The following is a 144179-nucleotide window of genomic DNA, read 5'->3' as shown; positions in this document are numbered from 1 at the left end:
CGGAGTATACACAGCTCTGAGGGGGTATACAGCACTGGGGTGGAGGTGACATACAACTCTGAGGGTATAGCAGTATGCATCCCCCATATTCCTCCATATAGTGTTATGAAGCCCCCATACTTCTCTATGCAGCCCCCATATAGCACTATGCAACCCCCATATAACATTAAGCAGCCCCCATATAGCATTAGGCATCCTCATGTGGTATACAGCCCCCATATAGCACAATGCAGATCCAGATAGCATTAGGCACCTTCATGTAGTATACAGCCCCAATATAGCACAATGCAGACCCAGATAGCATTAGGCACCTTCATGTAGTATATAGGCTGCATATAGCCCAATTCAGACCCACGTAGCATGAGGCACCCTCATGTAGTATACAGCCGCCATACAGCACAATGCAGATATAGATAGCATTAGGCACCCTCATGTAGTATACAGCCACCCTCTATTCTGTACAGTGCAGACCCACATAGCATTGGGCACCTTCATGTAGTATACAGCCGCCATATAGCACAGTGCAGACCCAGATAGCATTAGGCACCCTCATGTAGTATACAGCCAACATATAGCACAGTGCAGACCCAGATAGCATTAGGCACCTCCATGTAGTATGCAGCCGCCATATAGAACAGTGCAGACCCACATAGAATTAGGCATCTCCATGTAGTACACAGCACCTATATAGCACAGTGCAGACCCTGATAGTATTAGGCACCCTCATGTAGAACACGGCACCTATATAGCACAGTGCAGACCCTGATAGCATTAAGCACCTTCATGTAGTACACAGCACCTATATAGCACAGTGGAAAAAGAGAAAAAAAAAAGAACCAATTTGGTCAAAAAAGTATAAGAAATGTTATTATTAAAATGAATGCCAACTGGCAGAGAACCTAGAACAGAGGCATCACGTATAAATATTGAAAGGTCAAGGACAGGTATCAATGCACAGGTATTAAGGTACTAGAACTGATGATTTGTATTAATATGGAAAAAAATCAGATATACGGTACCATATCAAATTAACACAATTGTTCACAAAAATAATGTCTATGGCATATATGCAATAACAAAAAAGGCCTAACCATGAGGTATCTTTTTAATAAAATAGGTAATAGTGGACACATAGTGCTAACCATAGAGGGTGTCAAAAAACAGAACCATATGCACTGTTATCAGCACTCACATGAGTATGTGCAGTAATAATGGCTGTGGTATGCAATGTAAGGAAATGTTATAAAGAGGTGTACATACACAGCTCAAAAAATTGTTAGTTTGGCCTGTTATGCAAAGATATCTAGAGCAGATGTATATAAAACCGCCTAAATGGAGACATGATAGGTATAAAGAAAAAGGTTTTTACCTGGGCAAGAGAAGACCTGTGCTCACATGTGACGCCAGCCCCGACGCTCACGTTTCGGCGTCACCCTGACGAAGGTGATGCCAAAACGTGCGTGACGGGGCTGGCGTCACGTGAGCACAGTTCTTCTCTTGCCCAGGTAAAAACCTTTTTCTTTATACCTATCATGTCTCCATTTAGGCGGTTTTATATACATCTGCCCTAGATATCTTTGCATAACAGGCCATACTAACGATTTTTTGAGCTGTGTATGTACACCTCTTTATAACATTTCCTTACATTGCATACCACACAGCCATTATTACTGCACATACCCATGTGAGTGCTGATAACAGTGCATATGGTTCTGTTTTTTGACACCTTCTATGGTTAGCACTATATGTGTCCACTATTACCTATTTTATTAAAAAGATACCTCATGGTTAGGCCTTTTTTGTTATTGCATATATGCCATAGACATTATTTTTATGAACAATTGTGTTAATTTGATATGGTACCGTATATCTGATTTTTTCCATATTAATACAAATCATTAGTTCTAGTACCTTAATACATGTGCATTGATACCTGTCCTTGACCTTTCAATATTTATACGTGATGCCTCTGTTCTAGGTTTTCTGCCAGTTGCCATTCATTTTAATAATAAAATTTGTTATACTTTTTTGACCAAATGGGTTCTTTTTAGAATTTTTTGTTCTATATCTCGGTGCCCAGTCATTGTTACCGTAGGTCAGTTACATCCATATGACCCACACACTTTTTTTAACATATACTAATTATTTTACACTATATATCTTTTAGTGTTGTGCATGGTCGTATTTTTCTCTGATCAACTTCTGTATGTACTATATAGCACAGTGTAGACCCTGATAGCATTAGGCACCTCCATGTAGTACACAGCACCTATGTCATTTAATGCACCTCCATGGTCGTCTGGCCACCACGATTACATAAATATTCACTTCTTCTAGTTCCCCCGCTGCTCCGGTCTACTTGGCGTGGCCGTCCACCGCTGTCTCTCTGACCTCTCAGCAGGCGCGCAGTGATGACGTCACCGTGCTCCGCTGCTGAGCTGTCAGAGGCTCAGAACGCCGACAGTGTCAGACACAGCGGGGAGAATGATGACAGAGGGAGCGTGCCGCTCCATCTCTCATCATTGCTTTCAATTGTATCGGCAACTGTGATGCCGATACAATTGAAAGTGCGATCCTCGGCGAGGGGGAGGCTGGTGACAGCGCGAGCACCGGGCCCCCCTGCCACCGCGAGTGGGCCCCCACGGCAGCCCGGGGCCCCGGCATTTGACCGGGTTTGCCGGGTGCTGACGCCGGGCCTGGGTACGTCCTGAGCTAGTTCCCGTTTCTCGCCAAGCATCTTGTTCACCGGGAAAGTAGGACAAATGCACCCAAACAGTAGGGGAAAGTCCCCTGAGACCAGCCAGTCAGGAATTCCCATACCCCCAGTAATTTTGTTATATTTTTGATTGGTTCATTTTTGCGTTTGATGGACAACCGGGTCACGAGACTGTGAGTGGTCGGAACTGATTTGTAAATAATTGCACCTGTAGTGCACCCTACCAGAATTAGAGTGACTTGTGATTCTACAGAGGATGTCTGCTAACCGGGAGAGGTGCACCGTTGGGTGGCACAAATGGACTCCGTCTTTAAACATCCTTGTATCGTGTCATAGTTAGAAGATTTTACATGTGAACAAATTTTATAATGCTGACAAGAATGTTTTATGTGTTTGATACTCAAACAAGTTTTATAATGTTGGTGATCTTTTGCTGCTAATGACCAGTACTTGAAAAATGCTTTGATTACCATGTTGTAACAGTAAACTGCGCAGAGTTAACGTGTTTGAAATGTTAATGTATGGTGTCTCCCATAAAGGGAAGAATGTTTACCTGTTTATTTGCATACCAAATAAATTGTGGTGTACTAATTTTGTTTGGTTGCAGCCCAGGAGTGCTGGCATTTGCTGTGGGAGAATGTGGCGCCCCTGAGACTTCAGTCGCCACAGGGTACTGCACCTTACTTAAGGTGCGGTACTCATCCTGGATCCAGAGGAGTTCGGTACCGGTTCCACAACACACAAACTCATACACCCAGGGAAGGAGCAGCCACCAGGGGAAGTGAGGATCCAACACAACAGTTAGGGAGTTCTCCAGCAGGAGAGCAAGAGAGCAGACGGGTTTACCGGTGGCTCTGGTAGGATGCAGGAGTTAATATGGTCACCGAAGGAAGAGCTTCAATGCTCCCTCGGGTCCAGCGCAGTGCAGGGTGCAGAATCCTAGGGTGGAACATACTTCAAGTTGTATCACCAGAATCTGCAGGCCAGGGGGATTGCATGTCCCTTCGGCCACCACAGTTCCCGGAGCACAGTGCTACAAAGGGACCGGAGTCGTGATCTAAGTCAGGCCCCACCACGGACCCATGGCACCTGCATACAGAACAGAAGTTCACTTTTCAAGAACCGGGATCCCCAAGTAGCTTTAGGCCACGAGGATCCACCTCTAGAGGTGCAAGGAGGAAGGGTCCATAGACCACCGTTCCGGTTCTGACCTCTGACGGATCCAGGATCGACTGGGGCCCATCACGGCGGTGACTGGCATCTCCTCGGTAAACCAGAACTGTGAGTAAAGAAACCTTGAACTTGCAGAGACTGTGTCCTCCTGTCCGCGCCGGCACCCGCCATCACTACTCCCCTCACCATCCTCCCTGGGGCCCGCTCCACCTGTGGGGAGCAGAAACATCTTAGCTGCTATAACCATCCGCCCCAGAGGACAGCGATAGCAGCGGTGGCTATTCCCTGGCCGCGTACCGCAGGTGGCTTCACGAGAAAAATTAAATCCTCCACCATCATTTCCCCCTTCTTTATTGTACACCTCGGGGCCACGAAGCCGGGTAGGGCCACCCGCGACATCCCCAGACCCGACATCACCAAACCCGGCGAAGAGTAAAGTTAACCCCTTGCCCCGTGGGTGCTACATATACAGGGCTGATCTGCAGTTTATTGCGTTATAAAGGTGTTGAGCCGAAGTACTAACAGCATGGCTACCAGGAGAAAATGAACTTTATTCCTTCTGGGAGCAGCCAGCTTTGTCATGCAGGTGTGCCAGTGCAGCTACAGCCACTGCTCACAGCACTTTAAGTCATCTGCTTTGACCAAAAATCGCCAAACCATTTATTACAGTAAGTCGAGACATTTGAACCTGTTACCTTTGATAACGCTTTATACCTGTAGATACAGGGTTCACCTGCAGGTTAATAGCATTGTGAAGGTGCCCGGCAGAAGTACTGAAAGCATGGCTCCTGGGAGAAAATGAACTTTATTCCTTTTGGGAGCTGCCAGTTTTGTCATGCATGTGTGATGGTGCGGCTACAGCCAGCACTAAGAGTGGGGGCTGTAAGCATACCATGGTACTTTGATTGAAAGCTTGCTGTGCACTGATGCACTGCAGAGCCATCTGTCAGTCAAAATGCCAGGGTTGCCACTCTCAATGCTCTGAGCGATGATTTTAGCTGCACCAGCACTTCTGCATGACAAAACTGGCAGCTCCCAAAAGGAATAAAATTAATTTTCTCTCAGTAGCCGTGCTTTCAGTACTGCTGCCTGCCCCTTGTAACGCTATTGACCTGCAAATTAACCCTATATGTGCAGGTTAATAGCGTTATCTGATGTAAAAGATTCCCTTTAACTGTGTAGCTCTGTTTTGCTACTCTTGTTTAATTCGAGACACATACATGCCACACTGATATTACGGGCATGCGGGTGTTGCATTAGGCTTTTTGGTCATCACGTGCATCCTACCTAACAGCATCACTGGTACTGCTAACAACAGTTGTCCCGATAGTAATAGAAATACAAAACACAGGTGTCATGACATATATTACATCAATTGTTTTGGTTACAGTAGGATAATGTAGCCTCTGTCAGCAACACCATCAGCTGGAGTCTATTTTCTGCTCAGTCCACCTCCTCCGCCAAATAACATTTAATTTAAAAAAGCAGAATTTCATATCTGTCATTGACACCTGTTTGTGTTCTGCCCCATAGTCCCCCTAACCTACATGACCCTTAGTTCTAAGGAACATATGGAGCACCCCACAGGGCCGGGGTCCTACTCGTCACCGGACCGGTACGGGTCAGTGATGTCACGAGTGGCCCTGCCCGGCTTCGTGGCCCCCGAGGTGTCCACAAAAGAAGGGGAAAGAGATGATGATGGGGGTAGTTGTCACATGACGCCATCTTTGGTATGTGGCTATGAGGGGAGCCGCCCCTGCTGAATTTCTCTCTACCGGGGCTGTTGGTGTGACGCAGCAGAGTTGGTCTAGCTCTCCACAGGTAGAGCTTAGTCCCGGGAGGTGGGCGCTAGTAGTAAAGGGATGATGCAGTTCAAGTTCTTTACTCACTCATATGGTGTAGATCGTGGGATGCCAATCTCCGCTGTCATGGGCTCCAGGCGATCCCGAATAGTTAAAGGGGTCAAAAACAGTACCGTGGAAGTAATTTGAGCTCTTTCCTCCTTGTGCTGTATTATGAATCCCCGTGTCCTAAAGCGCATCGGGAACTCCTCCATTTTGGATTTAAAGTATCAACCCGTATAGCAGGCAACGCGAGTCCCTCGTTGGAGCCGAACCCTGGTCCATGCTCCTGGCTCTATGTGTTGCTATGCCCCGGGTACTAATGGTGGGCAAAGGAAATTGAAATCCCCTTTCCTGGTGGATTCTGATGGTGAATCATAAAGAGTTCTTCACCGTAGGGCTCCGCACCCTGGCTGCGTTGGCCCCGAGGGAGCAATGAAGCTCACCCCTCAGCTGCCTTGTACTCCTCTCTACTCCCCGTCCTTCCCACACGTCTCCTCTCCAGAGGCTGCCCAGAGAGACTCCCTCTCAGTGTCGTGATCTTCCCTTTTCTACATGTGGAAGCCCCGCCTCCCGAACTGTCTGCACTAGTGGACCGCGATTCCCTTATTATTGATGGCTGTACCCTGCGACCACCCCAGCTCAATCCCAGTGGGAGAGATCCGCTCACTGAGTGTAAAGTCTATTGTGGTTTGCACCAGTATTTGGCCCCCCACTTACCCGGGATAAGGACTGCACCTTAATGGAGGTGCAGTACCCTGTGGCGCCTGAAGCCTCAGGGGTGCCACACATACTACACCACAACAACTTCCAGTTGATGTTTTGGAAGTGAACACTCAGCATTTTTCACGTGGATGATATGGAGCTGGAGGAGATTGAGGACACTATTCTAATGAGGAGATATGTTGCAGGCTCTGCGAACAATGGTGGTAACTAGAGCTGGTCAAACTCGTAGAAAACCGGGACCAGCTGAATTTTTTAAAAAAAAACACGGATCCGGTCCGGAATCTGGTACCCATGTAAGTCTATGGGAACCAGAATCTGGAGATTAAAATGTTGGTAGAAGGGATAGGGGGGTAGCAGCGCGTTCGGTGTACTCACTGAACCTCCGTCATGGTGGCATACTACTTCCAGGTCACGCTTTCCCTTCTGGAGCCGACAATTAACCCTCATTGAATATTGACTGCTTTCCCCGCCCACTGGCACGTGTAATTGGTTGCAGTTAGATGTGCCCCCACCCTGAGTTGCAGCGTGTCATCTGACTGTAATCAATCACAGACGCCAGGACGGCCGGTGGGTGGGGAAAACAATGCAATTGTCTGCGGGTCAGTATCATGGTATAAAAATAACCAGCACAGATAAAGCCAATGGCTGCAGCCACCAGCTGTCGGGCTTTATCATGGCTGTGTATAAAAATAAGGCCGGAGTCACACACTTGTACGAGTCTCGCATCGCATCACTCGGCAGCCGCACACTCTCCTGACCGGAGCATATATCTGAATGTAGTTCTATGCACCTGCACGCTTGTGTCCGGAGAGTGTGCGGCTGCCAGGTGATGCGATGCGAGACTCGTGCGAGTCATGCAGTTTTTGTGAGCGTACCATAAGGCCGGAGTCACACTTACGCAAGTCTCACATCGCATCACTTGCCACGGCCTGACGCTCTCCAGACACGAGCATGTAGCTGCATAGAACTACATGCAGCCAACTGGCTCCTGTCAGGAGTGTGTGGCCGCGCTGGGTGATGCAATGCGAGTCTCGTGCAAGTCCCTCGCAATTGTGACTATGGCCTAAGAGGAACTGGAGCACCCCACAGGGCCGGGGTGTCTTTATACTCGTCACCGGGCCAGTGGTGGAGAGGGATGTCGTGGTGGCCTGCCCGGTTTCAAGGGCCCCGAGGTGTCCAAAAAAGGGGGATGGATGATTGGATGAGAGGATTGGGGATGTTGGGAGTTGTAGTTGTCTCATGATGCCACCTGTAGTGTGCGGCCAGGGATTAGCCGCCACTGTGGGTGCTGTCCTCTGGGGCGGATGGTGTCGCAACTCGGATGGTTTGGCTCCCCACAGGTAGAGCCAGGCCTCAGGGGAGGATGATGGTGGTGGTAGTGGCCGTTGGCGCCGAAGCGTGGGGCGCCGGCAAGGACGGGCTGACACAGTGGTTGCGATTCAAGGTCTTTACTCACTGTATGATAGCTGCCCACGGAGTGCCGGTTTTTGCAGTGATGGGCCCCAGCCGATCCTGGGTAAGTCGGAGATCACCACCGATGTCAGAGTGTTTCCTTTCCTCAAGGGTTGTCCCTCGATGAAGTGAAGAACCCGGGCTGAGCTTCCTGCTCCAAGCCTCAGGCTCTGAGAAGATGATGAAGAAAGTGGTGTCGTGTTGCCAGAACTGTAGTCCCGACTTGACTGCAGATTGTGTCAAGGTTGCTCCGACTTCTACCCCAAGTGGTGCCCGCCCCCCAGGTGGTTGTCCTAGTGACCGGGAAATTTCCATGCCTCGTGATGGCCAACCCCAGCCTACCCTAGTCCAGTCCCCAGTGGGAAGGTACCTAAGCTGTATGTAAAGTGAAATGTGAAAACACCAGTGATTAATCTCTTCCTCACCCGAAACGAATACTGCACCTTAAATGAGATGCAGTACCCTGTGGCGACTGAAGCCTCAGGGGCGCTGCAGAACCGAATGCGGCTTTTTTTGTTTTTTAAATTATTTATATAATTAAAGAAACGATGTGTGGTCCCGTCAATTTTTATACCCAGCTAAGATAAAGCTGACAGCTGAGGCTGTATTCTCAGGCTGGGGAGGTCCAACCTAAAAATGTCAGCCTTCAGCCGCCCGGAATTGCCGCATCCATTAGATGTAACAATCCCAGAGCTTTACCCGGCTCTTTCCAAATGCCCTGAGGCGGTGGCAATTGGGGTAATAAGGGGTTAATAACAGTACACAGCTGCAACTAAACCCTAGATTAATGATGGCACATGCATCTATGACACCCGCATCATTAATCTGTAAATGAAAGTAAACAAACACAAACACCAAAAAAAATCCTTTATTTGGAATAAAATACAAAAACCCACCCTCTATCACCACTTTATTAACCCCAACACACCCTGCAGGTCCGAAGTAATCAACACGAGGTCCCAAGACGATTCAGCTCTTCTACATCTGAGTATCACAGCGAGCAGCCATAGAGCACCATTGCTGCCCGCTGTGAGTGCACAATGAATGAGCTGCGATGAGCAGTGACTGGATGCAGGGAGACATGTCACACAGGCTGGGGGCGCGTCTGACTGCAACCAATCACAGAGGCCAGACTGGCTGGTGGGTGGGGAAAGCCATGCATACGAAATGAGCAGCCCAGGGAGGCCACAGGAGCAGCGTACAGCAGCGCAGCAGCAGCAGCGTACAGCCGGGCCGGAGCCTAGGTAAGTATGAAGTGCTTACTTCATTCTTATTTTCTTTATTTTTCATTTATTTTCTCGAGTGCCAGATCCGGATCAAATACTTGGAATCCCGGGCCCGGATCCGGAACCCGGGCAACTTTTAAACTGCACAGATCCGGACTTTTTCAGTCCGGGTCCGACTAGTGGTAACACTCTGACCCAGGGCAAATGTCCAGGTGGAAATCAGGCGATGAGGAAAGAGCTCAGGCCATTTCCCACATAGAGATAGCTGCCAGCCAAAGCAGGGATGATGAAACTGTGATGCACGAGACCCAGTAGCAGAGGAGGTCATCTCATCAGAAGTGGATGTTGGCCTGTGCGATACATAGAGCAGGTGACCTGCAGCTTATAAATCCTCCTGGGCAAAATCAGCTTTTCTAGCGGTAAGCTGTGGTATAGGTAATACTATTGGTGAAGGAGCCTCAACAGCACCTGAAAGGTCTCTTGGCGGTCGTGACGAGTTGTATGTGTGGTTATCTCATGTATAAGAGATCTTGGCATTTCAATTCAGCCACCTGTGTCCATTGACCTTCATTTAGGGTTACCTAAGGGTTCACCAGATCTATAAGAAATGATTTTAGTTCTAGCAATCGCTCAGTCATTAAGTAAGTGCTACCCCACCGAGTGGCTTGATCAACAATTGCACCTTTCCTAGCACGTCTCTTCAAGATGGAATAAATTTTAACGGTTCTGGCAGCAATAACTAGAGTTGAGCGCGGTTCGTGGTTCGTGGTTCTCCAGTTCGCGGCTCGAGTGATTTTGGGGCATGTTCTAGATCGAACTAGAACTCGAGCTTTTTGCAAAAGCTCGGTAGTTCTAGAAACGTTCGAGAACGGTTCTAGCAGCCAAAAAACAGCTAAATCATAGCTTGGTTTCTGCTGTAATAGTGTAAGTCACTCTGTGAATCAAACTATTATCACATTTCAGTGTATAGTGTGCGTGAACAGCGCCTTCAGATCACTGCTGTTTCTATAATGGCGATCGCCATTTTTTTTTTTTTTTTTTCTTGTCTTCCTTCCCTAAGCGCGCGCGTCTTGTGGGGCGGGCCAGCATGTCAGCCAATCCCAGACACACACACAGCTAAGTGGACTTTGAGCCAGAGAAGCAACGGCATGTGTGATAGGATCTGCATGTCACATGTCCCTGCATTATAAAACCGGACATTTTCTTCACGGACGCCATTATCTGCCTTCTGCGTCTTTGGTGTCAGACATCACTGTCGCAGCTCCGTCTTCCTGAGTCCTATAGCCGATACAGCTGTATGCGCTGCATACACAGCGTTAGACAGCTTAGGGAGAGCACTTTATAGCAGTCCTTTTAAGGGCTCCAACCGGCAGGGTCAGAGAGCCATAGGTGACAGGTCCTGCAAACAGCAACAGCGTCTGTGTAGCCCAGGTCAGGGATTTCCTACCTGCATTTCACCATTAGGAGGGAATAGAAAGGCAGGCTTCCATTCCTCTACCCAGAGCACCACAATCCTGCCACTGTACCCTCTTGTCCTCTGCACACTCCAACTGATAACTAAGCCATTATACTAGCAAACACTCAGTGTACCTAGTGGCATCCTATACGTGGCTATTGGACTTTGCTATAGTCCCACTAGTGCAAAGACATTTGCAGAGCGCGTCTGCCTGCATTGCACACTACAACTCATTCTAACCAAGCCATTATACTAGCAAACACTCAGTGTACCTAGTGGCATCCTATACGTGGCTATTGGACTTTGCTATAGTCCCACTAGTGCAAAGACATTTGCAGAGCGCGTCTGCCTGCATTGCACACTACAACTCATTCTAACCAAGCCATTATACTAGCAAACACTCAGTGTACCTAGTGGCATCCTATACGTGGCTATTGGACTTTGCTATAGTCCCACTAGTGCAAAGACATTTGCAGAGCGCGTCTGCCTGCATTGCACACTCCAACTCCTTAAAACCAAGCCATTATACTAGCAAACACTCAGTGTACCTAGTGGCATCCTGTACGTGGCTATTGGACTTTGCTATAGTCCCACTAGTGCAAAGACATTTGCATAGCGCGTCTGCCGGCATTGCACACTCAAACTCATTTTAACTAAGCCATTATACTAGCAAACACTCAGTGTACCTAGTGGCATCCTATACGTGGCTATTGGACTTTGCTATAGTCCCACTAGTGCAAAGACATTAGCAGAGCACATCTGCCTGCATTGCACACTACAACTCATTCTAACCAAGCCATTATACTAGCAAACACTCAGTGTACCTAGTGGCATCCTATACGTGGCTATTGGACTTTGCTATAGTCCCACTAGTGCAAAGACATTTGCATAGCGCGTCTGCCTGCATTGCACACTCAAACTCATTTTAACTAAGCCATTATACTAGCAAACACTCAGTGTACCTAGTGGCATCCTATACGTGGCTATTGGACTTTGCTATAGTCCCACTAGTGCAAAGACATTAGCAGAGCACATCTGCCTGCATTGCACACTACAACTCATTCTAACCAAGCCATTATACTAGCAAACACTCAGTGTACCTAGTGGCATCCTATACGTGGCTATTGGACTTTGCTATAGTCCCACTAGTGCAAAGACATTTGCAGAGCGCGTCTGCCTGCATTGCACACTCCAACTCATTAAAACCAAGCCATTATACTAGCAAACACTCAGTGTACCTAGTGGCATCCTATACGTGGCTATTGGACTTTGCTATAGTCCCACTAGTGCAAAGACATTTGCATAGCGCGTCTGCCTGCATTGCACACTCAAACTCATTTTAACTAAGCCATTATACTAGCAAACACTCAGTGTACCTAGTGGCATCCTATACGTGGCTATTGGACTTTGCTATAGTCCCACTAGTGCAAAGATATTAGCAGAGCACATCTGCCTGCATTGCACACTCCAACTTTTTTAAACTAAGCAATTTTACTAGCAAACACTCAGTGTACCTAGTGGCATCCTAAACGTGGCTATTGGACTTTGCTATAGTCCCACTAGTGCAAAGACATTTGCAGAGCACGTCTGCCTGCATTGCACACTACAACTCATTGTTACTAAGCCATTATACTAGCAAACACTCAGTGTACCTAGTTGTATCCTAAACGTGGCTATTGTACTTTTGTCAATTCACAGTATTGGAACGTTATTTGCAGCACGTCTGCCTGCATTGCACACTCAAACTTTTTTAAACTCAGCCATTTATAGTAGCAAACACTCAGTGTACCTAGTTGTATCCTAAACGTGGCTATTGTACTTTTGTCTATTCACAGTATTGGAACGATATTTGCAGCACGTCTGCCTGCATTGCACACTCTAACTTTTTTAAACTCAGCCATTATACTAGCAAACACTCAGTGTACCTAGTTGTATCCTAAACGTGGCTATTGTACTTTTGTCAATTCACAGTATTGGAACGTTATTTGCAGCACGTCTGCCTGCATTGCACACTCAAACTTTTTTAAACTCAGCCATTTATAGTAGCAAACACTCAGTGTACCTAGTTGTATCCTAAACGTGGCTATTGTACTTTTGTCAATTCACAGTATTGGAACGTTATTTGCAGCACGTCTGCCTGCATTGCACACTCAAACTTTTTTAAACTCAGCCATTTATAGTAGCAAACACTCAGTGTACCTAGTTGTATCCTAAACGTGGCTATTGTACTTTTGTCTATTCACAGTATTGGAACGATATTTGCAGCACGTCTGCCTGCATTGCACACTCTAACTTTTTTAAACTCAGCCATTATACTAGCAAACACTCAGTGTACCTAGTTGTATCCTAAACGTGGCTATTGTACTTTTGTCAATTCACAGTATTGGAACGTTATTTGCAGCACGTCTGCCTGCATTGCACACTCAAACTTTTTTAAACTCAGCCATTTATAGTAGCAAACACTCAGTGTACCTAGTTGTATCCTAAACGTGGCTATTGTACTTTTGTCAATTCACAGTATTGGAACGTTATTTGCAGCACGTCTGCCTGCATTGCACACTCAAACTTTTTTAAACTCAGCCATTTATAGTAGCAAACACTCAGTGTACCTAGTTGTATCCTAAACGTGGCTATTGTACTTTTGTCTATTCACAGTATTGGAACGTTATTTGCAGCACGTCTGCCTGCATTGCACACTCTAACTTTTTTAAACTCAGCCATTATACTAGCAAACACTCAGTGTACCTAGTTGTATCCTAAACGTGGCTATTTTACTTTTGTCTATTCACAGTATTGGAACGATATTTGCAGCACGTCTGCCTGCATTGCACACTCTAACTTTTTTAAATTCAGCCATTATACTAGCAAACACTCACTGTACCTAGTTGTATCCTAAACGTGGCTATTGTACTTTTGTCAATTCACAGTATTGGAACGTTATTTGCAGCACGTCTGCCTGCATTGCACACTCAAACTTTTTTAAACTCAGCCATTTATAGTAGCAAACACTCAGTGTACCTAGTTGTATCCTAAACGTGGCTATTGTACTTTTGTCTATTCACAGTATTGGAACGTTATTTGCAGCACGTCTGCCTGCATTGCACACTCTAACTTTTTTAAACTCAGCCATTATACTAGCAAACACTCAGTGTACCTAGTTGTATCCTAAACGTGGCTATTGTACTTTTGTCAATTCACAGTATTGGAACGTTATTTGCAGCACGTCTGCCTGCATTGCACACTCAAACTTTTTTAAACTCAGCCATTTATAGTAGCAAACACTCAGTGTACCTAGTTGTATCCTAAACGTGGCTATTGTACTTTTGTCTATTCACAGTATTGGAACGATATTTGCAGCACGTCTGCCTGCATTGCACACTCTAACTTTTTTAAACTCAGCCATTATACTAGCAAACACTCAGTGTACCTAGTTGTATCCTAAACGTGGCTATTGTACTTTTGTCAATTCACAGTATTGGAACGTTATTTGCAGCACGTCTGCCTGCATTGCACACTCAAACTTTTTTAAACTCAGCCATTTATAGTAGCAAACACTCAGTGTACCTAGTTGTATCCTAAACGTGGCTATTGTACTTTTGTCAATTCACAGTATTGGAACGTTATTTGCAGCACGTCTGCCTGCATTGCACACTCAAACTTTTTTAAACTCAGCCATTTATAGTAGCAAACACTCAGTGTACCTAGTTGTATCCTAAACGTGGCTATTGTACTTTTGTCTATTCACAGTATTGGAACGATATTTGCAGCACGTCTGCCTGCATTGCACACTCTAACTTTTTTAAACTCAGCCATTTATAGTAGCAAACACTCAGTGTACCTAGTTGTATCCTAAACGTGGCTATTGTACTTTTGTCTATTCACAGTATTGGAACGATATTTGCAGCACGTCTGCCTGCATTGCACACTCTAACTTTTTTAAACTCAGCCATTATACTAGCAAACACTCAGTGTACCTAGTTGTATCCTAAACGTGGCTATTGTACTTTTGTCAATTCACAGTATTGGAACGTTATTTGCAGCACGTCTGCCTGCATTGCACACTCAAACTTTTTTAAACTCAGCCATTTATAGTAGCAAACACTCAGTGTACCTAGTTGTATCCTAAACGTGGCTATTGTACTTTTGTCTATTCACAGTATTGGAACGTTATTTGCAGCACGTCTGCCTGCATTGCACACTCTAACTTTTTTAAACTCAGCCATTATACTAGCAAACACTCAGTGTACCTAGTTGTATCCTAAACGTGGCTATTGTACTTTTGTCTATTCACAGTATTGGAACGATATTTGCAGCACGTCTGCCTGCATTGCACACTCTAACTTTTTTAAACTCAGCCATTTATAGTAGCAAACACTCAGTGTACCTAGTTGTATCCTAAACGTGGCTATTGTACTTTTGTCTATTCACAGTATTGGAACGATATTTGCAGCACGTCTGCCTGCATTGCACACTCTAACTTTTTTAAACTCAGCCATTTATAGTAGCAAACACTCAGTGTACCTAGTTGTATCCTAAACGTGGCTATTGTACTTTTGTCAATTCACAGTATTGGAACGTTATTTGCAGCACGTCTGCCTGCATTGCACACTCAAACTTTTTTAAACTCAGCCATTTATAGTAGCAAACACTCAGTGTACCTAGTTGTATCCTAAACGTGGCTATTGTACTTTTGTCAATTCACAGTATTGGAACGTTATTTGCAGCACGTCTGCCTGCATTGCACACTCAAACTTTTTTAAACTCAGCCATTTATAGTAGCAAACACTCAGTGTACCTAGTTGTATCCTAAACGTGGCTATTGTACTTTTGTCTATTCACAGTATTGGAACGTTATTTGCAGCACGTCTGCCTGCATTGCACACTCTAACTTTTTTAAACTCAGCCATTATACTAGCAAACACTCAGTGTACCTAGTTGTATCCTAAACGTGGCTATTTTACTTTTGTCTATTCACAGTATTGGAACGATATTTGCAGCACGTCTGCCTGCATTGCACACTCTAACTTTTTTAAACTCAGCCATTATACTAGCAAACACTCACTGTACCTAGTTGTATCCTAAACGTGGCTATTGTACTTTTGTCAATTCACAGTATTGGAACGTTATTTGCAGCACGTCTGCCTGCATTGCACACTCAAACTTTTTTAAACTCAGCCATTATACTAGCAAACACTCACTGTACCTAGTTGTATCCTAAACGTGGCTATTGTACTTTTGTCAATTCACAGTATTGGAACGTTATTTGCAGCACGTCTGCCTGCATTGCACACTCAAACTTTTTTAAACTCAGCCATTTATAGTAGCAAACACTCAGTGTACCTAGTTGTATCCTAAACGTGGCTATTGTACTTTTGTCTATTCACAGTATTGGAACGTTATTTGCAGCACGTCTGCCTGCATTGCACACTCAAACTTTTTTAAACTCAGCCATTATACTAGCAAACACTCACTGTACCTAGTTGTATCCTAAACGTGGCTATTGTACTTTTGTCAATTCACAGTATTGGAACGTTATTTGCAGCACGTCTGCCTGCATTGCACACTCAAACTTTTTTAAACTCAGCCATTATACTAGCAAACACTCACTGTACCTAGTTGTATCCTAAACGTGGCTATTGTACTTTTGTCAATTCACAGTATTGGAACGTTATTTGCAGCACGTCTGCCTGCATTGCACACTCAAACTTTTTTAAACTCAGCCATTATACTAGCAAACACTCACTGTACCTAGTTGTATCCTAAACGTGGCTATTGTACTTTTGTCAATTCACAGTATTGGAACGTTATTTGCAGCACGTCTGCCTGCATTGCACACTCAAACTTTTTTAAACTCAGCCATTATACTAGCAAACACTCACTGTACCTAGTTGTATCCTAAACGTGGCTATTGTACTTTTGTCTATTCACACTACTGCAAATCTATGTGCAGCACCTCTGCATGACAACCTCGTGCTCTGTTTTTAATAAGCTATAATGATAGCACAAAATACTGCCATTTTGTGGCATCATAGAACTGGCTGTTGTATTCCATTAGTGCCCCACTGGTGACAAGCTATTTCTAGCACCTCTACATCACACCCTCATGCACATTTAGCTACGCTAATGTTATAGCAAACTCATGGAATTCATTGCTGCATTTCATAATTCGGAGGGATAGAAAGTCAGGCTTCCTTTAGCTTTTCCTTCTGTTCATAGACAGCATCTCCAAGACAAATTTCCCCTCCACGTCTAAGTGTGGAGAGGCAGCTAGTGCGCATGCGTGTGCCGATGTACCCCAGCTGCAGCATAATTACAGTGTTTCGCCTAGTGAGTATGCTCAGCCTGACTGTGCCATTCCTGACGCTAAGTCTTCATTTCGGGATACAGCGCATGCTCCCACACTAAGTGTGAAAAGCCTCTTTGCACAGGTGCTTGCATTCTGTGCCGGGTCTAAGTCCTGTTTTGTGCCTAGACACCATGCTAAAGCTGATAGTCTTTTTTCAGAGACTGTATTTCATGCTACTGAGCATGCTCAGGCACTTCCTGCATCAGAGACTAGGTCCGGTAATGAACTCTTTGGCCCTGGCCCTGATGTGGGGGTCCCATATAGACCACAGGGCATCAGGTGTCCTCCCAAATGGCTTGCAGAGGCCCACACCTATGACTTGTCACCGCATTATTGATGGTCAGACGATGACTGGTGAGGTGTTTGGGTCATGGCAGCCATGAGGTCATCATTGAAGTTGCGTTTCCAAATAGGACGCTAGTTATGCCACTCATGACGTGTCACTCTGCTTTTGTCTCCAGGAGGTGCATTGTGGTTCACCCTGGTTTGGGGCGGACCCAGGTTATAAAAGGGGCTGGAGCCAACAAGGAGGTGCGCAGTCTTCTATTATGCTCCGAAAGAGCACACCTCCATGTGTTGAACCCATTGCGGCTTTAGGCCAGAGGTAGGCAGGGATAGGGTGGTGGATGCAGGCCACCACCACAGTTGGTAACGCAGAACGGTTAAGACCAGCTCCTGTCCTAACAGTCCTGCTTGTGCAGCCCAGTGGCATTAACAGGCCTGCTGCTGCTGATGCGCCTGCTGTCCACAGGTGTGGCCCCTACGCACACGGTCAGCGTACTCAATGGCCCCTGTGTTGTTAACAGGGAGTTCCTGGGCTGGGTGGGCATGTGGACCCTGTGACGCTAACAGGGCTCACAGTCTCCAGATCCGAATGGCGTCTAACTCGGTTCAGGCTACTATTAGTTTCATAGCCACACAGCTCTGTATCCTCCACCAAACCTTCAAGTTGCCAACCTCTCCTTTTCCAACTGGGAGCACGGTGGACACTGACTGCTGAAGGTGATATATACCTTTCTCTTTCTTTTCTTATTAATTTTTGTTATATAGCGGTCACAGATTATATACCACTTTATCCAAATCTGCCAGTCCCACTGTAACAGATGTTGTTTCTTCAGCAAATGTTACAGTTGTTTAACCACCAAATCCACGGACCAAAATTTTTTTCCCCTTTCCAACACACCTGTTCCCCTTTCCAACAGCATCTGTCCTTTTTCAACTCATTTTGGGATATGACCAAAAGTGCAACTGTGCAGGGACACCGTACTCAACGCCATCTCAGCACAGCAGCCATCCCTCGGTCCCTCCGATGTGGACAAGTAAAAGACCATTTCCTCCTATCCATGACAAAGTGTTGAGATTCACTCTGTGCAGCACTGGTGTTTAGTGGAAAAGTAGATCTAAGATTGCGTACCACATTCTGCAGATACTCCTGTATACGTGCGTCTATTTCTATGGCAGGAATTAGTTCGCCAAATTTTGTCTTGTACCGGGGATCTAACAGTGTGGCAACCCAGTATTCAGGATTACTTCAAATTCATACAATCCGAGGGTCATGTAGGTAGTGCAGCAAGAAGGCGCTCATGTGTCTTGTGCATCCAGGAGGACCAAGTCCTTGGTGTGTTGGTGGCAGAGAGGTGAGAATCGTGCATCCTTCCTCTGCCCTCTACCCACAACCTCGCACAACCGAAATGTGAGCAAGCTCTCACTCATCTGCTGAGTCTTCCATGCCCATCGCCAGTTCGTCCTCCATTTCTTCATGGGCTCCTGCACTTTCATCAACACTTTTTGCTGATACTATGCGCCCTTGTTAATCCCTCTCCCTCACCATGACTGCCGCATAGGTGCCGCTGACCATCTGGACCTCGTAGATCTTGTTATCCCTTCCGCATATGACTCCTCCTGTACTTCCTCCCCTTCCTCTTGTCCCAACACCTGACTCCGAATAATAATTACAGTGTGCTCCATCATGTAGATGACCAGAATTGTCACGCTGAGAATGACATTGCCAGTGCTAAACATCTTCGTCGACATTTCAAAACTGTGTAGCAGGGTGCATAGGTCCTTGATCTGACACCACTCCAGCAGCGTGATCTGCACCACCTCTGGATCAACTTATCCCAGGCTATATGTCTTACCGTATTTCAGCAGGGCTCTGCGGTGCTGCCACACACGCTGCAACATGTGCAGATTCCAATTCCTGCGTGTCGGAACATCGCATTTCCGGCGTTTAACTGCCAGACCCTAAGACTTCCGGAGTGATGAAAGTTGTTGAGCTGCTGTGTGCGCACGATGGAAGTGAGCACATAGCGAGCGTGCCCGCTGCACAAGGCCATGTAGGCCGTGATGGTGTTTTAAAAATTGCTGGAGAATTCGGATCAACACGTGAGCCATAAAAGGCACGTGTGTCACATTGCCCTGAGGATGGCCCGCAGCCAGGTTTGCATCATTGCCGCACACGGCTGTTAAGTCACCAACGGAGTCCGCTCCGTCAATTTGTACTCCGGTCGCCAGGTGACAACGTGTTCCTTTCATGAATAGTGCTGATGATGGGAGAGTAGTCGATGCCAGCGGCGCAGGTGGACGCAGGTTATGCTCACCCACTGGGCTGCATTACCTTGACAGATGCAGAATCTCTGGCTGAATGTAGCTGGTGGGTATCTCACAGATGAAATACCATCATTCAGCTACAACCAATGGGAAGACACCACACCCTTTTTTATGCCCATCCTGTCTGCAGACCACTGCCAGACATAGCTATGAACCTCTGGTTAATTTTACCCCCAGTTCAGTTTTATGATTTTGTGTGCTTGTTACCTGACTACTTTTCCTGCTTGCTGTTTATGTACCTTGTTGGCCGATACGCATTTCACCTCTGCTTGTTTTCTGATTAAGTCCTGGCCGTCCCATTCTGTTCCTGTTCCTCAATTAATGTTTTGACCCTGCCTGACTACTATTCTCTGTAATAGCGGTGTGACTCACATTTCCCATACATTTCAAAGTAAAACTTTGACCGCCTGATGGCATTGAGCTCTGCTGCCAGCATAGTAAGGAGGTGTGTGGTAGTCCTTGTGCGCAGTTGCAAGGAAGGGTGGCCTGACCACACAGGGTTTGCGCAAAGGTAGAGGACCCACACGAGGTTGAAGAGGCAGAAGCAGTGTATTAACTTCTACATACAGAACAAGGATTGAAACAACTCGTGGGGACGGCAAGACTTGTACAGCAGACCCTTCTCCATCTCTCACCATAGTTTGCCAGTGCCCAGTCAGTGACATGTAATGACCCTGTCTATGCTTACTGGTCCAAGTATCTGTGTTGAAATGCACCCTGTCGCACACAGATTTTCTCAAGGAAGTGGTGATGTTGTGTGCGACATGCCGGTGTAGCGCGGGCATGCTTTTCTTGGAGAAGCAGTGGTGATTGGGCATCTGGTACTGGGGCACAGCGACAGACATAAGGTCTGTAAAATCCTGTGTGTCCACTACGCGTAAAGGCAGCATTTCGGTAGCCAACAGCTTACAGAGGGATAGAGTCAACCACTTAGCTTTGTCATGGGTCGCAGTAAGTGGCCTTTTATTTGACCACATCTGAGGGACAGAGATCTGGCTGCTGTCTGTAGACGGTGTTGAGTAGGGTGTCCCTGGAAAAATGCAGGTTTGTGAGAAAAGTGCAGGCGGAGACATGATGTTGGCTTCATCTTGCCTTCAGATCTGTTCATCTTGTATCATTTTTAAAAAACACAGCAAGCAAGGGTTACTCCAAGCGGAGTCTCCCTTTTTTTCCAAAAATTGGGCCCCACACAGACACCTTATCAGTGGCAGCACTTGTGCCCTAGTTGCAAACAGGATGTTTTGATTTGCATCAAGCACATTCCAAATCCACAAGCATTTACTCTCCCCAGGATGACACAGGGGTAGTAAATTCCTTCTGGATCCATGACTTGTTCATTTTGATGAACGTCAGTCTGTCCACATTGTCACTGGACAGACGCGTGCGCTTATCTGTCAGCACACACCCAGCAGCACTGAAGACACGTTCAGAGACAACGCTGGCAGCTGGACACGACAAAATCTTCGAGGCGTAACTGGAGAGCTCTTGACATTTTTCTAGATTTGAAGCACAAAAGGAGCAAGGCTCCATTTGCAAAGTCATTGCATCGATGTTCATTTGGAGATACTCCTGTATCATCCTCTCCATCCGTTGACTATGTGTCAGACTTGTTGTCTCTGGTGGCCTTGCAAAGGAGGGTCTAAAAAAATTATGAAAAGATTCCATAAAATTGCTGTTACCAGCACCAGATACGGTCCTACTGGTACGGGTAGACTGTTGAAGATGACGAGGCCGTCCCATGTTTGTCAAGTTACAACTGGGAGAATCACTCCCTTCACCTGCACGGTTGTTTGGTGGAAAAGCCGAGCTAAGATCGAGTAACAGCTTCTGCTGATACTCCTGCATACGTGCGTCCCTTTCTATGGGTGGAATTATGTCACAAAATTTGGACTTGTCCCGGGGATCTAATAGTGTGGCAAGCCAGTAGTCATCATCACTTCTAATTTTGACAATACGAGGGTCATGTTGGAGGTAGTGCAACAAGAAGGCACTCATGTGTCTTGCGCAGCCATGCGCACCAAGTCCACGCTGTGTTTGTGGCATAGAGGTGCTAACCGTTCTTTCTTCCTCTGTCATCTCCCCCCAACCTCTTTCAACTGAAATTTGACCAAGGTCCCCCTCATCTGCTGAGTCTTCCATGTCCATGGACAGTTCGTCCTCCATATCTTCATGTCCTCCTGCACCTTCCTCAACATCTCACCTGCTACCATGCGCCCTTGTTGATCCCTGTCCCCCATGGTCCCATGCCTGCCGCGTTGGTGATGATGAACGTCTGGACCTTGGTGATGTTGTTGTGTCTTGCGCATATGAATCCTCCTGTAGTTCCTCCCCTTCCTGTTGTCCCACCCCCTGACTACGAATAGTGTTTAGCGTGTGCTCCAGCATGTAAATGACTGTAATCGTCATGCTGATAATGGCATTGTCAGCGCTAAACATATTCGTCGCCATGTCGAAACTGTGCAGAAGGGTGCATAGGTCCTTGATCTGAGATCACTCCATCAGGGTGATCTGCCCCACTTCTGCATCTCGTTGGCCCAGGCTATACATCATGACGTATTGCACCAGGGCTCGCCGGTGCTGCCACAGTCGCTGTAACATGTGGAGAGTTGAATTCCAGCGTGTCGCCACATCGCATTTCAGGCGATGAACCGGCAGGCCGAAAGACTTCTGGAGCGATGCAAGTCGCTCAGGTGCGGCGGTTGAACGGCGGAAGTGAGCACTGCAGACAGTTTCCGTGCCCTGGTCAGAAGGCCATCTAGGCCGGGATAGTGTGTTAAAAATTGCTGGACAACAAGGTTAAACACGTGAGCCATACAAGGCACGTGTGTCACCTTGCCCAGGCGAAGGGCCGCACCCAGGTTTGCAGCATTGTCGCACACGGCCTTACCAGGCTGCAGGTTGAGTGGAGACAACCATTTATCAAAATCAGTCTCCAGAGCTGCCCACAACTCAGTCGCTGTGTGACTCCTATTTCAAAGACATGTCAAGCTAAAGACCGCCTGATGCCGTTGCGCTCTGCTACCAGCATAGTAATGAGGGGTGCGTGATTCCTTCTGCGCAGTGAGAACGCTGGTGGCCTGACCAGGCAGGCTTGGGGCGGAGGTGGAGGACCCAGATGAGGTGGAGGATGCAGAAGCAGTGGCGGAACTTGGACAGACAGAGGATTGACACACAAGTCGTGGGGACGGCAAGACTTGTGCAGCAGACCCTTCACCATCTATCACCATAGTTACCCAGTGGCCAGTCAGCGACATGTAACGTCCCTGTCCATGCTTACTGGTCCAAGTATCGGTGGTGAAATGCACCCGTTCACACACAGAGTTTCTCAAGGAAGCGGTGATGTTGTGTGCGACATGCTGGTGTAGCGCGGGCACACCTTTCTTAGAGAAGTAGTGGCGACTAGGCATCTGGTACTGGGGCACAGCGACAGACATAAGGTCTCTAAAATCCTGTGTGTCCACTAGGCGGAAAGGCAGCATTTCTGTAGTCAACAGCTTACAGAGGGATAGAGTCAACCTCTTCGCTTTGTCATGGGTCGCAGGAAGTGGCCTTTTATTTGACCACATCTGAGGGACAGAGATCTGGCTGCTGTGTGTAGACGGTGTTGAGTCGGGTGTCCCTGGAAAAATGCAGCTTTGTGAGGAAAGTGCAGGCGGAGACATGATGTTGCCTTCATCCAAAGTTGGTGCTATCGATGTCTGAGAGAGCTGTACACACTCACTTGTTTCCCCTTCCAAACCAACTGACGACCTACCAAGCAAACTGCCTGTTGCGGTTACAGTGGTGGAAGTTGTGGGTGGAAAAACAGGTGTGACAGCTGTCCCCACAGTCCTAGAAGATGACGAGCGCGCGGATGCACTGGAAGGGGCAGGCGGTGGATGGTTCGCTCCGCTAGGCCGCATTGCAGCACGGTGAGCTTCCCATCGGGCCATATGATATTTATTCATGTGACGATTCATGGAAGAAGTTGTCAAACTGCTGAGGTTTTGACCTCTACTAAGAGAACCATGACAAATTTTACAGATCACATAATTTGGGCGATCTTTTTCTATGTCAAAAAAGGACCTGGCTAGGCAAGGCTTAGAGGCCATGCGACCTGTTGATCCACCCCGAATAATGCTCAGAGGCAGAGTGGTGGCTGAGGATGCAGTTGTAGACGTGCTACCAGTGCTCCGACTGTGTCCAGGAAGGCGCCAGGTTACTTCGACGTCGGTTGCATCCTCCTCCACCGCCTCTGTTGACCTCCTCGAGTGTCTGACTGTGGGTTGACAGTAGGTGTGATCTAGAACTTAATCATCAATTGTTGTGTTTGCACTCCCCTACCCCTCAGACCGAGTTTCTTCTTGCCCTGACCGAATATTTAAGTTGTCATCCCAATCGGGTATCTGCGTCTCATCTTCATCAGTATGTTCCTCATTGCCTATAACCACAGTTGTTGGAAAGGCAGCATTTTGGTAGCCAACAGTTTGCATATGATGAAAGTCAACCTCCAAGCCATTTCATGCCCTTCTAAAAGCATGTAAAACACAGCGAGGGGACTCCAACCACAGTCTCCCTCGTTGCCACTAACTGGGCCACACACACCCCACTTGACTGGCATCGGTTGAGCCCCCTTTTGAAAAAGAAAAAGATGCTTTGCATGAAGCACTCTCAAAAATACGCGTGCCTTTCCCGTCCCCTGGCTGACCCAGGGGAAGAAAAGTCCTCTGAGAGCCATGACTTGTTCATCTTGGTTCTTTTAGAGACACAGCGAGGGGACTCCAACCACAGTCTCCCTCGTTGCCACTAACTGGGCCACACACACCCCACTTGACTGGCATCGGTTGAGCCCCCTTTTGAAAAAGAAAAAGATGCTTTGCATGAAGCACTCTCAAAAATACGCGTGCCTTTCCCGTCCCCTGGCTGACCCAGGGGAAGAAAAGTCCTCTGAGAGCCATGACTTGTTCATCTTGGTTCTTTTAGAGACACAGCGAGGGGACTCCAACCACAGTCTCCCTCGTTGCCACTAACTGGGCCACACACACCCCACTTGACTGGCATCGGTTGACCCCCCCTTTTGACAAAGAAAAAGATGCTTTGCATGAAGCACTCTCAAAAATACGCGTGCCTTTCCCGTCCCCTGGCTGACCCAGGGGAAGAAAAGTCCTCTGAGAGCCATGACTTGTTCATCTTGGTTCTTTTAGAGACACAGCGAGGGGACTCCAACCACAGTCTCCCTCGTTGCCACTAACTGGGCCACACACACCCCACTTGACTGGCATCGGTTGAGCCCCCTTTTGAAAAAGAAAAAGATGCTTTGCATGAAGCACTCTCAAAAATACGCGTGCCTTTCCCGTCCCCTGGCTGACCCAGGGGAAGAAAAGTCCTCTGAGAGCCATGACTTGTTCATCTTGGTTCTTTTAGAGACACAGCGAGGGGACTCCAACCACAGTCTCCCTCGTTGCCACTAACTGGGCCACACACACCCCACTTGACTGGCATCGGTTGAGCCCCCTTTTGAAAAAGAAAAAGATGCTTTGCATGAAGCACTCTCAAAAATACGCGTGCCTTTCCCGTCCCCTGGCTGACCCAGGGGAAGAAAAGTCCTCTGAGAGCCATGACTTGTTCATCTTGGTTCTTTTAGAGACACAGCGAGGGGACTCCAACCACAGTCTCCCTCGTTGCCACTAACTGGGCCACACACACCCCACTTGACTGGCATCGGTTGAGCCCCCTTTTGAAAAAGAAAAAGATGCTTTGCATGAAGCACTCTCAAAAATACGCGTGCCTTTCCCGTCCCCTGGCTGACCCAGGGGAAGAAAAGTCCTCTGAGAGCCATGACTTGTTCATCTTGGTTCTTTTAGAGACACAGCGAGGGGACTCCAACCACAGTCTCCCTCGTTGCCACTAACTGGGCCACACACACCCCACTTGACTGGCATCGGTTGAGCCCCCTTTTGAAAAAGAAAAAGATGCTTTGCATGAAGCACTCTCAAAAATACGCGTGCCTTTCCCGTCCCCTGGCTGACCCAGGGGAAGAAAAGTCCTCTGAGAGCCATGACTTGTTCATCTTGGTTCTTTTAGAGACACAGCGAGGGGACTCCAACCACAGTCTCCCTCGTTGCCACTAACTGGGCCACACACACCCCACTTGACTGGCATCGGTTGACCCCCCCTTTTGACAAAGAAAAAGATGCTTTGCATGAAGCACTCTCAAAAATACGCGTGCCTTTCCCGTCCCCTGGCTGACCCAGGGGAAGAAAAGTCCTCTGAGAGCCATGACTTGTTCATCTTGGTTCTTTTAGAGACACAGCGAGGGGACTCCAACCACAGTCTCCCTCGTTGCCACTAACTGGGCCACACACACCCCACTTGACTGGCATCGGTTGAGCCCCCCTTTTGAAAAAGAAAAAGATGCTTTGCATGAAGCACTCTCAAAAATACGCGTGCCTTTCCCGTCCCCTGGCTGACCCAGGGGAAGAAAAGTCCTCTGAGAGCCATGACTTGTTCATCTTGGTTCTTTTAGAGACACAGCGAGGGGACTCCAACCACAGTCTCCCTCGTTGCCACTAACTGGGCCACACACACCCCACTTGACTGGCATCGGTTGAGCCCCCTTTTGAAAAAGAAAAAGATGCTTTGCATGAAGCACTCTCAAAAATACGCGTGCCTTTCCCGTCCCCTGGCTGACCCAGGGGAAGAAAAGTCCTCTGAGAGCCATGACTTGTTCATCTTGGTTCTTTTAGAGACACAGCGAGGGGACTCCAACCACAGTCTCCCTCGTTGACACTAACTGGGCCACACACACCCCACTTGACTGGCATCGGTTGACCCCCCCTTTTGACAAAGAAAAAGATGCTTTGCATGAAGCACTCTCAAAAATACGCGTGCCTTTCCCGTCCCCTGGCTGACCCAGGGGAAGAAAAGTCCTCTGAGAGCCATGACTTGTTCATCTTGGTTCTTTTAGAGACACAGCGAGGGGACTCCAACCACAGTCTCCCTCGTTGCCACTAACTGGGCCACACACACCCCACTTGACTGGCATCGGTTGACCCCCCCTTTTGACAAAGAAAAAGATGCTTTGCATGAAGCACTCTCAAAAATACGCGTGCCTTTCCCGTCCCCTGGCTGACCCAGGGGAAGAAAAGTCCTCTGAGAGCCATGACTTGTTCATCTTGGTTCTTTTAGAGACACAGCGAGGGGACTCCAACCACAGTCTCCCTCGTTGCCACTAACTGGGCCACACACACCCCACTTGACTGGCATCGGTTGACCCCCCCTTTTGACAAAGAAAAAGATGCTTTGCATGAAGCACTCTCAAAAATACGCGTGCCTTTCCCGTCCCCTGGCTGACCCAGGGGAAGAAAAGTCCTCTGAGAGCCATGACTTGTTCATCTTGGTTCTTTTAGAGACACAGCGAGGGGACTCCAACCACAGTCTCCCTCGTTGCCACTAACTGGGCCACACACACCCCACTTGACTGGCATCGGTTGAGCCCCCTTTTGAAAAAGAAAAAGATGCTTTGCATGAAGCACTCTCAAAAATACGCGTGCCTTTCCCGTCCCCTGGCTGACCCAGGGGAAGAAAAGTCCTCTGAGAGCCATGACTTGTTCATCTTGGTTCTTTTAGAGACACAGCGAGGGGACTCCAACCACAGTCTCCCTCGTTGACACTAACTGGGCCACACACACCCCACTTGACTGGCATCGGTTGACCCCCCCTTTTGACAAAGAAAAAGATGCTTTGCATGAAGCACTCTCAAAAATACGCGTGCCTTTCCCGTCCCCTGGCTGACCCAGGGGAAGAAAAGTCCTCTGAGAGCCATGACTTGTTCATCTTGGTTCTTTTAGAGACACAGCGAGGGGACTCCAACCACAGTCTCCCTCGTTGCCACTAACTGGGCCACACACACCCCACTTGACTGGCATCGGTTGACCCCCCCTTTTGACAAAGAAAAAGATGCTTTGCATGAAGCACTCTCAAAAATACGCGTGCCTTTCCCGTCCCCTGGCTGACCCAGGGGAAGAAAAGTCCTCTGAGAGCCATGACTTGTTCATCTTGGTTCTTTTAGAGACACAGCGAGGGGACTCCAACCACAGTCTCCCTCGTTGCCACTAACTGGGCCACACACACCCCACTTGACTGGCATCGGTTGACCCCCCCTTTTGACAAAGAAAAAGATGCTTTGCATGAAGCACTCTCAAAAATACGCGTGCCTTTCCCGTCCCCTGGCTGACCCAGGGGAAGAAAAGTCCTCTGAGAGCCATGACTTGTTCATCTTGGTTCTTTTAGAGACACAGCGAGGGGACTCCAACCACAGTCTCCCTCGTTGCCACTAACTGGGCCACACACACCCCACTTGACTGGCATCGGTTGAGCCCCCTTTTGAAAAAGAAAAAGATGCTTTGCATGAAGCACTCTCAAAAATACGCGTGCCTTTCCCGTCCCCTGGCTGACCCAGGGGAAGAAAAGTCCTCTGAGAGCCATGACTTGTTCATCTTGGTTCTTTTAGAGACACAGCGAGGGGACTCCAACCACAGTCTCCCTCGTTGCCACTAACTGGGCCACACACACCCCACTTGACTGGCATCGGTTGACCCCCCCTTTTGACAAAGAAAAAGATGCTTTGCATGAAGCACTCTCAAAAATACGCGTGCCTTTCCCGTCCCCTGGCTGACCCAGGGGAAGAAAAGTCCTCTGAGAGCCATGACTTGTTCATCTTGGTTCTTTTAGAGACACAGCGAGGGGACTCCAACCACAGTCTCCCTCGTTGCCACTAACTGGGCCACACACACCCCACTTGACTGGCATCGGTTGACCCCCCCTTTTGACAAAGAAAAAGATGCTTTGCATGAAGCACTCTCAAAAATACGCGTGCCTTTCCCGTCCCCTGGCTGACCCAGGGGAAGAAAAGTCCTCTGAGAGCCATGACTTGTTCATCTTGGTTCTTTTAGAGACACAGCGAGGGGACTCCAACCACAGTCTCCCTCGTTGCCACTAACTGGGCCACACACACCCCACTTGACTGGCATCGGTTGACCCCCCCTTTTGACAAAGAAAAAGATGCTTTGCATGAAGCACTCTCAAAAATACGCGTGCCTTTCCCGTCCCCTGGCTGACCCAGGGGAAGAAAAGTCCTCTGAGAGCCATGACTTGTTCATCTTGGTTCTTTTAGAGACACAGCGAGGGGACTCCAACCACAGTCTCCCTCGTTGCCACTAACTGGGCCACACACACCCCACTTGACTGGCATCGGTTGAGCCCCCTTTTGAAAAAGAAAAAGATGCTTTGCATGAAGCACTCTCAAAAATACGCGTGCCTTTCCCGTCCCCTGGCTGACCCAGGGGAAGAAAAGTCCTCTGAGAGCCATGACTTGTTCATCTTGGTTCTTTTAGAGACACAGCGAGGGGACTCCAACCACAGTCTCCCTCGTTGCCACTAACTGGGCCACACACACCCCACTTGACTGGCATCGGTTGAGCCCCCCTTTTGACAAAGAAAAAGATGCTTTGCATGAAGCACTCTCAAAAATACGCGTGCCTTTCGCCTCCCCTGGCTGACCCAGGGGAAGAAAAGTCCTCTGAGAGCCAGGTCCACATTGTCAGTGGACAGACACGTGTGCTTATCTGCCAGCAGACCCCCAGCAGCACTGAAGACAGGTTCCGAGAGAACGCTGGCTGCAGGACACGACAAGATCCTCAAGGCGTACGTGGCGAGCTCAGGCAATTTATCCAGATTGGAAGCCTAAAATGAGCAGGGCTCAAGTTGCACAATAATGGAATCGATGTTTCTTTGCATATACTCATATATCTGTGTGTCTCCCTCTTTTTCCTTGTCCAGCTGTTTTGTTTTCACATGAGTATATGTCCTTGTCACTTTCCCATGTGTTTGTGTTATGTTGTGAGTTGTTTGTCACCTTTTGGACACCTTTCAGGGTGTTTTCTAGGTGTTTTACTGTGTTTGTGATTGCCTGCCATTGTTTCCTATGGGCTCGAGTTCGGTTCGTCGAACGTTCGACGAGCCGAACTCGAGCCAGACCCCCCGTTCGGCGAACCGCCTCGAGCCGAACCGGGACCGGTTCGCTCATCTCTAGCAATAACCAATTTCCTCACTTTTCCAATCAGATTTCCAGCATGTCCCTCTTACAGACTCTCTCTTATTGCCAGCTGCAGCGTGTGCACAACACAGCGCATGTGATGAATATGAAGTGTTTTGAAGCAGCTTCAACAAGATCATCTAATTCTAAAGTATAATTTTGCTGTTCTTCTGTTGTAATATCTGCTTGTTCCTCAGTTACATGAACAGCACTGTGGCCTTCCATCTCAAACATACTGAACCCTAAATATTCTTCTAGCTGTTGTTCATTACTCTTATTCATGAGTTTAATTGTACTTATCATGTTTGAAGCATTGTCCGTTACAATAGCAAGAACCTGTTCTTTTTTTGAGTTCGTAATCTTGCAGAACTTTTTCCACTAAGGCCTGGAGAAACTGGCTGGTGTGATGAGATTTAGTAAATTTTACTGCCAGTGACCTGGTAACAATTTATTTCTTGTCACAAACATATCGAACATGCTGGCAAAATAAATCAGTGAAATGCAGTGACTCTGGGCATCTCAGCAAAGGCAATGGGTTTCAAGATATGACATTCAGAAACATCGTTTCATGAGGATCCGTTTTTGGGCTCAAAAACAGATCCTCACAAAGAATGAGCATGCCAGTTTGTGGCGATTTCTAATCTGCTTTTGCTACTGAAAACATTATCTATGAGCTCAAAAACCTTTCAGGTGATGCGGTTTTTTAAAAAGCTGATCTGCTTTTGCAGCTGACAAAGGTATCCTCAAAATACGCATCAAAAATGTTGTGTGTGAATGTAGCCTTAGATCAGGAATAGAACAGCCATTTATAGGACATTTCATAACTTTCCCAAATTCCTATGAAAAAATATTCAGCACATTCTGCATTGAACTACTGTCCCCAATTTATTATATATTTTTGGAGTCGGAGTCGGTCCATTTTATACCGATTTCGACTCCATCAAAATGAGCACCGACTCCACAGCTCTGATTTGCAACTCCTGTGTATAAACACCAGCAAGGTAAGCATGTGCCTACAAATAGGGATAATTTTTGAATTGTTTATACAATGTAAGTAGCCTACAAAGTCTGATACTGCAGTGTGTTATATAGGCTGTAGGTTCCCATCAGTCTCATCAGTCTTCCCCCACTAGATAGGTTGAGGTTACTTGGATGTTAAAGGGCCTTTTTTAGCACAGAAATGACTGTTCAAATCAAGTACAGGCGTTTATTGTATCTTGTGACCTGCTTCTTTTCCCTCTATCCACCACTATTCCTCTCTGACTGACATCTATGGCATCATATTGCATATACACTTAAATATTTGGCCACGCCATGATGCACCAAGCACCTGTATTTGGTTTGAACAGTCATTCGGTGCTGACAGGGGACCTCCTCTCTTTTTTCATGCCTCTGGCTTCATAGAAACAAAGAAGGGAGAAAATAGATGGAAACATTAAGGCTAAGTTCACATTTCCGCTAAAATCTATCAGTCACAATCCGCTGCTCTTGTAAACAGCGGAATCCGTTTAGCGGATTCCGCTGCTCCCATAGACTTGTATGAGCAGCGGATTGTGACTGATGATGCTGCGTTGCACCCTCCGCCCGACTGATCAGTCGTGGAACGACTGACCGCCGGGCGGGAGGAACGCAGCATGTAACGTTTTTTGAGCAGCGAGATCCGTCGGATTTCGCTGCGCATGCTCTCTGGCTCCCTGCACACGTCACCAGCTTTGGTTGGTTACCCGATATTTACCCTAGTTACGGTGCAAGGAGCCAGCGCTAAGCGGTGTAGGCCCTTAACCAAGGTAAATATCGGGTAACCAAGGTAAACATCGGGTGCTTTGCTGTTACCCGATATTTAGGCTGGTTACGTGTGCAGGGAGGCCGACACTTCCCCGCTCGGCCCCGCCCCCTCCCGCACTCCGCACATGTATGTATACACACACACACACACACACACCTGTCCCCAGCCATGCAGACAAGCACTGACACCTTCGTCTGGCCCCGCCCCCTGCTCGGCTCCGCCCCCTCCCGCACTTTGCATGTGCACACACACACATACATACATACATACATACATACATACATGCACATACACACACTCACTCACACATACACTCACCTGTCCCCAGCCATGCAGACCGCAGCACTTCTGACATCCTCAGCGCCTGGCCCCGCCCCCCGCTCAGCTCCGCCCCCTCCCGCACTTTGCATGTGCACACACATACATACATACATACATACATACATACACACACTCACTCACTCAGATACACTCACCTGTCCCCAGCCATGCAGACCGCAGCACTTCCACTGACATCCTCAGCGCCTGGCCCCGCCCCCCGCTCGGCTCTGCCCCCAAACTCCGCCCCCCGCACACAACGGAATCCGACAAAGAATTCTGTTCTTTGTCATCCGTTGTACAGCGTTGAACAGCGCATCAGTCACATGCGTCAAGCGACGCATGTGACTGATACAAATCAACGGAAATGTGAACTTAGCCTAAGGTGGGAGGGTGTATTTAAAGTGAACCTGTCAGGTGCAATATGCACCCAGAACCACAAGCAGTTCTGGGTGCATATTAGTGATTCCTGCCTAACTGTCCCTGTATACACTAGCATAGAAAAAGAGATCTTTAGAAATACTTTTTCGAAAGATCTTTTGCCATATGCTAATGAGGCCAGCGACTAGTTGTGAGGGCGTGATTTCCCCTTAGTCAGCCCCTGTGGGCGTGATAACATGCTAATAAGTGCACAGCATCAGAGGATGATCGTGCTTACCTCTCTGCTGCCATCGCGTCCGAGTCCTGGATTTCGGCTCCAGTGTGCATGATCTTGGACTTTCGGTCATGCACACTACATGGGTTTGAAGCCAGGACTCTTACACCCGGCTTCATAGTGCGCATGACCGAAAATCCGGGATCATGCGCAAGGAGACGAAATCCAGGACTCTGACGCGATGGCGGCAGAGAGGTCAGATCATCCTCGGACGCTGCGCATTCATTAGTATGTTATCACACAGACAGTGGCGTACTAACATGCTAAGAGAGCCGACTAGCAAGGAAACTAACGCCCTTGCAACTAGTTGCTAGCCTCATAAGCATATTATATGGGATCTTTAGAAATACTTTTTCTAAAGATCCCTTTATCTATGCTACTATGCTCTGGCCAGTTAGGAAGGGATTAGAAATATACAGCCAGAACTGCCCATGGTTCTGGGTGCATATTGCCCCTGACAGGTTCCCATTAAATTATTAGCCCCGCTATGATGCAATGAGCGCCTGTACTTTGTTTCAACAATCATTCTGTGCTAACAGACTCCCTTTAATAAGGAGGAGTTTGTATTAAAAAGCTCAAAAAGTCCTAGGAGACTTTTGTGTTATACATTGATTTTCTGACTAGACTTTTCAGTATTGTGATTGGCAACAAATCAATTTTGTGGGGAAAATTTAGCAAAGATGGCAAATTCCAATTATTCTCCAAAATCTAGCTTAGATTATCTGTTCTTCCATATTATATGAAAAAAATAATCTTTGGAAGTTCTAAGACAGCAGGTTTGGTTTTATTCAAAGTCACCTTCCCATCAAGTGTCATATTTTAATAGTCGTCGATTATGTATTCATCCCACACTAAAGTGGGTAAAGGTCTCATGTTCTTGTGGTTTAAACCAAACCACAAAAGAGGAACCATATTAGTGAGGCAACCAGAAATACTGTATCTGTTCCTCATTTTACTCTTATGTAACATATCTGTTGACTAGAGATAGATAATAACGGCCTACCACTAATTCAATCATCCTCATCAACCTTTCCTTGTGACTCTAAGCTGGAGGCAACCTCACATAGCAGCCATACTCGACATGTTGAATGGAGCAGCAATGTGACCATATAACCAATGCCCCATACGTACTCCTCTCTGTAGTCATACAGTGCGGACCAGGTGGACTCCTGTTCCAGTGATCTATGGCCCCAGCAATGACATCACCTATCCTGTGCATAAGTGATCAATCTCTGATAATTTGCATACAATAAAATATTAAAGTTATTTTGTCCCTATGCACAAAATTTTAAGATTACACCGCCAGCCTTTCTGCCATGAAATGACCGCCAATCGGTAAATACTGATCGGTGGTTAAGAGCCTGTTTACCTAGGTAGACCGTGTGTAGCGATACGCACGGAGCAATCATGGGCTGCCATTGTTCTCAGCAGTACATTTCATTTACACAGGACAACGTGCTGCTGAGAACAATGATCTTTTGGGCAGCACAAAAGATCATTTCACTCTACGATCGAGAGTTTTTTGTTTGTTACGTGAAATGAGCAGTCCAAAGAAAGCTCGTTCACAATAATCCTGCAGCGTAAATGGATTTTCTATAAGGATGGATTTTACAGGGCATGATTGTCGTGAACAAGTGCTCCTAAGAAACCTAATGTCTTGATTCACCGGTTATCTAAACAAGCCGCTGATTATCCAAAGAACAAGCAAAACACTTGTTCATCAGGCAAAATGATACTTTGCATTAAGCGAACAGGTGACTTGATCTATACTGCCCAATGATAAGCATGAATCGCAGCCAGGTATATATCCCACTCTGAAACACTCCAGCGTTTTAGAGAAAATTTACTTTTAACCCCTTCACCCCCTGCCAATTTTCAATTATGTTTTTTTGCTCCCCTTCTTCCGAGAGTTTTTTATTCTTCTTTCAATCTTGCCATATGAGGGCTTGTTTTTTTGCGGGACGAGTTGCACTTTTTAATGAAACCATAAGTTTTACCATATAGTGTACTGGAAAACTGCAAAAAAATTTCAAGTGCTGAAAAATTCTAAAACAGTTTGATTGCATGATTGTTTTTGGGATATTTTACTCACCGTGTTCACTATATGATAACACTGATTTGTTGATGTGATGCCTCAGGTCGGTACAGGTTCTTAGTTACCAAACATGAATATGTTTACTTTGCTCTAAGGGGTAAAAAAAAAAAAAAATGACATGTGTGTACTCACCGTAAAATGTCTTTCTTGGAGCCTTTCATTGGGGGACACAGACCGTGGGTAGTATGGTGTCTCCAGGGGAGGCGTGACACTAGATTGAAAAAGTGTTAGCTCCTCCTCCCACAGCATATACCCTAGCTAGGCAGGAAACTAGCTTGGTTTGGTGTAAAAGCAGTAGGAGAAGAACAACGAAAAACACAAGGCCGGGAGCTGTGTCCCCCAATGAAAGGCTCCAAGAAAGACATTTTACGGTGAGTACACAAAAATGTCATTTCCTTTCTCACCTTTTCATTGGGGGACACAGACAGTGGGACGTCCCAAAGCAGTCCCTGGGTGGGAACTGAACTATTAACAGTGTATAACATCAGACTAAAAGCTGACTAACAACTGCAACTGCAGTGGACACATATCAAACACTGTCAACAAACCGAGCAGTGGCCACTTATAAATGGGCCACTGCTGCCTGAAGGACTTGTCTTCCAAGAGCAGCATCTGCGGAGGCATGCGGAGTCACTCTGTAGAATTTTGTAAACGTGTGCATACTGGACCAGGTAGCGGCCTTGCACAGTTGGGCCGCCGAAGCCTGATGACGGATAGCCCAGGAAGCACCCACTGCTCGCGTAGAGTGGGCCCGCACAGATTGAGGGGGAACAAAACCTCATGCTTTGTATGCCTCACAGATGGCAGACCTGATCCATTGAGAAATCGTGGATTTAGAGGCCTGGTTGCCCTTTTTGTGTCCTTCTGAGAGGACAAAAAGGGCATCGGACTTGCGCAACGGCGCTGTTCTGGAGATGTAGATCCGCAGAGCCCTAACGAGATCTAGAGTGTGAAGAGCTTTTTCAAAGGAGTGGACCAGGGCCGGACAGAATGACGGCAACACAATGTCTTTGTTCAAGTGGAAAGAATATACGACCTTCGGAAGAAAGGTGGGGGGAAGGCCGAAGGACCACCTTATCGTGATGGAATATCAGGTAAGGTGAGCGACAGGAAAGGGACACCAATGCGGACACTCGCCTGATAGAGGTAATGGCGACTAAAAAGGCAACCTTCCAAGACAGACGTTGAAGAGAGATTTCTCTAAGAGGTTCAAAAGGAGGAAGCTGAAGAGCTCCGAGAACCAAATTCAGATCCCAGGGATCTAAGGGGTGGCGATAAGGAGGGACCAAATGCGCTACCCTTTGAAGAAAGGTACGGACCTGAGGGCGAGAAGCCAGCTGCTTCTGGAAAAATATTGACAAGGCAGAAACTTGTCCTTTAAGGGTACTGAGAGCTAGTCCAGAGTCCAGACCATCTTGCAGAAAGGCAAGAACATTAGGGATTGAAAAGGCAAGGGGCGACAGGTGATGACGGACACACCAGGAAAGATAGGTCTTCCAGGTCCTGTGATAGATACTGGCGGAGGAGGGCTTCCGAGCATTAAGCATGGTGTGAACTACCTTAGAAGAAAGACCTGACTTGGCTAGAATCAAGGATTCAAGCGCCACGCCGTCAAATGCAGCTGTGCTGTATTCTGGTGGAATATTGGACCTTGCGACAGAAGATCCGGGCGGTCGGGGAGACGCCAGGGAGTGTCGCTGAGAAGTTGGAGAAGCTCTGGGTACCAGGCTCTCCTGGGCCAGTCCGGGGCCACGAGGATCCCCGGAATTCCCTCCGCCTTGATTTTCTTGATTACTCTCGGAATGAGAGGAAACAGAGGGAAGATGTAGGGCAGGTGAAACTGCGACAACGGGAAGACTAGAGCGTCGGAGCTGAGCGCTAGCAGGTCTCTCAACCGGGATAAGAAGGGATGTACCTTGGCGTTCATCCAAGACGCCATGAGGTTTACATCTAGGAGTCCCCAACGAAGAGTGATCTGATGGTCACTTTGTCGTGGAGGGACCATTCCCCTGCCGCTAGACCCGGTCTGCTGAGAAAGTCTGCGTCCCAGTTGTCTACCCCCGGAATATGGACAGCTGAAATAATGGGAATGTGCATCTCTGCCCAAAGAAGAATCCTGGATACTTCTTTCATCGCTGCCCTGCTGCGAGTTACTCCCTGACGGTTGATGTAAGCCACAGCCGTGGCATTGTCTGACTGGATCTGAACAGGGAGACCCAATAGCAAGGGCTGAAAGTTCTGAAGGGCCAAAAATATGGCTCTGATCTCTAGAACGTTGATGTGAAGGGAGCGCACGCAGGGAGACCAGAGTCTGTGAACAGTGTGGTGGAGAAACACCGCTCCCCAGCCTATGAGGCTGGCATCTGTCGTGACTACTTGCCAGTGGACAGGACGGAAGGACTTCCCTTGAGATAGGGATGAGGCTTGAGTCCACCAGACGAGGGAGTTGAGCGCAGTCCGAGATAAGCGGACTGACCGGTCTAGAGAAGCTGGATTCTTGTCACAGAAGGATAAAAGATCCAGTTGTAGAGGGCGCAGATGGAATTGGGCAAAAGACACGGCTTCCATGACTGCCACCATCTTGCCTAACACTCATCCCATTCCGAAGGGATGTGTAACGGCGGCCCGGATGAGGGAAGACCTTTTGTCTTCTGGAAGAAAAACCCGGGACTGAGCCGTGTCTATCAGCATAGCTAAAAAGGTGATGCGCTGACGAGGAATGAGGGATGACTTGTTGAAGTTGATAAGCCACCCTAGCCTTGACAGCGTGTCTAAGCATATCTGCACGCTTTCTGAGCAAACTTGAGGAGAGCTCCCCTTGACAAGTAGGTCGTCCAAATAGGGAACGACCAGAACGCCTCTGGGGTGCAAAATGGACATGACAGCCGCCATGACCTTTGTGAAGACCCGAGACGCAGTGGCCAGTCCAAAGGGAAGGGCCCTGAATTGGTAATGACTGTGTCCTACGGCAAAACGAAGAAACCGTTGATAGGATACACATATGGGAATGTGTAAATAAGCATCTTGAACGTCTATGGAAGCTAGGAATTCTTCCGGCTCCATAGCGGCTAGTACTGCTCTCAATGACTCCATTCGGAAGGTTCGAATGCATACTGATCTGTTCAGTCTTTTGAGATCCAAGATAGGGCGGACAGAGCCATCTTTTTTTGGGAACGACAAAAAGGTTTGAATAGAAACCTTTGCCGCGCTGTTCCAGGGGCACTGGAATGATAACGTTTGCTTTCTGTAAAGAGGCTATGGCCTGAAATAAGGCCTGGCTTTGCGTTATGGACTTTGGAAGACGAGAACGCAGAAACCTGTTGGCCGGCAGGTTATGGAAATCGATCTTGTAACCTGAGGTGACGATTTCTCGAACCCAAGCATCATGAGTGTGGTCAAGCCAGATATCCCGAAAAAGCATAAGCCGCCCTCCGACATGAGTCGGATCTGAGGGATACCTGGCGTCATTCTGAGGGGGCCTGTGCAGGGCGAGGTCCCTTAGGTTTAGGTTGTTTGGAGTGGGAACACCAAGAAGAGCCCCTTGAGGGGCCGGATCCTCGATCTGAGCATTGGGACGATCCTTGTACTGAAGGTTTTTGAGAGACAGGCCGAAAGGACTGCTTGCGCCAAGAAGATTTTTTAAAATTTTTGGAAACAGGCCGCTTTTGTGGTAGAATGGTACTTTTTCCACCCGTCGTCACAGATATGAGTTTGTCCAGGGATTCTCCAAACAGGCGAAGACCATGGAAGAGAAGTGTGGACAGGGATTTCTTGGAGGCACTGTCCGCGTTCCATATCTTTAGCCACAGGACTCTGAGGGCAAAAACAGCATTGGCCGCCGTTAGGGCTGACAAACTAGCTGCATCTAGGGAGCCGTGAAGAAAATAATTAGAGGCTAGAGAGAACAAATCAAGGATCTCAAATACCGCCGGGGGAATATTACAAGAGCGAATCATCCTGCGTAGGTTCTTACTCCACACACCCATAGCTCTCGCGACCCATGTCAAGGCAAACAGGGGGCGAAGAGAGGAGCCTGAAGCCTGGAAAATAGACTTGATCGCCGCATCAACTGCGCGGTCGGACGAGTCCTTGAGAGACGCGCTGTCTGAAACAGACATAACCGTGTGTTTAGCCAGCCTGGAAACTGGCGGATCCACAACGGGGGGTACTGACCAGGTCTTAACCATTTCAGATGGAAAGGGATAAGCGAATGAAGTGAAGGATTTTTTATTAAACCTTCTGTCAGGGTGATCCCACCGTTTAGATATGATTTGGCGAAAAACCGGATCCTGGGCAAAGGACTTGGGAGGCTTCTTAGCCCGCTTGATTGCCGACTGTGAAGTCGGGTCCGGAGGCTGATCAGAAATCGACAAAGAGTGATTGACAGCCGAAATTAGTGCGTCTTCTATATGCCTAGACTCGGAAGGGACATCTGAATCAGAGTCAGAGTCTTGGGAATCGTGACTACTAAAAGTCACAGAGCCTGGGTCAGACTGACCATCGTCCGAGTTGGAAGAGGCGTAGAGGTCGCAATGGCCCCTCTTGGAAGCAGCCTTTTTACGTTCTGGGGAAGAGGGACCAGACGAAGCAGGCGTGCTCCTCTGAGGGAGCTGAGCCGGGGGAAGGCTGCCTGAGGTTTGGGATATCTGAGTGACAAGGTCATCTATCCTTTTAGACATTAGAAGAGCCCATGCAGGAATAATGTCATCAGACGGGGGTGCTGCCTGGCCGGTGGCTGGGGCAGAATCCAAAACCTGTGCGGCCTCCTGGTCCGGCAACGGGGTCTCTTGTGACACAGTAGTACGGGCATCGCAGCCCCGTCATAGTGGATAGCTTCGGCCATTAGAAAACGAGCGTCCACAGGTGGTACAAGCATAGTACAGGTCCGTAGAGGATGCCTGGGAAGCTTTATCACCCTTGCGGTTACGCATGTCAGCAACAGAGTCCTACAGCCCTATATAGGGATGTGCCGCTGTTAGTATGAGTGAGGAGCCACTAGCAGTATTATAAAGTGACTGCTATGCAGAGCCGGTATATACCGATAGCAAAATGGCATATACTGTCAAACAGTCAGCATATACCTACAGGCAGAGCCAGTATATACAGCTAGTAGCTGATATACACTGCTAGCCAGCAGGTGCACACAGCTGAGCAGCGCAGTATATAGTGCTGCAGAAGTGCAGAGCCAAGGAGGCGATCTCACCCGAGTCTGCTCCCCACGTGGAAAATGGTGTCCAGTGTTCCTGGCAACATGGAGGAGAGAGACGGCACCCGGAGGCTGATTGGTCTCAGGGCTGGGACTAAGCGTGACGGCCAATCGAAAAGGAGCTGCTCCTGAGTGAGGGAGCGGCTTCCAGAGCAGTGAGAGGGGGCGTTGCTAGAATGCAGGCCGAAGCCGGGGGCTAAATTAATGATGCTCCCCGTGATCACAGCCTGCATCGGCCCACTGGCGCCTTTCCAGGCGGCGGTTTGGATGCAGGGGACAGATGACTCGTCGTCTCCCTACCTGCTCCTGGCTCTGTCTGAAGACGCGTCTGTGATGGATGCGGGGATCTCGGGGACGCATCTTCGGCTCAAGGCTGAAGCAGGTCCTCGGTTCTGCTTAGCCCTCTGGAGCTACCTTGGAGTGAGGTGCTTCCAGGGAGCCTGGAGGGGTACGCAGACCCGACCACTTGGGCGCGAGGGAAGACTGACGGCTTGTGCATGCCAGGTTTCCTCTGCCCGTAAGCGGGGGAACACGAGGGTGGCAGGCACCCTGATATTGCCCCATAATCAAAACTAGAGTGAATAAAAATGAGAAATAAATAAATAAAATAAAAAAATAAGCTGGCATGGGACTCAGGCCAGACAGACTCCCTGCTGACACTAGAACAAAAACTGAGCTAGTTTCCTGCCTAGCTAGGGTATATGCTGTGGGAGGAGGAGCTAACACTTTTTCAATCTAGTGTCACGCCTCCCCTGGAGACACCATACTACCCACTGTGTGTGTCCCCCAATGAAAAGGCGAGAAAGGAATCAGAAGTTTGTCCAAAAAAGTGGCGCACTTTTTGCGCGACCTGAGGCGCTCTCATTTTTCAGGATCTATGGCTTAGTGATGGCTTGTTTTTTGCGTCTCAAGCTTACATTAATGGTACCAGTTTTGCGCAGATGCTACGTTTTGATCGCCTGTTATTGCATATTGCTTAAATTTTGCGGCGACCAAAAAAAAATGTAATTTTGGCGTTTAGAATTTTTTTGCTGCTACGCTGTTTACCGATCAGATTAATTGACTTTATATTTTGATAAATCGGACATTTCTAAACGCAGCGATACCAAAAGGTATATATATATATATATATATATATATATTACATATACATACATACATACATACATACATACATACATACATACAGAAAATTTTTTTTTTTTTTTTTAACCCTTAAATTTTCAATGGGGCGAATGGGGGGTGATTTGAACTTTTATGGGTTTTTTGTTACCAGTCCTCCTAGGAGACTATAAGGATCCGCAGTCTGATCGCTGATTCATTTCTGTTGATCACAGCTATACAGCTGAGACCACCAGAATTAGTCACCTCTTGTCACTGGCAGCAGTTGGCTGGGTGAAATAGGAAGTAACTCATGATAGCTACAGGAGTAATCACATGACCCTGTGCTACCATGACAAGCATTGGCTCACAGTGATCACGTCACAGTGCTGCTGATGGGGCTGGGTAAGGGCACTCTCACACATTCGGCTATTCGCCGGTTTGACAGATGCGGCGCACGCCAGTACAGTATGATACAGTACAGTGGCAGCGCCGCAACTTCCGGTTCACATGCTCCGGTCACTTGACAGTATGTGACCGGCGCTTGTTGCGCTGCCAGTGTACTGTATACACTGTACTGACGTGTGCCGTATCCGTCACACCGGCGAAAAGCCGGATGTGTGAGCGCGCCCTAAGTGAAGATTTACCGCAGCGGGGATTTAAATCGCAATGTCACATTTTGACATCGCGATTTAGGGGTTAATCAGGCATCGGTGGATAGCGGATCCACTCGTGCCTGCGAGGCACACGTCAGCTGTTGAAGTCAGTTGACATGTGCGTGAACCCCCAACAGCTGCCGGGGATTACAACTCTATGGCTTAGGACGTAATTTTACTGCCCACGGTCGTTAAGGGGTTTAAAGCATAACAGTTTTATTTTTTTTTTGGTTAATAAAGCAATAGTATTTCTGAAAATAAGCAGCTTTGTAATGTATCTTATCAGAGAAATCTGCTTCTTTCTCTGCCAGAATTGGTCAGTAAATTCTGTATTCAGTGAACACTAACCCATCACTGAGATAGAATTTCATCAGTAACCACTGCCATCTCCTATGTAGATATTAGAGAGGAAGGGGCAGAGCTGTGCCTCTAGCAACTCCCTCCATCATAGACTCTCATCCGTAACAACTGCCATCTGAGTAACGGGAAGGTCTTCACTGAATACAGATTTTACCTCAGAATTAAAAGTATTTTGATAATGACTGATCAATGGCAACCTGTGCACTGACTGATCTACTACTGTTTATGTATTCATATTGTTTATGTCTGATAGACATGTGTATTATATACCGTATTTTTTGGACTATAAGACGCACCTGACCATAAGACGCACCCTGGTTTTAGAGCAGGAAAATAAAATTTTAAGCAAAAAATGGAGTCATGACACACTTACGGGGCGAGGATCTGCTGCTGACACTGTTATGGGGGTAATGTCCAAAAATTCTCTACTAAGATACCCCATCCTGGTAATGATCCTCATGCCTTGTATATACAGCATATACCCCCAACCTGCTCATATACCCCCATCCTGCTCATATACCCCCAACCTGCTCATATACCCCCATCCTTGCTCATAATATACCCCCATCCTGCTCATATACCCCCATCCTTGCTCATAATATACCCCCATCCTGCTCATAATATACCCCCATCCTGCTCATAATATACCCCCATCCTGCTCATAATATACCCCCATCCTGCTCATAATATACCCCATTCCTGCTATACACCCCCATGCTGGTATACGGCCCGCATCCTGTGGCACATAAAAAAAAAAAATAAATAAACGTTCATACTCACCTTACCTCACCTCACTCCCTGCAGCATCGCTCCTCCTCCAGTCTGTGCCGCCGGCACAGGCAAGAGGACATCGCGGTGCTACAGGGGAACGGGGACGGCTCCACTTAGTGGGTTCCGGCAGCCAGGAGATCGTGGTACTGTGCAGGGGGAACGGTGACAGGTGAGTGTACTGATTCACTGCACCCCGCACTGATGATGATGCACGGGGGGCAGTGAATACAGCCGCACATGATCACTCCAGGCTGTAGTTGCCAGAGGTGATCATGTGGGCCGGTTGTTTATCCCTCGCCCATCATCCTGCCCACCTGTCAGTGCTGAGAGATGATGGGCGGCAGGATAGGCGTGCATATTAAATGAGCGGGTCCACGTGGTCACGGCAGGCACTGCTGCAGCCTGCTCATGCCCCCGATGACCCCCTCAACCGCAGCACGCTCATTCCGCGCAGCCCTACATTCAGACCATAAGACGCACCCCCCACTTTCCCCCAACATTTGGGGGGAAAAAAAAAGTGTGTCTTATGGTCCTAAAAATATGGTATGTGTATCTTCCCCAGGATGTGTTTGCACAGCCTGTACCATGATTAATACATTATAAACATCTACTTCTGTTGCGCTGGCTGTTTACAATGTTCTCTCTCTGGAATTGTAATGGCCGATTGAAATAGAAATGCGGATGTAATGGTTCCTAATCCATGTGGCGGAGATAAGGTCCAGTCTCACAGTAATTTACAGTGCAATACAAGTAAGTGGATTTTTTAAAATCCCAGTCACACATTGCAAAAAAAAAGAAAAAAAAAAAAAGAGAAATATGCATGAACGTGAAAGCATGGTGCGGATTTCCCCATATGTAGCATGCTCGTTATTTTGCAGATTTTCATTGCAGTTTTCACCCTATTCAATGCTAAGTAAATGGAGTAGAAGGACACCGGTACCGCAAGTGACAAATGCGGATTCTGGCTGCGAATTTGTAATCAAATCTGAAGCAGCAGTTTTCCGCAGAATGTGAACACAGCCGAAAACTTTTTTTGATTGCTTATTCTGGGACACAGAATAGAAGCAAAGTCTGTACACGGGACAAGTGCGATATCCACAGTTTTTTTTTTAATCTTTTTGATTTATGAAAATCCATAGTATGGAGGGGAAAAAAAGCCTGGTACAGACAGGAGTTTTGGACTTTTTCCCCTTCCCACCTGCATGATCGGCTAGCACCTTTTTCTTTTTTTTTTTTCTTGCTCGAGATGCAGGATTTTTTTCTGTGTGTGCTCTGTAGACTGGGCAGGACTGCCAGCATCACGCTAATTGACAGGCAGCTCCCCCAATTATGCAGTGGGGAGCGAGCTGTCAATGAGCATGGTCAGCTGTCCGCCTAGTCTACAGAGCAGGTGGGAAGAGAAAACTCTGCTCTGATGACAGTCACTGTACCGGCAAAGAACGGCACCGGGCACAACAGCCAGGTAGGTAGCAACTAACCCGCGTGTTAATGCTTAGGCACTTTTTATCTTATGTTTTTTAAAGTTCTGGATATACCCTCTACTTTTGAAAGGTAACAATAAAAATATCCCAGTGGCACAGGACTGCTGTGATCTGTAGTTGTAGCGTGACTGCGATGTGTGAACACAGGCTTACAGATGATCTTACTGCCCCCACCCTTTTATGGGAAACACAGCAAATAAATAACTAATAGCCATTGGTATTGCTGTAACTATTTAATGGAACATTAAATGGTAAAATAAATTGTACATTGGAGACTTTAGTATAGAGTGAGATGAGTCCGTCATATATAGTGAAATGTTAGCTTTGAGGAACAGATCATGGCACCTTGACATTCCTTATAGTAAAAGTTATGTTCATAGCAGGGCACTTCAGCTGATGAACCACAAGTCCATATCCGCCAGCAAAAAGCCCAAGCTGCCAATTAGCGATTATGTATTTTAGACTTTCTTACTAATGGAACAACAATGGCAAGGCTCCAACACAAGGTTAATGGTTAAAATAAAAACAAAAAAATAAAATAAAAGTTTCCAAAACTAGCTTAGCATATTCAAAAATATATAGGTTACTATGTCAATGGACACATTTTTGGAAGCAATGTCAACACAACTTTTTATATATAATAATATCTAAGAGATAATGATAAACTTAAAAGAAATTGCCTCTGTCCCATCATTGTGTGCAAAACATTAAAATAAGAGAGTGACGACAGCATCTTTCCTGCGCATCACTTTGTATGTAAAAGAAATGTGGCTTTAAGTAACTCAACTTAAAGGGAATCTGTCACCAGGTTTTTGCCACATAATCGGAAAGCCGCATAATACAGGGAAAGAGACCCGAATTCCTGAGATGCATCACTCACTGGGCTGCTTGGTGCAGTTTTCATATAATCACAGTTTTATCAGCAGGATATTATCACTAGAGGACTAGTAAACCTGCTCATATTCATGAGCTCTGTATAACCCCGCCCCAATCACTGATTGGTAGCTTTATGTACATTGTACACAGAAAGCTACCAATCAGTGGTGTGGGTGGAGCTATACAGAGTTCAGCATTCAGAGAAATGGTAGATCTGCAACACAGAAATCTTTTTATCAAAACTGCAGCAAGAAGCCCAGTAAGTAATACATCTCTGGAATCAGGATCTCTGCCCCTAAAATATGCTGCTCTCAGATGAGGTAGCAAAAACCTGGTGACAGATTTTCTTTAAAAAGTAATTTTAAAGTTTAAACATTAAAAATTAAGCACCTTGCTTCAATGGCTTCATCAAAATGAGTGCAGAGTGGCATAAAGACATTTCCCTTTCTGATCAGACCCAAACTCTAAAAGCCATGCTGTAGTATACCAGCCGAGCACAAGGCAGGTCTGCATGGTGAATGTGCTAGTAATGCCGCCAGTGGAGGACAGCGCCTCCATCAGGGGTTTACTATCCATGTCAGTAATGGATATCACAACCAATGGATCCAGAAGACAGACAGTGTGGAGATATTGTAGCACCAGTGATTAGGCAAGTAATGGTCTGGGATCACATATGGCTTCTCACAATGGCCGTGCTACACTTCTCATGTATTTATGGAAAATCCAAATGATTAGAAATCAGATAAAGTCAATGGAACAATTGTGATGACAAAGGAAGTTAAGAGGCAGAACAATCACAATGATTTCTGTGCGCATCATTGGTGTGACGTTTCAACAGTGGTTCAGCAGTCACTCGGGGCTTCACATCTGCAAAAAGAAAAAAAGAAAATAAATCAGATGACAATCAAGGAAAGTGAAGACATTAAACAGATGTATGACTATGCTAAAGGGAATTAGTCACTAAGCTTTCATCAAAACTGTAGCACCCAGCAAAATAGGCGACAGATCACTGGAGTCCAGGTCGCTACATCATGATGCTGTCAGATTAGGTGGCAAAAAGCTGGTGACAGATTCTTTTTAACACTAGAAGTCCCAGGAATTTCAAGCTCCATAGGGTTCCAATGGTAGAAATGTTAAATGACCCCTCTCTGGGACTTCTAGTGTTAAAGGGGTTGTGAGGAGCTTGTAATGGATAGTGAGGTACCGTGTGTGGACGGGCTGAGTTTCATGAGCAGGTACGGTCACATCCATATACACAGAGCCGTGCCTGAATACACAAAGACTATGCTCCTTTCTGCTGTTAATTTGTCAGGGTTAAGGGACAGCTCCTTTAAGTTTTAAAATAGGTGTGGTTTAACGGAAAACAAGCCCATTTTGAAGAAGGAAACCTAAACACCGCCCACAAAAAAACATAACGGTGGACCTGGAGGAGCTGAAACATAGGACTGTTGTATATATTAATAACTGGAGATATTTGACAAAGTGACTGAGAGGAGGATAATTCCATTTTTTTCATCAATAATCACTTTGAAAATCTGTACAATACATCTCTCCACCAGGTAACAGAAAATATCCATATCATGAGGTTTTTCTCAACTTCAGTAGTAACCCATCACTCCCGAGTCTTCCTAATTACTAGAGGGCAGCATAAAAAGCTAACAGTGCACTCCAGAGGTGCGGCCAGCTTCAGAGCAGCACTTACAGACTCATTAGAAAAGACTATGTAAGTGCTGCACATGTTTGGTCACTGTGTTAGGACGGCAGCGGCTTCTCTAGGTAACAAACAGTGAACTATAAAAGTAAAAATTCCTCCATTCTTCAGAGCAGGACAGTTATTACAAGACTTTTGTAATTTTCACCGGGAACGGACATGAGAATAACCCTTTAAGTCTAGCATTTCTAAGTATAGTCGGCATTAAAATCAAATCTGAAAAGCTACGGCCACGCCATATTCAGGTGTTATTTAATAGAAATACAGGCACGGTGCAATCAGAGACTTTAGTTATTGCACCACCTTAACCAATAAATGACATGTCAGATCAGAACACGGCCAGACGAGGTTACCTGGAGGGGAGTGCGGTGCAGCCACTGGTCTTTGTCAGCTGCAAGTTTCATACAGGCAAAAAGGTCACAAACACTGGGAAGGCCATAATACTCCTGCACGAGAGGAAAGCATTGTATTACTGCGAGAGCACACAAAGCAATGCCCTCTATATTACTGATGTACACCATGTAGGACTTAAAGGGGTATTGCCATCTCCAAGATCCCATCGCTATATGTAGTATGAAAAATAATAATAAAATAATAATAGCAATTTCCTCCAATAAGAAATGTAGTATTATCTTCTGATTTACAACATGCTTTACGTCATGTGCAGGGCATTAGAGCAGCTTAGGTATCCATGGTTATGACCACGAGCAATTGTCACTATATGCATGGTTGTGACCATGGATATCTAGGATATTGCAACGCCCTGCACATGAGGTAAGTGACATAGCGAATCAGAAGAAATATACTACATTTCTAATTAGAGGTATGTGCTAATATTATTATTACACCTACTACATATTAGGATAGGATCATGAGAATAATCCTGTAAAGGTAGCCCGTCACTGCGGTTTGAGGAGCGTGAATCAGAGCTTAGCTGCGCTATGGCATCCAGGCATATTTTCACTGAAACTCTCCAATGTTTCAAAGAAAATACATTTAGAGGATCCGTCCGGCGACCATAGCCGACTCTTCCCAGTGCTGCTGCAGGTGAATGACAGGTGGTTCTTCTTGTATATAAAGGAAAATACCTATCAATCACCTGCAGAAGCGCTGAGACAAACTGTATGGATCCTCACACCATGAGGTCTCTGAAAAGCCGAAACTTTTGCAATTGCACACCCAGACTGATTCATGCCGCCCCCGCGGTGTGGGCAGTGTGGATCAGATGACAGGCTCCTTTTCAAAAAGCCATGGAAAGCTTTATTTAATATTTAGGCTGAAGCAAAACAGTGATTGGAATGGTTAATCCTTTGTCTATAAAATTGCTGCAGTTTTTTCTGTTTTTTTATATATAGACAGAGGTTTATCAGCAATCGCAGCCTTTTACTTCTACTTTTGACCCAGTTTATACTTTGCTTTTATTGCTCAGGTGTCTATCTTAAAGTACAGTGATTCTTATTGGCAGCTGCATTTACAATCCTGCTGTCTCCATGTCAGACGTAGGCCTGCCCTGCCTTGTAAAATGAATTTTAGTGTAAGAGGTCTTTAAAAGGAACATGTTACCTCGAAAAACGACATTTACCTGCAGATATAGGGTTAATCTGAAGGTAAACAGTGTAACAATGCGGCCTGGCTGCTGTACTGAACGTGCATTTACAGGGAGCAGATGCACTTATTTCCTTGCAGTCACTGTCGGCTTTCAGTAAGGGAGCGGTGACAGCCATTACTCACTATACAGAGAGTGGCAGCTGTAAACGTGGCGGCACTTTTATTGACAGGCGGCTCTGCATATATGTGCTGCGGAGCGAGCAGTCAGAACTGCTGGAACGTATGTACAGCCGCTACAAGTTGTGATTGTAGCCGCTCCATGCACGCCCCAACGACTGAAAGCCGAAGGCTCCCAGGAGGAATAAGGCGCATTTTCTACCAGTAGCCGCGCTTTCAGTAAATTGGCCAGGCATCATTGTAACGCTAATTACCTGCAGATTAACCCTACATCGGCAGGAAAATAGTGTTTTCCAAGGTGATAAGTTCCCTTCAAAGGGGGTCTAAGAGTTTTAGAACTGATCCAGTAAAGGTTAAAAAAAAAAAAAATATATATAAATAAATAAATAAATGTAAAGAACAGCAGAGTAACATTTTTTATTTACGCCATTTTATCTAATTCCTGCAAGTATTTTGTAAAATCCACACACCACCCACTTAAAAACAGTCTCCGCTGCCACTCCCAATGTCTACTTTTTACAGCGCTGACATCAGGTTGACAGCACTCAGCCAATAACTGAGCCCACAAGTAAACCTGGAGCTGCCGACCTCACAGATTGGCTGCAGTGCTCTCGCTATGACATCACTGCTGCAGACAATAACAAAACTTCCCCAGGGGAGAGGCGTCTTCTCAATCCAGAAGAACGCTTTAAGCTGCTAGATGTTTCTGAAGAATCCCCTAGCTTCATTAAAGCAGCCATCGGACCCTGACCTATAACAAGCGCTGTCATTTCCATGTAGTATGTACAGTACATGAGCTTTACAAGGAGATCAGGCCTGGAGGTGTAGTGCTCCTGACACCACAGAGGATGGAAATGTGCCATTCACTGATCTGCAGAGATCATGCTGAAGTAGCGCGTTATCAGGATACTTACATGTGCTTTTTTACGTAGAAGCCACTTATCCTTCAGTGCAGGATCTGCCGGCTCTTCCTTGTTATCAGCGATTTTGGAGGACAACACCCAGCTGCCAGCGTCTGACGGAGTATGGAATGGAGATAGTGTTTGTACCCGGGGAGTCGGACACTTACTGCCAGTTGTTTCTTGCTCAATCTTTCTCTCTGTCGGGCTGGTCTTGACCCAGGCGTCTAATGGAGTTTCAAGCAAAGATTTAAAAAGCCTAAGGAAGGGTTCACATTCTTCTGTCTTCTGGGTGCAGCTTTGATCTTCAGAGTCTATTCTGCAGGAATGTAGCCACTGGTTATTTGAAGACTTTGACTTTTCACATTCTAGGATTTTAGACTTGTGTTCACGATTTAAAGGGATACCGTTCTTATCCTTTCCTTCTTTCTTCAGGAGCCACTTCCGAAGAGCCTCTTTTTCACAGCTTTCATCACAGACGCATTCTGAGAAGGCAGCGCAGGGTTCATTAGCTTTACAGACGTCTTCCATCCTAAAGTGGGGCTGACACTGCTGTAAGAGCCACATTTCATTTTCAGAGCCTGGTGTCTTCTTTCCTCCATGCTGTTCGTTGAGGCACTTGAGGTTCCCTAGATTTTCAATTTCCAGAGCGGCAGCTTTTCCACCACAGCGATTGCCGCAGGACTCCACTTTATGGAGCCAATCAGTGATGCTGTAGTCCCCCACAAATGGCTGGAATACGAACCTCCACTTGTCCACGTCGGACTGCTCAGAGTGTGGAGGGGAGACTAGCCAGTCTGACAGATCCATATCTTCATCATTGGGAATATCAAAATCAATGTCTTCTACCTTATCAAAGGAGAATGAGGAGCTTGAAATAGATCCACCCCGGGAGCGGCCTTCAGCTTTCTCCGGAGCGTCGTCCTTGCTCTGTGACTGGAGCAGCCAATTGTGCAGTTCCCCTAACTTCCCCCAGATTTGCTCCATGTTAAATTTGGGAAGATTAGGAGTGTCCAGGGTCTATGAAATAGAAATACATGGGTTATAGTAATCATTAGAGCGAGAGGATGTGACTACATTGTATTATCACATATTACACATCTGAGGTTCACAGTAACATACCATAGGGGGCTCGGGAAGAGGGGTCTTTAACAGCCAGTCTTGTGGAGAAGAGCCGAGAATGTGCAGGGCAGGGCACTGGCGGGCAGCATTCACTTTGCCTTCCAGGAGCCAGTCTGACAGAGGGCTGTTCACAAACACAGACAGGGGCTTCTGCGGAAATAGAATGGATAAAAAGATTACAGAACTGACTAACTTCCATCTAGTTATCATCCAAATCAAAAACGCCGCCTTTCCTGAAATGTCTGGAAGTAATGTAGAAAATGGGATGTCTGAAAGGGTCATTCCTACGTCTGGATTAAAAAATAAATACATTTTCAGTGCGTTCTGTGGATGTTTAATGTAATCTGTCCCCAAATTTTTGCAACCTAATCTGAGAGCAGGACAATGTAGGGGTAGAGACTCCGATTCCAGCGATGTGTCACTTATGGGGCTCATTGCTTCGGTTTTGATAAAACCATTGTTTTTTCAGCAGGACATGATCAGTAGAGAACTAGATGTTTGGTGCCATGTAGTACTGCTGTTTAGTTTAACAATAATAATAATAATAATAATAATAATAATAATAATAATAATAATAAAAAAAGTTTATTTATATAGCGCCAACATATTCCAGAGCACTTTACAATCAGGTGGGGGGCTTGTATAGACAAAAACTATAAAAAAAACAAAACAAAACAAAAAAAAAAACAAACAAAAAACATATACCAAACTCAGATTAGCAGCTTTCTGTATACATTGTGCATAGGCAGAAAGCTGCCAATCAGCAGGGAGGGCAGAGTTATACAGAGCTCAGAGAAAACAGTGGCTGTATCAGAAACTGTAGCAAGGAGTCCTGCAAGTGATTTTTGTTTCTGCACGTTGCGGCAAATGGGGTCTCTGCTCTTAAATCAGCAAAACCCAAAGAGATTCCCTATAAATGGCCTACTTGCACAAGTACTTGGTTCATTAAAGGGGTTTGTCCATGGTTTCATCCGCACTAACTAAATTGGATTGCTGCAGCGATGAGCAGCCACATTGGTAATTCATTTATACCCATTTATCTCATAACTTCTTTATATAAGAGAAATCGATGCAGAATTGAATGTACCTGTTCAATGTCTGCGACGTAGCAATGGTTAAGAAGCCAGGGGTTCTGGGTGACAAAGCTGCACGGCGCGGTGCTGACACTTTCTGCCATTTCATCACAGTTCTAGAAAATAAAATGCAAATTACAAAGTGCAGATTGTGCTCATTGTCAGTGCGGACCATTATGTCCTCGGTGATCAGTACTTCCCACTTCATTATTCCACCTACCATGGTACTAATGGATCCAAATGTCGTTATAGCTTTTCTGAGGGAAGAAACATCAGCTTCAAACTCTATGGCAGAAGATTCCTCGGGCTTCAAGGCCAAGCTGCCCAATCTGGAGAAGAGAAGTCATGCGGATGATCTGACAATCCCATGTAACGCTGCCCGTACACCGCACAGAACTAATAATGTAATATCTGGAATACTCCTAGGTCTATAATATTCTGAGCCACCGACAGGAATGTTCTTCATTCATTAAAACCTCAGAAAAGCCACCCAATGTAATATTAGTAAGGTCACCTACCTCTCCAGGCAAACAGTGATTTGGTTGGCAAGGTCATTACTGTGCGGGGTTTCTAGTTGGTGAATCAGACAATTGAACTGTCCCAAAAGCTGTAAAAACAATACACATCCATATGACACGTAATAAACAATGGAAAAAGGGAGAGTGCAGATTTTATAAGAAAGAATTTTGTTCTATCCCGTGCATCTGCAGATTAAAGGGGCGGTCCAGCCTTGGAGGAATTTTTAACAAGCAGTGCAGTTTTCCGAATCCCAATAGTGTGTAATATAAATACTGTTAGGACTCGGCTCCACTTAACGGTAGCAGCAAAATTGTAACAAATGTGACCTGCACACTTGTGTGGTCATATGCAGACTGTGAGAACCCATGAGAGAATGGTGAGAACCCATTTCTCTCAATGTTCTGTTTAGAGAAGAGGGTGAGAATAAAGTTTGTCATGTGAATACCAGTGTGTTCATTTCACACTTTTCGGGATCAACAAGGCTGGACATCCCCTTTAATGACTTCGTGTGCCCTCTAGTTGGATAGACCATACTAAACTGTAGTGTCATGACATATGGCAGCCAGGATTTGGAGGACTGTGTATACTGCCAGCTCTTAACATTGAGTGCAGACTATCTTATAAGCCAAAACTGTGCATGTTTACCAAGCAGCGAAAGATGCTATAATGCTAAATCTAAAGGGGTTACCCTCATTAATTTAATTAATCTGGGTTTTTTTCCACGCAAAATGTTTTTTTTTGGAGGAGGCTGATGGACAGGTCTGGTCACATGCTACCCCATAGGAGCCCTGTGCAGTCTGTATGGAAGGTGGACTGCCAAATGCAGGAGAAGACTACAACACTTTCCACAAAATCATGTCCCATCACATTACATAGTTACATAGGTTGAAAATAAGATCTCGGTCCGTCTAGTTCAACCTTCCTCCACCAATTATACATATTGCCACTAAATCATTTATAATGGACAATGTTGTGTGTACTGAGGAAATCATCCAATACTTTTTTTTTCTAAAAGCTGTCATAGTATCTGCCATTACTACCTCTTGTGGTAGGGTATTCCACAGTCTGACTGCTCTAACTGTAAAGAACCCTTTCCAATTTAACTGCCAAAATCACCTTTCTTGCACCCTGGCCCTTAGTATGGTCTTTGGAAGGAATAAGTCATGTGCCAGCCCTTTGTAATTATTCATATGAATGCGATCTCCTCGGAAACATCTTTTTTCTATCAGTTAAATAAAGATAAAGATAAAGTGACCAACCCTTTAAACTAACAAATGACAGATAACACAAAAAAAAAAAGAAAGAATGAGCAAAGGGCAGCTGCACGTTACTATATGCCATGACCCCCCCCCCCCGAATCCAAAGCTCAGCAGAATTCCTCCGGCCACCTTACCCAGTAGAGCTGCTGAGCTTGCTGCTGCAGCGCCTCCTCTTTCAGTTGCTGTATTAGATCTGCCTGGTCCAGAAGCCAGATCTCACGGCTGCGCAGACACTCCAGGTGGCGACTAATACAAGACTGGATCTGGGCCTTCACCTGCAGATGGCAAAAAAGGAAATTAAGCAGCATTTACTACTGGATCCATATAATATAATATAATATATATATCTATATCTCCCCATCTCTCTCTAGCTATCTATTTTTTTTTTTTTTTTATCCGTACTGATTGGTAAGACTAAAGGCAGAATGAGTCTGAATACTTGCTGCCAGCACAATATGTACTGTGACACACATGAGCAATATGAGGCAGTTTCCATGTAGAGTACACACAGTGCCCCATATGACTGCAGTGTCAGAAGCTCCTGACACGGAGGTATTCTCTGACGGAACATGCACTGCTGTTGTTGCTTCAGTCCTTACTAACATCTACAACACTTGAGGACTCTTCCAGTATCTATACATTACAGATGTCAGTCTATGTATACCCCACAAATGTCACATCAGCACATACACGCACAAGGCTGCGGCAGGCAAGCAGTGCTCATGTATTAGCCCGGATGTACAAGCATGTACCTCTCTGCCGTTGTCTTTAACTTGCTGCTCTGCCTTTAATAGTGCCTGGATTGCGGTTTCCAATTCTTTTCGGGCTTGGAGGCATTTGTATAGTGGGTCCCGGGCACAGGAATGGAGATCTTGGTCCACATCCATTTCTTTTGGCACTTCTAGAAGTACAAAGGACAAACATGAAGTCATATGTTCAGCAACCTTGAGCAGGGCGGCTGTGTCCAGAAAGCTTACTCAGCATCATCAGCTTTTATATGTACTGGGGAAATGGTGGTAAAACGATAAAATATCCAGACCCGTAACAGTGCAATAAACATAGAATGCTCTAATAAAAATAAACGTGGAGTTGTTACAGACTTATTCCCATCTTCATAGATGGATATTGTCAGACAGAGCTCACATCACAGCGAATGTTGCCATTTCTTGCTTATTAAAATGTGCAGCCGTTCTTGAGATATGAACATTTTTCTTTATAGCTGGTTGCCTAGGAGACCGACCACTGCTCCTGTTTGTAAGCGCGGCACTGAAGGTGGCCAGGGTTATGAAGTCACAGGCACTTCAGCGATCCTGGCCGGCTTCAAAACAGTCCACAAAGATCATCAGAAGAGGGCCTGTAAGCATTGTGCATGCTCTGCTGTCTAGCAGCGGTGGTCTGTCTCCTAGGCAACGAGCTATAAACTGTAAAGTGTTAATATCTCAAAAATGGCTTAAAATTTTCCTAAGCAGTGACCTGCATGGATTTACAAGTGCTTCCGACAATACCCATCTGTAAAGCTGGGAAAAGCCATTTACCAATATTCTGCGGGATTTATCAGTTTACTGGAGAGCTGGGTGGCAGCCAAGACATTGTTCACACAATCAGCGCTTGTTTCCTGGGGTTCTGAGAATTAATCTCCATAAGTATGCAATGCTAAAGAAGAATGAAGGCGCCCAGAGCCGAGCACAGGAGGGAGCAGCACGGCAGGCCAGTGTCAGACGCCTAGAACTGGTTTTACTGGGAAGTTCTGTGTCAGGGGCCAGAAACGATACATTCCAGGCTGCGGAGAGCAAAGGAAGACAGCCGGAAGAGCAGTCATCTCCTGATCAGCCAGAGGGGCTGCGAGAAGAAACGCCAGACAAGACTATTCTCCTAACCATGTAATATTCTGGGGCACACGGGAAACTGGGCTAGTGGCCACCGAGCAGAGGATGGGAGATTACACACTGGGCAAGCACAAAGCACACGCTGATGTGGACACGAGGCTGCGACATTGCCTGCCCCAATTACTTCCAGTGCAAGCAGAAAGGGAACCATTATTATTTTATTTCTCCCAGCAGCCCCAGACAGTGCAGGGACCAGTAATGGCCATCACCTGTCCAGACACTACAACTCCCAGCAGCCCCGGACAGTGCAGGAGACCAGTAATGGCCATCACCTGTCCAGACACTACAACTCCCAGCAGCCCCGGACAGTGCAGGGAACAGTAATGGACATCACCTGTCCAGACACTACAACTCCCAGCAGCCCCGGACAGTGCAGGGAACAGTAATGGACATCACCTGTCCAGACACTACAACTCCAAGCAGCCCCGGACAGTGCAGGGAACAGTAATGGCCATCACCTGTCCAGACACTACAACTCCAAGCAGCCCCGGACAGTGCAGGAGACCAGTAATGGCCATCACCTGTCCAGACACTACAACTCCCAGCAGCCCCGGACAGTGCAGGAGACCAGTAATGGCCATCACCTGTCCAGACACTACAACTCCCAGCAGCCCCGGACAGTGCAGGAGACCAGTAATGGCCATCACCTGTCCAGACACTACAACTCCCAGCAGCCCCGGACAGTGCAGGAGACCAGTAATGGCCATCACCTGTCCAGACACTACAACTCCCAGCAGCCCCAGACAGTGCAGGGAACAGTAATGGCCATCACCTGTCCAGACACTACAACTCCAAGCAGCCCCGGACAGTGCAGGAGACCAGTAATGGCCATCACCTGTCCAGACACTACAACTCCCAGCAGCCCCGGACAGTGCAGGAGACCAGTAATGGCCATCACCTGTCCAGACACTACAACTCCCAGCAGCCCCGGACAGTGCAGGGAACAGTAATGGAGATCACCTGTCCAGACACTACAACTCCCAGCAGCCCCGGACAGTGCAGGGACCAGTAATGGAGATCACCTGTCCACACACTACAACTCCCAGCAGCCCCGGACAGTGCAGGGAACAGTAATGGAGATCACCTGTCCAGACACTACAACTCCCAGCAGCCCCAGACAGTGCAGGGAACAGTAATAAAGATCACCTGTCCAGCTGTGCGGACACTACAACTCCCAACATCGCCGCCCGCTACTACACACAGCCTAATGGATATCCAGAAACCTGTATGAACACAGTGAAAGCAGCCGCTCCCGGCCACAGTCACACACATACAATCCCGGTACCTGGCTCACCGCTCAGCCTCATCTCCCGGTCACCGGCAGGATAGGAAGAACCGCACACACCGGCCTAGCAGCGGTTTAAAGACCTCCTGGTCACGTCATTTGCATTAGGCGGGGCGTGGGAGACTGGAAGCCGCCTCGACGCTTACGTCACTGCTAGTGGGCGGAGCGGGGGATTGAAGGCTGCCACTAGCTGAGGGCCTGCTGACGTCACTGCTAGTGGGCGGAGCGGGGGATTGAAGGCTGCCACTAGCTGAGGGCCTGCTGACGTCACTGCTAGTGGGCGGAGTGTGGTAGACTGGAGGCCGCCACTAGCTGAGGGCCTGCTGACGTCACTGCTAGTGGGCGGAGTGTGGTAGACTGGAGGCCGCCACTAGCTGAGGGCCTGCTGACGTCACTGCTAGTGGGCGGAGTGTGGTAGACTGGAGGCCGCCACTAGCAGAAAGCTCTTGCTCACGTACTCAGGTCTTCTGTGTCCAGCTGATGGGGCGGAGAGAGGGGGGCAATGAGGGACGACAGAACAGCTGCGCCAGCAAATCCCGGGGCCGCCGCCCCGCACTGCTGAGCGGCCACATAGGACGTAGTCACATTATGTCCTCCAGTCACAGCGCAATCCCGCCGGAGGGCAGCCACCAATCCCATTGGTGAACACTAGGGGGCCTGACTCCAGATTTTATAGTAACGTTTCCTAAAGCACGATGCTGAGATTGCTTTCTTATTCGGCAATTTAGTATTTTCAGTTTTTTTACAGGTTTAACAACAAAACTAACACATCAAAATAATAAAACGCAATACACTGATGTGCCCTAATATAAATACACTTAAAATCAGCTGCGAAAATTAAAGAAGAAATGGCAAAAAAAAATGGGCATCAAAGTATGTTAGTGAAAGGCTTTGGGCCACTGATCACACACCATATTTACATACCTATTCATGCACCGCATCAAATTCAGATCACTCCAGCCTGGCCCAATCAGGTTCTGGCCATCGGAACTGGCATCAAAGTGGGCAAAACCTCAGTTTTCACTGATTTGAATAAGTAACTGGTGTTTTTGAGGGGTTAAATGGCTTTGGGCCACTGATATCTTCACCAAAAATACATATCTAGTGATGCTGCACATCAAATTCAGATCACTCCAGCCTGGCCCAAATGGGATCTGGGCAGGGCCGGCTCCGGGTTTTTGTGGGCCCTGGGCGAAAGTGTCTCAGTGGGCCCCATCCACACACAGACATGCACAGATACATACACATACAGGCAGGGCCGTATTTGGGGTTTTTGCTGCCCTAGGCACTGTCAGTGGTGGCGCCCCCTTCTGATCAGTCAGATTACGGTTATATGCACACAGCTTTTTTTTTTTTTTCCAGACAGATCCGCCCTATAACCCGCCCAAAAAACCCAAACTCTAAATATTAAAGAAATGAACTCATACACTGCAATGTAAAACGACTTGCTGTTCATATGTTCAGTCTTTGGAGTTTTTTTAAGCGCGTCAGGTTTCCTCAGACATGAAGCGGCTGACAGTGACTGGTCCTTTATATGGCGCCTGCTGCTTGGATGCCGCTTACTAGTTGTGACCGGCCATTATATGGCGCCTGCTGCTTGGATGCCGCTTACTAGTTGTGACCGGTCCATTATATGGCGCCTGCTGCTTGGATGCCGCTTACTAGTTGTGACCGGTCCATTATATGGCGCCTGCTGCTTGGATGCCGCTTACTAGTTGTGACCGGCCATTATATGGCGGCTGCTGCTTGGATGCCGCTTACTAGTTGTGACCGGTCCATTATATGGCGCCTGCTGCTTGGATGCCGCTTACTAGTTGTGACCGGCCATTATATGGCGCCTGCTGCTTGGATGCCTCTTACTAGTTGTGACCGGCCATTATATGGCGCCTGCTGCTTGGATGCCGCTTACTAGTTGTGACCGGCCATTATATGGCGCCTGCTGCTTGGATGCCGCTTACTAGTTGTGACCGGCCATTATATGGCGCCTGCTGCTTGGATGCCTCTTACTAGTTGTGACCGGCCATTATATGGCGCCTGCTGCTTGGATGCCGCTTACTAGTTGTGACCGGCCATTATATGGCGCCTGCTGCTTGGATGCCGCTTACTAGTTGTGACCGGCCATTATATGGCGCCTGCTGCTTGGATGCCGCTTACTAGTTGTGACCGGCCATTATATGGCGCCTGCTGCTTGGATGCCTCTTACTAGTTGTGACCGGCCATTATATGGCGCCTGCTGCTTGGATGCCGCTTACTAGTTGTGACCGGTCCATTATATGGCGCCTGCTGCTTGGATGCCGCTTACTAGTTGTGACCGGCCATTATATGGCGGCTGCTGCTTGGATGCCGCTTACTAGTTGTGACCGGCCATTATATGGCGCCTGCTGCTTGGATGCCTCTTACTAGTTGTGACCGGCCATTATATGGCGCCTGCTGCTTGGATGCTGGTTACTAGTTGTGACCGGCCATTATATGGCGGCTGCTGCTTGGACGCCGCTTACTAGTTGTGACCGGCCATTATATGGCGCCTGCTGCTTGGATGCTGGTTACTAGTTGTGACCGGCCATTATATGGCGCCTGCTGCTTGGATGCCGCTTACTAGTTGTGACCGGTCCATTATATGGCGCCTGCTGCTTGGATGCCGCTTACTAGTTGTGACCGGTCCATTATATGGCGCCTGCTGCTTGGATGCCGCTTACTAGTTGTGACCGGCCATTATATGGCGCCTGCTGCTTGGATGCCTCTTACTAGTTGTGACCGGCCATTATATGGCGCCTGCTGCTTGGATGCCGCTTACTAGTTGTGACCGGTCCATTATATGGCGGCTGCTGCTTGGATGCCGCTTACTAGTTGTGACCGGTCCATTATATGGCGCCTGCTGCTTGGATGCCGCTTACTAGTTGTGACCGGTCCATTATATGGCGCCTGCTGCTTGGATGCCGCTTACTACTGCATTTAAAAAAATAAGTAAAATCCAGTAGCTAAAAGATGTTGGAAAAAACAACCAAGAAGCCACAGCAAAAAAAAATAAATATTTGCTTCAGGATAAAATGATGACTGTCCTGAAGTGTATTGTGTCTGAATAATTCCGGGGGTTCACAGACCACTACAAGACGTGTGCACATGCCCTGATAGAGCCCAGAGCCTTCAGATAGTATTTAAGACCTCCATACAAATTAACCTAAAGTTGTCTAAACCCGCCAATATTGACAGGTTCTGCTGATAGCCCAATGTGAACAGGGGCTCTCAATTCTGATTGTCAGGGGAATAAGGATCCAGCATGTCCAATTACGGAGTGTAGATCCTATTATCCTCTAAATGATAAGCTGCTGTCGGAGATGTCCAGCAGCGGCTCTAATAAAGAACACAGAAACACTTGGCAGAATGAGTGCTCCTGTATATTGGAGAGCCGAGCAAGATAGCTGCCGGCCTAAAAATCAGACTATAGTGTATGGGGGCTTTAGTCTATTACTTATTCGGCTGACAGACATGCAGATAGCTGTATTTTTAGTCCAGCACGCTGACCCTATGTTTTAGGATCAAGACTGATAAGGTAAAGATTACAACAGCCACATGACTATCACCAGAACCACCATCAGTACAGTAATACATAACTAAAACCACACTACATACTATAATACGTAACCAAAACCACAGTTAGTACAGTAATACATCAACAGAACTACTGTCAATACAGTAATATCACCAAAACCACCCTAAACACAATAACATCACCAAACCCACCCTGAAGACAATACATCGCCAAAACCACCATCAGTACATGAATACAATGCCAACTTCACACAGCAATCAAGTGCAGTGTCAGGTTAGACCCATATACATCTATGTATTGCATTAACGTACAACTCTCAGTATGTCCTTAACAATGGTAAGGAGATGCTGGTAGTTGTTACCAGCCATCATTAGACTGTGGACCATATAAGAACCACAATACTGATTAGTCCCAGGCAGTAGACTTAACTTTTGGACGAGATCTTATAGGTTTAGGTCCATTAATTCTGAGGAGATTAGTAGGGCAGAGGTGGGCTCAGTAGGGAGAAGGGGCATCATGGGGTGGGACTTTAGACCCCCACCAATTGCTCAAAAGACCTTTTAAGTGCACAGCTCAGAAGACAGGACTATGAAATTTTACTCCCGGAATCCATTCTGTCTGCATGTTCTGGTTCTGGGAAACACTCGGGGCCACGGTAGTCGGACCCCCAGCGATTGGAAAGTTATTCCCCATCCCAAGGATAGGGGGTAAGATCCCAATGTGAGAAAACCCCTTTAAAAGCAGCATTAACACTGCAGCCAAAGATGGGAAACTGATCTAAACAGTGTCCATCACCCGATGCACGAGCAAAACTTTCATTCGTCAGGTGAGATGATTTTTAAGCTGACTTAAAGGGAATCTGTCACCCCAAAATGACACCTAGACTACGGAAATATTTATATGGGGGACATGATCTGTGGAGAAATAAACCCACCCATAGAGTTCAGCTTAAAAGGAACTGGTCACGACCTTTAATATTAAACTGCTCCATTGTCTTGTTAGTCAGAAAATGTGCATCATTTACATTGCATCACTAACAAGAGAGGGGGGGGGCAGTTTAAAATTGAAAAAGGGTGTAACAGGTTCCCTTTAATGTTCACTGAAAAAGCCACATTTATTTGATATGAAAATGAGGACATTTCTGCGCGGCCTAAGCCTGGGTGCACCATTACCACCTAATATAGGAAAATACTAGCCAGGCCTGTGTCTTAATAGTGATCCATTGGTGAGAGTGAGCACCGTAACACCAAATCTCCTGACTGCACCGCACCCAACACTGCGGCACACTCCAAGCGTCAGTGCGGGTGTGCACACAACACAGGAGGAGCACAGCGGCACACGCCAAGCGTCAGTGCATGTGTGCATCCAACACATGAGGAGCACAGCGGCACACTCCAAGCGTCAGTGCATGTGTGCATCCAACACAGGAGGAGCACAGTGAGGAGGGGGACACGGCGCTGTGATGTGCTGTCTGCTCACTTCAACAACCTTCCTCATTGAATCAGCAGTCAAATACAGGCAGCAACCAGGTGTCAGAACGTACCTGCATCACATTGCATGCACACCCACGCGGACACTGCAGTCACATTGCAGGCGCACCCACGCGGACACTGCAGTCACATTGCAGGCGCACCCACGCGGACACTGCAGTCACATTGCAGGCGCACCCACGCGGACACTGCAGTCACATTGCAGGCGCACCCACGCGGACACTGCAGTCACATTGCAGGCGCACCCACGCGGACACTGCAGTCACATTGCAGGCGCACCCACGCAGACACTGCAGTCACATTGCAGGCGCACCCACGCAGACACTGCAGTCACATTGCAGGCGCACCCACGCAGACACTGCAGTCACATTGCAGGCGCACCCACGCAGACACTGCAGTCACATTGCAGGCGCACCCACGCAGACACTGCAGTCACATTGCAGGCGCACCCACGCAGACACTGCAGTCACATTGCAGGCGCACCCACGCAGACACTGCAGTCACATTGCAGGCGCACCCACGCAGACACTGCAGTCACATTGCAGGCGCACCCACGCAGACACTGCAGTCACATTGCAGGCGCACCCACGCAGACACTGCAGTCACATTGCAGGCGCACCCACGCAGACACTGCAGTCACATTGCAGGCGCACCCACGCAGACACTGCAGTCACATTGCAGGCGCACCCACGCAGACACTGCAGTCACATTGCAGGCGCACCCACGCAGACACTGCAGTCACATTGCAGGCGCACCCACGCAGACACTGCAGTCACATTGCAGGCGCACCCACGCAGACACTGCAGTCACATTGCAGGCGCACCCACGCAGACACTGCAGTCACATTGCAGGCGCACCCACGCAGACACTGCAGTCACATTGCAGGCGCACCCACGCAGACACTGCAGTCACATTGCAGGCGCACCCACGCAGACACTGCAGTCACATTGCAGGCGCACCCACGCAGACACTGCAGTCACATTGCAGGCGCACCCACGCAGACACTGCAGTCACATTGCAGGCGCACCCACGCAGACACTGCAGTCACATTGCAGGCGCACCCACGCAGACACTGCAGTCACATTGCAGGCGCACCCACGCAGACACTGCAGTCACATTGCAGGCGCACCCCGCGGACACTGCAGTCACATTACAGGCGCACCCACGCGGACACTGCAGTCACATTGCAGGCGCACCCACGCGGACACTGCAGTCACATTGCAGGCGCACCCACGCGGACACTGCAGTCACATTGCAGGCGCACCCACGCGGACACTGCAGTCACATTGCAGGCGCACCCACGCGGACACTGCAGTCACATTGCAGGCGCACCCACGCGGACACTGCAGTCACATTGCAGGCGCACCCACGCGGACACTGCAGTCACATTGCAGGCGCACCCACGCGGACACTGCAGTCACATTGCAGGCGCACCCACGCGGACACTGCAGTCACATTGCAGGCGCACCCACGCGGACACTGCAGTCACATTGCAGGCGCACCCACGCGGACACTGCAGTCACATTGCAGGCGCACCCACGCGGACACTGCAGTCACATTGCAGGCGCACCCACGCGGACACTGCAGTCACATTGCAGGCGCACCCACGCGGACACTGCAGTCACATTGCAGGCGCACCCACGCGGACACTGCAGTCACATTGCAGGCGCACCCACGCGGACACTGCAGTCACATTGCAGGCGCACCCACGCGGACACTGCAGTCACATTGCAGGCGCACCCACGCGGACACTGCAGTCACATTGCAGGCGCACCCACGCGGACACTGCAGTCACATTGCAGGCGCACCCACGCGGACACTGCAGTCACATTGCAGGCGCACCCACGCGGACACTGCAGTCACATTGCAGGCGCACCCACGCGGACACTGCAGTCACATTGCAGGCGCACCCACGCGGACACTGCAGTCACATTGCAGGCGCACCCACGCGGACACTGCAGTCACATTGCAGGCGCACCCACGCGGACACTGCAGTCACATTGCAGGCGCACCCACGCGGACACTGCAGTCACATTGCAGGCGCACCCACGCGGACACTGCAGTCACATTGCAGGCGCACCCACGCGGACACTGCAGTCACATTGCAGGCGCACCCACGCGGACACTGCAGTCACATTGCAGGCGCACCCACGCGGACACTGCAGTCACATTGCAGGCGCACCCACGCGGACACTGCAGTCACATTGCAGGCGCACCCACGCGGACACTGCAGTCACATTGCAGGCGCACCCACGCGGACACTGCAGTCACATTGCAGGCGCACCCACGCGGACACTGCAGTCACATTGCAGGCGCACCCACGCGGACACTGCAGTCACATTGCAGGCGCACCCACGCGGACACTGCAGTCACATTGCAGGCGCACCCACGCGGACACTGCAGTCACATTGCAGGCGCACCCACGCGGACACTGCAGTCACATTGCAGGCGCACCCACGCGGACACTGCAGTCACATTGCAGGCGCACCCACGCGGACACTGCAGTCACATTGCAGGCGCACCCACGCGGACACTGCAGTCACATTGCAGGCGCACCCACGCGGACACTGCAGTCACATTGCAGGCGCACCCACGCGGACACTGCAGTCACATTGCAGGCGCACCCACGCGGACACTGCAGTCACATTGCAGGCGCACCCACGCGGACACTGCAGTCACATTGCAGGCGCACCCACGCGGACACTGCAGTCACATTGCAGGCGCACCCACGCGGACACTGCAGTCACATTGCAGGCGCACCCACGCGGACACTGCAGTCACATTGCAGGCGCACCCACGCGGACACTGCAGTCACATTGCAGGCGCACCCACGCGGACACTGCAGTCACATTGCAGGCGCACCCACGCGGACACTGCAGTCACATTGCAGGCGCACCCACGCGGACACTGCAGTCACATTGCAGGCGCACCCACGCGGACACTGCAGTCACATTGCAGGCGCACCCACGCGGACACTGCAGTCACATTGCAGGCGCACCCACGCGGACACTGCAGTCACATTGCAGGCGCACCCACGCGGACACTGCAGTCACATTGCAGGCGCACCCACGCGGACACTGCAGTCACATTGCAGGCGCACCCACGCGGACACTGCAGTCACATTGCAGGCGCACCCACGCGGACACTGCAGTCACATTGCAGGCGCACCCACGCGGACACTGCAGTCACATTGCAGGCGCACCCACGCGGACACTGCAGTCACATTGCAGGCGCACCCACGCGGACACTGCAGTCACATTGCAGGCGCACCCACGCGGACACTGCAGTCACATTGCAGGCGCACCCACGCGGACACTGCAGTCACATTGCAGGCGCACCCACGCGGACACTGCAGTCACATTGCAGGCGCACCCACGCGGACACTGCAGTCACATTGCAGGCGCACCCACGCGGACACTGCAGTCACATTGCAGGCGCACCCACGCGGACACTGCAGTCACATTGCAGGCGCACCCACGCGGACACTGCAGTCACATTGCAGGCGCACCCACGCGGACACTGCAGTCACATTGCAGGCGCACCCACGCGGACACTGCAGTCACATTGCAGGCGCACCCACGCGGACACTGCAGTCACATTGCAGGCGCACCCACGCGGACACTGCAGTCACATTGCAGGCGCACCCACGCGGACACTGCAGTCACATTGCAGGCGCACCCACGCGGACACTGCAGTCACATTGCAGGCGCACCCACGCGGACACTGCAGTCACATTGCAGGCGCACCCACGCGGACACTGCAGTCACATTGCAGGCGCACCCACGCGGACACTGCAGTCACATTGCAGGCGCACCCACGCGGACACTGCAGTCACATTGCAGGCGCACCCACGCGGACACTGCAGTCACATTGCAGGCGCACCCACGCGGACACTGCAGTCACATTGCAGGCGCACCCACGCGGACACTGCAGTCACATTGCAGGCGCACCCACGCGGACACTGCAGTCACATTGCAGGCGCACCCACGCGGACACTGCAGTCACATTGCAGGCGCACCCACACTGACACTGCAGTCACATTGCAGGCGCACCCACGCGGACACTGCAGTCACATTGCAGGCGCACCCACGCGGACACTGCAGTCACATTGCAGGTGCACCCACGCGGACACTGCAGTCACATTGCAGGCGCACCCACACTGACACTTGGAGTGCTACTCTGCCCCTCCAGTGTCAGGACACGTGCAGAAATGCTAAGTGATTTTAAACAGCACTGACTCACCTAAGGACGAGGGACTGTCTTTAATATGCAAATAGGACGGTGCACATCTGCACCAAGACATCGGCCGCACCAGGGGGGGACAGAGGTAAGGTAAAACTGTACATGCCAGAGCGACGTCCCCTGTATAAATGTGTATGCAGATTAATTGCCATTTTGGGAGTAAAAGTAAAATGTCATCGCTCTTAGCAACACATTGTCCTGCGTCTCCCAAGACTCCCCTCTTGTCTGGTCTGCTGCAGCACATACTGCAATGGTGCCCGTATAGGGAATTTGTCACCAGGTTTTGCTCCCCCATCTGAGAGCAGCATAATGTAGAGACAGAGCCCCTGATTCCAGCGATGTGTCACTTACTGAGCTGTTTGCTGTCGTTTTCTCTGCTGCAGATCTCGCAGTTATACAGAGCTCATGAATATGCTGGACTACCTGCAGCACACCAAGTAGTCCTGTAATGATAACTACTGCTGATTAAACAGTGATGTTATCAAAACTACATTAAGCAGCCCAGTAAGTGACAACACTGGAATCAGGATCTCTGCCCCTACATTATGCTGCTCTCAAATTAGGTGGCAAAAACCTGGTGACAGACTCATAATTCTCACTAAAGAGTAACCACCCTAAGTAAGCCCAAGGCTGTGCCCAAGAATAAGTAATTGCCCATCACTGAGCTCACAGCACAAAGAATGACCCCACACCGTGTCACTTACAGTATACAGCCTCCACATTCTCTCCTATAACATTCCCACTACACTGCCCCCTCACATGAAATCCCCACTGTCCTCACCACTGAATTATACCCTCCAGACCTTCCTCACTTATGAACTATGACCTTCACTGTCCCCACCTCTCCATGCAGCCCCCACTTCACTGTCCCCCTCATGATGTCCCCACTCTATAATAAACCTTATGCTTCGCATTATGTATACCCAGCCCTTCCAGGCTCCTAACTGAGCGCTCCCCATGCTGCCCCTTCTCCATATCAAGCCCCCTCCATACCAAGCCCACCATGGTTCCCCTTCCATACAGAGTACCCCCCATGCTTTCCCATTCTCCATACCATGCCTCCCCCCGTGCTACCCCATTCTCCATACCATGCCTCTCATTCTCCATACTGTAACTCCCATTTGCTATACTGTCCACCACCCTCCCTCATTTTCCCATTCTGCTCCATCCCCCATGCTGCACCCCCACATCATGCTCCATCCCCATGTTGCGCCCCCACATCCTCCATGTTGCGCCCCCACATCATGCGGCATCCCCCCCATCCTCCACGCTGCGCCCCCACATCATGTTCCATCCCCCATGTTGCGCCCCCACATCATGCGGCATCCCCCCCAGCCTCCATGTTGCACCCCCACATCATGCGGCATCCCCCCCAGCCTCCATGTTGCGCCCCCACATCCTCCATGTTGCGCCCCCACATCATGCGGCATCCCCCCCATCCTCCACGCTGCGCCCCCACATCATGTTCCATCCCCCATGTTGCGCCCCCACATCATGCGGCATCCCCCCCAGCCTCCATGTTGCACCCCCACATCATGCGGCATCCCCCCCATCCTCCATGTTGCGCCCCCACATCATGCTGCATCCCCCCCATCCTCCATGTTGCGCCCCCACATCATGCTGCATCCCCCCCATCCTCCATGTTGCGCCCCCACATCATGCTGCATCCCCCCCATCCTCCATGTTGCGCCCCCACATCATGCTGCATCCCCCCCATCCTCCATGTTGCGCCCCCACATCATGCTACATCCCCCCCCCATCCTCCATGTTGCGCCCCCACATCATGCTGCATCCCCCCCCATCCTCCATGTTGCGCCCCCATATCATGTTCCATCTCCCCCCATCCTCCATGTTGCGCCCCCATATCATGTTCCATCCCCCCATCCTCCATGTTGCGCCCCCATATCATGTTCCATCCCCCCATCCTCCATGTTGCGCCCCCATATCATGTTCCATCCCCCCATCCTCCATGTTGCGCCCCCATATCATGTTCCATCCCCCCATCCTCCATGTTGCGCCCCCATATCATGTTCCATCCCCCCATCCTCCATGTTGCGCCCCCATATCATGTTCCATCCCCCCATCCTCCATGTTGCGCCCCCATATCATGTTCCATCCCCCCATCCTTCATGTTGCGCCCCCATATCATGTTCCATCCCCCCATCCTTCATGTTGCGCCCCCATATCATGTTCCATCCCCCCATCCTCCATGTTGCGCCCCCATATCATGTTCCATCCCCCCATCCTCCATGTTGCGCCCCCATATCATGTTCCATCCCCCCATCCTCCATGTTGCGCCCCCATATCATGTTCCATCCCCCCATCCTTCATGTTGCGCCCCCATATCATGTTCCATCCCCCCATCCTCCATGTTGCGCCCCCATATCATGTTCCATCCCCCCATCCTCCATGTTGCGCCCCCATATCATGTTCCATCCCCCCATCCTCCATGTTGCGCCCCCATATCATGTTCCATCCCCCCATCCTTCATGTTGCGCCCCCATATCATGTTCCATCCCCCCCATCCTCCATGTTGCGCCCCCATATCATGTTCCATCCCCCCATCCTCCATGTTGCGCCCCCATATCATGTTCCATCCCCCCCATCCTCCATGTTGCGCCCCCATATCATGTTCCATCCCCCCCATCCTCCATGTTGCGCCCCCATATCATGTTCCATCCCCCCCATCCTCCATGTTGCGCCCCCATATCATGTTCCATCCCCCCCATCCTCCATGTTGCGCCCCCATATCATGTTCCATCCCCCCCATCCTCCATGTTGCGCCCCCATATCATGTTCCATCCCCCCCATCCTCCATGTTGCGCCCCCATATCATGTTCCATCCCCCCATCCTCCATGTTGCGCCCCCCCCCCGGGTTGCTTGTTCGGCGCTGTCTTCGGCTGTAAAGCGCTTACCTGCTCCAGGCTGCATCTCCCGTTCTCCACGGTGGCGGTGGCGGTGGCGGCGGCATCTGACATCTTGCTCGGCGGCTCCATCTCCGGCGGCGGCTCCATCTCCGGCGGCGGCTCCATCTCCGGCGGCGGCTCCATCTCCGGCGGCGGCTCCATCTCCGGCGGCGGCTCCATCTCTGGCGGCGGCTCCATCTCCGGCGGCGGCTCCATCTCCGGCGGCGGCTCCCGTCCTCCTCTGCGCGGCCTCACGCTCCTGTGACCTCTGCACAGTGAGCGCACGGCAGCACGTCGGGGCGGGGAGCTGATTACAGCTCCTCTGACCCCGGAAGTAAGTGCCGGCACGCTCACAGTGTCATTTATAGTCGCGTGTTATAGACGCGACTATAAATGACTGTGCGCTCCCTCCCTCCTCCAAAAAGGCCCCGGATTTAATAAAGAGTTTGGAGGAGGGAGGGAGGAAGATTTAAAAAAAAAATTTTTTTTTTTTTTTTTTAAATTTTGGTTTGGGCGCCGCCCCCCTGGAAGGCGCCGCCCTAGGCACGTGCCCTCAAGTGCCTAATGGCAAATACGGCCCTGCATACAGGTATACATACACATACAAAGAGAAATTCACAACAACACATATAAATAGACAAATCTAGACACCGTCATATACACTGACACATTAGAGATATTTCTAATATTGGGAAGCCGGCAACAGCCTCATTCACTTCCCCGCTTGTCTCCATCCAACTCCTCCTGGGCATGTGTCTGTGCCACGCTGATTGGTGGCTGTCACTAACAGACATGGCTGCACATAGAGCACACTGACACTGCTATATATACACATCACAAGAGAGGCTGGGGACATACCCATTACTGGGGGGCACACATACCGTGTTTTTCCAAAAATAAGACACTGTCTTATATTTTTTTTGCCCCCCAAAAAAGCACTAGGGCTTATTTTTGGAGGAGGTCTTATTCTTGGAGAAACACGGTTGGGGGTAAGTTTACCCCCCAAAAAAATCAGACCCCCCCCCCCACTTCCCAGGAGACTCATACTCACCAGACCAGGACGTCTGCCTGGTTCCCAGCTCCTCCTGTGATCTCCGGTTGGTGCTGCACGCCGTCGTACCCTGCTGCTAGCTGACACACACAGCAGATCGCAGGCACACACAGCAGATCACACACAGAGACACACACACACAGCAGATCGCAGATATACACAGCAGATCACACACAGGCAATCGCAGGCACACACAGCCAATCGCAGGCACACACAGCCAATCGCAGACACACACAGCAGATCACACACACACACACACACACCACATCACATCCAGCACTTACGGCTGCAGGGAATGAGAGCAAGTCACGTGTCCGGCCGCAGGTCCTGTTCGTTGCGCTGCACCGCACTGCCTCTCTGGATTCTCCCGGCGAGAAGAGATCAGTGTCGCTGGATGAGGAGAGTCTGTATGCAATCCGATGTGTGTGCGATCCGATGTGTGTGTTATTTTCGGGGGAGGGCTTATATTTAAGCCTTTCTCTGAAAATGCTGAAAATCCCTGCTAGGGCTTATTTTTGGGGGAGGGCTTATTTTTGGAAAAACATGGTATTACTGAAGAAAGGGGTATACAGCAATGAAGGGGCATACAGCTCTAAAGGGGGGGCAGTGGCTCGGGGGGGGGGGGGGGGGCAAACAGCTCTGAGGTGGGGGATGACATGCAGCTCTGTGGTGGGGGGGGTGACATACAACTCTGGGGGGGTATACAGCACTGGGGTGGGGGGACATACAGCTCTGAGGGGGTATACAGCAGCGGGGTGGAGGAACATGACTCTGGGGATATAGAAGTATGCAGCCCCCATATTCCTCCATATAGTGTTATGGAGCCCCCATAATCCTCCATACAGTATTATGTAGCCCCCATGTAGTATTATGCAGCCCCCATATGGCACTATACAGCCCCGATATGGCACTATACAGCCCCCATATGGCACTATACAGCCCCCATATGGCACTATACAGCCCCCATATGGCACTATACAGCCCCCATATGGCACTTTGCAATCCCCATATAACATTATGCAGCCCCCATATAGCATTAGGCACCCTCATGTAGTATACAGTCTGCATATAGCCCCTATATAGCACAATGCAGACCCAGATAGCAATAGGCATTTTCATGTAGTATACAGCCTGCATAGAGCACAATGCAGACCCAGATAGCATTAGCCACCTTCATGTAGTATACAGCCCGCATATAGCACAATGTAGACCCAGATAGCATCAGGCATCCTCATGTAGTATTCAGCCCCCATAGTTGTCTGGCCACAGTGATTAATACATACTCACTTTTCCTCATTACCCCGCTGCTCCAGTCTCAGTGCGTCCACTGCTGTCGTCGCTCTGACCTCTCAGAACTGGCATCAAAAGTCAAGTAACTCCAGTCTGTCTTAAATGAGTGGGATATTGTGAAGATTTTGACTTGTGCAGAATTTGTACAAAATTATGAAGGGGATTCTGATGCACCAAAGAAAATGAGAATCCTGAAGGTTTGTATTTATGGTCAGATATCAGTGGCCCAAAGCCATTTAACCCTTTAAAAACACCAGTTACTTATTCAAATCAGTGAAAAATTAGGTTTTGCCCACTGTGATGTCAGTTCTGATACCCAGAACCTGTTTGGGCCAGGCTGGAGTGATCTGAAGTTGATGCGGGGCATCACCAGCTATGTAAATGTGGTGTTAGATCAGTGGCCCAAAGCCATTTAACCCTGTCACTAACATACTTCGGTGCCCATTTTTTGCCAGTTTTATAATTTTCGCAGCTGATTTTAAGTGTATTTATATTAGGGCACATCAGTGCATTGTATTTTATTACCTGTAAAAAACTGAAAGTACTAAATTGCCGAATAAGAAACCAACTTCAGCATTGTTCCTAAACCTACATAAACAGACAGAACGGCATCAGCTGCTGCTCTGCTGTGTGCACGGGCACTGACCACATCCCTAACGCAGTGGTGAGGCATCCCACAATGGCCTGATGCCTGTAGCACCCTATGCCCAGCCTGCACTGACCCCATAGAATTCTGTGGATCCACAGGGAATAGATGAAGAGGTGTCAGCGGGGTCCGGCTACAAGTCTCATCCCCGAGCTGAAATAACCGCAGCACCTGAACAACTACTGGTCATGGCCTTAAAAAGAGGGCCGGTCACCAGGTCAGAAGTGGCCAATTTATTCCCACTGCTCCTAAGTATTCTGTTCGCCTTTTTATTCAGTGTTAATTGTTATGGTCTTTGCCAAGTGGGCGGAGCTCAGAGGGTAATAATGCAGAGCAGCCTGAAGACAGGACCCAGAGGATGTTGTGACCCACACCCCTTTGTAAGGAACAAAAACATTGGCGGTAAATAATAAATTCATATCTCTGGCACTGTCCACAGGTGCGGGGCCGACGGCGGGCACACCCGTGATGGATGTCGAGGCATCTCTACACCCTATTGCCCGACCCCATGGCCTACGCTTCAGTGCAGTGTCCTGGATAGTAAACAGTTGGCTACTACACTTTCCTCTACGGTCACGCATTCTGGCAGTGGATGTCGGGCCAGATGAGGCCGGCAGAACACAATTTGGCCTCGCTCTAGTGAATAACTGTTTATGGTAACTTTACAATATACGTTGGCAAAAGTTTTAAACTGACTAATTTGGGTTTTCACAGTTTGTGGCTTCAGTGTTTTTAGTCCTTTGTCAATGTTTCTGGTTACAGAAGTACAGTTATAAGTATTTCAGAAGTTTTTACATTTATTAATAAATACATTAAGTTTATGTAAAGACTAGTGATGAGGGAGCACTAAAATCCTCCGCTGCTCGTCTTGAGTATGATGGAAGTCAATGGGAAAAATCAAACATTTTTCCGAAAGATCTTCCCAAGAAGTCTGGAAATGGAAAACCGATGACATGCATGGAAACACCAGTGACATGTAATGGGAACAGCATAAGGCCGGTTTCAGACGTCCGTGTTTCAGATACGTGTGACATCTGCTTTTAAAACGGATGCCACACGTACCCATGTTATTATTTGCTGTTAATCACACGTCCATGTTTTCACACGGACCATGTGACCTCTCATGACCCTGCACGCGCACACACAGGCATGTCTGTTTTTTCTCCGGCAGAATGGGTGTCACACGGATTACACAATGATGTGTTCCATGTGACATGAGTCTTACACGTACTGGAGAAAACACGGGTCTTTTTAATAAAAAGATTCTCTCTATTTACCTCTCTCTATATATGTATGTGTGTGTGTGTGTGTGTGTGTGTATATATATATATATATATATATATATATATATATATATATATATATATATATATATATATATATATATATATATATATATATATATATATATATATATATATATATATATATATATATATATATATATATATATATATATATATATATATATATATATATATATATATATATATATATATATATATATATATATATATATATATATATATAGATAGATATGTGTGTGATGTATGTATGTATGTATGTATGTATGTATGTATGTATGTATGTATGTATAGTGAGAACCTGGAAGCCGGAACATCGCGGGGACAGCATTGGGGACTCATCACAGGTCGCTGATGCGAACAATGTTGTCAGAGTATTATACCACCTTTGCTGATTGACAATAAAACATACAAAACCAAAGATAAAATAGATTTTTACAGGAAAAAATGTTAGGAAACATTCTTTCCTGTATAATGATGTATATAAAGAAAAAAAACAAAACACTTGCCGCCTGCACCTCTTAGGATTTGTTCACATGTAGTATTCTTTCTAAAATGCAGCAGTTTCCCATTTCAGTCTGGAAAAATAAACAATTGTATGCATTTGCTTTATGAAATCTCACAGCTTTTACTGGCCCTGTAAAATCAGCTTTTAATTTGCATAAAACTCAGTCAAAAACGCTACAAAAAAAAAAAAAAAAAAAATACAGCAAGTGAACAAGGCCTTAATAGCTGGAATACTAGACAGCAACAGAACATGAAGCCAAAGCAAATGTTCCTTTGTTTCTGGTGTATTCCCATGCACTCCTTCCCACCTCAAATAAGGGTATACAGTTCATAGTTTCCCTTCTCTTGTCCTCCATCATATCAAAAGGGCCATCAGGCGCCACTCGCTCAATTTATATTGTCCACAGAATGGAGCCAAATCTGAGGCTCGCAGGCCGCAGACAGCGCCCTCCATGCTTAAGTTGATTCCGTCAGTTTTTAGTGCTGCCGTGGGCATAACAGATAGGCTCATTCGCTTGTCAACTGAAAATGCTGACAGGCTGACTGTTCTCAAAATGAACAAGGCCTAGATTGGCCCCGACTTCTCAACCCACACCGGATGATAGCAGCTGAATAGAAAGCCAATTCTAATGTTCTTTTTTTTCCCTCGGTGCACCCCTTCCCAACCAAAAAAAGGGAATATGGTGCATGGTTTCTTCTCCTCCTTCTGCACCATATCAACATCGCATGGGGCATGGGGCCCTAACTCCCAATTTTTAGAGGGCCATCAGGCAACTGTCACTCTATTATTAGAGGGCCATCAGATGGCGCTCACTCAAATTTTAGGGCCATCAGGCTGCAATAAATTTTTAGGAGGCCATAAGGTGGCCCTCAATTATAATTATTAGAGGGTCATCCCGTGGCACTCGGTCCCCAGCTGCCACTATTTTTCAGTCCTTCCTCCTCCTGTAATAACAGAGACAGGGGAGGAAGGACAGGCAGGCAGGCAGGGGCGGGAATAACTAGTAAAACCCGACCCACCTATTCGATATTCTGCAGCACCTATCATCAAGTAACAGTGTATTACACAAACTTTACTTGCCTATATTTCAGAAAGTACCGTATTTTTCGGACTATAAAAGACGCACCGGACTATAAGATGCACCCTTGTTTTAGAGGAGGAAAAATAGAAAAAAAAATTAAAGTAAAAAAAATGTGGTCATGACACACTGTTATTTTACTGTTGACAGTGTTATGGAAGTAATAATATCCCCAAAATCTGTACTCATATCCCCCATTCTGGGTACCTTCCAGGTATATATGGCCCCCATCGTGGAATATGTATGTTGTTCCCCATCATTATATGTGTGATCCTCCAATCTGGTATGTGTGTGTGTTATATATTATATATACAGTGCCTACAAGTAGTATTCAACCCCCTGCAGATTTAGCAGGTTTACACATTCGGAATTAACTTGGCATTGTGACATTTGGACTGTAGATCAGCCTGGAAGTGTGAAATGCACTGCAGCAAAAAAGAATGTTATTTCTTTTCTTAAATTGTGAAAAGTTTATTCAGAGGGTCATTTATTATTCAACCCCTCAAACCACAAGAATTCTGTTTGGTTCTCCTAAAGTATTAAGAAGTATTTCAGGCACAAAGAACAATGAGCTTCACATGTTTGGATTAATTATCTCTTTTTCCAGCCTTTACTGACTAATTAAGACCCTCCCCAAACTTGTGAACAGCACTCATACTTGGTCAACATGGGAAAGACAAAGGAGCATTCCAAGGCCATCAGAGACAAGATCGTGGAGGGTCACAAGGCTGGCAAGGGGTACAAAACTCTTTCCAAGGAGTTGGGCCTACCTGTCTCCACTGTTGGGAGCATCATCCGGAAGTGGAAGGCTTATGGAACTACTGTTAGCCTTCCACGGCCTGGACAGCCTTTGAAAGTTTCCACCCGTGCCGAGGCCAGGCTTGTCCGAAGAGTCAAGGCTAACCCAAGGACAACAAGGAAGGAGCTCCTGGAAGATCTCATGGCAGTGGGGACATTGGTTTCAGTCAATACCATAAGTAACGTACTCCACCGCAATGGTCTCCGTTCCAGACGAGCCCGTAAGGTACCTTTACTTTCAAAGCGTCATGTCAAGGCTCGTCTACAGTTTGCTCATGATCACTTGGAGGACTCGGAGACAGACTGGTTCAAGGTTCTCTGGTCTGATGAGACCAAGATCGAGATCTTTGGTGCCAACCACACACGTGACGTTTGGAGACTGGATGGCACTGCATACGACCCCAGCATGGTGGTGGCAGCATCATGCTGTGGGGCTGTTTCTCAGCCAAGGGGCCTGGCCATCTGGTCCGCATCCATGGGAAGATGGATAGCACGGCCTACCTGGAGATTTTGGCCAAGAACCTGCGCTCCTCCATCAAGGATCTTAAGATGGGTCGTCATTTCATCTTCCAACAAGACAACGACCCAAAGCACACAGCCAAGAAAACAAAGGCCTGGTTCAAGAGGGAAAAAATCAAGGTGTTGCAGTGGCCTAGTCAGTCTCCTGACCTTAACCCAGTTGAAAACTTGTGGAAGGAGCTCAAGATTAAAGTCCACATGAGACACCCAAAGAACCTAGATAACTTGGAGAAGATCTGCATGGAGGAGTGGGCCAAGATAACTGCAGAGACCTGTGCCGGCCTGATCAGGTCTTATAAAAGACGATTATTAGCTGTAATTGCAAACAAGGGTTATTCCACAAAATATTAAACCTAGGGGTTGAATAATAATTGACCCACACTTTTATGTTGAAAATGTATTACTATTTAACTGAGCAACATAACTTGTTGGTTTGTAAGATTTATGCATCTGTTAATAAATCCTGCTCTTGATTGAAGTTTGCAGGCTCTAACTTATTTGCATCTTATCAAACCTGCAGGGGGTTGAATACTACTTGTAGGCACTGATTAATATATATATATAATATATATATATATATATATATATATATATATATATATATATATATATATATACACACATACATACATACACACACACATATATAATAGAGAGAGTTATATAGTGTGTGTGTATGTGTATATATATATAAATATGTATATGATACAACCCCATCCAGGTGTACAGTAATGCCTTTATACACTATATTATTTATTGCCTTACTTTTACAGATGTGATGCTAACCTAGCTTTCAGTTTGGTCCTGGCAGTAGAAGCAAAGTCTCCCATATTTTGAGGACCTGCAGTGATGTAATGAAGAGGCGGGGCACTGTGCTGTTCTGGCCCCACCTCTTCATTACATCACTGCAGGTCCTGCTGTTACGGGAGACTTTGTTTGTAGTGCAGAGGCAGGAGCAGAGTGAAAGCAATGTGAGCCCTCAGCACAGAGACTGCGGGCTGTGCGGTGATAGTATGTCGTGCTCTGACCCGGACACTGCAGTCATGTGCACTTCCTCCGGGCCAGACATGACTGCAGCGGCCCCCTGCTCCTGCCTCCTAAACAGCTGACACGAAGTCTCCCCAGCCGCTGCAGGAAGCCGGGGGCTGGAACACTCGTGTGTGTCCGCTGTTTACATTAAACAAGTATTGATTTGCTGCTCCTCACACCCGCTTCTAGTCACTGACGGGGAGCAGCTAATGAATATTCATTTACTTTAAGCAGCGGGCACACGTGGTTTCTCCAGCCGCCGGCTTCCTGCAGCAGCGACCCTCCTGTGATCCCACTGCATAGCGCTGACTCCCCACAGCTCCCTACCCCGCAGGTACCCCCCTTTGACACTCAGACTATAAGACACATCCCACACTTTTCTCCCAAATTTGGAGGAAAAAAAGCGCGTCTTATAGTCCGAAAAATACGGTATACATCCGATCTCACAACTACAGGTATGTATAGAATCAGCATGATAGTGCCATTATAGCATTGGCTTTAGTTTATACAGGAAAATCCTGGTAGTTCGTCCTCTTTTAGGTCAGTGTTTTAAGACCCTTCTGCGACCTCCTCCCACATGATACATTTTACATTTGCACCTTTCAATCTTCCATTCATTTTACTGCACCACATTTATCAGGTAAACGATCTACCACCTACATCTATATCCTTTACCCCTTGAGGTAGCGCAGTAGTTCTGCAGCATTTGTATTCCTCCTTTCTGACAGGCTCTATGCGGACCCTGCCTACTACCTGCAGCTGCTCAGCCACAAGTTTTAAGTTCTACTTAGCGTATTTTATTGTTATTCTAGTGACCTTTTAATAAATAAAAAAGACAAAACATTTTAAAACAAATTTTAAAAGTCCCCTGGTACGCGTCTTCATCTTCTTTTCCCTTTATCCTATCCCCTGATACTCCAGGCCCCCAACGGCAACAGTGTCCCTCATTTTTATATTGAAAGTGATAACTAATTGGTTCAGAGAACAAAACACTGATATTTTGGGTCCTTGGCCAGGAAACGCCCCAGATCTCAATCCTGTGGAGAACCTGTGGTCAATCCTCAATAAGCTGGCGGATAAACAAAAACACAGAAATTATGATAAACCCCAAGCACTTATTAGACAAGAATGTGTTGTCACCGGTCAGGATTTGGCCCAGACGCTGACATCCAGCTGTTGGGTCTTTACATGCGCTTCACGTATTTGTCAGGTTACATTTTCTTGAGGAGTATTTGGTGAGTTTTTGACGTTGCAGAATTTCTGTAGCATTTCTGCATCTATTAGGGTACTTGTGGTGATTTTTTTCATTTGCTGAGAGACAGAGCAAAGTACTGTAATGTGCAGGTGGTCTTTGACCCTTTCCCTGCACCTGTGCATTACAGTACTTTGCTCTGTCCTCCACAGGGTACAGCAAAGTGTGCACACGCAGGAGCGCAATGGAGGACACTGTGTATATGATGTAGGACGCATCATCCACACGAAGCAAGGAGAACTGTGATCACAAGGACAGAGGAGGTGCCGGACCTGAGAGCAGCAACACCCATTGGGACGAAACGTATTTGACCGCCCCACAGGTGAGTAGGTAACAGGTTTCTGATAAATCATGTTAGGCTGGTTTACTGAAAGCGCAGCTACTGGGAGAAAATGAAGTTATATTCTCCCTGTAGCAGAACACATCCAGTCATCGGGGTGGTGCAATGAGCTGTTAGAATCATTGCTCACTATACAGGGTGGGCCATAAGTATGGATACACCCTGATAAAATGGAAGTGGTTGCTGATATCACCTTACAGTTTGTGGCATATTAGTACATGGGAGGGGCCAAACATTTTAGGATGGGTGACGCCCATGGCAGCCATCTGCAAAGCCGTCATTTTGAATTCAACTTTACTTTTTTCAATGGGAAAGGGGTCATGTTATAATATAATATAATATAATGGCACTAATGCCACAAACGGTAAGGTGATATCAGCAACCACTTCCATTTTATCAGGGTGTATCCATACTTATGGCCCACCCTGTACAGTGAGCTGACTGACAGCCTGCTCTACAGCGCAAGTGTGCAGCGTGTGTCCACAGCGGGCTGCTAATCAAAGTGCTGTGGAGGGATTACAACCATGATCAATCAATCTTTATTGAGTGAAAACCTACTGATCCACTCAATAGAGTCCACTACGTTCGGGTGTCCGTCTGCAGAAAACGTATATGTGCAAAAATGGCACAAAAAAAAGAGCACACGCTAATGCAGTGTGCTCCATTACAGTGAATGGCCTTTCTGAGCGCATGTGTCCAGAACACGCTTTGCAGAGTGGGGGAGGGGCGGTTCGGACGGATGCTCCGACGGGACCTGTGGACGTAGGGAAAAACGCAATGTGAAAGGGGCCTAAGACTATCTTTAAGTTATAGCTTCTTTTACAATTATCCAAATAGAGGGCTATGTTTTGCTTTGAGGCCCTGGGAAGTATGCTCACCGCCTGTGCAAGGAGCTGTGAAGTGTTTAGTCAGTGGCTAGACGGCCAAAGGTTGTATTTTCATTGTTACTTTTCAGTGAATGGGGGGGGGAGGCTGGCTTTGCCCAGTTTTGAAACTAATGGAAAATCAGAATCAATAGATATGCTAATGATATGCAAAGTATGAAAATCATCTCAATGTACTCAGTATGGAGTATGAGCCCCACATACAGACGTCCCGCACTTACAGCCTTCTGCATGTGGTGATCATGGGAGATACTGAATAAGTCAAGGTCTTTTGAAGCATTTCTCTCTATTTTCCATCATTTTCACATTAACATGTTTATCCATCCTGTGATTTTCCTTCATAGTTTTGTTAGTTCAATGCTACAAACAGATACTAGATATGTATGTCTAGCAAGCATTTTAAGAGGTTATTCACTAATTTTACATTGAGTGCCTATCCTTAGGATAGGTCCTCAATGTCTGAAAGGCCAAAATCTGACACTAGGCACTCCCGTCACTCAACTGTTTTCAGTGCCAGAGGTGGCCGGAAATGCTCAGTTCTGGAGTTGCCCCATCCTCTGATGAAGGCCGTGGCTGAGTACTGCATATCCGCCTCTTATTGATTTGAATGGGAGGATGTGAGGTACCCAACAGCAGCTGCTATCAGAGGACGGGGCAGCGCAGGAACTGAGCATTTCTGGCTGCCTGCTTCCGCTGCAGAGAGCAGCTGATTGGTGGGGTACAAGCTGTCAGACCCCGGCAGATGAAAGATTGGCCTATCCTTAGGTCATCAATGAAAAAGTAGTGGACAACCTCTTTAAAGGGAACCTGCTACCACCACCGGGGTCTTCTATACAGCATTCTAACATCTAAGTATATAATTGCCTTATTCTGTCTATCTTGCTCCAAAATGACGTCATTACAGTGACAACCGTCACCACACCGCGCGCTCTAAAGAGCCTGCGACCAATGGCTCAGCTAACTGAACAGCCCAAACTACGGGCCAACAGGATGACGCCCGACACTTTTCCTCACACCCACACGGAGCGCCGACTCCCCGGTGAGTGATGCACCCCCAGGAGCCCACTCCGGCAACCCAGCCGACACCTACCAACCACTCGCCTCCGCCCCCCGCACACATTACCCCACTTGGCTTCAACCCCCCCACACTCCACCCTCCGCATGTATACACTGAACATATCATATACACTGTTATAATCGTGTGGGATGGTGAAGTGGCCGACAATGAAAGCTTCGCCTTTTACATTAACAATAATCCATGCAATATATGGTTTACATATCAGTATAGTGTTCAAACAATCCCTTTTTTGGACATTCTACTGACAGCAAACCTGGAGGAAAGGAAAATTGACGGATATTTTCAGAAAAACAATAGCAGGGAATTCTTTATTACATGCAACCAGCTGTCACCCGCGCCATGTAATAGTTAATATCCCCACGGGGGAGTTTATAAGGGCGAAGAGAATATGTACTGCACCCCATATATATGAGAAACAATGTGAGATTATTGGTGAGCGCTTTAAGAAGAAGAGGGGCTATTCTAATAAAAATATAGAGAGAGCAAAACAAAAAACGGATGAGAAAACTAGAGAGGATTATTTAAAAATAAGCAGAAATAATACCAAAAAAACCCTTGCTCTTGCTGAAGGTCATATGCCTATTGCTTTTTCAACAAGCTACAGTACCGATTTTTATCGGATTGTTAATATATCATTAAAAATTTTTTGCCGATTTTATATGTAGATGACATGTTAAAAAACATTAAAAAACTGAGTCAAATTTGTGTCTAGGAGGAATAAAACTATCGCTAAGAGTGTCCCCCAGTGATCACTCCAAAAAGAACAAAAATAAAAACACTCTGGGCATGGAAATAAGTGCAAGGAATTGGCTACCCACTTGTGGGTCTTTCAAATGCGGCCAGAAAAAAAACTGTGGGCTGTGCAGATTCATGTGGAATATAGACAAAACGGTTTCCTCTGTTACAAAAAAAGAATTTAAACTTCAGTCTCTGATGAACTGCGGTTCTGCTGGTGTGATCTATGTCATAACGTGTACAGATTGCAATGTCCAGTATGTGGGGAATACTTCACGAACTTTAAGGCTATGTGCGCACGTTGCGTACTAGCCCTGCAGAAATTTCTGCAGCGATCTGAAGAGCACATGTGCGCTTTAGATCGCTGCAGAAATGTCCGTAGTGAGCGCCGATTCCATGCGCTCTGCCTGCAGCTCCTGCCATAGACAGAGCAGGAGCTGCCGGCAAAGCGCAGGAAAGAAGTGACATGTCACTTCTTTTTGCGCAGCGCTTCGGCAGTAGCCGAAGCGCTGCACTCTTAAACGCCACGTGCGCACGGCCCCTGCACAATCTCCATAGACTGTGCAGGGGACGCAGGACGCATGCAGTTACGCTGCGCTTTGTAGCGCAGTGTAACTGCATGTATTTACGCAACGTGCGCACATAGCCTAAGACGCCGCTTATCGGAGCACGTTTATGACGTAGGTCACACTACCACACGCAGTTTATCAGCCGCCTCCCGTCGTTTTTTGCATATACATAGAGGTGATTTGAGTCACTTTAGAGTTAATGCAATAGAGAAAGTGCAGACACTGAGGGGAGGTGGAGATTTGAATTATTTATTATTGCGCCGTGAGGCAAAATGGATGTTAATGTTACAAATTAGAACTCCAACAGGCATGAATGTTAGAAACGAAATTTTGAGTGTCTTGTAAGGGTTACTGCGATTCATTACTCAGCATATCAGGTGGCCTTGTTCAGCTTTGATTGTTCCATGACTTCCTGTGGCTCCTTTTATAAGTACGGTATGTGTTCAGATGTATTATGCGTTGTCTCAGATTAAGGACTAGTTTTTTGTCCGAAACGCGTCCATCTTACACGCCTTGTGATGCGTTCTTCATCATGATGGAGAATTTTATGCTTTTATGAAGTTTGGAATAAAGGAAAAAGAGAATTTTGTTACTTACCGTAAATTATTTTTCTTGTAGTTCCGTCATGGGAGACCCAGACCATGGGTGTATAGCTACTGCCTCCGGAGGACACACAAAGTACTACACTCAAAACGTGTAGCTCCTCCCTCCTAGCATATACACCCCCTGCTAGCCAGTCCTAGCCAGTTTAGTGCAAAAGCTGAAGGAGGACATCCACCCACAAGAAGAGACAGAGTAAAACCCGGAAGAACCGGAACCTCTGTCTACAACAACAACAGCCGGTGAAGACACACGGAACAAGAAACCTGCCAACAGGCAATAGGGAGGGTGCTGGGTCTCCCATGACGGAACTACAAGAAAAAGAATTTACGGTAAGTAACAAAATTCTCTTTTTCTTTATCGTTCCTATGGGAGACCCAGACCATGGGACGTTCCAAAGCAGTCCATGGGTGGGAATAAACAGACAACTGAGAAGCAGGCGAAACCTAACTTCACAAATGGGCGACAGACGCCTGAAAGATGCGTCTGCCCAAGCCTGCGTCTGCCAAAGCATGAGCATGCATTGGGTAGTGCTTCGAGAAAGTATGCAGACTAATCCAAGCTGCAGTCTGACAGACCTACTGAGCCGTAGCCTGGTGCCTGAAAGCCCAAAAGGCACCGACAGGTCTGATCAAGTGTGCCCTGATCCCCGGCGGGGAAGGCACTTGAGTACACTTGTAGGTCTCGGAAATGGCCGACCTAAGCCAACGAACCAGGGTCGGCTTAGAAGCCAAGAGACCGCTACGCTGACTAGCGGTCAGCACCAGAGAGAGGTGCACCGCCTAATAACGGCGGTGCGAGACACATAGATCCGGAGCGCCCGCACCAGATCCAGGATATGCAACGCTTCCTCAAAGCGATGAACAGGAGCCGGACAAAAGGAAGGCAGGAAAATTGCCCCGGATAAGGTGGAAGCAGTAACCACCTTAGGGAAAAAGTCCGGAGTCGGACGGAGACCACCTCGTCTTGATGCAAAAGACCAAAAAAGGGGGTGACTCCGAAGAGAGTGCAGCCAGAACTTTCTGGCGGGAAATTATGGCCACTAGAAAGACTACTTTCTGTGAAAGATGAAACAAAGAAACCTCCCTAAGAGGCGCAAAGGGGGGTTTCCGGGAACCGTGAGGACCGGATTAAGGTCCCGGGGCTCCATAGGCCACCGGAAAGGCGGAATGATGTGAGATGCGCCCTTGAAGGAGCGCACCGGAGCCAGCCGGACGATACGCCGCTGGCACACACTGACAGAGCCGAGACCTGTCCCTTAACGAGGGATAGTCCTAGCTGTAGACCGGACTGTGGAAGGGACAGGAGGGTCGGCAAGGCCAAAAAGGTCAAAGGACACTTTGGAGCTCGAGTCATAGTGGAGATGACTTCAGGAAGGATACCAGAAGTCGTCAAGATCCAGGACTCAAGAGCTACGCCGTCAATCTCACAGTCCAGAATTCTGGCGTAAAAAACGGACCTTTTGAGAAAAGGTCTGGACGGTCCGGAAGATGCCATGGCAACCCAACGGACAGAAGGAGCAGGACAGGGTACCAAGCCTGCCTGGGTCAGTCTGGAGTATGAGAATGACCCGACGGCCCTCTTTACTGATCTTGCGCAGGACTCTGGACAAGAGCTAGAGGGTGAATACGTAAGAGATGAAACTGGGACCAAACATGAACCAGTGCGTCTGCCGCAAAACCTGAGGATCGTGGACCACGGTTGGACAGCTGAAATAGTCTGCCTCGCAGTTTCCACATCTAGGATGTGGGCTGCGGATACGGTGGACTAGGAGTCCCTCGTCCACTGAAGAATGCGTTGAGCCGCCAACATTGCCAGGCGGCTGAGTGTCCCGCCCTGGAAGTTGATGTAGGAAAACGCTGTCACGTTGTCCGACTGGACTCGAATGTGCCTAGCCGCCAACAGATGGTGAAAGGCTTAGAGAGCTAGAAATACAGCTCTGATTTCCAGCACATTGATCCAGAGGGCTGATTCGGACAGAGTCCAAGCGCCCTGCGCTCCACGGTGGAGATATACTGCTCCCAAGGCGGATAGACTAGCATCCTGGTGAGGATCACCCGGGACGGGGCCAGGAAGGAGCGTCCCTGAGACAGAGTGGCCGAAGCCACCACTGAAACGAGCCCCTGGTCAGTGGCGAAGCCACTACCCCGTGGAAGGAGGAATTTCGCTTGTACAGCGGAAAACATCCAGTCTCAGAGGACGCAGGAGAAACTGGGCAAGGAATCGCTTCCATTGACGCCACCATCTGACCAGCACCTGGATTCGGTGTCTGATAGAACGACGTCGACCGACCAGCGGAGGGACTACTGTTCGACTAAGAGCAGCTTCACAAGTGCCGACAGAGTCTCGAATTGCGTCTCTGGGAACCTCTGGTTCGAAGTCAGAGTGGACTTGGACAGAATGACAAGCCACCCGAATTGGTTAGAGCGGCGAGAGTGAGCGAAGCACTCTGCTAAGAGTCTGCACTGGATGAAGCCCCGACAAGAAGACCGTCCAGGGCAAAAGATCACTGCCAATCCCTAGGGGTGCAGGACCCTAATCACAGGTGCCTCAATGAGAATACTTGAGGGGCCGTGGCTAACCCCAAGGGAAGAGCCACGAATTGGACCACTCCGATTACAAAACGTAGCCAACGCTGGTGTGAAACTGTGATTGACACCTGCAGATAGGCATCTCTGATGCCGATGGCTGCTAGGGAATCTCCTTGGGTTCTTGATTGATCCGGTGAAAAGCACACGGAACAAGACCGAGACTCCATGTGAAAACGCCACACCTGACCATGCTTGAAAAGCTAAAGATCCAGGTCGGAAGGCACCGCCCTCTTCGGGGATAGATTTAAGCAAAAATCTCAGAACCGTTCCCAGTCGGGAACCGGTACAATTACTCCATTGGCCTGCAAGAAATGCCACGGCCTGTGAGAAGGCGGCGGCCTTGGAGCCGGGGGGAGTTGACAGAAAAAATCTGTTTGGCGGGTGGATAGAAATCCATCCTGTAGCCATGGGAGATATAATCCCGCCCCCACTGAACGGAGACGTGTTAAAACCATACGTCGCCAAGTGGAGAGAACCTGCCACCGACCAAGGAGGTTGTTGGCGTGGCTAGATAGCTCGGAGGAAGCCGACTCAGTGGCAGCATCTCCTGCGGTCTTTGAAGACGCAGCGTCGAGCGCCATTTGGGTCTATGAACCTAGGCCGAGCTAGAGGACGAGGCCGAGGGCTTAAGAACAATCAGATGGAGGAACGGAAACAACCGAAACCTCAACTGATTCCTGCCCTGGACAGGTTCCCTGGTTTAGGTTTGTGGCAAGGAAGAACTCTCCCCGCCAAGAGCTTCCTTAATTTCATCCAGTTGGTTCCGAAGAGACTGGTCCCACAAAAGGGAGCCCAGCAAGGAACTTCTATAGAGGCATCTGCCCTCCATTTCCGAAGCCACAGGAGCCTGCGGATAGCGAGGAAAGTAGCCAAGGCCACCGCCGTGCGGAGTCCAGCATGGCAGACATGGCATAGGATGAAAAGACTGAAGTCTGGAAGTTCAGGCAACCGTTTCGGGCATAGAGTCCCTGTGAGGGAATGCATCTCCTCTAGGGAAGCAGAGAAGGCTACAAAAAAAACGCACTGCTGTAAAGCTGAGGAGAACGAAGCTCCTGCCGCCCCCATACAGATTTGGCCAGAAGGACAACCGGGCGGACCGCAAAACCTTAAGTGAGGAGCCATCAGCCACTGACATAACGGTCCGGGCTGAGCCACCTGAGGTGAATGAGCCCACTTCTTGACCACCATTGGTGGACAGGGAAAAACAGTCCTCAGAATCACGCTTCCTGGGAAGCGACTGTCAGAGCGGACCCTGGGCTTGGTCACAGTGGCCTGAAAACTGGAGTGGTTAAGGAACACACATTGTGTTCTCCTAGGCAAGGTAACTCCGGCGGATTGAGGTCCAGTACAAAATTAATGTACCGTGGGATCCTTATAGAGGTGCCGTCAGCCACTGATACAACTATCCGGGCTGAAAGTCTAGACACCGGAGGGACCACCCTTGGCGAATGAGCTCACTCCTTGACCACCTCTGATGGGAGGGGGAAACAGGCAGCAGAACCCCGCTTTGGGGTCTGACAGGACAGGCTGTGGGCTTGGACACAGTGGGCTGAAAACTGGAGTGGTTAAGGAACACTCCTTGTCCTGTTTAAGGTATACTGATGCCTTTCTGCCAGCGGGGAATACTCCCCTGATACAGGCGGATGGAGGTCCAGTACAAGTATAATGGACGCAATCCAATCATTAGCATCTGCGTCACCTACGGACGGATCAATGGTACATAAAGTAGCGTCCGAGCCCCTGGTAGAGACATCCTCCTCGTCCAGTGAGTCAGCTCGTAATCAGAGCTGCAGGACGGGGAGGACAGGGGACCCTGCGTCTCCCTGTCAGGAGGACGGGGTCTGAGACCAGAAGGAGAGTCCTCTGTGAGCCTTGCTGAGCGAGCTGTAGCAGAAACGCCCTGAAATAAGAATTATTCTTACCGATAATTCGGTTTCTAGGACCTTCCACGACAGCATAGGAGGTTGTCTCTCCACGCCCTAATTGGGACAGGAAGTTCAAGAGGTTTAAAAAGGACCCTCCCACCTCCCACAGCCAGTGTCTTACAAAGAATCCATAGCATATGAGAAGTACTACACATTCAGGAATATATGAATACATAGGGGAGGGAATTACCTGCTGTCGTGGAAGGTCCTAGAAACAGAATTATCGGTAAGAATAATTCTTATTTCTCTAGTCCCTTCCACGACAGCATAGGAGGAATACCAAAGAATTGATACCTAGGGGGGGACCACAGCCTGCAGGACTTTCCTGCCAAAGGCCAAATCCCTGTTGGAATCCAGATCCAGACGATAATGCTTCGTGAAAGTATGGAGCGAAGACCACGTAGCCGCCTTGCAGATCTGCTCAGGGGAGGCCCCTGCCCGTTCGGCCCAGGAGGCAGAGGTAGCCCTGGTGGAGTGCGCCGTGAATCCAGTAGGTGGAGAGAGATGCTGAGCGAGGTATGCATCTCTAATTGCCCGCACAATCCAGTTGGCGACGGTACTCTTAGCCACCTTCTTGCCCTTATTGCGGCCAAAGGGCTGGATGAACAGGTTAGAATCAAGGCGCCAAGAAGCAGTAACCTCTAGGTAGTGCAACACTATCCGACGGACATCCAAAGAATGAAACACTTCCTCACCCGGAGTCCGAGGATTCTGACAGAAGGAAGGCAGGACGATGGACTGCGAACGGTGAAAATCCGAAACCACCTTGGGAAGGAAGGAAGGAAGGGTCCAGCTGGAAAACAATGCTGTCATCTCTGACGGTCAGGTAAGGTTCCCTAACAGACAAAGCCTGAAGTTCGCCGACTCTGCGAGCAGATGTAATAGCCACAAGAAAAGCAGTCTTGTGAGAAAGGGAACGAATGTTACAAGAGCACAGAGGTTCAAACGGAGACTGAGATAGTCCTGTAAGGACCACATTGAGATCCCAGCGAGGCGTCAGGACCCTCTGACGTGGACAGAGTCTACTAGCGGACACAAAGAACCGACGGATCCAACGATGATCTGCCAGAGCCGTGTCAAAGACTGTACTGAGTGCTGACACCTGAACTTTCAGGGTGCTAGGCCTAAGACCTAAGTCTAAACCACTCTGGAGAAAGTCCAGAATCTGCGCAATATTAGGCTGAAGAGGGTCAGGAGGCCGAGAATCACACCAGGAGGAAAATCTCATCCAGATTTTGTTGTATATACTATTAGTCACAGGTTTACGGTTCTTCCGTAGTGTAGCCACAACTTTGTCAGAAAGCCCTTGGGCCTTCAGTGCCCGGGCCTCAGAAGCCAGGCAGCCAAGTTGAGTTTCTGGGGAGCCGGATGGAAAATCGGACCCTGTGACAGTAAGCTGGGGTCCGAACCTAAGAGGACTGGGCCGTCGACTCCTAGCGTCATGACCAGGCTGTACCAACTCCTCCGGGGCCACAGAGGGGCTACCAGTATGGTTGGGACCCCCTCGTCTCTGATCTTCCTCAGGGCCCGTGCGAGGAGAGGAAGAGGGGGGGGAACGCGTAAGCGAGGCGAAAGGACCATCTGTGGCAGAAAGCGTCTACCCCTAACGCCTCGTCCCGTGGGTTCAGGGAGAAATATGTTGCGACCTTGCGATTCCCTGCCGAGGCAAAGAGGTCCACCTCTGGTGTACCCCACCTTGCCACTAGAGAGCAGAACACCGCCTGATCCAGGCTCCATTCCCCTGGATGAACATCCCGACGACTCAGGAAATCCGCCTGAAGATTGAGGGAGCCCTTCAGATGGACTGCAGAAAGGGAGAGCAGAGATTGTTCTGCCCATTGAAAGATTCAGGAGGATACTGACTTCAGGGCGCCTGAGCGTGTACTGCCCTGATGGCGGAGATGTGCCACTGTTGTGACATTGTCTGAATACACCAGGACGTGAGAGTCCCGGACGAGGTCCTGAGCCGCAAGGAGGGCTTCCCTGACTGCCCTGAGCTCCCTGTAGTTGGAGGATTGGGAGCTGACGCAAGGACTCCAGACCCCTTGAAATGGGGAATTTGCCACCATTGCCCCCCATCCTCGTAGGCTGGCATCTGTGGTCAGTGTAACCAGAGGTTTCTGAGTCCAGGCAACCCCCACCTGCAGGTTGGCGGGACTCAGCCACCAGAGAAGGGATGAGGAGACGGACTCCGAGAGGCGAAACCGTCTGTTTAGGGATGACGGGAGTCTGTCCCAATGTGCCAGGATATGATCCTGGAGACACCGAGAATGGGCCTGAGCCCACCTGACTGAAGGAATGAAGGATGTCATGGAACCCAGAGCTGACATAGCCGCTCGAAGCGTCGGGCGAGCCTGCCTGCGAAGCTTTGAGATTTTGGCCAACAGAGCTATCCTGTGGCCCTCTGGGAGAAAGGATGTCTGTCTGTCGGAGTCCAGCAGCACTCCGAGAAACTGCCGAGTGGAGGAGGGGGTTAACTGTGATTTTTTGAGATTGGGAATCCATCCCAGACCCCGAAGGATTCCCAAAGACCTTTCCACATGGCTCCGGAGGGTTGGAGCAGATGGAGCCATGAGAAGAAAGTCGTCCAAATATGGAACCAGACAGATACCCTGCAATCTTATGAAGGCGACCACCTCTGCCATGATCTTGGAAAAGATCCTTGGAGCTGAGGAGATCCCGAAGGGAAGTACATTGAATTGGAAATGAAGTACTTCCTCCCCGTGTAGCACCGCAAACCTGAGGTATTGCCTGTGTCCCGGATGGACGGGTACATGGAAGTAGGCGTCTTTCAGATCTATAGAGGCCATCTGATGGTGTAGACCTATCAGGGGAATAGCTGATTTCACCGACTCCATCTTGAACCGCCGGTACCTGACCTGACGGTTCAGACGTTTTAAATTGATAATTATACGGACGTCGCCGGATGGCTTCTTGACCAGGAAGAGACGGGAGTAGTGTCCTACCCCTTCTTCCTGACTCGGGACTGGGGAAACGACCCCCGAGTGCACTAGCTCTATAATCTTTGTGTACAACAGAGCCTGTGAACCCGGCGACGCCAGCGCAGTGACTCGGAGACCCGGAAGAGGGGGGGAAAGGAATTCTATGAGAAGACCGTCCGAGATGATCTTCAGAACCCATTGGCAAGTGGTTATGGACTGCCACTGGGGAAGAAACGCTGAGAGTCTTCCCCCCACCCCGGCCGAGTCACTGTTTGTCCTGCTGAGGACGTTGCTGATGGAGAGGGATGAGGATGTTTCTCCCTCTACCTTTGGGATAGCTCCACCTGCCAGCCTTCCCTTTCCCTCTGGGCTGGGAGGCCTGAGGCATCGAGGGACGAAAGGACCGCTTCTTGTTAGGTCTAGGATCGGGCAAGGCCTTACGATCGGTCGCCTTGTCCAGGATATCATCCAGGGCAGGCCCAAACACTAAATCCCCTTTAAACGGAAGTGAACAAAGCCTCATTTTGGAGGTGGAGTCTCCGCTCCAGGCCTTAAGCCAGAGGGCACGTCGGGCAGAGTTAGAAAGCACCGAGGTCCTGGCTGCCAGGCGGACAGATTCCACTGAGGTATCTGCCAGAAAACAGGTAGCCTTCCTAAGCAAGGGAAGGGATTCCAGTAATTCCTCCCTAGGGGTCCCTTGGGAAATATGAGCCTCCAACTGGTCTAACCATCTAATTAGGGACCTGGATACGCAGGTGGAGGCAATGTTGGCTTGAATAGAGGAAGACGATGCCTCCCAGGACCGCTTCATCAGACCCTCTACCTTCCTATCCATCTGATCCTTCAGTTGGGAAGTATCCTCAAAGGGAAGAGCCGTTTGCTTAGCTACCCTAGCCACCTGAACGTCTACTCTTGGGACCTCCCAATGTAGTCCCGAAGGTTCCAGAGGAAACCGGCGTTTAAGGTCACTCCGTACCCGCCTCTCAGGAAATTCCCATTCCTGAGAGACAATATTCAAAACATTAGCATGAACTGGGAATCCCAACTGTTTGACTGACTTCAGGCCGGCAAACATTTCGTCCTGGATTGTAGGAAGAGACTGCACTTCCTCTAAACCCATAGTGCTCCGAACTGCCCCAATAAGATCCCCCAACTCTTCTGAGTGAAACAGAAAGGACTGGTCAGACCCCCCAGATGGAAATCCTTCATCAGGACCCTCAGAGGTGGAATCAGCGTCCTCCTGATCAGATGGGGTCGACTGGAGTCTCCTCTTTTTTGGAGGAGAGGGTCCAGGAGCAGGGCCAGGAGCAGGGCCAGGAACAGGAAGGGAGGCCAGAGAGGCCCTAATCTCCTGTTTCATCATGGACCGCAACTCATCTATCAGAGATGGTTGTTCGGCCCTAATAATCTGGTCCGTACATTGCTGGCAAAGCTTTTTATCCCATACTGCAGGGAGCTTCTTTATACAGATAGGACATTTTTTAATTTTTTCCACTCTGTCAGGTCTATCAGGCTTATCGGACTTGTCAGCTTTTTCTGACTTCTCAGGCTTCTCTGATTTTTCATTTTTGTCAGTTTTCCTGGTGGCCTTGTCCTCCTAGAAAACACAGACCATAGAGCCATAAATCAGCTGATAAGACCTATGTCCGAGGGACCATTCCCCTCCATACTCACAGTAGCAGGGGGCACACTGGGTTCTGCAGATGCAGCTGCAGCGGAAGACATGCCAGGGAGAACGGTTGCTTACCATGATCTGATGTCTTCGTGGCAGCCCTAATGCAAAAGGGCCTGCCCCCCCAGTGACGGTGCACGTTCCCCGCCTCCCGCATCCGGTCCTGGGCAGGCCGTGTCACCGTCGGCGTGCCTCCACGCTGCCTCCGCAAAACCGGAAGCGCTCGACCGGAAGTCCGCAAGACCGGAAGTCCCGCCCCCGGGAGCACTTCCGGATCGCTCCGGCAGCGTACATGCGGGAAGCGGCCGGCGGCTCAGGGAGGACGCCGGCCGGGGAGCTCAACAGCCTGCATCACCCCTCAGGAGGATCCGGAAGGCTGGAGCAGCGGTCCCCCACAGCGTGAGGGAACAGCAAGGGAGGAGCGGTGAAGGCCCGACCGATGCTGTCCGGCTTAAGGTAATCAGGGGAAGAAGAAAAAAAAAAAAATACAGTTAGGCCCAGAAATATTTGGACAGTGACACAAGTTTTGTTATTTTAGCTGTTTACAAAAACATGTTCAGAAATACAATTATATATATAATATGGGCTGAAAGTGCACACTCCCAGCTGCAATATGAGAGTTTTCACATCAAAATCAGAGAAAGGGTTTAGGAATCATAGCTCTGTAATGCATAGCCTCCTCTTTTTCAAGGGACCAAAAGTAATTGGACAAGGGACTCTATGGGCTGCAATTAACTCTGAAGGCGTCTCCCTTGTTAACCTGTAATCAATGAAGTAGTTAAAAGGTCTGAGGTTGATTACAGGTGTGTGGTTTTGCATTTGGAAGCTGTTGCTGTGACCAGACAACATGCGGTCTATGGAACTCTCAATTGAGGTGAAGCAGAACATCCTGAGGCTGAAAAAAAAGAAAAAATCCATCAGAGAGATAGCAGACATGCTTGGAGTAGCAAAATCAACAGTCGGGTACATTCTGAGAAAAAAAGAATTGACTGTTGAGCTTGGGAACTCAAAAAGGCCTGGGCGTCCACGGATGACAACAGTGGTGGATGATCGCCGCATACTTTCTTTGGTGAAGAAAAACCCGTTCACAACATCAACTGAAGTCCAGAACACTCTCAGTGAAGTAGGTGTATCTGTCTCTAAGTCAACAGTAAAGAGAAGACTCCATGAAAGTAAATACAAAGGGTTCACATCTAGATGCAAACCATTCATCAATTCCAAAAATAGACAGGCCAGAGTTAAATTTGCTGAGAAACACCTCATGAAGCCAGCTCAGTTCTGGAAAAGTATTCTATGGACAGATGAGACAAAGATCAACCTGTACCAGAATGATGGGAAGAAAAAAGTTTGGAGAAGAAAGGGAACGGCATATGATCCAAGGCACACCACATCCTCTGTAAAATATGGTGGAGGCAACGTGATGGCATGGGCATGCATGGCTTTCAATGGCACTGGGTCACTTGTGTTTATTGATGACATAACAGCAGACAAGAGTAGCCGGATGAATTCAGAAGTGTACCGAGATATACTTTCAGCCCAGATTCAGCCAAATGCCGCAAAGTTGATCGGACGGCGCTTCATAGTACAGATGGACAATGACCCCAAGCATACAGCCAAAGCTACCCAGGAGTTCATGAGTGCAAAATAGTGGAACATTCTGCAATGGCCAAGTCAATCACCAGATCTTAACCCAATTGAGCATGCATTTCACTTGCTCAAATCCAGACTTAAGACGGAAAGACCCACAAACAAGCAAGACCTGAAGGCTGCGGCTGTAAAGGCCTGGCAAAGCATTAAGAAGGAGGAAACCCAGTGTTTGGTGATGTCCATGGGTTCCAGACTTAAGGCAGTGATTGCCTCCAAAGGATTCGCAACAAAATATTGAAAAAAAAAATATTTTGTTTGGGTTTGGTTTATTTGTCCAATTACTTTTGACCTCCTAAAATGTGGAGTGTTTGTAAAGAAATGTGTACAATTCCTACAATTTCTATCAGATATTTTTGTTCAAACCTTCAAATTAAATGTTACAATCTGCACTTGAATTCTGTTGTAGAGGTTTCACTTCAAATCCAATGTGGTGGCATGCAGAGCCCAACTCGCGAAAATTGTGTCACTGTCCAAATATTTCTGGACCTAACTGTATATACTGTAGTTCGCCGGCCACCACAGCATAGGAGAAAAACAAAACCTCTCCATGCCCCATGGGGACAGGAAAGACACTGGCTGTGGGAGGTGGGAGGGTCCTTTTAAACCTCTTGAACTTCCTGTCCCAATTAGGGCGTGGAGAGACAACCTCCTATGCTGTCGTGGAAGGGACTAGAGAAAAGGGGGCTGCATGCTCAGCAGATGCCGGGACAGCCGACCCCTGGAAATAGGACTCCAGCCAAACCAGGGGTCAGCCACCGAAGCCGGAGCAGCTGGAGGGACCACTAATGAGCCTCCAAGCTGAGGGGCCACAGTGGTTATGAGCTCGGTACAGCCGTACGAGACTACCTGCAGTGGATAATAAAAACAGCCTGCAGCCTCGCTCTGTAAGACATGCTGCAGAGGTGGGGGCTCTGTTCTAGAATGGCCCCCAGCATATATAAACATAAAATAAGCAGCTGCACAAACCGGAGGTTGTGGCTGCCAGATCGTGTAAACAGACATGTCTGTGCCCCCAGTCCCTCAGCCCAGGCCCCCACTTGTCACAATGTGGAATCTCTGTGCCTATGCAGGCACAGAGAACGCTGAGAAAATGGCGACCGGAGCGAGGAGAGGGGGCGGGGCCTACTCTGAGAGCGGCAAATGAGGTAGCCAGGGGAGGGAATCCTTCCTCAGTGAGGAGCATCCCTTCCCTATGCTGCGCAGCCGTTGGGCGGAGCCACACTGTCCCTCTGCCTGACTGACAAGCAGAGACAGTGGAAACCGAAACTAGGCCTCAGGCGAAGCCGGGGCCTAGAGTAAAACATGCGGCCGGCGTGCAGGCACCATCGGCGCGGTTCTCCAGTGAAAACTGGAGAACCGGCCGGAAACGTTAACACAAAACATAAAACACACTCCTCCAATAAATAAATATAAAGGACCCCTGGAAAGAAGGGAATTTTGTTACTTACCGTAAATTCCTTTTCTTCTAGCTCCTATTGGGAGACCCAGACGATTGGGGTGTACAGCACTGCCTCCGGAGGCCACACAAAGCAATTACACTAAAAAGTGTAAGGCCCCTCCCCTTCTGGCTATACACCCCCAGTGGGATCACTGGCTCACCAGTTTTAGTGCAAAAGCAAGAAGGAGGAAAGCCAATAACTGGTTTAAACAAATTCACTCCGAAGTAACGTCGGAGAACTGAAAACCGTTCAACATGAACAACATGTGTACCCGAAAAACAACCAAAAATCCCGAAGGACAACAGGGCGGGTGCTGGGTCTCCCAATAGGAGCTAGAAGAAAAGGAATTTACGGTAAGTAACAAAATTCCCTTCTTCTTCGGTGCTCCATTGGGAGACCCAGACGATTGGGACGTCCAAAAGCTGTCCCTGGGTGGGTAAAGAAATACCTCATGTTAGAGCTGCGAAGACAGCCCTCCCCTACGGGGAGGCAACTGCCGCCTGCAGGACTCTTCTACCTAGGCTGGCGTCCGCCGAAGCATAGGTATGCACCTGATAATGTTTGGTGAAAGTGTGCAGACTCGACCAGGTAGCTGCCTGGCACACCTGTTGAGCCATAGCCTGGTGTCGCAATGCCCAGGACGCACCCACGGCTCTGGTAGAATGGGCCTTCAGCCCTGATGGAACCGGAAGCCCAGCAGAACGGTAAGCTTCAAGAATTGGTTCTTTGATCCATCGAGCCAGGGTGGCCTTAGAAGCCTGCGACCCTTTGCGCTTACCAGCGACAAGGACAAAGAGTGCATCCGAACGGCGCAGGGGCGCCGTGCGGGAAATGTAGATTCTGAGTGCTCTCACCAGATCTAACAAATGTAAATCCTTCTCATACCGATGAACTGCATGAGGACAAAACGAAGGCAAAGAGATATCCTGATTAAGATGAAAGGAGGATACCACCTTCGGGAGAAACTCCTGAATGGGGCGCAGCACTACCTTGTCCTGGTGGAAGACCAGGAAGGGAGCCTTGGAAGATAGCGCTGCTAGCTCAGACACTCTCCGAAGAGATGTGATCGCTACCAGAAAAGCCACTTTTTGTGAAAGTCTAGAAAGTGAAACCTCCCTCAGAGGCTCGAAGGGCGGCTTCTGGAGGGCAACTAGTACCCTGTTCAGATCCCATGGATCTAACGGCCGCTTGTACGGGGGAACAATATGGCAAACCCCCTGTAGGAACGTGCGCACCTTAGAAAGTCGTGCTAGACGCTTCTGAAAAAAGACGGATAGCGCCGAGACTTGTCCTTTAAGGGAGCCGAGCGACAAACCTTTTTCTATCCCAGATTGCAGGAAAGAAAGAAGGGTAGGTAACGCAAATGGCCAGGGAGACACTCCCTGAGCAGAGCACCAGGATAAGAATATCCTCCACGTTCTGTGGTAGATCTTAGCAGACGTGGGCTTCCTAGCCTGTCTCATGGTGGCAACGACCCCTTGGGATAAGCCTGAAGACGCTAGGATCCAGGACTCAATGGCCACACAGTCAGGTTCAGGGCCGCAGAATTCCGATGGAAAAACGGCCCTTGGGACAGTAAGTCTGGTCGGTCTGGTAGTGCTCACGGTTGGCCGACCGTGAGATGCCACAGATCCGGATACCACGCCCTCCTCGGCCAGTCTGGAGCGACGAGTATGACGCGGCTGCAGTCGGATCTGATCTTGCGTAGCACTCTGGGCAAGAGTGCCAGAGGTGGAAACACATAAGGGAGCCGGAACTGCGACCAATCTTGCACTAGGGCGTCTGCTGCTAGAGCTCTTTGATCGCGAGACCGTGCCATGAAGGTTGGGACCTTGTTGTTGTGCCGGGACGCCATTAGGTCGACGTCCGGCCTTCCCAATCGGCGACAGATTTCCTGAAACACGTCCGGGTGAAGGGACCATTCCCCTGCGTCCATTCCCTGGCGACTGAGGAAGTCTGCTTCCCAGTTTTCTACGCCGGGGATGTGAACTGCGGATATGGTGGAGGCCGTGGCTTCCACCCACATCATAATCCGCCGGACTTCCTGGAAGGCTTGCCGACTGCGTGTCCCCCCTTGGTGATTGATGTATGCCACCGCTGTGGAGTTGTCCGATTGAATTCGGATCTGCTTCCCTTCCAGCCACTGCTGGAAGGCTAGTAGGGCAAGATACACTGCTCTGATTTCCAGAACATTGATCTGAAGGGTGGACTCCTGCTGAGTCCACGTACCCTGAGCCCTGTGGTGGAGAAACACTGCTCCCCACCCTGACAGACTCGCGTCTGTCGTGACCACCGCCCAGGACGGCGGTAGGAAGGATCTTCCCTGTGATAATGAGGTGGAAAGGAGCCACCACTGCAGAGAGTCCTTGGCCGTCTGGGAAAGGGAGACTTTCCTGTCCAGGGATGTTGACTTCCCGTCCCATTGGCGGAGAATGTCCCATTGAAGTGGACGCAGATGAAACTGCGCAAACGGAACCGCCTCTATTGCCGCCACCATCTTCCCGAGGAAGTGCATGAGGCGTCTTAAGGAGTGCGACTGACTTTGAAGGAGAGCCTGCACCCCAGTCTGTAGAGACCGCTGCTTGTCCAGCGGAAGCTTCACTATCGCTGAGAGAGTATGAAACTCCATGCCAAGATACGTTAGTGATTGGGTCGGTGACAGATTTGACTTTGGGAAGTTGATGATCCACCCGAACGCCTGGAGAGTCTCCAGTGCAACATTCAGGCTGAGTTGGCATGCCTCTTGAGAGGGTGCCTTGACCAGTAGATCGTCCAAGTAAGGGATCACAGAGTGTCCGTGAGAGTGCAAGACTGCTACCACTGCCGCCATGATCTTGGTGAACACCCGAGGGGCTGTCGCCAGACCAAATGGCAGAGCCACGAACTGAAGATGGTCGTCTCCTATCACGAAGCGTAGAAAGCGTTGGTGCTCTGTAGCAATCGGCACGTGGAGATAAGCATCTTTGATGTCTATTGATGCTAGGAAATCTCCTTGGGACATTGAGGCAATGACTGAGCGGAGGGATTCCATCCGGAACCGCCTGGCGTTCACATGCTTGTTGAGCAGTTTTAGGTCCAGAACAGGACGGAAGGAGCCGTCCTTTTTTGGAACCACAAAGAGATTGGAGTAAAATCCTCGCCCCCGTTCCTGAGGGGGGACAGGGATCACGACTCCTTCTGCTCTTAGAGAGTCCACCGCCTGCAGCAGGGCATCTGCTCGGTTGGGGTGTGGGGAGGTTCTGAAGAACCGAAGTGGAGGCCGAGAACTGAACTCGATTCTGTACCCGCGAGACAAAATGTCTGTTACCCACCGGTCTTTGACCTGTGACAGCCAAATGTCGCAAAAGCGGGAGAGCCTGCCACCGACCGAGGATGCGGAGGGAGGAGGCCGAAAGTCATGAGGTAGCCGCTTTGGAAGCGGTTCCTCCATTTGCTTTCCTGGGGCGTGAGTGAGCCCGCCAGGAATCAGAGCTCCCTTGTCCTTTCTGAGTCCTTTTGGACGAGGAGAATTGGGCCTTGCCCGAGCCTCGAAAGGACCGAAACCTCGACTGCCACTTTTTCTGTTGAGGTTTACTTGCTCTGGGCTGTGGCAAGGAAGAGTCCTTACCCTTGGACTGTTTTATGATTTCAGCCAATGGCTCACCAAACAGTCTGTCTCTAGATAATGGCAAGCTGGTTAAGCATTTTTTGGAACCAGCATCTGCTTTCCAGTCCTTTAACCATAAGGCTCTGCGCAAAACCACAGAATTGGCGGCCGCCATAGAGGTACGGCTCGTAGATTCTAGGACAGCATTGATAGCATAGGTCGCAAACGCAGACATTTGCGAAGTTAGGGACGCCACCTGCGGTACTGCTGGATGTATGATAGCATCCACCTGTGCTAAACCAGCTGAAATAGCTTGGAGTGCCCACACGGCCGCGAATGCTGGAGCAAACGACGCGCCGATAGCTTCATAGACAGATTTCAACCAAAGGTCCATCTGTCTGTCGTTGGCATTTTTAAGTGAAGCGCCATCCTCTACTGCGACTATGGATCTAGCCGCAAGCTTGGAAATTGGGGGATCCACCTTTGGACACTGGGTCCAGCGTTTGGCCACTTCAGAGGGAAAAGGATAACGGGTATCCTTAGAACGTTTAGAGAAACGCTTGTCTGGATGAGCGTCGTGCTTCTGGATTGATTCTCTGAAGTCAGAGTGGTCCAAAAAAGCACTTCATTTACGCTTGGGATACAGGAAATGGAACTTCTCCTGCTGTGCAGCTGCCTCCTCTGCTGAAGGAGCTGGGGGAGAAATATCCAACAGTCTATTAATTGCCGATATAAGGTCATTAACCATGGCGTCACCATCAGGGGCATCCAGATTGAGAGGGGCCTCAGGATTAGAATCCTGATCACCGTCCTCAGTCTCATCACAGAGAGACTCTTCTCGCTGAGACCCTGAGCAGTGTGATGACGTCGAGGGTCTTTCCCAGCGAGCTCGCTTAGGCTGCCTGGGACTGTCATCTGAGTCAGAGACTTCAGCCTGTGATGCTTGAGACCCCCTTGAAGTACGGATTAGTTCCAACTGAGGGGGACCAGGGAGCATAGACACAGCAGTGTCCATGGTCTGAGTAACTGGCCTGGCCTGCAAGGTCTCCAGGATTTTTGTCATAGTCACAGACATTTTATCAGCAAAAACTGCAAAGTCTGTCCCCGTCACCGGGGCAGGGTTCACAGGCGGCTCTGCCTGGGCTACCACCACAATAGGCTCTGGCTGACGAAGTGCCACTGGGACTGAACATTGCACACAATGTGAGTCATTGGAGCCTGCCGGTAGATCAGCCCCACATGCAGTACAAACAGTGTACACAGCCCGTGCCTTGGCACCCTTGCGTTTTGCGGATGACATGTTGCTGCCTCCTCAGAGCAGTACAGGGTGTCCAGCCAAGAAGCGACCTTACAGTGCAACTATATATATATATATGGTACCAAGAAAAAAGTACACTAATATATCACTGAGGCACTAGCGGGGCCAGCACTACTGTGCTGCTTACCGCCCGCTTAGGAGCGGGTGTGTGGTCGCCGAAATCCCTCTAGTCTGGGTCTCCCAGAGCCTGCTGCCTTTCCCCAGCCAGACCGCATGTGTAATGGCTGCCGGCGTCCTTGTGGAGAGGGGGGGCGGGCCCTGGGCGTATACAGACGAAGAGCGGGAAGCCCGCTTCCCCCTGTGCCTAGTGAGAGGGCTGGAGCATGTAAATAAAGCTCCAGCCCTCGGCGCTGCCAATTGAGCAGCGTCTCTCCCCTACCCTGAGTGACAGGGTGGGGGCGGGAACGAAGCGGCGCTAGGCCGCAGAAGCCGGGGGCTAAAGTTAGAAGCGCCGCCGCCGTAAAAGCGCGGTCGGCGCAAAGTCCCCGGCGCACCACAAGTCGCAGCTGCGCCGCCGCTCCAGGAGCGGTCGGCGCAGTAGTTCCCAACATGTAACGTCACTCAGCAAAGCTGCAGTGACCTAACCCCAGCACACAGCGCTACTGTCCCCGGCGCACTACAACACTCAGCAAGCCTTGAGAGTGTCCGTGCCTGCCGGGGACACCGAGTACCTGAATGATGCAGGGCCTTGTCCCTGACTGTACTCATGCTCCAAATCCAGCAGGTTCTCTGGGTCTGTGGATGGAGCCCGGCCTCAGGGCTTGGGGGCCGGCAAGATCCCACTTCCACAGAGCCCCCCAGGGGATGTGGAAGGAAAACAGCATGTGGGCTCCAGCCTCCGTACCAGCAATAGGTACCTCAACCTTACAAACACCACCGCGGGTGAGAAGGGAGCATGCTGGGGGCCCTATATGGGCCCTCTTTTCTTCCATCCGATATAGTCAGCAGCTACTGCTGACTACAAACAGTGGAGCTATGCGTGGATGTCTGACCTCCTTCGCACAAAGCAGAAAACTGGTGAGCCAGTGATCCCACTGGGGGTGTATAGCCAGAAGGGGAGGGGCCTTACACTTTTTAGTGTAATTGCTTTGTGTGGCCTCCGGAGGCAGTGCTGTACACCCCAATCGTCTGGGTCTCCCAATGGAGCGCCGAAGAAGACCACTTTCTGTGGTAATAACGTCTCATATACTTAGCTTGTGAGACGCAGGTTGCCAGGTCCCTGGGGGGGTGATAGCTCCGTCCAGCAGGATCCTGAAAAAAGGGCTGCGGATGGAGACCGGTCTCCTGCAAAGCAGTGAGAACCGTGTTGGCTCCCACTTCAAGCCAGAGCCCCAGCATGGGATGGTGAAGGAGCGCGGCATGAGAAGGCTCCAGCCTTGGAAAATCAACCTTAACAGCACCGCCGACACAGTGGGGTGAGAAGGGACATGCCGGGAGTCCAGCTGGACCCGCTTTTCTTCCAAATCTTTGATCCAGAAGGAAAAATCAAAAATCAAAATCAGAGAATGCATGTGTGTGTGACCTCCTGAAACACAAAGCATTGAAACTGGCTAGGACTGGCTAGCAGGGGGTGTATATGCTAGGAGGGAGGAGCTACACGTTTTGAGTGTAGTACTTTGTGTGTCCTCCGGAGGCAGTAGCTATACACCCATGGTCTGGGTCTCCCATAGGAACGATAAAGAAAATTGATTTTTAACCAATCTACTGATCTGGATGCTGGATAATTTTCTACACTACGTCCTGCTGCAGAGGGATCCTGCTTTCTTTTCCGTGCACCGATCAAACATTTAGCCGTCTCCATTGGGTGAGCTGGACTTTTTCTATATACTCCGCCCCCCGCATGTATACACTGAACACACACGAATAGTCACCTATCCCCAGCCATGCAGTCCCCAGTCCCCACTGATGTCCTCAGCGCCATGGCCCCGCTCGGCTCCACCCCCGCACACATTACCCCGCTCAGATACACCCCCGCCCTCCACATGTATACACTGAACACACACACACACACACACACACAACTGGATAGTCACCTGTCTATGCAGTCCCCAGCACTGACTTCCTCAGCGCCATGGCCCGCTCGGCTCCACCCCCCGCACTCCGCCCCCCGCACACATTACTCCACAGGATGGGGGCACATGTCAAGATGGTGGCTGCACCACGTTGGGGGCACATACCAGCATTGGGCCACATGAGAGCATCGGCCCACATACCAGGATGGGGGCCATACATGGATGGAGACTATACCAGGATAGGACACAGACCAGGATGCTGCATATAATTGCCTTATTCTGTCTGTCAGTCTGTCTATCTTGCTCCAAAATGACGTCATTACAGTGACAACCGTCGCCACACCGCGTGCGCTAAAGAGCCTATAAACCAATAAACAATTATAAGAATATACTAAATTAAACCTAACCCATCCAGTCCATTCATTACCTTATTATTCAATCTGCTAACCTACATACACATTCTAGACTACCCGATACGTTAGAATCGGGCCACCTTCTAGTGCTGTATATAAGAGCCCAGGCCGCTGTGAGAACATAAAAAAACACTTTAGAATACTTACCTAACGGTTGCTCGGTTAGCCATATGGGCGTCTTCGTTGTCTGTTGCTGGTGCCGCCTCTTTTGGCCATCTTCGTCCTCTTTCTGAAGCCTGTGTACATGACGCGTCTACGTTATACACACTCGCCGATCCTGCACAGGCGCCCTACAATACTTTGATCTGCCCTGCTCAGGGCAGATCAAAGTGCGCAGGACCTGAATGCCGGCAAGTGTGTATGACAGACGCGTCATGCACTGCGGCTAGAGAAGAAGGAGGACTAAGATGGCCGAAAGAGGCGGCGCCGGCACCGGACAACAGACACCCATATGACCAACCGCGCGACCATTAGGTAAGTATTATAAAGTGTTCTTTATGTTCTCACAGCGGCCTGGGCTCTTACATACAGCATTCTAACATGCTGTATATAAGAGCCCGTTGGTGGTGGCCGCCGCTTAGATGCCAAAAAAGTGGTGACAGGTTCCTTTTAAGGGTCTACAACTCTAGAGACACTGGTGCAAACATGTATTTCCTTACAGTCCCGTAGCCCCATAGCTACACCTCCTGCAGTTCTGCTCATGCATGCACTTTTTGGCTGCAGATTAAGGGTACGCACACACATATTAGTGTAGCTCCTTGTGAGTGCGCTGACCATGTGAAAATAAAATAGGAAGTATCCAATTCTGTGATTCCTTTTTTTCAGTGCTCCTCAAATAAAAAAAAGTAACTGAAACCTGCCTGGTCAGCTGCAGACGGCAATGGGTTAAACGGCTTGTCAGCTACTTTATTTTTACTCTTTTTTTTTTTTTTTAAGAAATAATAAAGCCTTAAAATTCAAAGAAAGTCACAAACTCCAGGCTGCAGCACATCGAACGGTCCAGCGGAAGGGGAGAAAGCTCTTATCTATTGACAAAACACTAAAGGACCATTATTGAACTAATGAAACCTAGTGGATGAGCTTTTCTAAATATTAGTGAGAAATGTGAAAATAAATAAAATAAATATATATATATATATATATATATATATATATATATATATATATATATATATATATATATATTTTTTTTATTTTTTTTTGCCGGTGCTGCACAAAAAAAATAACATGGCCCAAATGTCATGTACATACAGCCCATAGGGTTATTCTCCCCTTGAGTGTTAAGCGGGCTTTACACGCTACGATATCGTTAATGAATTATCGTCGGGGGTCACGATGTTTGTGACGCACATCCGGCGTCATTAACGATATCGCAGTGTGTGACGCTTAAACGATCGCAAAAGCGGTCAAAATCGCTTGCCGCGGAGTGGTCGTCCTGAAACAAAAAATCGTTTTCTGCTTATTAGCGATGTTGTTCGTCGTTCCTGCAGCCGCACACATCGCTATGTGTGACACCGCAGGAGCGACGAACATCTCCTTACCTGCCTCCACCGGCAATGAGGAAGGAAGGAGGTGGGCGGGATGTTACGTCCCGCTTATCTCCGCCCCTCCGCTTCTATTGGACGGCTGCCGTGTAACGTCGCTGTGACGCCGAAAGGAGGCGGTTCGCCGGCCAGAGCAACGTCGCAGGGCAGGTAAGTCCGTGTGATGGAGTTAAGCGAGGTTGTGCGGCATGGGCAGCGATTTGCCCGTGTCGCACAACCGACAGGGGCAGGTACGATCACATGCGATCTTGCTAGCGAGATCACAGCGTGTTAAGCCCGCTTTAGTGTCTTTCACAGATGCCATCAATCTAGGATTAGTTGGCTGACACTAATACAGAAGTCGCGTGCACCAATTACCTGGCGCTAAACAGTGGTGCTATATAAAATCTAGCAATACAATTTACATTTGCATGTGAAAAAGAAACAGTGTGGGACACCCAGTAATTCCCTATGGGAAGCACTGCACTTTATACTAATCTTTACACCTCACTTACAGGACCACATGGGAAGTGATAGGCATGATTATTAAATTGACTAAATTTGCCCATTGTCCCTTCTATAATACATTTTGTAGGGATTGATATGCATTGTATACCCCATCACATTGTTTCAATCTTTTTTTGTTATACTTAGTTCTTTACAGGGATAGTGATGTTCTCCCATAACTTTTTCACAGACCCTCGTATGATACAGTGCCTTACGAACGTATTCGACTCCCTTGAATTTTTTAACCTTTTCCCACATTTCAGGCTTCAAAGATAAAAAAAATAATTAAATTAATGGTGAAGAATCAACAACAAGTGGGACACAATTGTGAAGTTGAATGAAATTTTTTGTCTATTTGAAACCTTTTTTAAAAATAAAAACTGAAAAGTGTGGCGTGCAATATTATTCATCCCCTTTATTTTCAGTGCAGCAAACTCACTCCAGACGTTCATTGAGGATCTCTGAATGATCCAATGTTGTCCTAAATGACTGATAATGATAAATATAAGCCACCTGTGTGTAATCCAGTCTCTGTATAAATGCACCTGCTCTGTGATAGTCTCAGTGTTCTGTTTAAAGCACAGAGAGCATCATGAAGACCAAGGAACACAACAGGCAGGTCCATGATACTGTTGTGGAGAAGTTTAAAGCTGGATTTGGTTACAAAAAGATTTCCAAAACTAAACATCCCAAGGAGCACTGTGCAAGCGATCATATTGGAATGGAAGGAGTATCATACCACTGCAAATCAACCAAGACCCGGCCGTCCATCCAAACTTTCATCTCAAACAAGGAGAAGACTGATCAGATATGCAGCCATGAGGCCCATGATCACTCGGGATGAACTGCAGAGATCTACAGCTGAGGTGGGAGAGTCTGTCCATAGGACAACAATAAGTTGTACACTGCACAAATCTGGCCTTTATGGAAGAGTGGCAAGAAGAAAGACATTTCTCAAAGATATCCATAAAAAGTGTTGTCTAAAGTTTGCCACAAGCCACCTGGGAGACACACCAAACATGTGGAAGAAGGTGCTCTGGTCAGATGAAACCAAAATAAAACTTTTTGGGAACAATGCTATACAATATGTTTGGCGTAAAAGCAACACAGCTCATCACCCTGAACACACCATCCCCACTGTCAAACATGGTGGTGGCAGCATCATGATTTGGGCCTGCTTTTCTTTAGCAGGGACAGGGAAGATGGTTACAATTGATGGGAAGATGGATGGAACCAAATACAGGACCATTCTTAAAGAAAACCTGTTGGAGTCGGCAAAAGACCTGAGACTGGGACTGAGATTTGTCTTTCAACAAGACAATGATCCAAAACATAAAGCAAAATCTACAATGGCATGGTTCACAAATAAATGTATCCAGGTGTTAGAATGGCCAAGTCAAAGTCCAGACCCGAATCCAATCGAGAATCTGTGGAAAGAGCTGAAAACTGCTGTTCACAAACGCTCTCCATCCAACCTCACTAGATCCAGCTATTTGCAAAGGAAGAATGGACAAGAATTTCAGTCTCTCGATGTGCAAAACTGATAGACACATACCCAAGCAACTTGCAGCTGTAATCGCAGCAAAAGGAGGCGCTACAAAGTATTAACTTAAAGGGGACGAATAATATTGCACGCCCCAATTTTCATTTATTGTTTAAAATAAACAATAAATTTCGTTCAACTTCACAATTGTGTCCCACTTGTTGTTGATTCTTCACCATAACATTAAAATTCTTATCTTTGTGTTTGAAGCCTGAAATGTGGGAAAAGGTTGAAAAATTCAAGGGAGACGAATACTTTCGCAAGGCACTGTATATAACAATCCTTTTAACCCTGCTGTTTTGTTCAGGTTTAACTATACACTTATAATGTTCCAGTTACTTTTGAAAAAAGTAAACAAAAAACAAAAAATACCAACCCATCGTAAGAACCCCTCAAATGAGGAAAAGTCAAATACCCCCATGTTTCAGAAATGGCATGAATATTAAAAAAAAATAAAATTTCAAATTCGATCATTTTTGACTGAACAGAACAGCACGGCTAATGATGTTTTTAACTAAAGGATATTTTTGGGATAGATCCTAGTGTTTTTTGTGACTCCATCAGCTGTTGTTCGTTCTTTAGGGTCTGCCCTTGATAATGACTGATCAGTGGAGACACAAGTAACAGCAGATCCTTCAGCTATGCCTTTCCTTTGTTAGGGCATGTCGATAGCCCTCGGATTTCTGCGGTTCAGTTACACCTTGTACATGTTCTTTGTATTCTGTTTTTAGAAGAAAGCAGCCTAGTTTTCATAATCTTCAAAACCACTAAGAAAAATAAAATATATTCTCTAAACTACCTGACTGCTCTCAGATCCAGGCCTTGAGTCACAGAAGTCCAGACACACGGCTCATCTGCAGCAGCATAGACAATGAAGGCATTCTGCAATGCTGACCACTGATATAAAGTCACAAGGACCATTGTACCCAGGCAGTGTTTTCACTAGTCTACAGACTGCAGAAACATTCACTTCCTAAGAAGTCCTCGCGACGGACACAGCTTGTCCTTCATGGTATGCAGCTGTAGTCACAAGGCCAGGGAGGGCTGTACAGCAGACCTGTCCAAAACAGGCAGCAACTTTACAAAAACAAAAGCCTCAAATTACAGAACATATTATGACCTCAAATGTGGCAATCAGTGCAAAACAATGAGAGGAGCCATGTGCAGCCTCATCACTGCCAGAGACCGGGGAACCAAGCCCGCTGCAACCACCCCACCATACAGGAAGGGGCCCACTCCTGAGGCTCATTACTTTCCAAAGATGCCAAAACCTAATGGCCGCACATGTATCCATACTCTCCAGCAATGTACCCCGGACCTGAACACAATTATTACATTTCTGTAAAATGAAATGCATTATTCTCACAGTAAGTACAAAGCTGAACACGTCCTGCTTATGGCGCTGTATACTCCAAGCTCCTGATGACGCCTGCCACCGGCACAGAAGCTCATTTTTCTTTTTTTTTTTCTTCTTCAACCAATGCCTTTTTCCTTATAGCAGGATGGTAAAATCTCAGTTTATAGCAGGCTAGGCAAGGGTCAGCTCGTTCTGCTTTAGGGGAAACTGAACTTATATCTATGGACCAGTTACAGGACAAAACAATAGCCCCTATGAATGTTCTGGAGTCCCGTATTTGTCAGTATTAAGAGCTAAAAAAGAAAAGTTCTGTGTAAGGCTAAGTTCACATTTCCGTTGTTTTGCATCAGTCACATGCATTGCTTGACGCATGTGACTGATGCGTTGTACAACGGGTGACAAAGAAAGAATTTCATTGTTGGACTCCGTTGTGTGCTGGGGGCGGAGTTCGGGGGCGGAGCTGAGGACGTTAGTGCCGCGGTCTGCATGGCTGGGGACAGGTGGGTGTGTGTGTGTGTGTGTGTGTGTGTGTGTATACACATGCGGAGTGCGGGAGGGGGCGGAGCAGAGTGGTGAAGTGTCGGCCTCCTTGCACACTGTATCCAGGGTAAATATCGGGTATAAGCAAAGCACTTTTTGCTTGGTTACCCGATATTTATCTTGGATACCAGCTTAGCGCTGGCTCCCTGCACCCGTAACCACTGTAAATATCGGGTAACTAACCAAAGCGCATTGCTTGGTTACCCGATGTTTATCCTGGTTACGGGGGCAAAATCCTACGGATCGCGCTGCTCAAAAAACGTTACAGGCTGCGTTGCTCCCGCCCGGCGGTCAGTTAAAAAACGACTGACCGCGACGCAGCGGATGCAACACAGCATCATCAGTCGCAATCCGTCACTAATAGAAGTCTATGGGGAAAAACAGGATTCCTGAAAAATATTTTGCAGGATACCGTAATTCCTCAAGGCTACGGATTGTGACTGATGCAAAACAAAAACAACGGAAGTGTGAACTTATCCTTAGGGTTTGGTTCCACTTGCGTTTTATACGGGTGAGTGCAATCCAATAACACATCAGATTGCTCTCACTCTTGTACAAAACTATAGGGCAGCATCCATCTGCGATTGATTTCTCATGCCATAGCGGCATGGGCAAAGAATCCCAGCATGCTGCGTTTGGCAGCGAGTCTCAGCTCACACCCCCCCATACAAGTCTATGGGAGCGTGTGAAACATCGCACTGCACTTGCATGTAATCAGAGTGCAGTGCGATATACGCAGAGACAGGCCACAGATGAGATGGGGAGAAAGTGCTCCCTTCCTCTTCTCCAAGGCTGTGATATGATCGCAAGATCACAGCACAGTCACATGACCCTCGGGCTGACGCTCGCAGCAGAGGGTCATTAGCATATCGCTCTCGCATCAGGAGTTATACGCTAGTGGAACCGTACCCTAATGAAGGTTATTTTTTCCATTCTAAAACCGACAAATTTGAACCCAGTGACACCCCATAATACCAAGTATATCCCACCTGCTTCCATTTACATCACTTGTATAACAAACCTGCTTTGGACAGACACGTGGAAAACCAACCGCGGATGTGAACGCAGCAGTATACATCTGAGGAGGAGAGGGGGGGGGGGGGGACTTTACAGTCCGGTCCGCCCATCACTATTTTTCACCCATTGAATAAAAACACACATTGTCAAAAACGCATCAAAACAAAATCAACTGTACAAGTCAATGGGTCTGTGAAAATCCTGGACAGCACATGGAGGACCTCCGTGTACAGTCTGGTGCTGTCCATGATTAACATTGTAATGTACGGAAGAAATGTTATCTATTTAGCCATATGTGAAAATCACTGATGAAACCGATGGTAACGATGGGCACAGCCCGGTATACTTAGGACAGTCACACCTGGTCTTTTTGGCGGATGTGACTGTCGCAGATGTGTGAATGAGGCTGCGCTGTGCTCTTATCTACATAATCTCATTTTTTTGCAGACAAATGTGACATTTGCACTATTTTATTTTTCACTGGTCACCCATTTTGATGACTTTATTACATAATTAGCCAACACAAAGATACACAAGACAAAAAAAAAGAAGAAACCACCTCAAAAATCCAAATATTGTAACTGATAAATGGGACATACTAAAAAGAATGATGAAAAGGAATAAATAAAAAGAATGAAGATAATAACTTATTAGGTGTATATTATGTAGATGTATAAAAGGCTTCTTGGGCAAGTTAGACATGGAATGAACATGAAATATCTGTAGATAATAATAGAATGAACGCATATGCCATATAACCAGGTGTATATTATGTTACCTGAGCATTATAGGTGCAATCTACAGATATTTCATGATCATTCCACACCTATAGTGCTCAGGTAACATAATATACCTGGTTATATGGCATATGCGTTCTATTATCTACAGATAGTTCATGTTCATTCCATGTCTAACTTGCCCAAGAAGCCTTTTATACATCTACATAATATACATCTAATAAGTTATTACCTTCATTTTTATTTATTCCTTTTCATCATTCTTGTTAGTATATCCCCTGATAAATGGGGCTCAGCTGTAATTGTTCTGTAACATACAGTACCACAAATAAAGCCGAGGTGACAGAATGAAGGGGAGCCACGGACGGGTCACAACATACATGTATACAATGTGGAACACACAGGGGCACTGCTGGCCTCATGGATACTCGGGGGTCCTGCTCGGCTCACCCCATACATGTTATGTAATGTGGAGCAATCAAGGCCAGTCGCCACTCACAGACCCCTGCAGGGCCTCCATAAAACCAGCACGCATGCGCGGACAAATGTTCCAGCTGGGCGGCAGTGGCACTAGGTCATTATTCAGGTCACTCTCCAAGGTAGAGTTGGTTGTTACTCACCGCTTGGTTTCAGCAACGCAGCGATCTGCAATATGTGTAACAATCCGCCCCGAGGGCCGAGACCGGGAGTCCCGTTACCCGTATGGTGTGTATACACGCCGGGTGGAGGAAAGAAAGAGGGCGGAAATCTCGCGAGACGAGATCAAGTTCAGTGACGCTCAGTGCACCCGTGCTGCCGCCTGGTGGATAGAGACGGTATTACAGGGCGATATTTCTGTAGCGTGAGCAGCACTGAAACCTCGCAATGGCGTCTCCTCGTGCACCGGGGTCTCCTCGTGCACCGGGGTCTCCTCGTGCACCGGGGTCTCCTCGTGCACCGGGGTCTCCTCGTGCACCGTGGGTCTCCTTCTACACCGGGGTCTCCTCGTACACCGGGGTCTCCTCGTACACCGGGGTCTCCTCGTACACCGGGGTCTCCTCGTACACCGGGGTCTCCTCGTACACCGTGGGTCTCCTTCTACACTGGGGTTTCCTCGTACACCGGGGTCTCCTCATACACCGGGGTCTCCTCATACACCGGGGTCGCCTCATACAGCGGGGTCTCCTCATACACCGTGGGTCTCCTCATACACCGTGGTCGCCTCATACAGCGGGGTCGCCTCATACAGCGGGGTCGCCTCATACACCGTGGGTCTCCTTCTACACCGAGTCTCCTTCTACACTGGGGTTTCCTCATACACCGGGGTCTCCTCATACATCGGGGTTGCCTCATACATCGGGGTTGCCTCATACAGCGGGGTCTCCTCATACACCGGGGTCTCCTCATACACCGGGGTCTCCTCATACACCGGGGTCTCCTCATACACCGGGGTCTCCTCATACACCGGGGTCTCCTCATACTCCGGGGTCTCCTCATACTCCGGGGTCTCCTCGTACACCGGAGTCTCCTCGTATTCCGGGGTCTCCTCATACTCCGGGGTCTCCTCGTACACCGGAGTCTCCTCGTATTCCGGGGTCTCCTCATACTCCGGGGTCTCCTCGTACACCGGGGTCTCCTCATATACCGAGTCTCCTTGTACATCTGGGTCTCCTCGTACATCTGGGTCTCCTCGTACATCTGGGTCTCCTCGTACATCTGGGTCTCCTCGTACATCTGGGTCTCCTCGTACATCGGGGTCTCCTCGTACACCGGGGTCTCCTCGTACACCGGGGTCTCCTCGTACACCGGGGTCTCCTCGTACATCGGGGTTTCCTCGTACAACGGGGTCTGCTCATACACCGGGGTCGCCTCATACAGCGAGGTCTCCTCATACACCGTGGGTCTCCTCATACACAGAGTCTCCTTCTACACCGGGATCTCCTCGTACACCGGGGTTTCTTCATACACCGTGGTCGCCTCATACAGCGGGGTCTCCTCATACACCGTGGGTCTCCTCATACATCGGGGTTGCCTCATACATCGGGGTTGCCTCATACATCGGGGTTGCCTCATACATCGGGGTTGCCTCATACATCGGGGTCGCCTCATACAGCGGGGTCTCCTCATACACCGGGGTCGCCTCATACAGCGGGGTCTCCTCATACACCGTGGTCGCCTCATATAGCGGGGTCTCCTCATACACCGTGGTCGCCTCATACATCGGGGTTGCCTCATACATCGGGGTTGCCTCGTATATCGGGGTCGCCTCGTATATCGGGGTCTCCTCATACACCAGGGTCGCCTCGTACACCGGGGCGTGGTCTCCTCATACACCAGGGTCGCCTCGTACACCAGGGCGGGGTCTCCTCATACACCAGGGTCGCCTCGTACACCGGGGCGGGGTCTCCTCATACACCAGGGTCGCCTCGTACACCGGGGCGTGGTCTCCTCATACACCAGGGTCGCCTCGTACACCGGGGCGGGGTCTCCTCATACACCAGGGTCGCCTCGTACACCGGGGCGGGGTCTCCTCATACACCAGGGTCGCCTCGTACACTGGCACGTCCTGCAGACTGTGGGCATTTCGTCTCGTTGAACACATGCAGATTTTTGTTTTTCGCTGTTCTTTCTATTGTACGGCGATACCAAACCTGGAGCAAAGACCCTGAACTCTGTAAATAAATAAAATCTTCCTTTTTGTTTCATTGCTAATGTCTGAGACTTCTGGTTCCTCAGTTTCTCAGTGAGCGCTCGTCGATGGAGCTAAGCTGACATTTTTCTTTGCTTTTTATTACATTTTTTGGGTGCATTTGTCTATTGATAAATGACAATTCTGTGGTTATTGATTTTTTTTTTCTTTTTTGGCATTAATGTAAAATTTTGGTAGATCATATTTTCCAGGACACAATATCAAATATATATTTTTTTACATTTATTTCTTACTGTAAAAGGGGAGTGGTTTTAATGTTAATATTCTTTTTACATTTTTATTTTTCACCTATTTGTGCTTCCTTGGAGGACTGGATCCTTACATCGTACGGTCGGAGTAAAGGGTGCTTTACACGCTGCGACATCGCTAGCGATTGCTAGCGATATTGCAAGCAATAGCACCCGCCCCCATCATTCGTGTACATTTGGTGATCACTGCCGTAGTGAACATTATCGCTACGGCAGCGTCACACGCACATACCTGGTCAGTGATGTCGCTGTGACCGCCAAACAATCCCTCCTTCAAGGGGGAGGTGCGTTCGGCGTTATAGCGACGTCACTGTGGCGTCACTAAGCGACCGCCCATAAGCAGAGGAGGGGCGGAGATGAGCGGCCGGAACATCCCGCCCACCTCCTTCCTTCCTCATTGCCGGTGGACGCAGGTAAGGAGATGTTCGTTGTTCCTGCGGTGTCACACATAGCGATGTGTGCTGCCTCAGGAACGAAGAACAACCAGCGGCATGCACCACCAACGATATTATGATAAGGAGCGACGTGTCAACGATCAACGATTTTTGATGCTTTTGCGATCATTGATCGTCGCTACTTGGTGTCACATGCTGCGATGTCGCTAATGGCGCCGGATGTGCGTCACTAACGACGATATATCGTTAGCGATGTCACAGCGTGTAAATCACCCTTTAGGCTCACACACGCTTAATGCTGCCTGTGAAATAATGGACAGGACACAGACCAATGTTATTGATGGGACAGTGCAGACGATTGTTTTTATTAATCGGTGTCTGAAAAAAAAAAGCAAGCATTACTTTCGTGCAAGTGTCAGATGTCAACATATGGGAGTGACATAAAAAGGGTCACCATGGATCCACAGTATAGCATCCATGTTTTACGGATACCTTGCAATTGTTTAACAATTTACCCTACAGTTCAAAAGTTTGGGGTCACCCAGACAATTTTGTCTTTTCCATGAAAAATCATACTTTTATTTATGAAATGAGTTGCATAATGAATAGAAAATATAGTCCAGACATTGACTAGGTTAGAAGTAATGATTTTTACTTGAAATAATAATTTTCTCCTTCAAACTTTGCTTTCGTCACAGAATGCTCCTTTGCAGCAATTACAGCTTTGCAGACCTTTGGCATTCTAGCTGTTAATTTGCTGAGGTTATCAGGAGATATTTCCCCCCATGCTCCCCCCCTCCCACAAGTTGGATTGGCTTGATGGTCACTTTTTACGTACCATACGGTCAAGCTGCTCCCACAACAGCTCAATAGGGTTGAGATCTGGTGACTAGGCTGGCCACTCCATTACAGCTGCCTGCTTCTTCCCTAAATAGTTCATGCATAATTTGGAGGTGTGCTTTGGGTCATTGGCCTGTTGTAGGATGAAATCTGCTCCAATCAAGCGCTGTCCACAGGGTATGCCATGGCATTACAAAATGGAGTGAGAGCCTTCCTTATTCAAAATTCCTTTTACCTTGTACAAATCTCCCACTTTACCAGCACCAAAGCAACCCCAGACCATCACATTACCTCCACTATGCTTGACAGGCACTCTTCCAGCATCTTTTCAGTTGTTCTGCGTCTCACAAATGTTCTGTGTGATCCAAACACCTCAAACTTCGATTTGTCTGTCCATAACACTTGTTTCTAATCTTCCTCTGTCCAATGTCTGTGATCTTTTGCCCACATTAAGGTACCTTCACACTTTAGCGATGCAGCAGCGATCCGACCAGCGATCTGACCTGGTCAGGATCGCTGCTGAATCGCTACATGGTCGCTGGTGAGCTGTCAAACAGGCAGATGTCACCAGCGACCAGTGACCAGCCCCCAGCCAGCAGCGACGTGCAAGCAAAGCTGCGCTTGCACGGAGCCGGCGTCTGGAAGCTGCGGACACTGGTAACTAAGGTAAACATCGGGTATGGTTACCTGATGTTTACCTTATTTACCAGCTCACACCGCTTAACTTAGCGTGTGCAGGGAGCAGGAGCCGGCACTGGCAGCATGAGAGCTGCGGAGGCTGGTAACGAAGGTAAATATCGGGTAACCACCTTGGTTACCCGATGTTTACCTTGGTTACAGCTTACCACAGGCTGTCAGATGCCGGCTCCTGCTCCCTGCACATTCAGGATTGTTGCTCTCTCGCTGTCACACACAGTGATGTGTGCTTATCAGCGGGAGAGCAACAATAAAAAAACGAACCAGGGCTGTGTGTAATGAGCAGCGATCTCACAGCAGGGGCCAGATCGCTGCTCAGTGTCACACACAGCGAGATCGCTAATGAGGTCACAAAAACCGTGACTCAGCAGCGATCTCAGTAGCGATCTCGCTGTGTGTGAAGTACCCCTTAATCTTTTCCTTTTATTAGCCAGTCTCAGATATGGCTTTTCTTTGCCACTCTGCCTTGAATGCCAGTATCCTGGAGTCGCCTCTTCTCTGTAAATGTTGACACTGGCATTTTACACGTACTATTTAAAGAAGCTGCCAGTTGAGGACCTGTGAGGTGTTGAATTCTAGAACTAGAGACTCTAATATACTTGTCTTGTTGCTCAGTTATGCAGCGGAGCCTTCCACTTCTCTTTCTACTCTGGTTAGTGCCTGTTTGTGCTCTCCTCTGAAGGGAGTAGTACACACCGTTGTAGGAAGTCTTCAGTTTCTTGGCAATTTCTCACATGCAATATCCTTCATTTCTAAGAACAAGAATAGACTGTCGAGTTTCACATGAAAGCTCTTTTTTTCTGGCCATTTTGAGAGTTTAATGGAACCAATAAATGTAATGCTCCAGATTCTCAACTAGCTCAAAGGAAGGTCAGTTTTATAGCTTCTCTAATCAGCAAAACTGTTTTCAGCTGTGCTAACATACTTGCACAAGGGTTTTCAAGGGATTTCTAAACATCCATTAGCCTTCTAACACAGTTAGCAAACACAATGTACCATTAGAACATTGGAGTGGTGGTTGTTGGAAATAGGCCTCTATACACCTATGTAGAGATTGCATTAAAAACCAGACGTTTGAAGCTAGAATAGTCAATTACCACAATAACAATGTGTAGACTGTAGTTCTGTTTAATTTAATGTTAGCTTCATTGAAAAAAAAGTGCTTTTCTTTCAAAAATAAGGAAATATCTAAGTGACCCTAAACTTTTAAACTAGTGTTTATTAATAGCTGCTGATTAGTGATGAGCGACCACTACCACGGGTGCTCTGAACTCGTAACGCGCCGTCGGACTCTTGGATAGGTGTGACTCGAGTACCTTAGTATAATAGAAGACAATGAGGGACACAAGCATTTTTCTAGAAGATTTGAGAGAAAAATGCTTGAGTTCCCCATTGATTTCCATTATACTCGGGTACTCGAGTCGTGCCCATTCAAGAGTCCGACGGATCGTTACGATTACAGAGCACTTGGACATTGTAATGCTCACGCATCACTGCTGCTAATGTCAAAATAAAGAAGGCAACAGATCACAAGTGAGAAAAAATATCATCTGGGTTTTCTGAATGAAACTCTGATGAGTTCTTATACGGTCGTGTGATCCTGGCCTTACTAAACACAGTATGTTGTAGAAATGAAGTTCCGTATGAAGTCCAGCCCTAAGCTGCTCTTCAGGAGGACTCTGATGGTATCCATGGTAACCCATTAACTCCTCACGTCATGCAGGGGTAGGTGGAGCAATGGGAAGGAGCCAATGCATGTGTGTATGTCTCTTTCAGTGATTCACGGCAGCATTTAAATGGTTAAACGGCAGCGATTGGAGCTCAACTCCAGTTACTGATATTAGAGGCAGACGTAACACGATGAGCATCCGACTAGTATAGAACGGGCTCAGCTCCCGAGGTCACGCTATATACTCTGTATGTAATCTCTGCTGAAAATGTACAACAACGGCCATTGGGAGCTTATTGAGACTGGCCTTTAAAGGGGTTGTCTGGACATCTGACCTAAAGCGGGCTTTACACGCTGCGACATCGCTAGCCGATGCTAGTGATGGCGAACATGATAGCACTCGCCCCTATCGTTATGCCGATATGTGGAGATCGCTGCCGTAGCGAACATTATTGCTACGGCAGCGTCACACATACTTACCTGCTCTTTCTAAGGGGGCGGTTCGCTCGGCGTCACAGCAACGTTAGTAAGTGGCCGCCCAATCAAAGAGGAGGGGTGGAGATGAGCGGGACGAACATCTCGCCCACCTTCTTCCTTCCTCATTGCTGGCGTGTGGCAGGTAAGGAGAGGTTCCTCGTTCCTGCGGCATCACACGTAGCGATGTGTGCTGCCGCAGGGACGAGGATCAACTTCGCCCCAGCGACAGCAGCGATAATTGGGAGAGGACACCCATGTCAACGAGGAGCGATTTTGGACGTTTTTGCAACGATCAAAAATCACTCCTAGGAGTCACACACAACGATATTGCTACAACGGCCGGATGTGCGTCACAAAATCCGTGACCCCAACGAGATCGCTGTAGCGAAATTGTAGCGTGTAAAGCCACCCTTAGTCTGCAGATGCTCTAAGTGACTACAGACTTCTGAATCCTGACAGCTTGTGGTGTACACACTGTCAGGATTCACTGCAATTACCAGTGAGAGCAAGTGGTCACGTGACCACAAGTATCCCAGTGGAAGGATGGAGTAAATATTGAAGAAAAGCCTGTAAATATGTAACAAATGTATGAATCCCATTATTAAAATGAATTGTAAATATTAGCAAGATATGGCCTGATTCATCAAAGTTTCACAGCAGAATTCTGGCATAAAAAGCTTTGAAAAGTTGGAAACTTTTGGCACAACTCAAAGTTGAACCAAAATTTAATAACTTTTGTTGTTTTCATCCAAATGAGCTGAGTTGGGGCCCTGACTGGAGTGAGAGTTCTGGCCTAGCGCATGGAAGCACACGTCACATAAAGAGGTATGGGTGGACATCTTCATAAATCAGAAGCGTCTGACTCAGCCACGCCATAAAATCGCCGGTCTTGATCAATCGACACCATTGCCTCCAGCAAAACTGACTTAAAAAATGTTGCAAATGATAAATTCCCCACCCAATGTGTGAGAAACCAACCTAAGTGACAGATAATACCAGAGAGCCTACAGGTTTTTCCATTTTAAAAAAGTAAATATTTGATTGAAATCAGCTGAGATTGATATCCAGGCAGTGGATTTGACAACTTCCATCTGAAGATCCTCACCCTAGACAAACATCTAAGGCTGGTTTCACACTACGTTTATTTAACATCCGTCCATAACGTTTTTTTAGCGGAAAAACGGATCCAGTGCAAATGCGTTTTCACTTCAATGCATTTGCAATGGACTCGCGTCCACCTGCGTTCGCATGCGTTTGCGTGCGTTAGACACAGGATCCGTACTTTTGCGTTATTTTAACATGTTTCAAAAACGCTTCTTGTAGCGTTTTTTACCTTTGTCAAAATAACGCATCTCACAGGATCCTTCACATTGCGCCGCGAGCTGCAATGCATTTCAATGAGCGCTGGATCCTGCCTAGCAGAATGCGTTGAGTTGCGTTGTAACAGGATCCTGCTTTTGTACTGAGCATGCCCAGAAAGTACTGAGCATGCCCAGAATCAGTCTCGCGTGATCTGTCTCTCTCTCCTCCTCCCTCCCTCACTCTCTCTATCTCTGTCTTTCCCCCTTCCTCCCCTCCCTCTCTCTCCCAGCTGAGAGCTGCGGACACTCGTAACCAAGGTAAATATCGGGTAACCACTTCTCTTAGTTACCCGATGTTTACGTTGGTAACGTGTGCAGGCAGCCCTGCTCCTAGCAGCTGCAGACACTCGTAACCAAGATAAATATCGGGTATCCAAGCCCGATGTTTACCTTGGTTACGAGCGTCTGCAGCTGTCAGAAGCCGGCTCCCAGTCTGGCACGTTTAGTTCCCCTCACTCCCGATCACATGACTCCAATGCCCGCCCCTAAACATCCAGTGACAGGATCCTGCAAAATAACAGATGCGTTAGCATGCGTTTTTTGCTGTAAAAGCAGGATCCGCTTTTGCAGCAAAAAAACGTTCCTGACGCATGTTAAAAAAACGTAGTGTGAAAGCAGCCTAAGTCAGAAGAATTCAAGCGTTGTCAGAAGAGGCATCAAGTAGCTAAAATAAGAGGTCACTTCATGTTTCTGACAATGGTACTAAAATGGCAGTCGGGAGTGATAAAAGGGAAAACCACCGCTGACAAACGAGAAGAACATTCATGTTCACAATTAGCAAAAAAGACCTGTATGTTCCCTACAACTTTATGGATAATGTTCTTTGGACTGAAAATTAACCTTTTTTTTTAGAAACCATGGACTCTACATCTACATAGTGACAGCCCAATAAATTTGCCGATGGAGAAATTCTTAAAGGAGTTGTCCGACATTAGCTTAACAAAAATTTTTGAGTTTATCTGTGCTGTATTGTCATATAAATCACACCTACATTGTTATTTTTTGTTTTCTATCTTGTGTTCCTCTTGAATTATCCCTTTATTCTCTGCAGCACCTTGTTTACATTCAGATCCAGCAAGCATGACCACTTCCTGTGCTGAACCTCAGTCAGAGCTGTCACTACCCAGCCTCAGTGTCCAGCCCCACCCCCTGCCCGCCCCCTGCACACACATTCCCTGTCAGTATTCTTCCCCAGCACCTGACCTGGTATCACTACAGCATTGCAAATAACAGCCCCACATCGGGCTCTGCACCGCACACGCACACATATGGCTCTGCACCACACACGCACACGTTTGGCTCTGCACACATATGGCTCTGCACCGCACACGCAAACATATAGCTCTGCACACGCACACATATGGCTCTGCACCGCACACATATGGCTCTGCACACGCACACATATGGCTCTGCACCGCACACGCACACATATGGCTCTGTACCGCACACATATGGCTCTGCACTGCACACGCACACATATGGCTCTGCACCGCACACGCACACATATGGCTCTGCACCGCACACGCACACATATGGCTCTGCACCGCACACGCACACATATAGCTCTGTACCGCACACATATGGCTCTGCACCGCACATGCACACATATGGCTCTGCACTGCACACGCACACATATGGCTCTGCACCGCCCACACGCACACATATGGCTCTGTACCGCACACATATGCCTCTGCACCGCACACGCACACATATGGCTCTGCACACGCACACATATGGCTCTGCACCGTACACATATGGCTCTGTACCCCACACGCACACATATGGCTCTGCACCGCACACGCACACACATGGCTCTGCACACGCACACATATGGCTCTGCACCGCACACGCACACATATGGCTCTGCACCGCATACGCACACATATGGCTCTGCACCACACACATATGGCTCTGTACCGCACACGCACACATATGGCTCTGCACACGCACACATATGGCTCTGCACCGCACACATATGGCTCTGTACCGCACACGCACACATATGGCTCTGCACACGCACACATATGGCTCTGCACACGCACACATATGGCTCTGCACCGCACACGCACACATATGGCTCTGTACCGCACATGCACACATATGGCTCTGCACTGCACACATATGGCTCTGCACCGCACACGCACACATATGGCTCTGTACCGCCCACGCACACATATGGCTCTGCACCGCACACACACACATTTGGCTCTGCACACGCACACATATGGCTCTGTACCGCACACGCACACATATGGCTCTGCACACGCACACATATGGCTCTGCACCGCACACATATGGCTCTGTACCGCACACGCACACATATGGCTCTGCACACGCACACATATGGCTCTGCACACGCACACATATGGCTCTGCACCGCACACGCACACATATGGCTCTGTACCGCACATGCACACATATGGCTCTGCACTGCACACATATGGCTCTGCACCGCACACGCACACATATGGCTCTGTACCGCCCACGCACACATATGGCTCTGCACCGCACACACACACATTTGGCTCTGCACCGCACACATATGGCTCTGTACCGCACACGCACACATATGGCTCTGCACACGCACACATATGGCTCTGCACCGCACACATATGGCTCTGTACCGCACACGCACACATATGGCTCTGCACACGCACACATATGGCTCTGCACACGCACACATATGGCCCTGCACCGCACACGCACACATATGGCTCTGTACCGCACATGCACACATATGGCTCTGCAATGCACACATATGGCTCTGCACCGCACACGCACACATATGGCTCTGTACCGCCCACGCACACATATGGCTCTGCACCGCACACACATTTGGCTCTGCACACGCACACATATGGCTCTGCACCGCACATGCACACACATGGCTCTGCACACGCACACATATGGCTCTGCACCGCACACGCACACATATGGCTCTGCAACCCCCCCATCCCCATCCCCATCGGGAACACATGTGGAATACATACTCACCCTTCCTTGGTCCCCGCCGCTCCTGCACGTCCGCGCGCTGTCTGTGCTCTGGACATATCAGCACAGTAGTGACGTCACCGCTGTGCTGAAGAGAGCACAGACAGCGGGAGGGACAGTGATGAGAAGCTGCGCTGCGCTGCTTTTCATCAGCACTTTCAAATGTACCGGCATCGGTGATCTGTGATGCCGGTACATTTGAATGTGTGATCCTGAGCAGGGGGCCCGGTGCTGGAGCTGACACCATGGCAGCCGCCGCCAGGCCCCGCCCCCAGGTCACGCACCCCACAGCAGTGCAGGGGGAGGTTACTGGAGAGTAAAAGAGGTGCGGGGGAATGTGTGGGAGGGTGCAGGGAAGGGGGTGGGGCTCATCACACTGTAGACACCCAGCAGGGAGGCGACATGCTGTTCCACATTTGCATGTCAACATGGCCCTGCCCATGTTGACATGAAATGACCGGAAGCAGCAAAATCGCTGCAGGAGTGGTCACATGACCGCTCTGAGCCGGGGGAGAGGGGCTGACAGCAGGGCAGGTAAGTGGTCTCTATCTACTTACCTGCCCCAATGTAGCCCAATAGGGAAATAAAAAAAAATGACAAAGAAGCCGGATAACCCCTTTAAGCATTTTCTAATTCCTGGATCTCAGCCTCTTTTTAATTCTGCATCCTTTAGCCCATATATGAATGAAGGACCATTTTATAAGATACAGGGTGAGAGCCACAGGTTTTTATTACTTTTGTGGATTCGATGAAGAACTATCATCCTGCTGAGCACAACCATATAGAAATGATAGCTGTCTCAGGGCCCCACACTGCATGTAAACCTTTTACTTTTTAATATGCTGATTTTGTGCCATTAGTAGTGCTGATCCAGTTTCTTCACCCTAGCCTCTTTTTAAATCTCTTTACATCATTGGGATTTTTTTTGATACTTAAAATGTTCTTATAGGCAGTGTTCTCAGTAAAAAAATAATGTGTTCGATGAGTATCGTGAGTCATAGGTTTTGGCAATCAATTCCCCTTCCCTCTAACTAGAGCTCATTTGGCCAATGAACTGCATAGCATTAGCTGGAAAGAGGACGATAGACTCAAGAGCTATAGGTCCCGATTTATCATTTGCAGGTTTTTTTAAGTCACTTTTCATTTTATTGCGTTGAGGTATTGTGGCGCCCCTGCGGCTTCAGGCGCCACAGGGTACTGCACCTCTACTAGGGTGTAGTACTTATTGCGGGTCCAGCGAAGCTCGATGCTGGTTTACACATACACAAACATACAGTCAGTGGGTTGCCCTCTGTGAGACTGTGACCGGGGTTATCTATGACGGCCGGTATGTCTCGCCCCGGTTGTGCTCACTCCATGATAATCCACTATAGGGTTAATGCTGTTTTCCCTACAGGCTGAAGGGAGGGATAAATAGATTCAGGAACAAGGGCAGGTGTGCCGGGTGTGAGGGGGTGATCACATCTCCCTGAGTTCTCTGCCGGAAAGGCACATATGTAATATTGTGGACTTTTTCTTTGGAATAAACCGTGTGCTGTGAACCTTGGTGCCTGGATCCCGTGTCTTCTGCAGCGCAGCCGACGACGCTACCTCACATATGGTGGAGAATGCGGGCATGACAGCCGGTGAGGTGTAGCATCCATTCCTGGTGACCCAGTAGCACATGTCCTGGATTCGGCCGGCTATACTACAGCCCAAACCCGGCGACGCCATGGAGGACATACTAAAGCATTTGGCTCAGGCTAATGCACAGCAGCAACAGACCAATGCACACCTGCTCCAATCCTTGCAAATGCAGGAAAAAAAATTCCAAGAACAGATGGATCAGGCCAATGCACGTCAGCAGCAATCCTTGCAAGTGCACCAAGAACAGATGGAGCAGGCCAATGCACGTCAGCAGCAAGCCTTGCAATTGCAGGAAAAAAGGCACCAAGAACAGATGGTTCTCCTGGCCAAGTCGATCCGTGCCGGACCGGCAGCAACAACCCCGGGATCGGGTGATGACGGCAGCGTCCGGAAAGCGGTGAGACAAGCGTTGCAAAAGATGACCCCGGGTGATGATGTGGAAGCGTTCCTGGCGGTGTTTGAACGGGTGGCCGAGCGGGAAAAGCTGCCGACCCCGCAGTGGGCTGAGGTATTGTCACCTTATCTGACGGGGGAACCCCAAAAAGCATACCTGGACCTCTGTACCGAGGACGCCATTGACTATGTGACCCTGAAAGCCGAAATACTGGCTCGGTTGGGGGTGAATACCTATGTACGGGCTCAGCGGGTAAATCAGTGGTTCTTTGAGGAAGCCAAACCCGTACGCTCCCAGGCCTATGACTTGTTACATCTTGTAAAAAAGTGGTTGCAGCCTGACACTCTGAGCCCGGCGCAAATGGTGGAAAGGGTAGTAGTGGATCGTTTTGTGCGCACTTTACCCGTCACCGTTCAACGGTGGGTCGGACAGGGTGACCCGAGTACCCTGGACCAATTAGTGTCCCTGGTAGAGCGGCATGTGGCTACGCAGGACTTGATACGGGACACTGAGACTTTGCGTACCGCCCGGCGGTTCGGCCCCTCCAAGCCTAGGGCCAAGGACCCACCGCTGACACCGGTGCGGGAGTCCGCTACCGTCCCGTCTGAAGCTGCACCCTCCGTCCCTGAGGTCCGGAAAACTATGTACCCTAAACGACAACTCGTCAAGGGGGTGTCCTTCCCTATTAGATGTTGGCGGTGCCAGCGGGTGGGACATATGGAAGCCCAGTGTCCACTCACCACGGAGCCCATGGATTGTGGGGTTACCCGGCGGGGTTCAATGTATGCTCAGGTGGTGTGTACCGCTGACCTGGTCTACCCAGAGACTGAGCCCCACTTGTGCCAAATTCAGGTGAATGGATGTCCGGTTACAGGCTTGTTGGATTCCGGAAGCTTAGTGACCCTTGTGCGATCAACCCTAAGGGCTAAAGTAAAGGCCACCGGACGTACCGTGGGGGTGGTTTGCATACATGGGGACCGCCGAGACTATCCCACGGGGATAGTCACCATCACAGCACCTTGCGGTCAGGTGCAACATGAGGTGGGACTTATTAATACTCTTCCCTATGATGTGATCCTAGGAAGGGATCTGCCCTATTTTTGGACTTTATGGAAGGGACCTCCTAAGTCCCCTCAGATATTGGTCAGTCCGGGACCTGAGCCCTACAATCCTGAATCCGGGACGCCTGCCGTAGGGGTCCCCATGATAGGGACAGGATGTGAACCTGATAGGTCGCCCCTAGAGGTATTGGCAGGAGAGGCTGAGACGGTCGAGCCCATCCCGGAGTTGGAGGCGTCCCCAGATACGTTTGGGACAGCCCAACTCCAGGACCCTACATTAATACATGCCCGGAGTCGGGTGACAGTAGTTGACGGGGTGGCACAGCTGCCTGGTGCCCAGGTAAGATACCCCCATTTCGCTCTTAAGCAGGATTTACTCTACCGGGTAGATGAAATACGGGGCGTAGGGGTAGAGCAGTTGGTGGTGCCCCAGCCGTATCGCCGGCGGGTCCTCGACTTGGCTCATAAACACCTGATGAGTGGTCACCTAGGGGTCAAGAAAACGCAGGAGCGAATATTGCAAAGGTTCTATTGGCCCGGGGTCTTTGGGGAGGTAAAACGGTTCTGCGAAACCTGCCCGGAGTGTCAGCTTACCGCACCCCTGACCCACTTTCGCAGTCCGTTGGTACCGTTACCCATTATAGAAGTCCCTTTTGAACGGATAGGAATGGATCTGGTGGGGCCCCTCGTAAAGTCTGCTCGAGGGCACCAGCATATCCTAGTGATCGTTGACTATGCCACCCGGTATCCAGAGGCGATACCTCTCAGACATACTGCAGCCAAGCTTATAGCTCGGGAGTTGTTTGCTGTGTTCTGCCGGGTGGGGTTGCCCAAGGAGATCCTTACGGATCAGGGGACCCCATTCATGTCTAAAGTGACCAAAGAGCTATGCCGGCTACTCCAGATCAAGCAGTTGCGTACGTCTGTGTATCATCCTCAGACGGATGGTTTAGTGGAACGATTCAATAAAACCCTGAAAACCATGCTCAAAAGGGTGATTTCCAAAGACGGGAAAGACTGGGATATGATGCTTCCCTATTTGATGTTTGCCATACGAGAGGTGCCACAGGCATCCACGGGGTTTTCGCCTTTTGAATTGTTATACGGGCGACATCCCCGGGGATTGTTGGACCTGGCAAAAGAAACCTGGGAGCAGGAGCCCACCCCCCATAAAAGTGTGATTGAACACATTTTGGGTATGCAGAACCGCATAAGCGCGGTCATGCCAATTGTGAAGGAGCATTTACAGGAGGCTCAGGCCGCGCAAAGCGGCCGCTACAATAGACAAGCCACCGTGCGGACCTTTAATCCCGGGGATCGGGTGTTGGTATTGATTCCCACGGCGGAGAGTAAATTCCTGGCTCAGTGGCAAGGCCCCTACGAGATAAAGGAAAGAGTCGGGGTGGTTAACTACAAAGTATTGCAGCCCGGTAGGCGGAAACCTGAACAAATATACCATGTCAACCTATTAAAACCTTGGCAGGAACGGGAAAACCTGATGGCTGTTTTTTCCCCACCTCCCTCCTCTTCGGGTCGTTCACATCCGGCTCCAGCGACCTCCGGGGGGGACGAACCGGAAGTAAGGATTGGAGAAGCCCTCACCAAGACACAGAGGCGAGAGGCCAGACGGTTGGTTCAGCAGAACCCCGATGTCTTCTCCGAGCTGCCCGGTAGGACCAGTCTGATACGACATGATATTGTCACCGAGCCCCACCTGAAGGTACGCCTGAAGTCATACCGGGTACCGGAGGCTCGACGACAAGCCATATCAGAGGAAGTAAAGTCAATGTTACGCCTGGGGGTCATCGAAAAATCCCGGAGTGAATGGGCTAGTCCGATTGTCCTAATACCAAAACCCGATGGCTCCTTAAGGTTCTGCAATGACTTTAGGAGATTGAACGAAATATCCAAGTTTGATCTCTACCCCATGCCCCGGGTGGATGAGCTGATTGATAGGCTGGGACAGGCGCGATACTTTACCACGCTCGACCTGACCAAGGGGTACTGGCAGGTGCCACTAACGGAGTCCGCCAAGGAGAAAACCGCTTTTGTTACGCCGGAGGGTCTCTTCCACTATGTTGTCTTGCCTTTTGGGTTACATGGCGCTCCGGCCACGTTCCAGAGGTTGATGGACTTAGTGCTGGAACCCCACCAGGCGTATGCTTCAGCGTACCTTGATGACATCATTATTTACAGCTCCGATTGGCAGACCCACTTGGAACAGGTACAAGCGGTGGTGGACGCACTTCGAACAGCCGGATTGACAGCCAATCCCAAGAAATGTGCGTTGGGACTCACGGAAGCCCGTTACTTGGGCTACGTAATAGGCCAAGGAGTGATTAAGCCCCAAATTAACAAAGTGGAGGCGATCCAGAAGTGGCCTAGACCCCTGACCACGAAGCAGGTTAGGGCCTTCCTGGGTATCGTGGGGTACTACAGGAGGTTTGTAAAAGATTTTGCGGGACTATCAGCCCCCTTGACGGACCTTCTCAAAGGCAAGAAGTCCGTCATGGTGCGCTGGACTCCGCAGGCCGAGGACTCCTTCCGGGCCCTGAAGGAGGTCCTGTGCGGACAGCCCGTTCTTGTAAACCCTGATTTCCGGAAAGAGTTCATAGTACAGACTGACGCCTCGGAGGTCGGCCTGGGGGCAGTGCTGTCTCAGGTGGTTCAGGGGGTGGAACACCCCGTCACCTTCTTAAGTAGGAAGCTCACCCCTCCCGAGCGGAATTATAGCGTAGTGGAGAAGGAGTGTCTGGCGATCAAGTGGGCCTTGGAGTCCCTACGCTATTACCTGCTGGGACGGCAGTTTCGCTTGGTGACGGATCACTCTCCACTGGTCTGGATGAGGTCCGCCAAGGAACGGAATGCCCGGGTTACCCGGTGGTTCCTTTCTCTGCAGAACTTCCGGTTTACGGTTGAACACCGGGCCGGTAGGTTGCAGGGCAACGCCGATGCCTTGTCCCGCGGCCCATGTTTGATGGCAGGAGTTCAACCCCGCACGCTTGAACTGAGGGGGGGGGTATGTGAGACTGTGACCGGGGTTATCTATGACGGCCGGTATGTCTCGCCCCGGTTGTGCTCACTCCATGATAATCCACTATAGGGTTAATGCTGTTTTCCCTACAGGCTGAAGGGAGGGATAAATAGATTCAGGAACAAGGGCAGGTGTGCCGGGTGTGAGGGGGTGATCACATCTCCCTGAGTTCTCTGCCGGAAAGGCACATATGTAATATTGTGGACTTTTTCTTTGGAATAAACCGTGTGCTGTGAACCTTGGTGCCTGGATCCCGTGTCTTCTGCAGCGCAGCCGACGACGCTACCTCACACCTCCCAAATGGAGACTGGGCCAGAGTCGGATCATAATAGGGGGTCATTACAGTGGTGGGTTTAGAGGACACCATCGCACCAGGGGCTCCCTGATCCACTGGAACTGGGGACTCAGGTTCAGGGAGAAGCAACCACCAGTGGGACTCAGGAGCACACAGTAGAAAGAGCAGGTTGACCTAGTGAGAATAGTGAACCAGCCGGTGGCAGCGGCCGGGGGCAACACCTTGGAACACACAACACAACTACAACAAGAGGAGAAGAGCTTCAGATACAGAGCAGAGCGGACGTGCCGCGAGCAGCTCTGTGGGCCAGGGCGTTCAACACGGTCGCTGGGGAGAAGCAGGCGGCTGCTTCCACAGGACCGGCGCTGTCAGGAGACAAAATCCTAGGGCAGATATACTTCACGTTATCTACTAACTCTGCAAGGATCGTGGGGAATGGCTAGAACAGTCACCAGACCCGTCCCACCGAGTCTGCAGCAATTAGCATATAGGATCTGGGGTTGAGGACAGGCCCCATAACGGAACCGCGCTATCAGCATACAGAACGGAACACTTTACTGACACTGGGACCCTCAAGTGCTTCATGCCGTGGGGGTGCGATACTTAGCGCATCAAAAGAGGAAAGGGCTCACAGGCTGACACACCGGACCTGACCTTCCACAGATGCGGGATCGGCTGGAACCATCGTGGCAGAGACCGGTACTCTGGGGCAGCGTCTGAATGACTTGTGAGTATAAAGACCTGGAATCGCAGCCCCTGTCTCTGCCTCTCCTTTACCGTTGCCGTCGCCCAGCGCTGCGGCGTCAATGGGGCCTACCACCACTCCCGCCATCCTCCCGGGGCCCGCTCCACCTGTGGGAAGCGATACCATCCCAGTTGCACTCGAAATCTGCCCCGGTGAGAGACCCTGCAGCAGCGGCCCATCCCTGGCCGCGTACCACAGGTGGTGTCACGATCATCTAATAGTCTTTCCCAACCGTCACTACCACCCCGTCTTCCATACTGCCTCCCTACCACCCTCCAACACTCCTTTCTGTATGCCTCGGTGTAACGGAACCGGGCCAGGCCACCCCGTGATTACGCAGAGGATCTGCATCCCCGACCCGGCAACAAGTAGGCTAAAACACCTGCCCCGTGGGGCGCTACAGTATTACTTGCCGATTTTGGCAAATTCTTCAAAATGGTGCATTCATTTCATGAGTAATAAAAATAATAGTCTTTTTTTCCTTGACCTATTTTTATCTCAAAAAGTTGCTTGTTTTGTAACATGGTGCAAAAAAGACTCAAAAATACATAATGGGGGAACCGGAGTTAAGTTGTAAGTTGCGCTAAATTGTAACTTTTTAAAAAGTCACAGATGATGAATCAGGAAAAAACATCTGGAATCGCTAAACTCTGCCCACTACGCAGAAAAAACTAGGCAAGAACAGATAAAATAGACTTCAAAAAAGCAGCAAACAGAATATTGCATGAGGAGCAAACAAAAAAAAGCACAAAAGTAAACAAAAAACAAGCAGAAACAATGATGAATTGGGGTCATAATTCTGTGCACAATGACTATTCTTCTCACTATCATACTCGTCTAATGGAGGTTTATCTTACACACTTCATCCTAAGCCTTAGATTTCCCAAGGACTAAACAAGCTCTAGTTATTTAGTACATTTTCTTTATGTAGAGAAGTTCCTTCCCTTTCCTTGTCAGCCCCTTTCTGATACTATCTGAAGGAGAAATCACCTCTTAATGATTCAATGATTATACAGTTAGTAACTCCTTAGTAACTCCTCAGACTTATTGCACATCACCATGTACAGTTACTAACACCCACGTGCTTGTATACTGTACTATTGTCTTTTTATGGTTTGCTGAATATGATGATTTGAGAGAAAAACCCTCTACTGAGCCGAGCATCAGTGTCTTGGTTTATGAACAGGACAATAGAGCTGTGGGTAGAGATATCACATTCGTGGGCTCACACTACTGCAGTTATACACCGAAACAGAGGCAGACACAGACCAAAAGGGGCCCCGGTGCAAGAACAGTTTATGGAACCTTTGAAATCTCATAATTCTGTCTATGACAGAAGCTGCTTGCTGCTTTGGAACTGTAAGTGGCCCCTTTACCTCTTGGGCCCCTATGCAGCTGCACAAGTTGCACCAATGATTTCTCCGCCCCTGCACTGAATTGTGGTGCCCTCATAAAACAGGATGCATTCGAAAGAGTATGTACCTACTAACAACATCGGACTGGAGAACCCTGGGCCCACCATGTAGCTACATAGAAATAAATTTTATGACCAGGGTATCATACAAGGTGTTACACTTCTTAAAGGCCCTCTCCAGGGTTTTTTCTTTTACTGCTAGTGTGGGGGTTCTCATCTAAGGTCCCTGACCTTACTCTATTACTCCCCTTCTGGCATATTCATCCTCTAGTGCTGACGAGCTTGTCGGTCTCCAGCAGTTTGTGACCTGCTGGCTGCTTCAGCTTTATTATGGCTCTCATAGACTTGTATTGAGCACTTGTGAACTAATTTATGACTTACAGATAGTCAGAAGTTGCGCTTACAAGATGGCGCCACAGAAAACAAAAGTGAAAATGCCAGACAGTGAGTATAAGACAGTAGCAAGTGACCTTGGGTTAAACGCACCACTCCAGTGGTGAAAAAAACAAAATGCTGGAGTGGTGCATTAATGTTATAAAAAGAGCTGGCATCCACATTTTGATGAAAACTCAATGAGAAATGTCCCCTGAGGTGTATTAACCACTAAACGAATTGACTGGTGCTGCGGATTTGACAATGTGTCAATTTATGCTGTGGATATTCACCACTGATTTCATCCTTTGCAACATAACGGAAGAGATCAGTGTTAAAGGTGAATGAACCGTTTGCATACTAGTAAACACTGCAATATGTACACAGTATTTGCGTGGATATTACCGATGTTAATTATGGGATTTCCATTGTAAAAATTCTGCAGCAAAAACATCATGAGAATGTGCATACTATACACATAATGTTTTGGAGTGGCCATCACAAAACCCTAATCTCAATCCTATTGAAAATTTATGGGCAAAGCTGAAAAGGCCGATGCGAGCAAGGCGACCTACAAACATGGCTCAGTTGCACCAGTTCTGTCAGGAGAAATAGGCCCAAATTACTATGAACTATTATGAGAAGCTTGTGGAAGGAGATCTAAAATGTTTCATCCCAGTCATACAGTGTAAGGGCAATGGTACCAAATACTAATGAAATGTATAGAAACTTTTGACAGTGCAGAAAGTAATAAAAATGCCTTAAAACAATCTTTCTCTCTCTCTCTCTGTCATGATTCTGGCATTTGGCAAATATAAAGAATTTTGATAATCCTAATTGACCTAAAGCAGGAAAGGTTTATTCTGATTTCATGTCAGATAGTGAGAAAAACATGCATATGTGCCTTTATAGATAGTGGATGTAAACTTCAGGTTTCAACTGTATAACAACCTCTGCAGGTAGGACAAACTGAGATGCACATGTGGAGGAAATACAGTTAGGTCCAGAAATATTTGGACAGTGACACAAGTTTTGTTATTTTAGCTGTTTACAAAAACATGTTCAAAAATACAATTATATATATAATATTTCAAATCTGTTTTATTGATGAAACTGTTGTCAACATACAAACATATCATTTGTGCAATTACAATACATAAACATCATTTTCTCAATGCCGGGATAACATCCAGAAATTGTTACATTACTAAATTTCTTGGAATTCTTCAAATTATCTTTGTGATATTACCATACAACCACTTATAAATTATAGGTCAGAATTCCCACTTCTTTTGACTTCCCGTATCCTAATATACTCATTCTCCTTGTGTGTCTATTGTCTTATGAATTATTGATAAATCTTTTCATATAAAAAATGAAACTAGAAAAATGCAGATTAATGTTCAGAAATGAAAGAAAGAAGAGGAAAGATACAAGCATAAAGAAGAGGAAATTAGAGAGAAGGGTGGAGAGGGGGGAAAGCAAGAAAAGCAAAGAAAAAAGGGGGGGGGGAGGAATGAGACTCCCCACCGTTTCTCAGTTCAAAAAGCTCGCCAAACTCTCCACAAACTCTGGGGACTCCATGAACATAATCCATGGTCTCCAAACTGTAGTAAATTTTTCTGTGTTCCCATTTAGTTCTGCTGTCAGCTCCTCCATTCTCTGGAGGTTTGTCATTTCCTCCAACCAATCCAGCACCGTAGGGCATCTAGTCTGTTTCCAAAATCGTGGGATAATCATACGGGCAGCCGCCAGGCAAAATCGCAACATGTCCCTTTTTTGTGTTTTAATAGCTCCTGGGAGCATAGAAAGAAGAGCAACCTGGGGGGATTTTTCTACTTCACCTCCGCTCATCTTTTTGTACAGGTAGAACACTGAGTCCCAAAAGGGTTGCAGCTTAGTACAGCTCCACCATATGTGTAGCATTGTACCTGTGTCTGTGCCACACCTCCAGCACACATCAGACACAGAGGGAAATATAGCATGTAATTTAGTCGGGTAATGGTACCACCTTGTGAGAATTTTATAACTTTTCTCTTGAGCGGCGCACGCCAAGGAAAGCTTGTGGGTCCACAGGTACGCTCTGCTCCAATCGTCCTCTGGAATATCCTCTCCCAGTTCCTCTCCCCACCTACAGACAAAGTGAGGTTTATCCACCCTATTTCTCTGGTTCAGCATTTTATAAATGAGTGAGATGCCATGTCCAGGTGATGAGCCCTGTAAAAATATTTTCTCAAAAGGAGTAGGGGGTGTCCTCATCCTTCTCTCCCTGTCCTGGTACGAGAGGAAAGATTTCAACTGCATATATTCCATCCAGGAAATCTCTTTCCCTGTGGCCTGCATGGAAATATAAGTTGGTAGGGTGTGTCCCTGGAGCACGTGACAAAAACGAGTATCATCCGCCCGAGTAAATCCCCCGAATCTATGGGAGTGGAGTCCTGGGGGGAACTTCTTATTACCGAATACGGGGGTAAGTGGGCCCTGCTCCTGAGAGAGAGATCCCTTTTTTATCTCTCCATCCCACATCCCCATCGCTGTCCGCGTGAACTCCATTCCTTTCGCTATCTGGATCCTACTTTCTTTCTCTAACCATGGAAGTAAATGTAAGGGAGTTCCCAGCACATCCTGTTCAATCACCACCCATTGTTTCGAATTACCATGAAAATGCCAGTCCAGTAATCTCGTTAGGATAGCTGCCTTGTAATATAATTGAAAATTTGGGAGCCCCGCCCCCCCGTCACTTTTGTGTCTGGTCAGAGTTTTAATTCCTGTTCGGGGTCTCCTGTTCCCCCAGACAAACCCAGACAAGGCTGTCCGGATCTTGGAGAAGTAACTTAGCGGTAGCTGTATGGGTATTGTCTGAAACAGGAACAGGAACCTCGGTAACACATCCATTTTTATCGCGTTTATACGCCCAAACCACGTCAATCTCTTTTTGTCATATTTCTTTAAGTCCCTGATTGTCCTTTCTAATAAGGGGAAAAAATTGTGATGTACAATTTTTGCTGGATCCCTAGGTACCATAACTCCCAGATATTTTAAAACTGACGGTTGCCACTTAAAAGGGAAGTTTTGTGATACTCTCGCAAGGTCTTCTGCCGATAAAGTCACGTTCATGGCCTCTGATTTGGAAAAATTTACTTTGAAGTTGCTTAAGTTGCCAAACTCTTCGAACTCCTTGAGCAAGGACGGGAAGGATATGTGTGGTTGGGAAATGAACATGAGAAGGTCATCCGCGAATAGAGCCAGCTTACGGTTCTCCCCACCCGCCTCTATCCCGTGGATGCTTGTGTTGTTTCTCAGGGCGACCGCAAGGTGCTCCATGACTATGGCGTATAAGAGGGGCGACAGTGGACATCCCTGTCTCGTTCCATTGTGGACCAGAAAGGATGATGATAGAAACCCATTTGTCCTCACTTTTGCTGAGGGTCTCGTATACAGGGACGCAATTCTGCCCAAAAATTTCTGACCCAAACCCACCTGTCTCAAGGCTGCCATCATAAAGCTCCAACTGACCCGGTCGAAGGCCTTCTCCGCGTCCACTGAAAGTAAACACATGGGGAGAGACTGAGCCCTCGACCGAGCCATCAGGAGGAACAATTTGTTGGTGTTGTCCCGTGCCTCCCGGCCTTTTACAAATCCCACCTGGTCCGTATGTATTATCCCAGGCAGGGACAGGGCAAGTCTGTTGGCAAGTGCTTTAGAGAAAAATTTCAAATCTAAATTAATCAGTGAGATGGGTCTGTAATTTGTAACCAGCAAGTGGTCCTTTCCCGGTTTGGGGATAACACATATGTGTGCTTCAAGAGACTGCGCTACCCACTGGGAGTTTTCAGATATGGAGTTAAATACTTTGGTCATGAACGGGGATAACTGAGTCTGAAAAATTTTATAGAACTTGGGGGTAAACCCGTCCGGACCTGGGCTTTTGCCTGAGGGAGAATCCCTGATAATAGATGCCACTTCTGTCTCTGTAAAGTCTGCTTCTAGGTTTTCAACCTCAGTATTGGGTATAGTCGGCAGGGCTGTTTTAAGTATGTAATCATTTATTTTAGTCTCCAAAGCTTCTTGTGGCATATCCCCAAATTTGCCCCTTATGTTGTAAAGGTCACTATAATATTTTTGAAACTGGTCCGCTATGTGGATTGGGTTCTGAGTCAAAAGGCCGTCCGATTTTTTGATCGTAGGGATGTGACTGGGGTCCCCCCTCGGATGTAATAACCTAGCTAGTGGTCTGCCACATTTGTCCGCATATTCATACATAAATCTTTTTAGTCTATTCCTGTGGCGCTCGTATTGTCGGTCCAGAATGGATTTAAGTTCCTCTCTGTTTTTAACTAGCTCTGTCAGTGTCACCGGGGATAATGTCTGCTTATGGATCTTCTCTAGGTCTGAAATATTCTGAAGTAGAGACAGAATAGTTTGGGCTCTCTCCCTCTTAATCCTAGCCCCATGTTTGATCAGAATCCCTCTCAACACACACTTTAGTGTCTCCCATTGAACAGGTAGGGTAGTAGTGTCTCCTGAGTGTATCTCCAAGAATTCATCTATTGTGTTCTGCAGGTCTTTCAAGCATCCCTGGTCCCTCAGCAGACTATCATTCAACCGCCAAGACCATGGCCTCCCAGGCCCATCCGGCATAGTGAGGCTCAAAAATATGGGGGCATGATCTGACCAAGAGATACTGCCTATAGAGGCCTGTATCTGCCATGTCAGGGCCTTCTGACTTACAAGGAATAGGTCTATGCGGCTGTACGAAGAGTGAGCCGGGGAAAAATATGTGTAGTCACGGTCTACTGGGTGTAGTGTTCTCCATGCATCCACTAATCTGAGTTCCTGTATACAACGTTTAACCTTCGTTAGTTTCCTTATTGAGAGAAAGTTATGTCCCGACGTTGTGTCTACCTTAGGGTCCAAAGTGAAGTTTAAATCACCGCCTACGATCACGGTCCCTTCTGCGAATTCATCCAGTGATGACAGGAGAGAGGAGCAGGTCGTCGCCGGATCTCTATTCGGTAGATACCAATTGACAATGGTAAAGATGGATGAGTTAACATTAATTTTCAGGAATATAAATCTTCCCTCCGTGTCCACCCGTGTATCTAGAACTGTGTGCACTAGGGACTTATGGATGCCTATGGACACTCCCTTGGATTTTGACTCTGGGTTGGAACTGTGGACCCAGTTAGTGTAATATCTGTCTCTAAAGATGGGGAGGTGGCCCGTTTTAAAATGTGTTTCTTGGATCAATAGTATATGGACTCTTTTTTTGTGCATGTCAAAAAATATCTGGGAGCGTTTTTGCGGGACATTAAGTCCCCTCACATTTAGTGAACCCCAATTAATCTGCGTCATTCCAATGCGGAGGAACGGTGGGGACTCTAGGGATAGGTTCGGGGATTAGGGAGAGAGAGATGTGCAGGCAAGTAGGATAGGAAGAGCAGGGAAAGAGAAGAGGAAATAAAAGAGAAGAGGTAAGAAGGTCGAGAATACAAAAGAAACTACCAACAAAGCAGTAGAAACCAAAGGCAAGGAGGTCAGAGTGCCTCCCACCTGCAAGGTCACAACAAGACCCTAACGTCGGGTCTAAAAAGACTAAAAGTAACTGTATAGGTATGAGAATACCAAACTGTCTAACCTAGGGATGGTGAGACTACGCCACTCCTTTATGGCGTGTTATCCCAATCAGGGAGGGAACTTTCTACAAAGGAGCCCCCTGCCCCGGACTAACAATAAGCAATTATTCAACTTAGTTTGTCAGCCAGAGCCCTATATAATGTGAGGACACAAGGTCTAGAGAGAATAATGTGCTATACACAGTACGGGGGTGCCCCCCGCCCCCTCTTCCAGGAAGGCGGGAGGGAACCCCCCCCCCCTCATAATCAGAAAGACTTAATCAGAAAGACTTAATCCCCCTGGCAAAAAAATTATAGCAAAACTGGGAGGTACATTCTATTGAGAAACAACCCAATGAATTTTTGTTTATAAATTTTATAAACCAATAACTCCTTAAACATCAGACTGGTCTTCCTCTTCGAGGGCCACGCATCCGATCACCATCTGGGGCAGCACCCCATACCCCCATTGGAAACACCGGCCATTCCTCTATAGGCACCAACGGAATGTCCAGGGCTGCAGCAAACGATGGCATATCAGTCGGGTTCCTAAGAACATGCATTCTTCCCGCGTGTCGGACCTGCAGGCGGAAGGGAAATCCCCAGCTGTATTTATACTCATACGAACGGAGCATGTCCAGGAGAGGTTTCAGTGCTCTCCTTCTTTGTAAAGTGAAACGGGATAAGTCCTGCAGAATCTGGACTTGGCTCCCCTCGTATGATGGTGAAACTCCACTGCGCAACTTAAACAGGATGGCCTCTTTAAGGACATAACGGTGGACCCTACAAATCACATCTCGAGGTCTGTCATTCTGTGTAGGTCTAGGGCCAAGCGCTCTATGCACTCTGTCTAGCTCCAGGGGTTGGCTTGATGGTTCACCCAGGATCTCATTAAACATCACTTGGAGGGCTCTCTGGAGATCCTTAGGTTCAACAGACTCTGGTAAACCCCGGACCCTTAAATTATTTCTCCGGCCCCTGTTTTCAGCATCGTCCATTGCTTCCACCATATATTGTATTTGGCGGGAGTGTTGATCCAAAATGGCCCCTTGTGCCTGAGTGGTGTCTTCTATATTCTGTATTTTAGCTGCCTGTATTTGGTTCTGAGTGTCCACTCTTTCCACCTCCCCCCTCAGGGCTGACAGCTCTGTGCGGTATGCCTGTTCCAGCCTTGCTATATATGTCTCCATATCTTCTCTGGTGGGCATAGAAGAGATGTGTGCCCGGATTTCATTAAGTTCTGTCAGCACTCCTGGTTCATGTGATCTTATTGTACTTGTGGCAGGCTCTAACTCTGCTTGCATTTCCATATCATACACACTTTGACTCAGGCTGTGTCTCACTGAAGATAGGAGATTTCCACTAGCAGGGCCCTGTTCCCCATTTGCAGCATTAACAGCCTCTGCTTGAGATTTATTATTGTCCTCCTTCTGTGACAGGGGTAAGGGCACCTCTCCCCCCTCCTGAGGCCTCCCCACTGCAGGTCTGCAATCAGCATTGGTGGGGGTTGTACCCATGCTCCCTGCTCCAGGGATCTCCTGTACCTGAGACCTTGTATACTGGCTGTCTGGGGTTATCAGCTGCCTCTCCTCCGCTGCCCGGGTGGTTTCCTCTCTCTGTCTCTGCTGCTGCTGGGGCTTCCCCTGCCTCTCCATCTTGGGAGATGTCTGCAGTGCTGTCCTCTGCTTCGGCCCGGTAAGGAAGCCTCTAATTCCCTTCTCCTCTGTCCGTGACGCTCCTCTGCTGGGCCCCTGGGAGCTCTCCCTTCTCCTGCGCTGCATATCCTTTTCTTCCAGGCTCTTGGGCTGGTTTAATTGTCAGTAATGTAGTCCGGTGGCAGGAGCTGAGACAAACACGTCCTCACTCCTCCATAGCCAGGACACGCCCCCCAAAAATACAATTATATATATAATATGGGCGGAAAGTGCACACTCCCAGCTACAATATGAGAGTTTTCACATCCAAATCGGAGAAAGGGTTTAGGAATCATAGCTCTGTAATGCATAGCCTCCTCTTTTTCAAGGGACCAAAAGTAATTGGACAAGGGACTCTAAGGGCTGCAATTAACTCTGAAGGCATCTCCCTCGTTAACCTGTAATCAATGAAGTAGTTAAAAGGTCTGGGGTTGATTACAGGTGTGTGGTTTTGCATTTGGAAGCTGTTGCTGTGACCAGACAACATGCGGTCTAAGGAACTCTCAATTGAGGTGAAGCAGAACATCCTGAGGCTGACAAAAAAGAAAAAATCCATCAGAGAGATAGCAGACATGCTTGGAGTAGGAAAATCAACAGTCGGGTACATTCTGAGAAAAAAGGAATTGACTGGTGAGCTTGGGAACTCAAAAAGGTCTGGGCGTCCACGGAGGACAACAGTGGTGGATAATCGCCGTATACTTTCTTTGGTGAAGAAGAACCCGTTCACAACATCAACTGAAGTCCAGAACACTCTCAGTGAAGTAGGTGTATCTGTCTCTAAGTCAACAGTAAAGAGAAGACTCCATGAAAGTAAATACAAAGGGTTCACATCTAGATGCAAACCATTCATCAATTCCAAAAATAGACAGGCCAGAGTTAAATTTGCTGAAAAACACCTCATGAAGCCAGCTCAGTTCTGGAAAAGTATTCTATGGACAGATGAGACCAAGATCAACCTGTACCAGAATGATGGGAAGAAAAAAGTTTGGAGAAGAAAGGGAACGGCACATGATCCAAGGCACACCACATCCTCTGTAAAACATGGTGGAGGCAACGTGATGGCATGGGCATGCATGGCTTTCAATGGCACTGGGTCACTTGTGTTTATTGATGACATAACAGCAGACAAGAGTAGCCGGATGAATTCTGAAGTGTACTGGGATATACTTTCAGCCCAGATTCAGCCAAATGCCGCAAAGTTGATCGGACGGCGCTTCATAGTACAGATGGACAATGACCCCAAGCATACAGCCAAAGCTACCAAGGAGTTCATGAGTGCAAAAAAGTGGAATATTCTGCAATGGCCAAGTCAATCACCAGATCTTAACCCAATTGAGCATGCATTTCACTTGCTCAAATCCAGACTTAAGACGGAAAGACCCACAAACAAGCAAGACCTGAAGGCTGCGGCTGTAAAGGCCTGGCAAAGCATTAAGAAGGAGAGGACATTCACCAATTAAATCATCCTTTTGTCAACAAAAGAAACAAACTCCCATCTTGTGGTGAACCGCAGTTGACTATAGACACTCTCTCTAACTGCATGGGTACATCCGGAACCAAGGGAGAGCTTTCACCCCAGGGAGATCTAAAGAAAAAGGGGTCAACACAGTTCTATTCTTTAGACGTCTATAAATCCGGATGGTTAAAGCCATGGTGGCCTCTAAAGACTCCAGTGCATCGTACATACATACGTGGTCAAAATTGTTGGTACCCCTCGTTTAATGAAACAAAAACCCAAAATGGTCACAGAAATAATTTGAATCTGACAAAAGTAATAATAGATTTAAAATATATGAACATGAACAAATGAAAGTCAGACATTGCTTTTCTGCTTCCACAGAATTTTAAAAAAAATAAAACTCTGGTACCCCTGAAAATAATGTGACAAAAGCGACATGTTAAATCAAGGTATGTCCACTAATTAGCATCACAGGTGTCTACAATCTTGTAATCAGTCAGTAGACCTGTATATAGGGCTACAGATACTCATTGTGCTGTTTGGTGACATGGTGTGTACCACATTCAACATGGACCAGTGGAAGCGAAGGAAAGAGTTGTCTCAGGAGATTAGAAAGAAAATTATAGACAAGCATGTTAAAGGTAAAGGTTATAAGACCATCTCCAAGCAGCTTGATGTTCCTGTGACTACAGTTGCACATATTATTCAGAAATTTAAGATCCATGAGACTGTAGCCAACCTCCCTGGAAATGGCTACAGGAGGAAAATTGATGACAAATCAAAGAGACGGATAATACGAATAGTAACAAAAGAACCCAGAAAAACTTCTAAAGAGATTAAAGGTGAACTTCAAGCTCAAGGAACATCAGTGTCAGATTGCACCATTCGTTGTTGTTTGAACCAAACTTCATGGACTTCTTGGGAGACAACCAAGTAGGACACCATTGTTGAAAAAAAAACAAAACATGAAAAAGTCAGACTGGAATTTGCCAAACTACATGTTGACAAGCCACAAAATTTCTGGGAGAATGTCCTATGGACAGATGAGACAAAAATGGAACTTTTTGGCAAGGCACATCAGCTGTATGTTCACAGAGGAAAAAATGAAGCATATCAAGAAAAGAACACTGTCCCTACTGTGGAACATGGAGGAGGCTCTGTTATGTTCTGGGGCTGCTTTACTGCATTTGGCACAGGGTGTCTTGAATCTGTGCAGTGTGCCATGAAATCTCAAGACTATCAAGGGATTCTAGAGAGAAATGTGCTGCCCAGTGTCAGAAAGCTTGGTCTCAGTCGCAGGTCATGGGTCTTGCAACAGGATAATGACCCAAAACATACAGCTAAAAGCACCCAATAATGGCTAAGAGGAAAACATTGGACTATTCTGAAGTGGTCTTCTATGAGCCCTGACTTAAATTCTAATGAACATCTTTGGAAAGAGCTGAAACATGTCGTCTGGAAAAGGCAACCTTCCAACATGAGACAATAGAGCAGTTTGCTCTTGAGGAGTGGTCAAAATACCTGTCGAGTGGTGCAAAAGTCTCATTGACAGTTACGGGATTGTTTAATTGCAATGATTGCCTCAAAAGGTTGTGCAAGAAAATATTACGTTAAGGAGGAGGGCGCCATCATTTATGTCCAGGCCTAAATGATGAAACATTTCAGATCGGAGGGAAATGTCCTCCCCCTGACCCCTCCACTGGTACACCGGAGCTGTCTGGTCCCCCGGAGCACCCTCCGGTTCTCCAGAGCTTGCAAGATGGCGCCGACGCGCGCTGAAAACTGCTGCTGCCGCCGCCGATGCATTCATTTCCCTCTGATCTGAAATGATGAAACATTTCAGATCGGAGGGAAATGTCCTCCCCCTGACGCCTCCACCGATACACCGGAGCTTTCTGGTCCCCCGGAGCACCCTCCGGTTCTCCAGAGCCCTCCCTCCGGTCCACCGGGGTCCTATCCGCTATTCCCAGTATCTCCCACCTGATCTGGGATCCCCCGTTCCCCCACCGCCCCCGCACAGTACCTCAATAAAGAATCGTTGAACCCCCCGGTCCCCCGCGGCCCCCCTTCCTCCCTTCTCCGGGAAAATGGCGGGCGCATGAGCAGTGTGCTTGGCATAATCTGCCTCCTGCACCCGGTAACAAAAAAAAAAAATCTGATTGGCTGTTGTGATTTGAATACTGTGATAGATCCTATCACAGTAGTCAAAATGCCAATATTTGATAAATATGGCAGCACTTAGATCTGCCTTTCTCCACTCTCCCTTGTAGTTGATCTGGGAGAGAAGAGAGAGAGACTACGTGCTGCTATATTAGAGACAAAAAGTTATAAATCTACAAAATTCCTGATAATCAATTCCCAATTTTCTGATCACCTCCCCGTGATCCTCCCCCCTCCGTCATTCCGTCATACCTTCCGTTCCCCTAATCAATATTTTTTTTTTATAATCATTATAAATCTTTTTTAGGGTTAGGGTTATAAAAAAAAAAAAAAAATTCTGGTGTTAGTTTAGGTTCAGGTTTATTTTTTGTTAGGCAGGGATACATAAACCCCCCCCCAAAAAACCATGGCCCGCAGGATGTTTACGGCAGAGCAAGCGTACTCACTGCTTGCCTCCGGCAGTTCTGGGTCGGAGACCGAATCAGCCTCAGAAAGAGAGGCGTTTTAGGATAGCGGTGACGATTCGGCTTCCTCCACGGGGTCCCACACCCCGCCAGTCGCCACTGCTGAAGTGTCAGGGGCAGGACCTAGTTCTGCAGTCCCCCATGCTCCCTGGTATCCCAACCTGTCCTTTACCCCACAAATTCCCCCTTTCATAGGAGATCCTGGCATCAAAATAAATGTCACCAATTTTGCCCCACTGGATTCTTTCCAAATTTTTGTTACCCATCATGTGCTTGAGCTCATCACCCACCACATCAACTTGTACGCCAGCCCAAAAGCCGACATCTGTCCATTCCCGTTCCTGGATCCCCACAAGCGTCCCGGAAATCAAAAAAATTTTAGGCATTACCCTCAACATGGGAATAGTGAAAAAACCCAGTTTACGCTCCTATTGGGCAACTAAATCTGTCCACGCCACCCCTGTATTTGCAGCCGTAATGCCCAGAACCCGATATGAGACCCTATTGAGATTCCTCCATTTTAGTGATAATTCCCAAGTCCCCCCAAGAACTGACCCCAATTATGACCGCCTTAATAAATTGAAACCCCTAATATCCCTCCTGAAAGAGTCCTTCCTAACTTCCTACAGCCCAGAGGAGAATATCTCGGTTGACGAGTCCCTAATGAGTTACAAGGGCCGTCTCTCATTCCGTCAGTTTATTCCCTCCAAAAGAGCCAAGTATGGCATAAAATTATATAAAGTGTGTGAAAGCACCAGCGGGTACACGTGTAACTTTATCATTTATGAGGGTAGGGACCGCCAAATAAGCCCACCCAACTGTCCCCAGACAATTAGCATCCCAGGAAAAATTGTCTGGGAGCTAATGACGCCATTTCTTGGTAAAGGTTACCACGTATACACCGACAACTACTACACCAGTATCCCCCTATACCAATCCCTCCATGCTGCAAATACAGGGGCCTGTGGGACAATAAGGAAAAACCGTGTTGGTTTGCCGGCACAGTTAGTGTCCAGACGTCTAGAGAAGGGGGTGTCATTCGCACTGGCAAGTGACAAACTGCTTGCCGTAAAGTGGAATGACCGCAAGGACGTCTACATGCTCACCACCCTGCATGAGGACACCACTGTGTCGGTCAGAGAGAGGGGAGCCACCAGGGACAAACAAAAACCCTTCTGTGTGACACAATACAACAGGTTTATGGGTGGCGTGGACCTGTCTGACCAGGTGCTCCAACCATACCTGGTAAAGCGGAAAACGAGGGCCTGGTACAAAAAGGTAGCAATCTACCTGATACAGATTGCTACCTACAACAGTTTTGTACTGTATAAAAAATCACAAGGGGCCCTCACATTTCTGCAATACCAGGAAAAAATTATTGAGTCCCTCATGTTTGACTCAGCGGCACCAGAGGCAGCCTTCGAGTCAGAGAATGCCTTGAGACTGCCAGAACGGCATTTTATGCGTCTCATGCCTCCTACTCCCACCCAAAACCGTCCTAAAAAAAGGTGCCGGGTCTGCAGCAAACAGGGCAGTAGGAGCGAATCTAGATATTACTGTCCCATGTGCCCATCCCAGCCAGGACTTTGTGTTACCCCTTGCTTCGAAATCTACCACACATCCCACAATTATTAGACATCATACACTATTCCCAAATTGTGTGGTAGGGTTTTTCTTTCACATTTATATTTCCTGTGTAGTGAGCCCCTGTGTTACTTGTCAAATAAAATGTACTATTTTCATCAGTAAAACCCCATTTCACAAATAATTCCAGGACTTGATCACTCACATACCGAAGTGTTATGCAGACAAATTCTCGTCATATGCCCACGTCTGCGTACTCCAGAATGTGGACCCCGCAAATGTTCTTGAAACATCTGATCATCTGACAAATAATTCCAAGATTTGATCACTCAAAGTTTTAGCACCAATCATCTTAGTCTGACTGCTATTACAACTATGTCTTGGTGATTCGGGCATGATCATTTTATTGGAGGATCTGAAGCTGTTCTGTAATTTTACACCTTGGGCTTTACTGCATGGTTCTTGCCGAACCTCCTGCACTGGACAATACTTTTATAACCCTGTAGGGGACTGGTTGTTTTGTGCATATAGTGGTTCCGACCTTGGCAGGTAGGAGCCTGTTATGGTGTACCACGTCGGCTGGCACAATTGTCCCTCATATAGGGATTGATGGTGCTAAACAGACGTTGTACGACCAGTCTCTGAAAAATTAACGTGTCCTTCTAGCCCTCCTGGTGTTCCTTCATCTCTGGAACAAGCACAAGTCTGCCATATAGTTGGCGGTATTTTCCTCCACATTTTGCCCTTCACTCCAAGATAAAATGTACAAAAAATCCATTTATGTGGGTTTTCAGTTGTTCTGATAACACAAATCTGCAAATCAAATAATCCAAAATTTTAAAAGTGCACCTTCCCTTCCAAGTCCTGCCGTTTGCCCAAACGTTTTTGACTACATGTTGGGTATCGCTGGACTCGTAAGAAAGTGGGTAACAAAATGAGGGGTCCACTTTTTGGTGTTACATCTTGTAAAAGTGGAAAATTTGGTGCTAAAGCATCACTTTTGTGAAAAAGAAGAAAATTTTCAATATGACAACCTATTGTTATAAAATTCTGTGAAGTACCTGTGGGTTCAAAATGCACACTGTACACCTAGATAAAATCCTTAAGGGGCATAGTTTCCATAATGGGGTCAGTTGTGGGGGAGCTCTACTGTTTAGCCACTTCAGGGGGTCTCCAAACGCAACATGGCGTGCGCTAATGATTCCTGCCAATTTTGCAGTCAAATGGCCCTCCTTTCATTCCGCGCCCTGCCGTGCACCCAGACAGTTGATTTTCACCACATATGATGTATCGGCGAACTCAGGAGAAATTGCACAATACATTTTATGGTGATTTTTTTTCTGTTACCCTTGTGAAAAAAAAGCTACATGGTTGAAGTAACAATTTTGTGTTAAAATTTAATTTATTATTTTCATGGCTCAACGTTATAAAATTCTGTGAAGCACCTGGGGGTTTAGGGTACTCTCCAAACATCTAAATAAATTCCTTGAGGGGTCTAGTTTCCAAAATTGGGTCAGTTGTGGGGGGTTTCTGCTGTTTAGGTACCTTAGGGGCCCTACAAATGCAACATGGTGCCCGCAATCTTTTTCAGACAAATTTGCTTTCCAAAATTCAAATATTGCTCCTTGTGTTCCCAGCCCTCCCATTTGTCCAAACAGAGGTTTCTGACCACATATGGGGTACCACTGCGCTCATAAGAAAGTGGGTACCAAACATTGGGGTCCAATTTTTGGAATTACCTCTTGAAAAAGTATGAAAATTAATGCTAAAGCAACATTTTTGAGAAAAAAATGAAAATTTTCAATATGACAATGTAACGTTATCAAAATCTGTGAAGTACCTGTGGGTCCAA

General features: G+C 48.3%; 1 protein-coding gene across 3 annotated transcripts; it reads right to left on the bottom strand.

The window, feature by feature from the left end:
• Positions 1 to 44268: 44268 nt before the first annotated feature.
• On the bottom strand, positions 44269 to 109749 carry NCOA4 (nuclear receptor coactivator 4). Of its 3 annotated transcripts, none has more exons than XM_075349009.1 (10): positions 109665 to 109749; positions 53987 to 54135; positions 53369 to 53509; positions 51975 to 52063; positions 51677 to 51785; positions 51471 to 51572; positions 50384 to 50533; positions 49277 to 50281; positions 46991 to 47083; positions 44269 to 45793 (listed from the first exon to the last, which is right to left on the bottom strand). In XM_075349009.1, the coding sequence occupies exons 2-10, from the start codon at positions 54119 to 54121 to the stop codon at positions 45788 to 45790; spliced, it is 1830 nt and encodes a 609-aa protein (XP_075205124.1). In that variant the 5' UTR covers positions 54122 to 54135; positions 109665 to 109749; the 3' UTR covers positions 44269 to 45787. The 3 variants fall into 3 exon arrangements, with proteins under 3 accessions (XP_075205124.1, XP_075205121.1, XP_075205122.1); XM_075349006.1 differs by lacking the exon at positions 109665 to 109749 and adding an exon at positions 56406 to 56513; XM_075349007.1 differs by lacking the exon at positions 109665 to 109749 and adding an exon at positions 56415 to 56511.
• Positions 109750 to 144179: the final 34430 nt, after the last annotated feature.

The sequence above is a fragment of the Anomaloglossus baeobatrachus genome, chromosome 5 (assembly GCF_048569485.1).
Source record: "Anomaloglossus baeobatrachus isolate aAnoBae1 chromosome 5, aAnoBae1.hap1, whole genome shotgun sequence".
Taxonomy (NCBI): Eukaryota; Metazoa; Chordata; class Amphibia; order Anura; family Aromobatidae; genus Anomaloglossus; species Anomaloglossus baeobatrachus.
Note: the sequence above shows the minus strand (reverse complement) of the source record. Positions and strands in the feature narration are given on the sequence as shown.

Bases quoted from the DNA above. Each gene is read 5' to 3' on its own strand.
- NCOA4 (XM_075349006.1), bottom strand. From the start codon at position 56,427: ATGAGGCTGAGCGGTGAGCCAG. The intron at 54,136-56,405 runs GTACCGGGATTG...TTGTACTTCTAG, and splicing joins GAGGCTGAGCGGTGAGCCAG to AAGTGCCAAAAGAAATGGAT. The intron at 53,510-53,986 runs GTACATGCTTGT...TGCCATCTGCAG, and splicing joins TTAAAGACAACGGCAGAGAG to GTGAAGGCCCAGATCCAGTC.